We start from the raw sequence: 142,877 nt of genomic DNA on the forward strand, positions 1-142,877 counted from the left end.
TAAAAGACAAAAGGCCACACTTTTGAAGTCAGCACAGTCCACATTTTGGACAGAGAGGACCACTGGTTTGAAAGAGGGGCCTAAGAGGCCATTTATGTCAAAACTGAACAGCCCTCTCTCGACAGAGGGGGAGGGATACAACATCTGGTTCCACCACAAAACCGCGCTCGACTAAACCACACCCGACTAAACCGCGTCCCTGACGTCATCAACAGGGCGACAACAGCGCGGAGACAGAATCCTAAACCTAAAATTAACCCCTAAACCTAAACCTAACCCCCCTAAACCTAATCCTAAACCTAACCCTAAACCTAACCCTTAACCTAACCCTAAACCTAACCCTTAACCTAACCCTAATCGTTAACCTAACCCTAAACCTAACCCTTAACCTAACCCTAAAGCTAACCCTTACCTTAAGTTGAATCGGCTTGCTTTCAAAGCGCTATTTAAAGCGCCGTTCTTTCTCCGCGCTCGCTGTTGTCGTCCTGTTGATGACGTCAGCGACGCGGTTTAGTCGAGCGTGGTTTTGAGGGGTCACGCAACATCCTCTATCTCCAGTCTACAACACAGTCTTTCAGCAGTTCCAAGAAGGCTCCACACCCATTTGCACCACTCAGGTGACCCTAAGGACAGAGATAAACCACCAGGTGACCTTAACGACCTCCTAGAAGGAGGCAAATGACCAGCTGTCTGCAAGGAATACAGCTCCTTCCATTCCCCACCTTCCAGTCAGAGGAGAAGAAGCTTCTTGGGTGAGAAGCGAAACGTCTTCAAAGAAAAACCAGAAAGTCCTGTTGCCTCTTGGAAAAAGCACCTTTGGGACAACCCATGACCTGGATGACTGAGAATCTCCATAGATATGTTCTTGCAACAAATTATGAGTACTTTATGTATTCCCAGAGGCCTCTCCCTGGTTGAACCCAAACTCAAGGTAGTTGTATGGTGGGATGAGCTTTAGGCTGTTGCAGCATCCAATCTGGGTCAGCCGTCGGGACCAGGGTTTAGCCTTCTGAACTCTTGCTGGAGCCCATCCCTAGGGAAGAAGGATGGGCTCCAGCATCAGTCTGAAAGCTTAGAAGGCAGAACCTCTAGTCCCAGGGACTGACCCAGATTGGATCCTGCAACATTATCCTGGGACACGGATACAGGTATTCCTTGACTTGCAACAGTTCGTTTAGCGACGGTTCAAAGCTACAAAGGCACTGAAATATCGGATCGTTTCTCACAATCACTGCAGCATCCCTACGTTCACATGATCACAATAGAGATGCTTGGGAACGGACTCCTATTTATGACGGTTGCAGTGTCCCGGGGTCATGTAATATCCCCTTTTGCGACCTTCTGACAGTCAATGGGGAAGCACGACTCCTTTGACAACTGTGTTATTCACTTAATGACTGCTAAGTTGACAAATGTGGCAAGAAAGGTCGTAAAATGGCACAAGATTCCCTTAACAAATGTCTCACTTAGCAGCAGGAAATTTTGGGCTCAATTGTGGTTGTAAGTCGAGGACTACCTGTAAATTGTGAACTTTGTAATGTCTGAGATGCCAGTGAGAAGGTTGAGCGTCCTTTCAACAGGCGAAACCCGCAGTTCTACGGCCATAACCTTGTTTTCAAGGAAAGATAATTTAGTTTGAACACATCTCTGTCAGAGTAGAGATATTCATGAGCTGGAATAGGGCTTAGTAACAAGGTCAGCCAATGGGAGCTGAAACACTTTGGAGCCTGGGCGTGGCTTAGTTCTGTAGCTCTGAATCTGTGCAAAAGCTGCAAACTAATCTGCTCTCTGAAACTGAAACGAAAAATTGTTCTTCCTTCTTCCTGTGTTTGTTTGTACTCTCTACCATGTTGGAAGACCCAGCCATTGGTGTTGTATTATGTCTCATGTGTTATTATGTATATAAAGAAGTTGATGAATCCTGTTGAATCAGTTACCTGTGTGTGCTTTCTGGATTTGATTTCTGCCACAAACTCTGACAATCTCGATCTGTCTTATCACATTTATGCAGCCATTAAGATTGCAGTTTAGGTTTATTTTCAATGCTAAGATCAAGCCTGTTGCAAGATGAGAAACATTTTTATTACAGGAAAAGGATACCCTTCCTTCCTTCCCCCTAAAAAGACAAAAACAACCTTGCCAAGTGCACAAGAATTTAAAAAAAAACCCAAATGCCTCTTTCCTAAACTACAGAAGTCTTTGGTTGATTTTCTGGTTGGCTTCTGTGGCAGCAGTTCCCCTGTAAGGAGTAGCTTATTTTTCATTTTGGCATATTAAAAAGCAGGTTTTCCCAGATTGAGTCGGTAGAGGTGGCAACGTTGAGCAAATGTGCTGCTAAGAAGTCAGAGAGTGAAGCCCGGATGAACAGAAACGGGATGGAAGTTAAGAATTGCCTTTCTTTCTTTTCTTTTCTTTTAATTGCAAAGTGCTTTAAGTTGACCCATCTTGAGAAAACAAGGCAGATCCGACGGTTTACGGAAAATATCCTTTTTCGAGAGGGGATCCATTTTTTTAAATCTCCTGTTATTTTTTTTTTGCTAGCAGGCAGTTTGTATTTGGTATTTGAACAGATTCCTCCAAAACGTTGGAGCCAGCTTTTAGCATTTCCTCAGGTTGAAGATTCTTCATTCTGTTGCTTGACCTCCCTTTTCCCTCCTAAGCTGGAAGATGCGGGTCCGTTCCAGATGTGTAGCCCCCAGATGTTATCGCCGAGGGAGGCTGGGACCTGCTGTTCAACATCTAGACAAGCAGATTCCCTGTCATTTGGCATCGATCTATAGCTAAGTACATGCCGTTTCCCCAAAAATAAGTCTTAATTTTTTTTGACCCCTGAAATAAACACTTGGCTTTATTTTTTGAGGGGGTCTTATTTTGAGGTTCAGAAGGCTGCGAGCGTGGTCACCTCATAGCTGCTGCTGTGTTGTAATATTTTCAGGGAGGGCTTATTTTTGGGGGAGGGCTTATTTTAGCGCATGCGCTCAAAAGCCAGATTGGGCTTATTATCCGGGGAGGCCTTATTTTCAGGGAAACAGGGTAGTAGAATGAGAATTTCATTTTTCCAAAGGGAAATGGTACCTCCCCAGCTTTCAGTTAAGCAAAGAGCCTTATCTTGCTGGGATGCTGTGTGCAAACACATCTGTACACATCTGGGTGTTTCTTAGGAAATGCCACCATGCTGCTTACGGCTAGACTTTTTAAAAAATGGTTTCAGTTTCTATGCTAGAAATCAGGGCTACTGAGCATCCTCAAAAATATTTAAGAAAACAACAACTCTCCCCCTTTATCACGTGGAAAGAACCCTTAGACCCGTGATGGCAAACCTATGTCATACATGCCCAAAGCGGCACGCAGAGCCATGTCACCTGGCACGCATGGGATCGCTCGTTCCTCTTCCGGGTTTCTGGCGCGCATGCACACGCAGCAATCAGCTCGTCTGCGTGTGTGCGGCAGTGCCAGAAATTGGAAGAGCTGGTCATCCATTTTCCAGCATGAACATGTGTGCCCCCAGCTTATCATCGTGCACGCATGCACATCAGTAACCAGAGGACTAGCTGGCAGGCGTGCATGTGCGCAGCAGAAATCAGAAGTTAATTTCCCGGCTGGCACATTTCCCCCTGGGCAGCTCCTCTTCCGGGTTGTGATCCAGGTGAGCGCCTATGCGCTCAGTGCTGAAAAGGTTCACCATCGCTGCCTTAGAAAAAGAAAACTCTGTTCAACAAACTTATGGGGGTATAAGCTTTTGGAGCCAGATAGGCGGTTTGCCATCATGGTTAGAAGAGGGTCTGTGACATCATTAGACTCGGGAGAGCATACAGGAGGGAATGGGACAATTTGCTGCAGCCAATTCGCCGTGGGGAGATTTAACAATTCTATTTCATTATTTAAAAACAAATAAGCTATTTTGATTTTTGCCACTCGCGTTTCATTCTCTCCCTCCTTTTGCACCTTTTCTTTTAAAGATTCTATCCCACCGTTTCTTTGGATATTAGTGTCAATCTTGTCCCATACAGAGATGGCTGTGGTGAGATGGCAAGTGGAGTGTGGCGAATTGTCATAGACCCCCATATGGATGTGGTCTCAAAACCACCAGACTTGCTAATTGCCTTTTATTTCCTAGAGTAGCTTCACTCTCCGTCTGCAAAAACATGCGACGTAGAACCAAGGATAATGCTGCAGGAACCTTCTGCGATCAACAAAGCAATACATTTGCCTTCACAAAATGCCACACGTATTTCTCAACCTTGGCAGTTTTAAGATGTGCGGACTTCCATTCCCGGAATTCCGCATAGCTGGCTGGGGAATTCTGGGACTGGAAGTCCACACATCTTAAAGCTGCCAAGGTTGAGAAACACTATGCCAGACTGCCTCTTTTAAAGAGGAGCTTAGTTAAATCAGAAGGAGCACTCAATCGTGTGTCTTCCTTATTTGCGTATAAAGTGCAAGAAGCTTTTTTTTTTAAGTCAAAAAGCGATTGCTAAAAAGAGTAAAAAATCCTCCCCCTTTTTAAACTCCCCCCCCCCAGTAGTCTCAGTCCTGTGTTGGGAGGCGAAAAGAGAGTGAAAAGTGAAGAGGATGAAAAATATTTCCTTCCTGGTTGCTTTTGGTGTAACATTCAAGCAAACATATGCGCTTTAAATACGGACAAAGCAGATGGGGAACAATACCAGCCCCGGCCTCATCAATTCGAATAAAAGCCCCGTTCACCTTTCTGCAATTTAGAACACATGTGTGTGTGAGGTTTTTTCCCCCCATTTAATTCTTCATCTTTGAACTCCATGCTTGCTTCTTCATCCGCCATCTCGCTCACCTCAAAGGCTTGAGAGAGACGGAGAGCGAGAGAAAGCAGAAGTTGTCACTCTTTCAAAGCATATCCTGTTCTTGGAAAATTGTCCCATATTGTACACGAACTTAGGGAAAGGTTTGAAGAGCCCCAAATCTCAAATCCGGAGATGCAATTCTGGGAGCTGCTTCCCCAACTTTGCTTCTTCTGGGTTTTGACCACCGTTGCCACCCGCCCCCAGGAAACAGCTGGTTGTTCACACAACAGCCTTCTCCCTGTTGTGAGGCACGGACCATTTGGTACAATCAGAATTGGCTGGTGCCAATCTGACCTTGGCAATATTCGGCTGTTTTATGAATTTGTGGTCCAAGTCAAATGGCATACAGATTGTTCTTCCTTCCACATCTTCTGCAGGACTTGCAAAAAATGAAGACTCCAGGAGTGGAAACTCTGTACCGGTGGTCGGATCCTATCGTTTAACAACTGGTTGGGGGATCGCACGCTTCGCCCGAACCAGTCGAATCCCACCCCTGCTCTGTACCAAAGATCTATTGCATTGATCTCCAGGCTCTTACTGACCTTCTCCAGATGGTCACCAGGTAGCAATTCACAGCATGATCCATTCCCACAAATGCTTGTTTGGCATGTTCTCAGCAAGGCAATGATTTCCAAAGAAACGGGACTGATACATTTAGGAGTCTGTCTCCTTTTAACATGTCAAAGGTCGCTCACCCTATTCCGTCTGAGGGGTTTCCTTTGCACGTACCCACACTTTACCCTACTCGATATCTGCTTCCTTCTCATTGAAGGAAGGCTTACCCTGTGCAAATTTTCAGTAGTCCACATGCGTCCATCAGGGATCTTATTTTTTTTTTTTAAATTCTTTTCGGTCACTGATGGGACCAGTTTCTAAGGAGAATTCTCGGGCATTAGGAACGGCAGGCAATGCACCGAAAATCTGCCTCTTTCACCGCACTATAACTGCAGCCCGCACAGGCTACGTGGTACCAGGCATCGCAGCCATCGCACTGGACCCACTCCACTATCTCGTCTTGGGGAAGGCGGCACCGGGGAGCTGCACATGGCTGCGGGGAAGACAGAGTCTGGGAGAAAACTTGGCCAGCGCTTCCCAGAGGATTCTTCCGAGGCCGGCCACGTCGCTTCCTGGAAAGAACCAAAGCAGAGATAACACATTTGTAACACATCATAATCACACCCAGGCGCGTTCCTGAGATGGTGTCAGGCCTGCCCCAACTTAGATCCTTAGCAAAGAAAGACCCTCGATTCCATTTGGTTGAAGTGATAGGTTCTTTTATTAAAGACAAGTGGTTGCAGCGAAAGTAAGGCTAGATCTGAGTTTTCCTGTGCAAAAGGTTGCTATTTTCCCTTTTCCCTGGCCCTCCTCCCTTGACCAGTTCAACAGTGTCCAATAGCATCCCTATTGGATGTTTTGGGAAACGCTTTGAAGCTGGGCACTTCTCAAAGTAGTTTCACATTCCGTTCCCAGGCCAGGCATCCTTGGCGGTGGATTGGGCTGAAAGAGAGAGTGAGTGGCCCAAGGTCACCCAGCTGGCTTTTATGCCTATGGCAGGACTAGAACTCACAGCCTCCTGGTGATTGGCCCAAAGTCACCCAGCTGCCTTTCTGGCCTAAGGCAGGACTAAAAGTCAGTTTCCTGATTTCTAGGCTGGTGCCTTAACCACTACATCAAACTGGCTCTCAGACAGAAGTATTTTGTTAAGAGAAGTAAAAAAAGGTAAGAGTTTCCCTGTCTGGTTGTGTCCGATTGCAGGGCACTGTGTTCATCTCTGTTTCTTGGCCGCGAGAGCCAAGCATTGTCCGAATACATTTTCGGTGGTCATCTGACTAGCATGGCTGTACACCAAAGGCACACGGAACACTGTTACCCTCCCACTGAAGTGGTATCTATTTATCTACTTGCATTTGCATGCGTTCAAACTGTTAGATGGGCAGGAGCTGAGGCAGTGGTGAATTTTTTTTTACTATCGGTTCTGTGGATGTAGCTTGGTGGGCATGGCAGGGGAAGGATACTGCAAAAGCTCCATTCCTTCCTCACTCCTGGGGAAGGATACTGCAAAATACCCTTTCCCTCCCCACTCCTGGGGGAAGGATACTGCAAAATCCCCATTCCCTAATCACTTCTGGGGGAAGGATACTGCAAAATCTCCATTCCCTCCCCACTCATGGGGAAGGATACTGCAAAATCTCCATTCCCACCCCACTCCTGGGGGAAGGATACTGCAAAATCCCCATTCCCACCCCACTCCTGGGAAAGGATACTGCAAAATCTCCATTCCCTCCTCACTCCTGGGGGAAGGATACTGCAAAATCCCCATTCCACCCGAATCCTGGGAAAGAATACTGCAAAATCTCCATTCCCACCCCACTCCTGGGAAAGAATACGGCAAAATCCCCATTCCCACCCCACTCCTGGGAAAGAATACTGCAAAATCTCCATTCCCTCCCCACTCCTGGGGAAGGATACTGCAAAATCTCCATTCCCACCCCACTCCTGGGGGAAGAATACTGCAAAATCTCCATTCCCACCCCACTCCTGGGAAAGAATACTGCAAAATCTCCATTCCCATCCCACTCCTGGGGAAGGATACTGCAAAATCTCCATTCCCACCCCACTCCTGGGGGGAGGATACTGCAAAATCCCCTTTCCCTCCTCACTCTGGGGCCAGCTAGAGGTGGTATTTGCTGGTTCTCTGAACTACTCAAAATTTCCACTACCGGTTCTCCAGAAGCTGTCATAACCTGCTAAATTTCACCCCTGAGCTGAGGCAAGGAACGAAAGCTCACCCCTTTGCAGGAGAATGGTCCCGAATCCAGTCTGTCATCTTTCCAGCTGACAAGCTCAGGTTCTTTAACCGTGCTCCTTTAAGAAAAAAAACATTGCCTATAACATAGAACTTAAAGGGACTCACCCACTTGGCGTGATGTGAAGCTTTGGTTCTGCATCTTCCTTGATGTTGTTGCTCCCTTCTTGCATTCTTTGCTGGAGCCTCAAATTGCTACTCTGGCAACACCGGTAAGTCCCCAAGCGCTGCTCCTTATCTGGGGGTGGCTGTTCCTCTTCCAGGCGTGCGATTTCATCCTCTAGTTCAGGAAGCACCGTGTGAGCCGACTTACGGCGGTTACGGGATGGTTTCGGCTGGGCGGGAGGATCCGCTAATCGGCTCCCACTCAAAGAGAAAGTAAAAGGCTGGGGCTTCAGCTTGCTAAGGCTGCCGATGGAGCTGAGGATGAGGGTGGCTTTGGGGCGGCACGAGAGGGAGGTGGGCGAATGACGGGATAGAGGACGGATCCGATGGTTGTCGGAAGGCAACACCGGCCGGAAACCAGAGGAAGAAGCCCACGGGGCTTTGGGTTCGGTGATAGCTGCAAAGTCTTGCGGCCGGACACGGACTTTCTGGAAGAGGAAATAAAACTCGGAGTTGCCGTGTGGCGGTGGCAACACGCAACCCTCGGGCACTGGGCTGGGATGGCCGAAAGTCAGAAGGTCTCCATCGTTCAGATCTACCCGCTGGCCGTGGGACATGCGGAGAGCATTGATGTATGTGCCTGAAAGGATAATTACACGGGGAGGAAAAATGTTACATGTAGTCTAATCCTCAAGGTATGACTGGCCACTAAACAATTGGTTGAAGTCACAACAGACCCCCAAAATGTACTTATGACCCAGATGTGAAGTTCTGATGGGCAGTTCTCTCCCCCCTGTCCACCCCATCCCCCCCATGATCACATTTTGGGCACATGTATGGCCATTTGCAACATCCCACATTGGATGACATGACCCTGATTGATGATGGTTTTCTGTCAAAAACCAGCATTTATTTCCAGTTTCTGGCAAAAAAACCCACCCACTGCAGACAATGGATTCACTTAAGAATTATTGCCAAAAAAAAAAAAAAAGTAAAATCAGGCCAAGCCTGTGATGACCTGCTTAAGGACAGGTATGACTTACAAGCATAATTCTCAGCTCAAGTATGGTTGTTAAGTCAAGGACTATAATGAGCCACAGTGGCTAGAATGCAGTGCTGCAGGCCATGTCAGCTGACTGCTAGCTGCAGTTCAGCAGTTCAAATCTCACTAGGCTCAAGGTTGACTCAGCCTTCCATCCTTCCAAGATGGGCAAAATAAGGACCCGGATTGTTGGGAGCAAGAGGATGACTCTGTAAACTGCTTAGAGAGGGCTGGGAAGCACTGGGAAGCGGTATATAAGTCTAGGTGCTATTGCTACCTGTATAGGTAGTCCTCGACTTACAACAGTTCACTTAGTGACAATCTGAAGTTACAACGGCACTGAAAAAATCATTTATGACAATTTTTTGCATTTACGATCGTTGCAACATCCCCATGGTCACGTGACTTACATTCGAACGTTTGGCAATTGACTTTATGACAGTTGCAGTGTCCCAAGGTCACACAAACACCTTTTGCAACCTTCTGATCAGCAAAGTCTATGGGGAAGCCAGATTTACTTAACAAGCATGTTACTAACTGAGCAATTCCAGTGATTCACTTAACAACGGTGGCCAGAAAGGTTGGAAAATGGGACAAAACATCTATCTGACATAGCATAGAAATTTTGGGCTCAAAATTTTGGAAATTATGGTCATAAGTTGACCCCTGAAATAAGCACTTGGCCTTATTTTGGGGGGGGGACTTATTATTTTTGAGGTACAGGAGCGGCGAGTGTGGGCACCTCATGGCTACTGCTGTGTTGCAATTTTTGGGGAGGGGCTTATTTTGGGGGAGGACTTATTTTAGCGCATGCGCTCCAAAGCCCACATGGGCTTATTATCCGGGGAGCTCTTATTTTCAGGGAAACAGGGTACCTGTATTGTAGTGTGTTTCATATCAGGCCTTTTGGAATGTGTATTTCTCCTTCAGAAATGAACTTGAGTTTTAAAGTAGAAGGTTGACGCCCCTTATATAAATATCACCTGTACTGGTCTAAGCAATTATTCAACTTCTAAGTTGTGGGTTTTGTTTTGAAGTCCTGAAAATAAATGAATAAATAAAAGCAATTCTTAACCCTCAAAAATCCAGCCATGCTCAAATTCAACACATTTAGGAAGAAGTGTCTGAACTCTTTAATATAGTGGTTAAGGCACCGGACTTAGAAACCAAGAGATCCTGAGTTGGACCAATCACTCCCTCAGCCCAACCCACCTCACAGGGTTGTTGTTGTGGGAAAATAGGAGGCGCAAAGAGTATTATGTGTGCTGGCCACCTTGAGCTATTTATAAAAATAATGAAGGCGGGATGTAAATAAACAATTAGGCCAGGATTTAGCAGTGCAGTACAGGTAATCCTCCACTTATCACCACAATTGAACCCAAAATTTATGTTACTAAGCGAGAGATTTATTAAGTGAATGTAGCCCCATTTTATGACGGGGCCACAACAAGTGAATCACTACTATTGTTAAATTAGCAAACACAACTGTAAAGGGCTTCCCCATTGACTTTGCTTGTCAGAAGGTTACAAAAAGTGATCCCATGACCCCAGGACACCACAACCATCATAACTATGAGTCAGTTGCCGGGCGCCTGAATTTTGATCACGTGGCCATGGGGATGCTGCAACGGTCATAAGTGTGAAAAAGTCACACTTTTCAGTGCTGTTGTAACTTTGAACACTAAACATTCATTTGGTGAACTTTGAACACTTCACTAAATGAACAGTTGTCAGTCAAAGTCTATTTGTGTTCCCAAGAACTCACCATAACTGCTGCAGTCCACCAGGCCAACTCGCCACTCCCCCGCCATGCTGTCAGCATCCCGTTCTGCGTGTATCTCCGCATGGACCCGGGAGATCAAAGCCGGGTTCTGGTCAGACACCAGAATGACATCGCAAACTTCATCTCGGCGACCCAGACGATAAACGCAGCTGGGCTTGGCAGGTCTGAAAGTGTAGAGATCCCGGTTTGGCAAATCCCCAGAAGAGGCCGGGCCCATCCGGAGCAGCTGGAAGCAGGGCAGAGCTTCAGAAAGCATGGCTGGAGCTCCTTCAATCCAAAGACAGGTCAGGTGACAAGCAGGTGGGGCAGGGGTTCAATCACTCCACCTGCAAGCCGTCAAGTTGACTTCCAGCTGTGGCAGCTGCAAACTTTTTTTTAATGGGAAAGCCGAAATAGCAGGTGCAAGAGAATAGGGTCAATTGCAAACTGAGATGGCTGCCGAAATTTGGCCAGATGCCCCAAATCACAGGCTGTCGTGCAATGACAGGTTCATCTCTACCTGAAGATGGGTGGGTCCTTCCATCAGCTTCCTTGATTAACCCCAATTGATTTAACTACAAAGAAAAAAAAATAAGGCTCCTTCAGTCATGCAACCGGTTTCATCTCCCCATGACACGCGTTGCAAAGACGGCTTCAGACGTTTTAAGGGCAATTATTTCCTCAAGAGCAATTTCGAGTCAGACTGACTCCTGACCCGCATTGCGGGTGCAAACACCCGTGTCTGCCACTCGCCATGGGAATTCTTGCATGAAGTCTTTTTTTCCTCCTCCTTCCCTTCTGCAGGAAGGTTCCAGGCTTCCACTGCAGGGACAACTCGCGATCCTTTAAAACTACCCTGCAGGTCCCGTGGAAGTTCGTGGAAAATCAGCCCCGCTGGGTCTTTTCGAGCATCCCCGGGGGAGGATGCAGATCTTGATGGACCGGATCGAAACCGACTCGGCTTTTCTCAGCAGGCTGAGGATCCTTGGAATTAATTCGAATTTATGCACAAAAAAAGTTGCAGATTTCTTGTCCGTCGGTCTCTCCGGTTTTTGCCCGGCAGCGAAGTCGACCGCCCTTCCTTTGCAAGCTTTCTGGAACATCCACGCCCAGGCAACGCGGTTCGGTTCTAGAACCCGGGCGATGTCGTAGCAACGAGCGATCTTGGGCAGAGGGGGGGGGCGGGAGGGTTCTCGAATCGCCGTTTCCTTGGCGACGCCTCGAATCGCCCGAAAGGAAGGAGCTTCTGGAGTCTCCCGTCCGCTTCGCTTCTGGCCTCCTTGTCAAAGCCGCTCCCCGGGCTCCGAGCGGCGCGCGCTGCATTCAGATTGGTCCGGCTGGAGCTAGGGGAAGGAGGAGCGGCCGCGGCCTCCGACGCCGATTGGCCGATCGATGAGAAAGCCTTGCTGTCCCGTTGGCTGGAAAGGCTGGAGGGCGGGTCGGCGAGCATAAAGCGCGCGCGAGGCCCGACGCAGGCCTGGGGCGGAGGAAGGCCCTGAGTGGTTGGGATCGTCAGGGTGGGCCTTCGGCATCGTTGGCGCGTTCGGCCAGCGGAAGGCGATTGGATGGCGGGAGGGGCAAAGAGGGGAGGGAGGGGGGGAGGAGCGATAACTATTGGCGGGATGAGTCAATTTGGCCCCGCCTTCCGAGCTTCGCTTTCTAGCTAGAAAGTTGACAAGTAACAGGAACCCTCGACTTACTTCGTTTAGTGACTGTTCAAAGTTAGAACGGCGCTGAAAAAAGTGACCCAAAGGTGTTTTTTTTTTAAGAGGCAACTGGACTGTCTGGTTTTTCTTTGAAGACATTTTGCTTCAAAGAAGTTTAAAGAAGCTTCTTCTTGGAGTCTTAAAAGAAAAAAACCAAGAAAGTCCAGTTGCCTCTTGAAAAAAAAAGCACCTTTGGGTCCCAAGTCACTTTTTTCACAGCCGTTCTAACTTTGAACTGTTGCTGAATGCACTGTTGTAAGTCGAGGACTGCCTGTCTTCAGTTTTGACAAGGATGCTTGGCAGTTTTGTAAAGATTATGAGTCCTCCATTTTAGGATTTTTAGGATTTTATTGGGAATTTATATGCCGCCCTTTTCCCTGAGGGGACTCAGGGCGGCTCACAACAGTGAAGGGAAGGGAGTGCAAGACGAGACTTAAAAAGAAAAGAATCGTGATTAAAAGAAAATTAACCATAAAATCACAACATTCACTCAACATTCGGGCGGGGTGAGAGTAATCCTATCCCCAGGCCTGACGGGATAGCCAGTTCTTAAGGGCTGTGCGGAAGGCCTGGACTGTGGTGAGGGTACGGATCTCCACGGGGAGGTTGTTCCATAATGTCGGAGCTGCAACTGAGAAGGCTCTCCTCCGCGTAGTCGCCAGTCGGCACTGACTGGCGGATGGAATTCGGAGGAGGCCTACTCTGTGCGATCTGATGGGACGCAGGGAGGTAATTGGCAGGAGGCGGTCTCTCAAATAGTCAGATCCACTACCATGGAGCGCTTTGTAGGTGGTAAGTAAGACCTTGAAGTGCACCCGACGATCAACAGGTAGCCAGCGCAGCTCACGGAGGATTGGTGTTATATGGGCGAACCGTGGTGCGCCCATGATCACTCGCGCGGCCGCGTTCTGGACTAGCTGAAGTCGCCGGATGCTCTTCAAGGGCAGCCCCATGTAGAGCACATTGCAGTATTCCAGCCTAGAGATCACAAGGGCTCGAGTGACTGTTGTGAGAGCCTCCCGGTTCAGGTAGGGCCGCAACTGGCGCACCAGGCGAACCTGGGCAAATGCCCCCCTGGTCACAGCCGACAAGTGGTGGTCAAAACTCAGCTGTGAATCCAGGAGGACTCCCAAGTTGCGGACCCTATCTGAGGGGAATAAATTTTGCCCCCCCAGCCTGATTGATGGAACGTTAGCCAAATTTTTGGGAGGAAAACACAACAGCCACTCGGTCTTTTCCGGGTTGAGTACCAGTTTGTTAGCTCTCATCCAGTCTTTAACAGCCTCAAGGCCCCGGTTCATCACGTCCACCGCTTCATTGAGTTGGCACGGGGCGGACAGATACAACTGCGTATCGTCCGCATATTGATGGTACTTAATCCCGTGCCTCCGAATGATCTCGCCCAGCGGTTTCATGTATATGTTGAATAGCAGGGGGGACAGAACCGAGCCCTGCGGCACCCCATAGGTTAGGGGCCTCAGGGACGATCTCTCCCTCCCCACCAACACCGACTGCGACCTGTCCGAGAGGTAGGAGGAGAACCACTGTAAGACAGTGCCGCCCACCCCCACCTCCCGCAGTCGTCGCAGAAGGATACCATGGTCGATGGTATCGAAAGCCGCTGAGAGGTCGAGGAGAACCAGGATGGACGCGTAGCCTCCATCTCTGGCTCTCCAGAGATCATCGGTCAATGCGACCAAAGCGGTTTCAGTGCTGTAACCGGGCCTGAAGCCAGACTGGAAGGGGTCAAGATAGTTAGCTTCCTCCAAGGTACGCTGAAGCTGTAAGGCCACCACCTTCTCAACAACCTTCCCCAGAAAGGGGAGGTTGGAGACTGGACGATAGTTGTTGAGAACTGCTGGATCCAAAGACGGTTTCTTCAGGAGGGGCCTCACCACCGCCGCCTTAAGCGCGGTGGGGAGGTGTCCCTCCCGAAGAGAGGCGGTAACAACCGCCTGGATCCAGCCTCGTGTCACCTCTCTGCTGTTGGCAGTCAGCCAAGAGGGACACGGGTCCAGTATGCAGGTGGAGGAACTCACAGCTCGCATAACCTTGTCCACATCCCCAGAGGCAACATCCTGAAACTCAACCCAGAGATGGTCTACCAAGTTATTCCCCTGTGTCCCGGCTGGATCTGCGGGGGTGGAGTCCAGTTCCGATTGAAACCGAGCAATTTTGTCCGCCAAGAACTGACTGTATTCCTCAGCCTTACCCTGCAGGGGGTTCCCCGTCTCCCTCCTATTTAGGAGGGAGCGGGTTATCCTGAACAGGGCGGCTGGGCGAGACTCGGCGGACGCTACCAAGGAGGCAATGTGTAATCTTTTGGCGGTTCTCAGTGCCCAAATATACTCCTTGGTGCAAGCTGTCAACAGTGCTCGGTTCGATACGGACCTGTCCGACCTCCACCGGTGCTCTAGGCGTCTCCTCCGGCGCTTTATCTCGCGGAGCTCCTCGGTGAACCAAGGGGGCCTCCGCGAGCCGCTGACCCGGAGGGGCCGTAGTGGCGCAATTCGGTCTAGAGACTCTGATGCCGCCGAGTGCCAGGCCGCAGCAATAGTCTCCGCCGAACTGTGGGCGAGAGCATCTGGAATGACCCCAAGCTCCGTCTGGAACCTAACAGGGTCCATCAGTCGCCTGGGGCGGAACCACCTGGTCGGTTCCTCCTCCCTACGGTGGGGGTTTGGCCTCCGGAAGTCTAGCCTCAGTAGGTAGTGGTCTGACCACGACAGGGGAATGATCTCATTTCCCCTCAGACCAAGATCATAACTCCACTGCTCCGAGAGGAATACGAGGTCGAGTGTATGTCCTGCCAAGTGGGTAGGGCCTCGAATTACCTGGGTCAGGCCCATGGCTGTCATGGAGGCCATGAACTCCTGCGCTCCATCAGAGTGTTCACCGAGCGAAGGCAAATTGAAGTCCCCCAGAACCATTAGTCTAGGGAACTCAATTGCTAGCTCGGCTATTGACTCGAGGAGCGCAGGGAGGGCCGCTGCAACGCAGTTGGGAGGCAGGTACGTTAGCAGCAAACCCGCTTGACCCTTGAGGTCCAACTTCACTAGCAGGGACTCACACCCGACAAGCTCCGGAGCAGGGATCCTACGAGGAGCTAAAGACTCCCGGACTACAATAGCCACACCGCCACCCCTTCCCTGGGCTCTCGGCTGATGAAGCACCTGAAACCCGTCTGGGCACAGCTCTACGAGGGGGACTCCTCCCTCCGTGCCCAGGCATGTTTCAGTAATACATGCCAGGTCTGCCCCCTCGTCTACAATCAAGTCCCGGACGAGGGGAGCCTTATGGATAACAGACCTGGCATTTAGCGACAGCAGCCTGAGACCAGGGTCCTGATCGCTCACGCCATCTGATCTTGGAGTGGGACTCATAGGGCCGGAAGGAGGGATCTCTGCAATATAGCGAACCCTCCTTCCCCTATAATGGCCAGCCCTAAAGTCCCCGCCATATCTGCCTCTCCCTGTTATGACCGCAATGCTCCGACTCTCTCCCGTGGGCATAATTCCCCCAACCACCCCAATGGCCCCCGCTTGCCCCGCCAGGTCCTCCGAATCAGGCATACTCAGACACTCACACAGGCAGTTCCCACAATATAATTAAAACACAAAAAGAATACAGCAATAATAGTACTAAAAGTGGGTCTTTCATACTAACTCATTCAGTCCCACGCACTCAACATACCCATTTAAAATTGCGCAACACAGAATTTAAAATTATGAGTTCCAGAAGAGCCAGCCTCCCTTCCTCCAGTTCCAGAGAAATCCGAAGCCAAAGTCCAAGATCCGTATTCTATAAATAGTTGTAGATGGAGGGGGGGCAAAGCACAGGCCCCAGATATCAGCCAGCACCAATTTTGCAGTCTCACACCCTCCAAATCCAGATAAAGCGCAGAATAGTAAACAATAACGGTCCATAGGAGATAAAACGGTAATATGCAGGGGGGTATCTGCTCTTCCCCCTCTCCTGAAGTCCTGGAACGGCCAGAGTCTAAATGTCCAAAGTTCACAAGTGACTGGAACCAATTAGAAGGGGGAAAGGGGGGGTGCCAGCTTAGTGTCCAGTTTTTAAAACGCCAAGTTCTTGTCTCTAGAACTGCCATCCTCTATCACTTCTTTCCCCAAACCAAATGCACCATATGTATATATACCATAAGATGTCAAAATGTTAAACAAATGGTCGTTACTCCCATTAGGTATTCCAAAGTAACAGTGGTAGCAAGTGGTAGAAAGGGGGAGTTGTTCCAGGCCAATGCCGGTGGTCAGAGGCCAGGCAGTAAGTTCGTATTAAATAAGGACGAATAGGCAGGCAAGCGTGGCTCCGCAATAACAGGGGCAGACAGGGAAAGAAGTTGTCCAGGCCGCAGGAGGGATAGAAAGGAGAGGCTCCGCGGTGAGAGAGGTAGGCACTAAATTACAGGATAGAGGAGGGGCGGGCACTCAGGCGAGCTATGATGGTGGTGGCTAATTGCCACTTAATTCGCTCGCCCAAGCCACAATAGTTTCCTCCTCTTTACCGTGATGGTAATGGTGATGATAAAGATGATTATAGCCAATTTCAAAACCCCCAAGCTCACCGTTCCATAAGAGAAAATGCCTTTTTTTTCTGGTAATAGATGAAAATCCAGGAATGTCCGTAAAAACCCCTCAGCACTTCCCTCGACCCTCAGAGCTCAGCGTCTCCCACAGTTCCACAGCTCCGTAGCTCACTTCCTCCAGCACTTCTTCCAGAGCTCAACAGCTGTTTGATGACTTCTCTGACTAGCAGCCTGGGGTGGTGTAATTCTCCATTACTGCTGCCAGCCCCCGCGCCCAGGTCATGGTTGTCCCAAAGATGCTTTTTTTCCCCAAGAGGAAACTGGATTTTCTTGGTTTTTCTTTGAAGACATTTTGTTTCTCATCCAAGAAGCTTCTTCAGCTCTGACTGGATGGTGGGGAATGGAAGGATTTATATTCCTTGCAGACATTTGCATCCTTTATGAGGGTCTTTGATGAACTTGGAAGTTTATCTCTGTCCTCAGGGTCACATGAGTAGTGCAAATGTTTCTTGTAGTCTGCAATTTTCCCCCTGTAAATCCATTCCTACTTGCGCACCATTCAAAGGATGTGTTGGGAGTATACTCCTAGTGTTATATATATATGTGTGTGTATATATATGTATGTATATGTGTATGTATATATGTATATATGTATATATATGTATTTTGTGTTATATTTGTGCTGATAAATAAAGGGAGACTAGTATAGATCTATTTCAAGTTATTTAGCTCTCATCAGCTAGCCATACCCTTACTGAGAGCTAAATAGCTTGAAATAGATCTATACTATTCTCCCTTTATTTATTTATCAGCACAAATATAACACAAAATGTGTAACAAAGGCAACAGTAAAAATATTGGGTTTCTGTCGTGATGGACTCTTGTGACGAGCCGATTGACAGATAATGGAAGCTGTTAGCTTCCTCCCATAATTGGGGCTTACCAGGGGTTGTGACACTAAATATGTATGTATGTATGTATGTATGTATGTATGTATATGTGTGTGTATGTATGTATATATCAGAGGTGGGTTCCTACCAGTTCGCACCTATTCGGTAGAACCGGTTCATCAAATCTACCAAACTGGTTAGAAGAGGTTCCACCAGTGGACCTGGAAAGCAGGCCACACCTACAGAAGAGGTTCCAAAAATTTTTGAAACCCACCACTGGTATATATGTGTGTGTGTGTGTGTGTGTGTGTGTGTGTCTACAACAAATGGTTGTTGCTTTAAATGAATGTACTTATCAGGTGTAATTAACTTTACTATAAGAAGAAGTCAAGAGAGCTCACTCACTTTCTGCTTGTCCTTTGCTTGATGACTTGATGACTGGAATGTGAACTGCGACTGTTCGTTCTTTGAATTGTGTTTGGAGTAATATCTACTATCTACTATGACTGCTTGTGAAGCAATTATCAGTAGCAAAACTACTTGTTTTTACTAGCAGTGTCTAAAACTCTATTCATGTGTTTCTACTAGTAACATTATTTCTCTCTAGCTGTACATTCTGCTGCACTACTTACTGTCTCTCAACGGAGATACTCCTAAGAAGGTGTTCATCCCAAATTGTATGGCTAAAAGTCTGTAGAGATTCCCAGTCATCCAGGTCATGGTTGTCCCAAAGGTGCTTATTCTCGAAGCAACTGGACTTTCTTCTTTTTTCTTTGAAGACATTTCACTTCTCATCCAAGAAGCTGAAGAAGTCTTTAAAAAAAAAAAACAGAAGTCTAGTTGCCTCCAGAATAAGCACCTTTGGGATGCTCTGCGGTTGATCTTTGTAGGTGGTGGAAACAACAGGGCTGATTGGTAGCTCCTCTTGCTTCTCTTATCTCTGCCTTTTTCTCCCAAGTTGGGAAAGCAAATGTCAGCTATCTTTTTCAAGAGGCAAGAAGCTTCTTCAGTCTTTAAAGAAAAACAAGAAAGCCTAGTTGTCTCTTGAGAAAGCATCTTTGGGGCAACCATGACTTGGATGATTGAGAATCTTCAACTAATTTATATTCATGACCATTGCTGTCTCCCAAGGCCACATGATCACCTTTTGCAATTTTCTGAAAAAGCAAAGTGCCAGATTCACTTAACAGGGTTATTAACTTATCGACTTGCAGGGATTGACTTAACAATGAGGCAAGAAAGGTCGTAAAATGGGGCAAAGCTCACTGAACAAATGTCTCACTTAGCAACAGAAATGTTGGGCTCAATTGGGGTCGTAAGTTGAAACTACAACCTGCATGGGCAAGCCGAGGATACCCTTGAATGATGGGCAGGAGGAGGTGACATGGTGTGAAAATCTACAAGAAAGATTCCTTGTCTGAAAGAAGAGCTGGATGTGGCTGCTTTGAAGGAATGAATTGAAAGTAGTCAAGGAGAAAACCCACATAGAACTAAGGAGAAATTTCCAGACAATTAGAACTATTAATCAAAGGAAGGACTTCCTCTTAGAAGTTGTGGTGTTCCATCATTGGAGATTTTTAAGAAAAGACTGGACAGCCACATGTCTGAAATGGTATAGGGTCTCCTGCTTGAGCAAGGAGTTGGACTAGAAAGCCTCCAAGATCCCTTCCAACTCAAGTTATTTTGTTATTTAATGAGGTCATCAGTCAATGGTCAAAAGAACACCCTCTTCTGTTTTTCCCACACTGTATTGGAAAAAAACAAGCAGCAGAGGAACACACCAGGCTGACAATCATTTCTGAAGGGCCTCATCCTGCCCTCTTCCTAGAAAACAGAGGAAAACAGATATTTCTCTGTAAAGGTAATGTACAAAAGGTGGAATAGGGCCACCAGGTCAGGTACTTTTAAAATACAGCAGGTATTGTAAATTGGAGAGAAAAAGGGCATTGGTACTTACCTGATATGCCTCTTCTCATAGTGGGGGAGGAGTATCCAGGATGGGTTGACCTTATCCTCTCGTTGATTGGACTGAGTCAGATAAGCACTTGGGATACGTCCCTGGTCCACCAGGCACTGTCCAGTTATCAGTGAAGAACTCTATCTGACTCGTTGTTCCATCCACTCCAGACTTTTGTTATGGTTTCAAACTTTTTATTGAGTTACAACTTCAACATACTAGTGCAACATCCATCATAACACATGTTACATTACTATGTCAGGGAGGGTCTGGATACTCCTCCCCCACTATGAGAAGAGGCGTATCAGGTAAGTGCTAACGCCCTTTCTCCATAGTGAGGGGAGGAGTATCCAGGATGGGACGTACCAAAGCTAACATGTCCCTAGGGAGGGTAACATACTGAGGGAACATGGCCAAACTAAGTCTGGTGGGGTGTGTCCCCTATAGACCGCCTGTACCCTGCGACCAAACGAAGCCTCTGCCGAGGCAAAGGTATCCAACTTGTAGTTCCTCACGAAGGGTGAGGGGGAAGACCATGTGGCTGCCCTACATATCTCTGTCAATGACGCCTGCGTTGCCCAGGCCACAGTGGTGGCCGCACTTCGTGTTGAGTGTGCTGTGATGGGGCTCAGTGACTGTATGCCCTGAGACTGGTAGGCCATAGCAATGCCGGTCCTCTACCACCTGCCTGGTGGTGGAGATCACCTTCCTGCCCAGAGACCCCGGTTAGAATGAGATAAACAGCCTCGGACTTTCTATTCGGCCGGGTTCTTCTGAGGTAAATCCTCAGAGCCCTCCTTACATCTAAGGTGTGCCCCTTCCTCTCTAGTGGGCGAGAAGGGTCTGGATAAAAATTGGGCAAAATCAGCCCCTGCGACCTGTGAAAGCATGAACACACCTTAGGCATGAAGGAGGGGGTCCAACCGCAACACCACTCTGTCCTGGTGAAAAATGCAGAAGTCCTCCCTAGCGGGCAGGGCCTGCAGTTCTGATATCTGTCTGGTGGACGTGATGGCCACCAGAAACACCACCTTAAGGGTTAAAAACTTTAGTGACACTATTCGCAATGGCTCAAACGGGGTCCCCATCAGAGCGTCCAACACCTTGTGCAAGTCCCAGGAGGGGTGCCTATGTACCGTGGGTGGTTTGAGGTTGGACGCCCCCTTCAGGAACTGCCTGACCAAAGGTTGGTGAATGGGTGTCTGGGCTCTGCCGCACAGATGAGATGGTCGAGACTTGTCTCCTAATTGTGTTGGGAGCTAACCCCCTGTCCAGGCCTGCCTGGAGAAATTCCAGCACTAAGGGAATGGTGGCTCTCACCGGGTCGTGTCCCTGGGAGTTACACCATGTGGAAAAGGCCTGCCATCTTGGAACACATGGCTCCTCCCAGCTTCAAGATGGCGCCTGGGCCAGGACACAAAGGGCGCCTCTTTTAATTTTTTTCTTCTGGCGGCTTGTGCTCTGAGGAGCTGCCACACACCCCTGCTGCCAGTTTTTCCTCCTTCTGCCTTTCTTGTGCTGCATGTGGCTTGGCTCTGCCCATGGACCCCCTCCAATGAGGTGGGACGTGTGGACAATGGCGCGGGCACTCTGCAGCGTTTTGGAAGCCATGGTTCGCTGCTCGACCCTGCGGGGAGCAGCGGAGCATTTTGGCGCCCGGCAGTTTCCATGGCAAGGCTCACCTTCTGGGCAGGAATCCAGCACCACCTTCGCTTGCCAGTGCCCCAATTTGCACCCCATGGTGCTCAAGAAAGCCGCGGCTCGCCGCTCGACCCTGTGGGGAGTGGCGGAGCGCTCCGGCACTGCCGGAGCCTCCTCAGCAGGGCTTGCCTTTGGAAGGCTTGTGCCCTTTGTCTCCTGCTTGCCCGGCAGAGTGATACTTGTCTCACTCAGAAGCCTGGGCAGTGTGCCGCCCCCAAGGGGACTTTTGGCAGTCCTTTTTGCAGCTCAGGGAGCTGTCCAGCTCGCATGCGGCTGCTGCTGTAGGGAGGCGGATGAATCCTTTTTCTTTCTTTAAATTTCTTCCAAATTATCGGAGATCCAGGATGGCAAACTGTCCTGTTGAGAGACTGAGTTGATAACTGGGCGGTGCCTGGTGGACCAGGGGCGTATCCCAAGAGCTTATCTGACTCAGTCCAATCAACAAGAGGATAAGGTCAACCCATCCTCCCCTCACAATGGAGAATGAGAATGGTCTCTGTTTAAGAACTTTTGAGCATTTAGTCTGCTTAACACAAAATTATTCAAAGCAAAATGGGGGCACAGAACACACATTTCCACCAAACCAATCAAGATTCAGTCAAATCAAGAGATAGTTAAAGATAAAAGTATCCCAAACCCTCTAGTAGGCAGGATGAAATTCCCTATTCCCAATGTTTAGCAGATGTGGAATCTCCATTTTCATAGTTCAGTTAAATCCCTTCCCTGCCAATTCTTTCTGCTTTTCCCAAACAATAATTCCTTAAAAAACAAATCAAGAGAGGTATGGAGTAGATCAGGGAAGGAATAAACCAATTTGGAGTTGTTATGTGGAATAAATTTGCTCACATGGAAACACTAGCCAGTGTGCCTTTGAGACTCATTTTTTTGTCTAGAAATGGTGAGCATAGTTAAATAAGCATGGAGAGCTTATTTCATTTATTAGCAGAGATTCTTAAACTGGCAGTAAAAATACTCAGAAAGCTAGATGTTTTCTTAAAGAAACGGCACTATGTGTCAGCTATCTGTATTTTCTAGAGGGTAGCTGGTTCTCTTTGGTCTAGGACCTAGACTCTAGGTGATAAATTCCTTTAAAGAGCATAACATCTTTCCTTTTTTATTTGGTGCAGCAAAGTATGAGTGGTTGAAATTTAATCTAATGTTCTTTATTATATAGCATTTACAGAGTTCATACAATCACTGATATACAGATTTACTTTAAAGCATCAGAATGTGTGTGTGTGTGTGTGTGTGTGTGTATGTATGCATGTATGTAAGATATATGGACAATACAATATAGGACATAATATATTAAGACAAGACCATAATAAAATCACCATAATATGAAGCCATAGAATTACAATGAGATGGATGTTATAATTTGATATCTAAAGAAATTAATCATTAATTGCTTCTGGTGTGTGTGGCTCTGGTGAAATCACCCCAGGTTCTTTAAAACTGAATGTAATTAATTCATCTGTTAAGAACAATATAGCAAGGAATAGAAAGGCCCACTTGTGTAGTGTAATATCAATTGTATGACTTTCAGAGATCCTGAACTATTTTCCACATCCAAAATGTGTGAGATCTATGATGGTCTTTATGAGACAATCAGAACTTGATAAAAGAAACCGAACATTTCAATAAATAAAACAACATAATAATAAAATAAATTTATTTACATTGTTTTTATTACAAATATCTGCTCTCTCATCCTTGCTTCTCCAATATTTTCCCCACTGTATTTTTAAGGGTCCATAATGGTGCTTGAATTTTTGTCAGGCTTTTCCTCCTCCAAGATAGCAGCACCCAGAGTTTGTAAGTCATCCAACACAGCAAATAGGGATTCTGTGAAAAGAAAATGTTTTTAAGGATATGATGTCATAGAGGCAGGAAGTATTCAACAAAAACCTGGACTGAACATCCTTAAGCCAGAAGAAACAGTAACACTAAAATTTAGAAAAGATTCTGACGATTTACAAATAAGCTATCAATAAGAATTGCAAAGGATTACGAGAAGTAAAATATGACACTTATGTTAACTGGCAATACCACAGGAAAAAAATAGAACTGTTGGAAGAATGGATTTTGAAGTTGACTGAATTAGCAGAGATGGTGAAAGTAACTGCTTTGATTAGGATATTGGACTAACTTTATAAGAGACTGGAAACTGGTCTTTCTACACGCTAAATATAATAACAGATGGTTAACAAAGGAATTTGAAGATTAGTGTAATGCTTTTTCTTCATATATTGCTGCTTCTTTTCTTTCAGCAACCAGCCAGGGTGGATCCTACATGTTAAATGTATTTATCACTTTTTCCTTTTTTTGTACACTATTTTTTCTTTGTTATTCTTGATAGGATTGTATGTATGCTTTTGTTTTCTTTCATTTTGCTTGTTTTACTCTTTTACGTTTTCTTTTTTTAATGATAAAACAATAAAATCTTTTTAAAAAGGGAAAAAATAGAATTTCTGGAGGACAAATCTATACCTTTAGATAGAGGACTAGTTCCTGTCTTTCCAATTGACTTAGCTGGGACTGCTGACTGCCGATTCTTTCGATACTGGGCTAATAGCCCTTCTTGCCTCAAGGTGGCCTGTAAGAGGAAGGAAGTAATCTTAATGAAAAGCCAGCAATGGGGTAAACAATTCCCCATTACTGCTTGAACATACCATTAACACGTTTTTGTCCCTCTCAAGCTCTTTCAGACGTCCTTCCAGACGGGCCATTTCCTGTTGTGTTGCAGACTCCTGAATTGTTGCCAGTTCCTCACTCCTTGCTTTGTCTCTGGCTGCCTGCCGCTCAGCTTGCCGTAGGGCAACCACTAAGGATGTAAGCACATTTAAAGACTTCATGTTGCTGAGCGTGAGGAACACAAGCCTCTTGCCACCATATACCTGACTGCCCTAAGGTCAAGTTAACGATGCAAGCCATCTACTGTGAATGGCAGCATCTCTCTGGAAGTTCAGATAAAGGTCATTCCAGGCTAAGCATAAGAGTTCTGGGTAGAATGGGTTTCCCCCCTGAATTGCAATCTGTCGTCCAGTCACTTGATAGTGAGACAGGTAGCATGTAAATTTAATAAATAAATACTTTTTTTTAAGCAAGGACCCGAGTAGTCCATTTTGTAACCTTAACTGTAGCTCGGCCTTGTGTAAAAATCTTCTGTTATCCCTTTACCACAAAAGACTTTTTAAAATATTTCTGCCACAGATAAAACATCTTCAGCCTTCTTCCACTGACAACAGTGTGACAACTCTTACCTGCTTTGGCGTGTTCTCTCCGTGCTGTATTAAGTGCTTTTTCCATTTCTGAGAGAGCCTTCCGCAGTTGCGTTTCAACTTCTGTTACCTTTTCCTGCAGGGCTGAGGAAAAATATGGCATTGACCTTAAATAAATGCTTCTCTCTACTGTGTGTAACTTCTGTTTTTCTAAGCTTTTTTTTAATTTTTAATTTTAAACACATAAACACATCAACAAAAACAAACATCACTTAAAACAACACAGGAGCTAAAGGTTCCGTCATACAGCAGTTCCATATCAGTGTATCTTTACAATTAGTATCTTCCCTCGTATATGTTTATCTCTTACATTCGTGGTCCCCTTGGTCATTACTCATTTTTATGTACAATTCCGTACTTATTTATACTTAGCTGTTTATATCACAATATTGTCTTTACTATCATTTAGTCTGTACATTAGATTATCATTATATCTTAACATAACTTTACTATCTCCTGTCTTATCACTATATCCTAATGTTCTATACTACATTGTTATTTTACATTTCCCTGTTTCTGATTTCTGTCATTGAACCATTTATACCATTTTTTTCCAAATTAAATAGTATTCTGATTCCTCCTTCCCTTGTATTTCCTTCGTCAATTTGTCCTTCTCCATGCATTCTTATCACCTCCAGTTTTGGGTATACGTTATTCTGGCTGCAGTTATGTAGGATTTGATATAGTGTTTCTCTGTTGTGCTTTTTTGTGGTTATACCTAATAAAAACCTTCCAGTGTATATGACCCCCGTTATTTCTTCAAATCACTTTTTAATTTTGGTCCAGTATTTTTTCGCCATCTCACATGTCCACCATGTATGGCATTAAAGCCCATATAATTTTTTACACTTCCAACACACCGGTGATATGTTTGGGAACATCTTTGCGAGCCTCACAGGAGGTAAATGCCATCTATAAAACATCTTGTACTGGTTTTCCTTGTATGCCGCCAACATGGTCAGTTTCAAATTTATTTCCCAAAGTTTTCCCCATTTTTCCAACTCTATTTTATACCCAAAGCTTTTTGCTCACCTTATCATTGTATCTTTGACGACTTCGTCCTCCATTTTATATTTCAGCAAGAATTTGTATATTTTCCTAATCAGTTCTCTGTGCTTTGTAGTATTTTATTCAAGTTGCTCCAATTGAAATTCATATATCGCTGTTACATCTGGACTGGAGTTGTATATATGTGAGCCAATCAATGTTTACTCCCTGGTTTTTAAATTCTTGTATGGTTTTTAAATTCCCCTGATCTTTTATTAAATCTTTATATCTTAGTAGTTTATCTATATCTATAAAATTTGGGTGTTTCGATGCTTCTATTGTGGATAGCCAATTTGATATTTTAGTATAATGGGTTTTCTTTATTTTTTGCCAAATCTGTGGCAACACATTCCTGATTAGATGCCTTTGAAAATGTTTTTGTGATGTTTTTTTCACCCCAAATGAATACATGCCGTCCTACCTGAAGATCATGTCCTTCTAATATCAAGATTTTCTTATTTTTTAACTCTATCCATTCCTTGGCCCATGTTAATGCTGCTGCCTGGTAATACAGTTCCCAGTCTGGGATTGCTAAGCCTCCTTTTTCTTTACTGTCGTTTTTCTAAGCTTAATATCCTGGATTCCATGTGATTTCTGCTATTGGTTAATGCTCCTTTCTCATTTGACCATTGCCACCAACTCTCCATGCTAAAATGCAACAACCGAATTGAAACAGAGCCCTTTTCATTATGCATAATTGCTCATCAGGTTCATTAATTATACCCACCCCTATCCATCATTCGTAGATCATAAGCCTCCAAACTCGATTAAATAATTTTTAGATTTTAAATAGGAAGATTTGGGAGATTTTGTATATACCCCATGAGGATTCCAGTAATGAGTGGCCCATCTAGTATTCAACTGTTAAGGCACCCATTATGTGAATATATCGATAGCCATTTTATTGTTATATCATTGATGATAATATTTGAGAATATTACTGTATTACTGGGAAATTGGAATGAAATGACTTTGGAAGTTCTACAATCTGATCACATTCTGTCGGCCTGAAAAATTTACTTTACCGTCTCAGAAGGAATAATAGCAGGGAAAAAACCCTAAGTGTTCATTAAGGGGGATATTAAATAGATGGGAACCTTTTTTTAAAAAAAACCTTCCTATCTCAAGTGCATCTTCAACCCAGCTTTTCTCATTAAGCTAAAAAAAACAAAAAACACCCACAATTATTGTTCACACTCAGGAAAGAATGGGCTGATCCAATATTTTAGAAAGGACTAAGTCTCTGATACATCACAGAAAATTCAGTTTACAGATAATATACCTGAGATATAAGGCAAATCTTAACACAGAGCTGTAGCTTTCTATGTGTTTTTGGTGTTACAATAGGATTTCTGCCACCACAGGAATTTCTAATTATTTCTACTCATCATAATAGAGAAAAAATGAACCTTCTAATGAAAAAGCTTATTTTATTTATCTCCAGAAATAAATTCTTCCCACCTCTGAAGAACTTAACGTACCTCTCTCATACTCTCCTCTTAATTGTCCCACCTCCTGTCGCAAACTATCTGCAGCTCCGGCATTCCTCTGGAGCTCACGGTTGGTTGTTTCCAGTTGCTTTTCTGTAGCCTCCAACTGTTGCCTCAGTTCCCGTTCTACCGCTGTCTTTGCCTCTAGTGTCTCTTCCAGGCTCTGCAATGTTCCCCTCATTTTGCTCAGATCAGTCTCCACTGTTTGGGAGAAGAGAGAAAATAAATGGTTAAATTGAGGAGACATCAGACCAATATTTCTATAGATCCCTTCCCCAGAACTTGGAAAAAAGCTGCTCAATTCAGCCTTAAAAACAGGGAAGCATCAGTGAACGAAAAAGGCCTCCTTCCCACATTATTTCAGATTCTAGCTGTGGACACAGATTAATTTTCTTCCACGTGAAGGATTTCCTGTATCTCTGGGCGAAGGTGAGGCTAAAACTTGGCCATTTTCTAAAATTTTGGTCTGTGTGGAATATCCTGCCAGCCTGCACCAACTGTCTGAAATATGACAGTAGCGAAATTACCTCTCTCTCTTGCTTCAGCCACCTTCTTCTCTATCAGTTGAGCCCCATGTTTAAGCTCTGCAGAGAGTCGGTCTCGTTCTTCATGCAACATGTGTAACTCAGCTTGTAGATCTTCATACGATGGCTGAATCCTGGAAAGAAAGGGCAAGCAGAAGCCATAACTGCTTCTGAATCATAGCTGTGGCTTTCTCTTTTCATCTTGTCCGCTAACAAAGTATATATTGTGACTTAACTGCACTGATGCTTAGAAGTTCTGATTTCTAGTTCTACCTCCAAATACAGGTAATCCTCGACTTACAACAGTTCATTTAGTGACTGTTCGGAGTTACAACCCCACTGTAAAAAAGTCACTTTTGACTGTTTTCCTCACGACTGTTACAGGATTCCCATGGTCACATGATCAAAATTCAGAGGCTTGTCAACTGACTCATACTTATCACGGTTGCAGTGTCCTGGGGCTACGTGATCCCCTTTTAAGGCCTTCTGACAAGGAAAAACAACGGGCAAGACAGATTCACTTCACAACCGTGTGACTAACTTTAACAATGATTCACTTAACAACTGTGGCAAGAAGTGTCGTAATATGGGGCGAAGCTCACTTAACAAATGTCTCACTTAGCAACAGAAATGTTGAGCTCCATTGTGGTTGTAACTGGAGGGCTACCTGCACTCAAAATATCTGAGGCATTCGTTCCAGCTTTTCTCTCTGTGATATAATTCACCATATATGGATCACAGATGGGGTTTTGAGATTTCGCCATGTTTGTGTCTTAATCTGTAAATGGATCTGGATGAAAACTCAACAGATGGGGGCTTTTAGCCACTTTTTTGCATACGAGAGGGAAGGTATGGGGAAATTTTAAAACAGTGATGGCGAACCTATGACACGCGTGTCAGTGCTGACACGCGTAGCCATTTGGGGTGACACGCACAGGATTTCATGCGATTCATCCTCGGCTCCTGCACGGCCGCCGAGGATGAAAGAATCTGTGCTGGAGGAACGGGGGGGCGGGACGTGTGATCTCCCCCGCCCACACTCACTTACTGTATCGCCGCCGCCCCTTTCTGAGCGCAGGGGCTGCTGGTAAGGCGTGCGCGCCGTGCGCACACACGTCATCAGCGTGGTGAGGGAGGACCCGCAGGAGAGGAGCGCGGGAACAGTGCGCGCCTCTCTCCAGTCAGGCCAGCACAGAGAGTCTACTCCTGGGACTGTCGGTTACGACCGCACCACAGCAGGGAACAGCGGAGTGCCAACGGGAACTGTGAGCGCCATTAGCAGCAACTATAAATTGCGCAAAATTATGTTTTTGTCGAAGTGACACACAATGCGAGTTATGCTCGATTTTTTGCCGATTTTTTACACACCACGCCAAAAAGGTTGCCCATCACTGTTTTAAAAGTTACAAAATGTCACCCCATTCTAGAACTGTATGAGGGCACAAATGGGTGCTGGGGCCCATAGGCAGTTTAACACAAAGTTGGGCTATCTGCAGAAAAGTATAGCACTTGATTGGAACTCAAAGCATTTTAGCCATATATGTGCTGAATAATCATAGGGAGTAATTTATCAGCCTCAAGATCCATACATAATACCCCAGTCAGAATAATCTGTAATATATAAATAAGTGGAGAAATTAATTGGCACTGGGCTTTCAAATAAACATACAGAATTATCAAGAGCTTAACTAACCTGCCTTTTAGTTATTTATGGAAGCTTGAATTTGAACTTACTCTTGGTTTGTCCCTGCAACGTGTTTTTCTTCTTGCTGTAGTTTTGCCAGTGCTATTTTCCGACATACCAGCCCTAGAACACAAAATAGAAACGGAACTGAAAAAATAAACTCCTAAACCGAGATGTATGTAAGTGTATAATTGCAGCGTGGGAAGGAGCGTATCGTATGAAATATAAAGGCTATTTGAATGAATGCAGAAATACCAGAGTTCAGGAAGCCATCTCGTACAGAACTATATTAATGAAACAAAATTATCCCCGACTCCTGAATACACAAAAGTCTGAAAGACTTATTTTTACTTGAAGATGAAAAGGAACAACAGTGTGTGATCACTTCAATGACAATAAGCCCAATAGAGCCAAGGTGGCGCAGTGGTTAAATGCAGCACTGCAGGCTACTGCTAGATCAGCAGGTCAGCGGTTCAAATCTCACCGGCTCAGGGTTGACTCAGCCTTCCATCCTTCCGAGGTGGGTAAAATGAGGACCCAGATTGTTGGGGGCAATATGCTGACTCTCTGTAAACCGCTTAGAGAGGCCTGATAGGCCTATGAAGCGGTATATAAGTCTACTGCTATTGCTATTGCTATTGCTAATCCTCCACAAAAGAAATACCCCAGATAAGCGGGCAACATTTATTTATTTAGCATATGGCAGTGATGGTGAATCTTTTTCACCTCAGGTGCCAAAAGGCTATTGTGCAGACTCACATCCCCTCCATAATTTAATACCCTCCCCTGATGCCCACGCATGTGCACACGGCTTTCTTGAAGCCTGGGAAGGGTGAAAAAAGCCCCCCTCCCCCCTGGAGACCAGAAACGGCCCATTTTCCAACTTCAGACTAGGTCCAGTTTTTACCCTCCCCAGGCTCCAGAAGCTTTCTAGGAGCCTGGGGAGGGCGAAAACGGCCTCCCCTGCCACCCAGAGGCCCTTCAGAGGCCGGAAACAGCCCATTTTCCGATTTCTGGGTTGTCTGTTGGGCCATTTTTCTCCCTCTGGAGGCTTCAGGAGGCTTCCCTGAAGCCTCTGGAGGGCAAAAAATGGCCCAATGCACAAACTGCAAGTTCAGGAACTAACTTCCGGGTTGCCCATTGGGCTGTTTTTCTCCTTCTGGAGGCTTCCCTGAAGCCTCCGAAGGGCAGAAAAATGGCCAAACATGCAAAACGGAAGTTCGGTAACGAATTGTTTCCCGCAAAAGCCCCCTCCCCATTCGCTCCTCTTTTGTTTCCTATGGGAGGGGCCAATCACCTCCAAGTGTGGCTTTACTCCCAAGTCGACCCTGCTTTCTTAGTTGTTCTTGTCTTCTGGCAGCTCTGCACATGCGCACTCTGGCAACAGGCTCCAGCTGTTCTTCTGCCTCACTGCTGTCTAACTGCCTTTCTACTTCCAACACAGAGCCCTTGTCTAAATTTTCCTCAACCCCCAGGACTGGCCCATGTTCCTCCCCAACTTCCTCACTGTCCGACTCTGCTGCCAGCTTCACAACACTTACAAACAGCTCCTGGCCAGAGGTTGGGGGCCCCTTGTCTAGGCCATCTAACTACTGCAAAAAAAAAAAAAAAAAAAAACACAAACAAACAAACAAACAACCTCCAAAAAAACAAGCCCCCCAAAATAAGCACTATAAGTTGATCACAGTAATCAAGTTTTGTTTCAAGTTATCCATCCATCCATCCTCCCATCTCACCAAAGGCAAGTCTGGTATTAGGATAAGAAGTGGTAGGCAAGCAGCTGTAATGGTTTTAGAGAAGGGAAAGATTTCTGGCATACCACAAGTTCACCATCTGTTTAATATGAGTTTCATATCATGGCTTCCACAAACTACAGCTTAATGAAGAAGGTAATATTTCTATTTGCACTTATTTCACACCATTGTTAAGGTGTAGTCCACCAAACCTATTCTAGAGATCTTTAACTTACACAATGCACCATAACTATTTCTTACTTTTGTCCCTGTATGTTTTTTTAAATTTCATTATCTTATTTTTTTTCTTCCTTGTTGATGTTCTTTTAGAACACATCACAAATGTTTTTAAAAAAATTTTTTACAATTTACAAGTACTATATTACTACTACCGACCGTAGTTACATTGCAGCAGGATACACATATATTTATACATATTTAATTGTGCAAGTCAAACTTGACTTTGGGTAATTGCAAGGATAAGCCCATGCAATATTCTAGGCTACATTTTTGGAAGAGGTTTACCACTGCCTTCTTCCTACATGCTAAGAGGAAATGAGTGATCCAAAATAACCAATAAAGGTAAGACTAGAACTCAGGTTTCTCTGCTCTTTAATGACTTTGCCAGACCAGACAGCAAAAAGAAATGTTTAATATTAAGATTGTCTATGTATACTGGAATCCAAATTCATATTTTTGCCTCAGCACAGTAAAATGAATGAGAGCCCACCAACGTACTTGCTAATTGGACCCACTGTTTAAATATTCATGCTTACGATGCTTTTTTATAATACTCCACTGAAATCAGCTTTAAAGTTTTATCTCATGCCTTGAACTCCGTTGTGAGAGAAGAAGCTCTGAACTTCTCTGTGACACATGTTGCAATACTTGGTATTATTGTAACAAAACAAAGCCCAGAGGGAATTTCCTTTATTTGAATTAGTATTTGTATTGCAATAAGCCAAGAGAAATATTTAGAATTTCCATCTCAGTGCCTTCAACAGACAATAGCGGCAAATTTCTAAAAATAACACCCACCAGAAGAGCAGGAAGCTTACTTGAAAACAGTAATTCAAAACAAACGTTTTGTAAAACCACAGCTGAATTGCTTTTTCTTGTTGTATGGGAAGTAACATACAGGTAGTTCTCGGCTTTCAACAGTTCATTTAGTGGCTGTTCAAGGTTACAGGGACACTGGGGGAAAAAAGGGACTTATGACCATTTTTCACACTCACAATCGTAGCATCCCCATGGTCATGTGATCAAAAATTGGACGCTTGGCAACTAGTTCATATTTATGACCGTCGTAGTGTCCTGGGGGTCACCTTTTGTAACCTTCTGAAGAGCAAAGTCAATGTGGAATCCAGATTCACTTAACAACTGTGTTACCAACTTAACAATTGCAATGATTCACTTAACCCCTGTGGCAAGATAAGCCTCAAAATGGGGAGAACTCCCTTAAATGTTTCACTCAGCCACATAAATTTTGGGCTCAATTGTGGCCGTAACACAATTGACTTACCTGTAATGGTTTAATGGTATAAAGCAAGGGTGGGGAATCATGGCCCTTTTAGGACAGGGGGACTTCAACTCCCAGAATTCTTGAGCCATTATATTATAGGAAGCCAGCAGGGCTGCCTCAAGAATTCTGGGAATTGAAGTCCACCAGTCATAAAAGGGCCATGGCTCCTCCTCATAACATTACACTATTATATTCCTTCCTGTAATATAATGTCTCAGGAACACTGGGAGTTGAAATCCACCAGTTATAAAAGGGCCATGGTTCCCCATCCCTGGTATAAAAAATTAATTGAATCAAGATGAGCGGCTCTAGAAATTGAATAAACAAATGGGGAAAAACATGCCAGACAAGATTACAGTGAAGTTCAATAATGCCCAGATTGCTCCATAGCTTACCTTGGATGGTATCAACTCTCTTAGTTGCAAAACTGACCCTATTTCCCAGGCCCAGAAGCCGTAACAAAGCTGCCTTCCACCTCTCTTCTTGCCCCATCAGCTGCTGCTTCAGCCTAAAAAGCAATTGGTTTGAGTTTCAAAACTTTTCAAGATGTTTGGGATCTCTAATTTGGAAAGTAGAGGGTTTGTAATATACCAAGGCTCTAAACCAGTATTATCTGTGATTAAAATCAATTAACTTTCACAAAACAGAATGTCTAATTACCTGGGAATGTCTTGTAAAGAACAATCTAATTATTGATTTCCTAACCAGTTGTCCTTCTTCAGCAGATAAACAGATGTGGATGTAGGGCAATGAATTCTTTTTACACTTTCGTTTTATTCTAATGTTGCTAATTTTCCCTAGGATATATTCAGTGATTGAATTATTACAGGATGCAGGAGACGTCACACCAATGGTGACAATCATCCAGATGAGGAATTTGAGCCTTTCAAGGCTTCAGGTTTTTACAACCTCCTAAAACTAAATGTAAATTTCCAGCTTAGGTGGCAATAAACAGAGCATCCTATAGAGCAGTGATGGTGAACCCATTTCAGCACCAAGTGCCCATCTGGGCTGTGAACAGGAAGAGGAGCTGCCAAGGGAGCATGCGCATACCAGAAAATGAACTTTCACTTTCCGGCACAGTCTTCTGGTTATTGCTACACATGTGCATGCGCAGATCAGCTGGCCAGCGCAAATGCTCATGCTGGAAAACGGAAGACCAACTCTCCTGGTTTCTGGCACTGCCACACGTACAAAGGCCAGCTGATTGTTGCGTGTGCATGCCCATCAGAAACCCAAAAGAGGAACGGGTGTCGCCGCACATGCCAAGCAACATGGCTCCATGTGCTACTTCGGGCACACAAACGATTGGTTCGGCATCATGATTATAGATACTGGACCAATTCTGTCAGTACCTCAAAAAGGATATTGCAGAGCTGAAAAAGATGTAAAAAGAGCAAGCAAAAATAGTTGCTAGGATAGTCCTCACTTACAACCATTCTTTTGGTGACTGTTAGAAGTTACAACCGCTCTGAACAAAGTGACTTATGATTAGTTCTGACATGGCCATTGCAGGATCCCCATCATGCATGTATTTATGACAGTTGCAGTGTCTCAGAGTCGTGTGATCCCCTTTTTTGACCTTCTGACAAGCAAAGTCAATGCAGAAGCCAGATTCACTTAACAATCATGTTATTTAACAGATTAATAGAATTGGAAGGGACCTTGTAGGTCATCTAGTCCAACCCCCACCCAAGCAGACCCTACACTATTTCTGACAGATAACAGTAGAATCTTTTCTTGAAAGCTTCCAGCGATAAAGCTCCCACAATTCTGAAGGCAACTTCTGATCCATTGGTTAATTGTTCTCACTGTCAGAAAATTTCTTATTTCCAGGTTGAATCTCTTCTGGTTCAGTTTCTATCCATTATTCCTCGACTGGCCTTCAGGTGCTTTGGAAAATAGCTTGATCTCCTCCTCTCTGGGACAGCCCCTCAGATATTGGAACACTGCAGCGATTCACTTAACAGTTGTGCCAAACAAGATCATAAAATGTGGCAAAATTCATTTAACAACTGTCTTGTTTAGCCACAGTTTTGGACTCAATTACGGTTGTAAGTCAAGGACTATCATACTCCAATGAAAAACTACAGTGATTAGTTTTTTTAATGTGGATACGGGACTGAAGACATAAAATCATTCAAGATACAGAAAATGTAAGTTAGGAACACTTCCCTCTCGCAATTCTAGGTTTTTAAATAATCCACTGAAACTAAATTCAGAGATAGTCAGGATCACTTTAGATCAGAAGCAATTATTTTCGCAACAAATAGTTAAATTGTGGAATGTGCTGATGTCAACGTAGATTACTTTACTAACATGGATTATTTTTAAAAGACTGGACAAATTCATGAATGATTATGCTACTGATACCATCTCCATACTTTAAATACCATTTGTATGATGCAACAAGAGGAAAGGGCTAGGCCTTCCAGTCCGTGGCGTGCTTGTAAATATTCCAGATATACTTGGCTGGTCAATATTGACACAGAAAACTAGAGTAGATGAGTCAGCTCCGTGATCCTAGATAGCTTTTCTTATAATTAAGAGGGGAGAGAACCAAAAAACAAAGGGACTAAAAAACATAGTGGCACAAAGCAATATGTTGATTTAAAGCCAGAAATATTTTTGTTAGTTATAATTACCAGAAAAATATGACAAAGGGAATATATATTTAATACTACATGTCTTGATAGCAGCGAGAATTGTATTTGCACAGCATTGGAAAAATGAGGAAACTCCTACAGATGAAAAAGTAATTTAAAAAATACTAGATTGTGCAGAAATAAGTTAACATTAAAGATAAAAGATAAAGAAGATACAGAATATTTCTCAAAATGGGATTTCAATGATTAGATAATAGAGTGTAGAAATTAGAAATTGAAAGATTATTACTATGTATAAGTAAATATTATTATCATCACTATTATTATGTATAAGTAAAGTGACCCAGGCAATACACTGTTTACTAAGCACTTATATATATTAAAGAAAAATAAATGTATGTTTGTATGTATGTATGTATGTATGTATGTATGTATGTATGTATGTATGTATATATATGTATCACAGTGGATTCTGCACTGTTTGTTGTTGTCCAACAAAATATCTCACAAATGAAAGAGGCGCCACTGAAGACAGCTAATCTGTGATTAGATGTATATTGTGCCTTTCCTCTAGGATCTCAAGTGACTTATGCGAGGTCTCCTTTTTGTTATTTGCAATAACAAAAACATCAGGATAAAAGTGAGACTGTGTGTGCAAGGCACTCTACAGCAGAGACAAATGTAGCTGAGAAAGCCAGCAAAACATTACAGCTAGTCCTTGGCTTACAACTACAATCGAGGCCAAAATTCATGTTGCTGAGTGAGACCGACATTTAAGTGGATTTTGCCCCATTTTATGACTTTTCTTGTCACCATTGTTAAATGAATCATTGCAGCAGTTACATTGGTGACAGGTTATTAAGTGAATTTGGCTCCTCCGATTACTTTGCAGCAAATGGTGATCCCATGAACCCTGGGACACTGCAATGGTCATAAATACAAGTCCATGGCCAAGCATCTGAATTTTGATCACGTGACTATGGGGATGCTGCAATGGTCTTCAATGGGAAAACGGTCGTAAGTCACTTTTTCCAGTGCCGTTGTAACGTTGAAGCTCTTTCCACTCTGTGCATTTATATGGTTTCACTCCTGTGTGAACCCTTTTATGATCAATAAGATCTCTTTTCCGAGGAAAACCCTTTCCACACTCCAGGCATTTATATGGTCCCTCCCCTGTGTGAATTCTTTTATGAGAATTAAGTTCCCCTAAATGAACCATTGTAAGTCGAGGACTACCTATACAAACTGACTCAGTGTTTGATGAAAAAGCCCAGAATCCATTCTTCCCCATTACCTGCTGACAAAGTCAGCCAGTTCCCGAAGGGCTTTTTCACCAGCCTCTGCCCTCTGTTGAAAACCATGCATTTGCTCGTTGGAGCGCATCATCTCTGCTTGCAGAGTCTGTAAGAAAAGGAAGGTTCTTTGTTGAATAGGCCGGAAAATTAATTCTTGTGGTCTCTTCAGAATATTTAAGGTAGAAACTCTTAATGCTATTGCGGAGCCCTATTTTGGGGTTAAATAACTATCTTTCCCATTCTAAGTTCCAATTTTAACTGTGTTTCTGGATGTGCCAGTGGAAACAGCTGCCTGATCACCTCAAGGTTGACTCAGCCTTCCAAGGCCAGTATAAAACCAGGACCCGGATTGTTGGAGGCAATACGCTGACTCTGTACACTGCTTAGCGGGGACTGTAAAGCACTGTGAAGCGGTCTATAAGTCTAAATGCTATTGCTAGATCAAGGACCGAGGTGGCGCAGTGGTTAAATGCAGCACTGCAGGCTACTTCAGCTGACTGCAGTTCTGCAGTCCAGCTGTTCAAATCTCACCGGCTCAGGGTTGACTCAGCCTTCCATCCTTCCGAGGTGGGTAAAATGAGGACCTGGATTGTTGTTGGAGGCAATATGCTGACTCTGTAAACCACTTAGAGAGGGCTGAAGGCCCTATGAAGCAGTATATAAGTCTAACTGCTATTGCTATTATTTACTTCCCATCTTTGGATGGCTACCAATAATTCCCAACACCTTCTCCCTAGGCAGATAGCAATAAAAAGTATACAGAGGTTACCTCTTGGCACAGCAATTTCTTTATTCAGGGACTGCTATTCTCTGTTTTGGCGGGGAAGAACATCAGAGGTGAAATTCTGAGGGAAGAAAATGGCCACCTCTCACAAGAATGCAGAAAGCACCAGGATGAGAAGCTGCATGTTCATTTTAGAATCTCTTTTTTAAATGAAAGATCCAAAATGGTGCTGAGCTATCGATAATAGGTAAAGGTGAGAATTGAACTGCTCCAGTCTTATGCTGTCAAGAAAACCAACTCCTGGCTTTCCTGATACTTTGAATTAACAAGAAAATGCCCTTCCATTCTTCATCTATGATGCACAAACTATCATGCCTTGGCATCTGCCCATCCTGTGTGCACTTGGGGGTCCCAAGTGATCCCTGTAAGTCACTTCAGATCCACAGAAGACACCTCTTTGTTTGTATATCTCCTTACATCCAGATAATGAAAGCAGGTGGTTGGCTGTAATAGATTAATCCACTAAGGCCAGTCAGCATGTTGCTCAAATAATAGCAATAGCACTTATATACCGCTTCAGTGATTTTACAGCCCTCTCTAAGCTGGCATATTGTCCCCCAACAATCTGGGTCCTCATTTTACTGACCACGGAAGGATGGAAGGCTGACTCAACCTTAAGCCAGTCAGGATCGAACTCCTGGCAGTGAGCAGTGTTGCAACGTTGCATTCTAACCACTGAGCCACCATGGCTCTAATAAATCTAGGATAAATAGATTATATAGAGATTTGCAAAAAAAAAAAGCCCCAACTTTAGAGGAAGGCAGAAGATAACTAGGATAGAGAGAGACTACTTTTTCTCATTCTAGATATTGTTATAAACTTTTTAGTTTGGCCACATTACAGTGAATGGGAGAAACAACTTAGCTTTCAGAACACCCTCCTCTGTAGGAAAATAGACAGTTCAATCAAAAATACAATAGTATTTTAATGCACAAACTCTAGTTATCCAAGGGGATATTAGAGAATAAGTAGACTTAATGCACTTAATCAAAAATAAAGCCATGCTCCTTCTCTACAGTGGTTACACTTTCCACTGAGAAAATTTCTCCTAAAATACAGCTAATTCTCCTCCTTTGATTTTCTTCCATCAATTGCCGACTATTATCGGTCACTTCAGGGACAACCATTTCCAAATAATACAGCGGGAGTCACTGTAGTCACATATCTTTCTGTTTCAAGAGGGGTTGTGCGAGAATAATTACCTTGTTTCTTACTCTTTCCATATCAGCTTCAGCAGTTTTGTCCTCAAGACTGTGTAGCAACAGCGCGGCTTTCTGTTCTCTAGAGGCCACTTCTTCTTCCAGTTCTTTCACCTGGGGACAGTGAATTAGCTACTTATTTATTATATTTTTATCCCATCTTTATTGCTTTATAAGTAACTCAAGACAGTGAGCATACATAATGTTCTTTCTTCCTTTTATTTTCCCCACACCAAACCAACCTCAGAGATGGGTTGGGCTGAGAGAGAAAGACTGGCACAAATTCACCCAGTCAGCTTTCATGTCTAAGGTGGGGCTAGAACTCACAGTCTCCTGGTTTTTAGGCCAGCACTTTAACCACTACATTAAACTGTCTCTTATTTCTTGGGTTTCAAGGCTGCCAACTCCAAAAAGACTCTGGGGGGCTTACAGTTTTTAAAAGAATAGCACTTAGACTTATATGCTGCTTCACAGTGCTTTACAATCCTCTCTAAGCAGTTTACAGAATCAGCATATTGCCCCCAAAGAATCTGGGTCCTCATTTTACCCACCTTGGAAGGATGAAAGGCTGACTCAACCTTAAGCCCCATTTGGATCAAACTGCTGGCAGTGAGCAGTGTTAGCCTGCAGTACTGCTTTCTAACTACAGAGCCTGATAAATTGAGGAGTTCCCATTTGTAAAATGCACAACAGCTGGTATTTTCTGTGTGTTCTCAAGCCCCCAGTCCTTCTTCATGACCATACCTTCTTCTGCAAAAGTTTAGTATCATCCCTATGGCTCAGCTCCTGAGACTTCAGCTGCACCAGGAGAGAAAATACTTTCTCCCGCCATCTGGTCAGCAGGCACTGAAGTTTTTGAGATGACTCAGACTGGAATGGGTCCTGGAGATGCACCTGTGAAGATAAAACACAAAATCAGACCTCCAACATACTTATCATCCCTTTCTACTCGGAATGATTGCAGATATCAGGAAGGACACACAAATGGAAAAAGCCAAAGTCTTGTTCTCAGAAATGCTAGACTTTTCAGATGCAAGAAAAAGCTTCCACTCGCAAAACTCGAAAACTATCAAGATATGAAAGCCCCTGGGAATCCCTCAATTTCACCAGGGCTACATCCCTTCCTCCAACTTTTTTATGTTTCGATAACCAAGACCAGGATTCACAGTATGGTACCCAGAGACAAATATGAAAATGGATATTACTCTTAGATCCTGCCAGGCTCTCACCATCCCATCTGACTTTTTACATTTAAAAATGTGCGTAATTAAAAAAATGAGTTGCAAGTCTGTCTCCAGCACTGTTGGCAAGAATCCTTAATTGTTTACGTATGTTTTCTTACAAGGTAAACATGACAGGAGGGCCTGTTTGGTGCAGTGGAAAAGGCATCAGGCTAGAACAGTGATGGCTAACCTTTTTGTTCTCATGTGGCAAAAATGCACGCACGCACATGCACACATGCCCACACCCATAATACAATGCACACTCCCACCCACCCTGCCACCCGTGCCCCATTTTGGGCCTACCAGGCCTCCCTGAAGCCTCCAGGGACCAAAAATGGGGTGCGGAGGCATACACGCTCGCGCATGCCTATGCTGTTATAGGAGTTATGTCAGCCTTGTATGCAGCTTTATTCCTCTCGAGCATTCATCTCCATTGTTCAGTGATGCATTTTCCTGCCTCGCTCCTGTGAGGCACTTCCTGTTCCTGTTGGATATATATCGATGGCTTGTATAGTGTTTTGCAGAGATTGGAAAATCAGCTGGTCGGAGGCGTATGCTTGGTGGAGCTCAGCTGGGGTTCATGTGCCGGCTGGCAGGTCTCCGCGTGCCACCTGTGGCACATGTGCCATAGGTTCGCCATCACGGGGCTAGAAGGAGCCTTGGTGGCGCAGTGGTTCGAATGCAGTATTGCAGGCTAACTCTGCCCACTGGCAGGGGTTCAATCCTTACCAGGCTCAAGGTTGATTCAGCCTTCCATCCTTCCGAGGTCAATAAAATGAGGACCCAGATTGTTGGGAGCAACATGGTGACTCGGTAAACTTAGAGCAGGGATGTCAAACTAAAGGCCCACGGGCCAGATCCAGCCCACAGGGTGCTTAGATCATGGCTGGCAGGGTGTTGCAGAAGTCCATCCCGTCTCCTCCACACACACCCCAACTGGAAGAGAACTACAATGCTGATCCAGCCCTCAAAGATATCCAGTTTGACAACCCTGCAGTCCGGTATCCAGATCTTACATTGTGTAGGGTTTTATATTCCTTTACAAGTACTGGTATTACAGAAATGTTATATGGATCATTATAGTCCAAACCCCAATTAGATAAGACATCCAAACTTTCTAAAGCACTCAAATGAAATCACCTTTTTATCAAGCTCGGTCTCCTGCAGACTCAAGATATCGCCTAACGAAGCCACCCGAACTTGCAGAAGTTCAGCTGTCATTTTCAGAGCCTCCTTCTCATCCTCAAGTTGCTGAAACAAAAAGAAAAAGGTGCCCAGGTAGTCCTCAACTCTACAATCCATTTAGTGACCGTTCAAAGTTACGATGACACTGAAAAAAGTGACTTTTGACCAATTTTCACACACAGCCACCGGCATGGAATGTTATGATAATTAGCTTTAATGGAAGTGAGACTGCCTTCGAAGTGTCAGGGTTCCAGTTAACACACCCAACGGAATCAAAACTCCAAGGCAGGCATATTCCTCAAAGTATAGATTTATTAGGCATGACATATTGGCACGTCTGGGGAAACCCGACTCTAAACCCTCCTTGGATTTACCCATTAATTAAAAGTAACATTCGCTTTCGCCTGCCGATGCCATCCATCATGTGGTCCAATTTGTTCACAGTCCAAGGGTCAGTTGGTCCCAGATCCCACCTCCTTGCTCCTGGTGGGAACGTCCTTGGTTCTCAGAGGAAAGAATTTCATTTTGGCTATAATCCCCTAGCTATCTCTACCTCCCCCCTCCAGTTCGCACATCTCTACTCATCTCCGCTGTGGCAGCCCTGAAGGTGCCAGGGGAAAATGGCTTCAGGGCTGACATGAAGGCCATCTGCTGGTTGACTAATGGGCTTCCGAATGGAGATGGTCGAAAGAGCAGACTGCTAGACTGGATGGGTCAGAGGACCAAACCAGCAGCCCTGCTTAGAGTCTCACCTGTATTCGATTTATCAGCCGCTCCTGTTCAAAACCAGGTTTACTTGACTTTTGCTCCCCCACGTAGGTCTTAAACTGCAGCACCAAAGCATTCTGGGAAGCCAGTTCTGCCTCAGTCACACTGGAAGAAAGAAACCAGGCTGTTCTGACCCAGGCTTGCTTTGAAAGCAAGAAGCAAAGTCTTGGTCCCGATAAAAGCTCTTTTATTTACACGACTGTGAATTCCTTTCATTCACAGTCAGCAAGGCTCTAACAAACAGTCTTCCAGAGCAATGTTTATCCACACGGACCTTATCTCGTTTAGAGCACTGCCAGATAACTAGTTTCCAAACACAGAGCAAAGCAAAACTTGCCACAGAGTCTCTTAGAATCACAAACAGAACTTTCCGTACCGAATAAATGAAATATTTCCTGCAAAAGCCCCCTCCCCGTTTGCTCCTCTTTTGTTTCCTATGGGAGGGGCCACTCACCTCCAAGGTGTAGCTTTTCTCTTAAGTTGATCCTGCTTTCTTAGTTGTTCCTGTCTTCTGGCAGCTCTGTGCATGTCAACCCACAGCTGACTTTAGACCACCATTTGTCCACCAGGGGGGCATTTGCCCAGGTTCGCCTGGTGCACCAATTGCGTCCCTACCTGAACCGGGAGGCTCTCACAACAGTCACTCATGCCCTTGTGACCTCAAGACTGGACTACTGCAATGCGCTTTACATGGGACAGCCCTTGAAGAGTGTTTGGAGACTTCAGCTCGTCCAGAATGCAGCCGCACGAGCGATTGTGGGTGTACCTCGGTACACCCACGTTACACCTATCCTCCGCGAGCTGCACTGGCTGCCTATTGGTCTCTGGATATGCTTCAAGGTGCTAGTCGTCACTTACAAAGCCCTACATGGTATTGGACCTGGGTACTTGAGAGACCGCCTTCTGCCGATTACCTCCCAAAGACCCGTTAGATCACACAGACTAGGCCTCCTCCGAATTCCATCAACCGGCCAATGCCGACTGTCAACCACCCAGAGGAGGGCCTTCTCTGTGGCTGCTCCGGCCCTCTGGAACGATCTCCCCGTGGAGACTCGGACCCTCACCACCCTTCAGGCTTTCCGTATCGCCATTAAGACCTGGCTGTTCCAGCAGGCCTGGGGCTGCTGAGTTCCATCCCCCCTCGAACTGGAGTGCTTGTTGAGACCTTTTTAAACCGTTTTGTATTGTTGTCTGTCTTTTTCTTTCCCTTCTGTATGATGTCCCTTCCCTCCAGGTTTGTTAGCCGCCCTGAGTCCCTCGGGAATAGGGTGGCATACAAGTTGAATAAACCTCTAAACAGGCTCCAGCTGTTCTTCTGCCTCACTGCTATCTAGCTCCCTCTCTGCCTCCGACACAGAGCCCTCGTCTGAGTTTTCCTCAAACCCCAGGACGGGCCCATGTTCCTCCCCAACCTCCTCACTGTCTGACTCTGCTGTCAGCTCCGCTGGCTGCCAGTGGGCCACAACACTGGGACTACCTTGAATAAAATCCCTGGACCAGGGAAGGGAGAGGTGGGAAGAGGGGGAGTGAAGAAAAATAAATCAACCTGAGTTGGTTCTGGAGTGTATCTCTTTTCTCCCTTAACTGGCTGGCTTCCTTTCGCTGAGCTTCCAAATCCTGCTGGAATGCGCATATCTGACGCTTCAAGGAAGTCGCTTCAGCTTCGTAGGCTTCAGACAGCTTATCCAACTGTGAAAGGAAAAAGAGATGCTGGAGACTTGGTACATAGGCTCACCTCGATTACTCTATTTGAAATTACAGGTGGTCCTCGACTTACGGCTACAATGGAGTCCAAAATTTCTGTTGCTAAGCGAGGCAGTCGTGAAGGGACTTTTGCCCCATTTTGCTACCTGTCTTGCCACAGTGGTTAAGTGAATCACTGCAGTTGTTAAGTTAGTAACACAGATATTAGGTGAATCTGGCTTCCCTGTTGACTTTTGCTTGTCAGAAGGTCACAAAAGGTCATCCACATGACCCTGGGATACTGCAATCGTCATAAATATGAGTCGGTTGCCAAGCGTCTGAATTTTGATCACGAGACTGAATCTTGATCACTGTTGATGCTGTAACGGTTGTTAAGTGTGGGGAAACGGTCTTAAGTCATTTTTTTCCCAGTGCCGCTGTAACTTTGAACTGCCACTAACTGAACTGTTGTAAGTTGAGGACTACCTGCCCTCCCTCTTTTCCAGAGAGCTTTGCAACTTACTTTATTCTATGCCTTTTCTAAAAAAAACAAAAGGCATAGTTTCTCAACATGATTTGATGAGAACCATGGTTACAATGCAGTACTGCAAGCTGGTTCTGCCCACTGCCAGGAGTTCAATCCTGGCAAGGCTCAGTGTTGATTCAGTCTTCCATCCTTCCATGGTCGGTAAAATGAGGACCCAGATTATTGGGGGGCGGGGAAATATCAGAGGTGGGTTCCTACCAGTTTGCACCTATTCGGTAGAACCGGTTCGTCAAATCTACCAAACCGGTTAGAAGAGGTTCCACCAGTGGAACCGGAAAGCAGGCCAGATCTACAGAAGAGGTTCCAAAATTTTTTGAAACCCACCACTGGTCCTTGGATATGATTATTCTACACTATCATGGTCATATTTATAAAACTCAATGCCTCTGTGAAAGGTAAGGATGACTACTGCGTTTGTGGTGCAATCAGAACATTGTGTGTGTTGAAGTTGTTTTAACGCAAACCAAAGATGCCTTTTAAAAAACAAGTTTACACCATATTCTTATGCATGCCAGTGCTGAGTGTGAGGTAATTTAAGGAGGTTCTGACAAGTGTCGTCGGCATCTTCATATCCGGTCACATGGGCGACAAGCCACTCCCATCCGGTCACATGGGTGGCAAGCCACTCCCACAAAGGAGGCCACACCCACAGAGTAGGTTCAAACAATTTTTGAAACCCATCACTGAGTAATATGCTGACTCTATAAACCGCTTAGAGAGGGCTGTGAAGTGGTATGTAAATCTAAATGCTATTGCTATTTTTCATTATGCAGTTACCTGTGTTTGGTAATCTTTCAGCACTAACTGTTGGCATTCTTGAACCATGGCCTCCTGCCTCCTCCGCTCCACCTCTCGCTCTTCCCTCATCTGCTGCAGCTCTCCCTGTGCCATGGTGATTTCATGGTTGCTCCTTTCTTTGGCCGACTCCAGTTCCTCCCTCAGGGAATCTGCTTTTAACTGACTTTGTTTCCTGAGCTCTTCTAATTCATTCCTCAGGGCCTCTTTCTCTTGCTGGCTGCTTTTCCTGACTTCTTCCAGTTCGGTCTTCAGGATAGCAACTTCAGTAAGGTTCTGGCCTTTGAGGAAAGTTAGTTCTCCTTGGAGATTGGACAGGGTATTTTCCCGAGCAGCTATGGTTGCCTCCTGTTGGGCGGAGGAAACTCGAAAGGCGCTAACTTCTGACTCCAAGCGCTGGATCTCGTGGAGCTGATGGGAGATGATTTCAGCCTGTTGAGACATTGCCAGGGTCACATTTGAAGGCTCGGACAACCTATCCAAGGACCTTGGATAGAAGAGAAGAAGATGTCAGGACGTTCTCCTATCTCAAGAGAGAATGCTCTAGGCCAGGGGTGTCAAACTCAATTTCATTGAGGGCCATATCAGGTTGTGTTTGACTTGGGGTGTGTGGCCGGGCATGGCCAGCTCAACGTCACTCATGTCAGGGGCACCTGTGTTGGCCAAGTACTAAGGCAGGACTTCCCTCACACCCTCCCTCCCAGTATAATCTATCTTCCTTCCTTCCTTCCTTCCTTCCTTCCTTCCTTCCTTCCTTCCTTCCTTCCTTCCTTCCTTCCTTCCTTCCTTTCCTTCCTTCCTTCCTTCCTTCCTTCCTTCCATCCCTCCTCCCTCCTTCCCCTTCTCTTCTCAAGGCCTTTGCTGTTTCCAGGGTGGCCCCATGGGCCAGATCTAAGCATCCTGGAGCTGGAGCCGGCCCACAGGCCTTGAGTTTGACACGCCTGCTCTAGGCAGACTTCCCCATCCTGATTGCAACCTTCCAGATTTGTGAGCTTCAGTTCACAGAACTGCCCAGCCGGCATAGCTATCGATGTGAATCCTGGTATTTGATGTCCATACAATCTGAAGGGCATCTACATTAGGAAGGACAATTCTAAGAACTGCTCACTTAATAACAGAAACAACAGAATGCATATTTCCCCGCTAAAAGCCATGTGTCAAGGAGACCATAAGTGGGTTGATCTGCCATACAGGTAGTCCTCAACTTATCACTGTTTAATGACCGTTCAAAGTTACGATGGCACTGAAAAAAGTGACTTACAATCATTTTTTTCACACTTACAACCACGGCACCATCCCCGTGGTCACATGATTAAAGTGCAGACGATTGGCAACTGGCATGTACTTATGACAGTTGCAGTGTCCTGGGGGTCATGTGATCACTTTTTATGTCCTTCTCACAAGCAAAGTCAATGGAGAAGCCAGATTCACTTAACAACTATGTTACTGATTTAACTGCAGGGATTCACTTAACAACTGTGAGAAGAAAGGTCATAAAGTGGATGAAACTTCACTTAACAGCTGCCCTAACAATGGAAATTTTGGGCTTTATTGTGGTTATAAGTGGAGGATTACCTGCATAGTGTCCAAAGAAAACAGAACAAAAGTAGAGAAAAATGAATCTAAAAGGTGCCGCTCTCAATGGTTCAGCTAAGAAACGGTTCAAAGCAACTTTCTTCTAATAGTTTCCTCTCCCAGCTCACACAGAATTTAAAAAGTTCAGAGAAAATGAGTAAGACACAGAATTGTTCACCTGGTTTTATCTTTTGGGTCTTCTGTCGTATCTATTTTTGTATTCCATCTTTGGAGTTCGTCTTTCAAACGCAAATTCTCGCGTTGGAGTTCAGCAACCTCCTCCCAGTTAGGGTAAGCTGTGGCCCCCAAGACCCCAGTAGTAGACACTGTTGGAGGTGGTGCTGATTGGCTCTGAAAATGTGACGGTGGGATCAATTCTCTAAATCCTAAGATGGGGGGAAAACACAGAAAACACCTAGATCATGATTTTCTATTTGGATATATAATGCTATAATGAGCCACGGTGGTGCAGTGGTTAGAATGCAGAACTGCAGGCTACTTTTGCTGACTACCAGCTGCCTGCAATTTGGCAATTCAAATCTCACCAGGCTCAAGGTTGACTCAGTCTTCCATCCTTTACCCAAGGTGGGTAAAATGAGGACCCAGATTGTTGGGGGCAAGAGGCTGACTCTGTAAACCGCTTAGAGGGGGCTGGTAAAACACTGTGAAGCAGTATATGTCTAAGTGTTATTACTATTGCTAAACCAGGCTCTCACCAGATAGAAAACCATTAGTTGTTAATGAAAACACCAAATGGGGATCTTTAGTTTTACACCGACATCTGTTGTGCTGGTTTAAGTATGCCTGTTGCTCCCTTTGCAAACTAAGGGGAAAAAATTATTTGGCGAAAAGAACCCAGGAAGAAATGGAAAAACAAATATCTCTTTGCTCTTCTGGCCACCTGATCAATTTCTCACACCGTATCAGAAATCCTCAGAGGTCAGAGAGCACCAATGAGATTATAGGACTGTTTTCTGAAAGGGTATGAGGTGTGCGTGTCTGTGTATACATGCATACGTACACATAGACAGACACATCTTCAAGATAATATTGACTTCTGGTGACTGCCTGTACACGTTTCTTGGCAAGTGGTTAGAGTGCAGTACTGCAAGCTACTTCTGCTGATCACCGGCTGCCAGCAGTTTAGCAGTTCAAATCTCAACAGGTTCAGGGTTGACTTAGCCTTCCATCCTTCCGAGGTGGGTAAAACGAGGACCCAGGTTGTTGAGGGCAATAAGCTGACACACCAGGCGTTCAAATCGGGGCTCAGCTGTCTCTCACAGACTTGGTGTATGCTGATGACATCGTCTTCTTTGCTGAAACAGCCCAAACCGCCCAAAATACCCTGGATGCATTACAAGCAAATGCTAACAAGCTCGGCCTGGTGATAAATGGTGAAAAAACCAAATTCATTTTCACGGGCACTCAACCAGCTCAACTGCACCTCGAAGGCAACCCTATCGAAAGAGTAGACACGTTTAAATATTTGGGGTCGATCATCGACAGCCAACGTGTAGTGGCTACAAATGACATCAAAAGCCGCATTGGCAATGCTACAGCTGCATTCGCCTCTTTAAGGAAGTGCCTGTGGAGCCAAAATGACGTGACGATTGCGACTAAGATGAGGATATTTAATGCTTCCATCCGCACAATCTTACTGTACGGCTCGGAATCGTGGACTTTACTTAAAAGCGACCTGAACCTATTAGAGCGATTCCAGCTAAGATGCCTGCGCAACATTCTGCACATAACTCTACGGGACCGGTGGAAAAAAGAAACGGTATTGCAGCTGTGTAAAAGCCAAACTACAATCGAACTTTACCTAAGAAGACAATGACTTAGGTGGTTTGGACACGTTTGCCGTATGGACAATAGCCGATTACCTTACCGATCGATTAACTCACTGCGCCCGAATGGGTGGAAAATCGCACGAAATGCCCCAAAGAAAACGTGGATATCCCAAGTGGCCCACGATCTTCAACCACTCCATTTTTCAATAACCGATGCCCAACAAGCCGCCCTAAATCGGAATCAATGGCGTGCTGTAATCCGTGACGTCCTGCCCCTGGCCTTCACAATGCAACGGTCACTGCCTTATGGACGTTGACATTTACGAAGATTAAGTCCAAGTAAGTCCAATAGGCTGACTCTGTAAACCACTTAGAGAGGGCTGTAAAGCACTGTGAAGCGGCATATAAGTCTAAGAGCTATTGCTAAGATTTCAGTAGTTGTTTGCCTGCTTCCTGGGGCTGAGAGGCAGTGACTGGCTGAAGATTACTCAGCTGGCTTTGTGCCTAAAGGAGGACTAGAATTCCCAGACTCCTGTTTTTTAGACTGGTGCCTCAACAACTATAACTGGTTCTGTAACGGCTTTATAGGTAATATTTTATGCTCCAACCAGAAATGGATCAGTGTCATAATTTAACAATTAGCAAGTTATGCTCTTTGTGAATACTCTCAGGAAATAATCTGGAAAATTTACTTTGTTCTTAGTGGATTTCAGGTAGATTTCTACAGAACACACATAATGCATTAGAAAGGCTAGCTTAGAAGTTGCAACCGTAGCAATAACTGTATGGCTAGGTTATCTCTAAGAAGGAATTTGCTGATTCTTTTACCAGTTGGCCTTGTAGTCTGGAATACAGCAGGGGGGTCCAGGTGCTTGCCTGAATCTTTCCTCTTGTCCATGGTCTCACTCCAAGGTCCTTCAAAATATACAAATACATTGAGTAATAAAAATTTCAATTCTACTCATGACTATTTAAGCACATTATTAAAACAAAATTTCACTATCGAATCAAACACATTCATGTGAAAATTAATTATATCTATTACAATTGAAGGCTTTTTTGTGGGACTCTAAAAGAAGCTAGACTCCTGATTAAGGAAAAATGCCCCATAACCATAAAGGCAATGACTGAGAATAACAGAGTTGGAAAGGACCTTGGAGGACTTCTAGTCAAACCCTTTTGCTCAAGCAGGAGACCCTACACCAAATGGCTGTCCAATGACAGAAGACTGATCACAAGTCACAATCTGATGAGTTGATGGCACTCAGGAGTATCTTTCCAGCTAAGTCTACTACCTGAGAAGGATTACATAAAACAGTCTTTCCTAAAGGGTGATCTTGGCATCCCTGGGATTCCCCAAGATCCTATCATTGGTCCATGAAATCAAAATTATTTGCCAGCCTATGTTGAAAGATAGTACAATATTAAAATCTTATCAAACAGTTGTGAGAAGCGGTAATGGCAGTGAGTGCATCAATTTTAATTTTTAATATAGTAAATATCAATAAATACAACCCATACAAATAAATGCTCTTTTGGGGTTCTCCATAATTTTAAAAATGGGAAGGAATCCTGAAAAAAAAGTTTAAGAAACAGTGACATAGAGAAACAGCATACTTTCCTATTATTGCAATGAGCAGCGGAGATTATATAAAAATGGTCTTCTCTTTGGTAAAATTAACCTAATTTAGGTGTTTAAGATGATAGTCAATGCTTCAAACAGTATTTTATCTGGAAATCTACAGGAAGTCAGTATAACTATTTAAAAACAGACAAATCATTCCTCACCCAAATAATCCTATAAATATTTTTTCTGCTACCTTACTGAAAATTACATGCAGTGTGTATGTTTGTGTGTACATAGATACATATGTACACACATACATACATGTCACATATATTTCACATATACCATATACTTTATATATAGCAAACATTGCAACATTCAATTTTGCAGGAAACCTTATGATGCATCACTGTTTGAAGATCAGTTAGATCTTTAAGGAAAGGAAGATCTAACAGTCAAGGAAAGTCTGGCACTACCAAATCAGTTTCAGCTGATAAAAGCCTCAACCTGAAACACTGAGTTCATTCCCCCTTACCCCACAAAAAATACTCAAATTTGTTTGGATTAATTCCAGTTTATTTCTGATTGAGTTATTATTGCTTGTAGACAAACACTGGGGGAGATCAATACATTATCCAAGAAGGATAACAAACAGATTTGAGTGTCCTGACTGGGGAATTCTGGAAGTTGAAGTCCAAACATCTTAAAAATTGAAAAGACTCTAAACCAGTGTTTCGCAACCTTAGCTGCTTTACTTAGCCACCATGCTGACTGAGGAATTCTGGGAATTCAAGTCCACAAACGTAAACATGCTAAGGTTGAGAAACACTGCTCTAAACCAAAGCCTCACCAATCTTACCATCTCAGATGCTTTTTAGGCTATGCAACCAACCTGGGATTCCACATGACTGGAACCTGCAGTCTCCACATTGGGGAAGATGGTTTTACTTTTAGCCACATGATTCTCAGTTACAGTTCCTACACGGGCCACCCCAGGATGTTTTTTTATTTATTTATTGGATTTTTAAACTTTCTGAATCTTATCAGTTGTTTAAAACAATCTGATAAAACATCATTCACCTCATTCCATGCAATGAGTGCTTTGGGTTCAGAGAAATGTATATACTTCTGGTCTAATTTCCTGGTTGGCAAATCCAGCATAAACCGTATCGCTAAAGTAACCAATCAATCAATCAATCAATGGAGCTGGAAGGGACCTTAGAGGTCTTCTAGTCCAGCCCCCTGCTCAAGCAAGAGACCATTTCAGGCAAGCGTTTGTCCAGTCTCTTCTTTAAAAACCTCCAGTGATGACGATTCCCTTAACCAGTATTGGCGATTCAGACAGCCCCAATACCCCACAATTAAGTTGTAATGTACTTCTCCTGGCTATATTACTGTACATTTCATAGCTACCTGCGCATGGAGCTTCCTTTGGTTCAATTCCAATTTTTGTCCCACAGCTCTTAACGTAAACCCAAATAAAAAACAAAAACTGGCGACTCAAGGCAACGTCCGCCCTTAAACCAGTGTACACACCTCTCCAACGTTTCAACTCACCCAGCATCCGCGAGCTTTCTGATTGGCTGTGCGATGCTGGAACCCCGGCTCCCCAGGGTCCTCCCGTTTTTTCATTGGTTAGTTCCTCGTTCCAATATGCCCCCCCCCCACGTCTCCGCCCCCGCCCCTTTCGAACCTTTAGCAACGGTCCCTAACGTTCGGTCAACAGATGGAGGCTCTCAAACTGCTCATGCGCGTACTGGCGCGGGCCGGATTGGAATTTTTTTGGGGGTGGGGAAGCTTCGGTTGCCAAGAGAGGAAGCACTAGCTCCGCCCATCCGTGAGCGCTAAGCCAATGAAAACGGGGAAGAGCAATATAAACGATGAGGGCGCTAAAATAGACTTCAATAAAAGTAGTGGACTGATTCCATCCAATAAGAGAACCTTATATTAAAACGACCGCTTCCATGGTTCTGATCCAAAACGGTGAATTCTCTTTTAAACCAATATTTCTCATCCTTGGCCACTTAAATTCGTGTGGACTTCAACTCCCAGAAATCCTGAGGCAGCTGGCTGTGTAGGGAATTCTGGGAGTTGAAGTCCACAAGCTTTAAAGTTGCCAAGCTTTTTTTTTTAAGACTAAACAGAAATTAATCCCCGAATCCAAATATAGTTTGTCTAGTTGTAATCTATTTGTAATCTAAACGGACTCTTGAGTTTGTTTGATTTCATTAGGAAAAAGTTGAGCTGTAAGTGGAAGAGTTTTGCCAAAGGAGAAAATATCATTCCTGAAATGCATTTTATTGCTTTTTTTACCTTCCTTATTGTTGTTGTAATTCTGCCTCCTATCACCTGGCATGCATAGGTCCAGGATAGACAGCGGGCATATTGTTGCATTGCAAAAAAACAGCACACGACTAGCAATGCAGTATTACACTTCTGTTGCTAAGAATCTGAGTTATTCATCCATTATGGTATTTTGACATTTATTCAGTTTTGTTCGGTATCATTTGACGAAAGTAATGTGAAGTTTGATAAAAGAGTCATCATAATTGTAACTAAGATCATCTTTGGCATTTGATGAGGTCAACAAACTCATAATCTAGAATGCCTATTTTTTCACTTTAAATACAGCCAGCTGTGTAATACATCTTCTTCCAGTCCTTCAGGTAGAATAAAAGAATGCTTTCTTAAATGATTTATGTCATCTAGCATTGCATGAATGATCAAGCAGTTTATCTAATAAACTGAATTATCTTTTATTTCCAAACCATGCTCCTCTGCAGTCACCTTTCCTTTTAAGGGCTGCTGGTGCCGCTATTCATTCAGAAAAGGACAAAGTAATGTTTTTCAAACTTGGCAGCTTTAAGCCAGGGAATTGTTGGAGGTGAAGACCACACATTTTAAAGTTGCCAAGTTTGAAACATAACTGCTATTGATGGAGAATCTCTTTTCTCTTCCCTCCTTAGTAGGTACTGTTTTGTCTGCTGAGGGGAAAAACACTCTTTTAAGGGTTTTAGTGAAAGGAGTCTGGGATGGCACCTTCAGTCATCTGTCAAATTATTTAATATTTTCCAAATGTGGGACCATTCCTCTCTTGAAGGAATGTTGGAGTTGCATCTAGAGATACTTGGGTCGATAGGTTACAGGCGTGGCAGAGGGATATACATTCATAAAGCAAGACAGATCTTATCACTGAAAATCTGGTATTTTTCAAAGCCTCAGTACTTCCATCAAGTAGCCTTGACATCTTCAAAACCAACACATTTATTGTTGTACAAGCAGATTTCAACAAATACATGAAGACTGCTTTTCAGTGTTCAGAGGAATGCAAATAAACGTGTAAATGCAAGCATTCAGTCACATTTGGGTTATCAAAAGTACAAACTATAATATTTTTATTAGAATAGGCATCTGGAAGTCCAGAAGTATTGGACTAGCGTTTCCAAAAACACTTGGTCAGAAAGGAGAAGATTGGGGGAAATGAATTAGAACATGGATGGCTCTGTGGGCTATGAATACAAAGACACACTGCACTCATTCTACATTTCTCGCCTGGGAACAAGTCTTTTCTTGGAAGAAAAAAAGGCAAAAGGGACCAGAAAACACAAGAGCTTTCCGAATTGAAGATTGTAGCATCCACCTTCTTGACAAAGACACAGGATACTTGTATAATAAAACTCTCATCTTGGAAGCACCTTCTAGAAAAATATTCATGCTGAACTACAATAGGACCTGGATAACCTATCTAGAAGTTGTACTTCAACATGGCTGCAAAGCAAATAGGTGGGAAAAGCTTTGCCACTGGGCGGCATAACAAAATTTGTATGTCATTTCAGTATTTAGTTTCATGTTGGCATCTTATAAGGAATTGGTAAATACAATGAAGATAGTCCTTGAGTTATGACCAATCAGAGCCGTGGTGGCGCAGTGGCTAGAATGCGGTATTGAAATCTAATTCTACCAACTGCCAGGAGTTCGATCCTGACCGGCTCAAGGTTGACTCAGCCTTCCGTCCTTCCGTGGTTGATAAAATGAGGACCCAGATTGTTGGGAACAATATGCTGAATCTGCAAACTGCTTAGCGAGGACTGTAAATCACTGTGAAGTGGTATATAATACTAAGTGCTATTGCTATTGCTATAATGCTATAATGGAACTTGCCTAATGGTTTACTATGGGCCGATTTTGCTGAAAATCAGAAGTAAATGCCGGTTTCTGTTAAAATCACTGCAAAACATGTTCATGTGGCCGCAGGATAGTGAGCACTTAAAATGGAGTCATTTGACTGAGGGGAGGGGCAGCCATCAGAACTTCCAATCTGAGTTGTAAGTAGCTGTTGGGGAGATCGGTCATGACTTTAGCTGTTAAGCAACTGGTCATAAATTGAGGACGACCTGTACATAGTCATGTTAACATGAAGGAGGAGGTCATGGAAACATTAATAATCCTGCAATGTGCTCTTTCCTACTCTGCTTTTCAGAGTCTTCACTGCTTTCTTTATTTCCAGAACTGAATCCTGGATTTTCTGATTCTGAACGAATGCTTCCCCACCCTTCTCACCCATCACATGTACAATGTCCCCTAAGATGTCCACCAGAAACTCAGGGAAACAAGCATGTTGAGACATGACTGTGGCTACATGAACCTTGCCTGCCAGTACGTCCAGCAGCGCAAGGCATTTTCTGACCCAGGATTGCTTTAACAGAACATTCCCTTGGAAAGTAAGTAGCTCATTGCATTGGACTTGCGTCTGGATGATCTTCTGATTCACGGCATTTATCCCTTCTTGTAATTCCTGTTCCTTTTGGGAGAAGTGCATCAACTTATCATGGTAGCCAGCCACTTCTGCTGTATATTCGTCTACTGTTTGAATGAATGTTCTGAACAGCTCTTTCATCTGTGACCATTTGGGACAGCAGCCAATAGCCCAAAACCTTAGGTGGAATGATCAAACCAATATGAAATTTCAAGCCTTATTTATTAAGTCTATTGCCGCTAACCTCAGATTGCCCATTCTGATTCAAGATTGCAAATTTTAGGGTTCTGATGTTTGTTATCTTCCTGGGGCAATTGGATCATTCTTTTACAAGTAATCCTTGACTTACAATCGCTATTAAGCCTGGAAATGAATGGTAAGTTGTTGCAGTCATAAATTGAGACAGTATGTGACCAGATCAGATTTTTTGAAATATTTTACGGTGGTCACTAACCAAACACCATGGTTGTTAATCAGTTTTCCCTAATGGGCATTTTTTTGCCAGAAACCAGAAGTAAACACTGGAACCCGGGGGGGTGGGGGGGGTGTATCACAAATTGTGGTCACGTGACTGTGGGAAGCTGAAAACAACTATAAAGGTTGCTTGCCAAGTGTCCAAAATGAGATCACATGACTGTGGTTTGTGAGTGTGTGTGTGCAGCTGTTGTAGCTGAAAACAGGTTGTAAGTAGCTCTGGGGGACATCCGCTGTAACATAGACTTGGTGTTATCATGTTTCCCCAAGCATGACACCCAAAATAAGCACTTGGCCTTATTTTTGGAGAGGTCTCATTATTTTGGAGGCGGCGAGCGTGGTCACCTCATGGATGCTGCTGTGTTGCAATATTTTCAGGGAGGCTTATTTTTGGGGTAGGGCTTATTTTAGTGCATGCACTCAAAAGCCTGATTGGGTTTATTATCCGGGGAGGTCTTATTTTCGGGGAAACAGGGTAAGTGACCAGTCGAAAGCCGAGGACTACCTATAAACAGCTTTGTTAAGAGTGATGTTGTTTTTCTTTGCAGGCTATCCACTATGGCATCAGCAGGAGAGTCATGTGAGGTGATCAAAGCCATAGAGACCCTTAGCAGAGGACAAGATGTACGGAGAGAAACGGAGCTTCTCATGAAGCCTTATGCCAACTGAGAGGAGTTTCTCATGCCAGCACCCATCTCCATTGCTATCCTAGGGGAGCTGATCTTCATCTCAACAGGACAAGGAGATTTCTCCATCAACATATTACCTCCTGAGGGTGGCTTCCAGCACCTCAAGTATCCAGAATCCTTCAAAGCCTCCCTGTGCCAAGTTAGCAACCGAGGCTGGACCGCCTTCAATGAAGCCCACGTCAACATGGATCAGATTAGATTGTTAGCGAGCAGCATCCCGGAATAGATGAAAACAATTGTGCAGACTCTCATCCAGGAGACGGAGGTGGTCACAGCTTTTCTTCCCAATCAGCTCAAAAACCTCCAGGTAGTGACGGAGAAATGCAGTGGGCTGGCCAAGTCAGTCAGGACCAAGTTCACAGATGTGATCCAGCTCATCCAAGAACTCCTGGAGGCTTGTCTGAATGCCAAGCGGGGCTACGAGAAGGAGCTCAACGAAGTGCAGATCGCTCTGGAGCAAGCCAAGATCCGAGAAAAGTCCGCCAAGGAAGCAAAAGAGATGGTACCATCATCAGATGAAGGAGCAAGTGGCAGAGTCTTTCCAACAGTATAAAGAAGCCATGGACTCCATCCCTACAGGATGGGATGCGGTAGGAATGGAGCTGGTCACGACTCTCACCCAGACCCTGGGGACTTTTTCGGTTGAGTTTAGCCGGATGCTAGCAGGGAAGCAGAAGAGTCTCGGAGAAGCAGCCGAGATAGGCGGAGGTGAAGGACTGACAAGGATGATTCCTTTCATCTCAGCCAGTGTCATATGTTCCAAGTCAGCTGAGCTTTTGACTTTTGCTACTAGCTTGAGGAATCTCTTGGACGACCACGGAGGCCTTAAGACCTCCTTGATTCTCGATGAAAAGAGTGGGGAGAGCAAAACAGAGTGGGTGAAGAAGAATTTGCAAAGGCTGAGAGACTCGATTGCAAAAGAGGATGAGTGTGACCCCAAAGTCAAGGCCCAGGAGATTTGCCAAGCGGCCCTGGATATTTGTCAACAGCTGGAGCAAATAGCAGTATCCGTGGGTAGCATCGGAAAAGTGGGAAAGAGTTTGCTGGATGGAATACACCAGCTCCATAAGAAGGCTTCAGAATTTGACTCCTACAGCAAAATATACACTCGGTCTCCGGCGTTTTCGCCCAAACCCTCTAATGTGTCCAAGATGGGGGAAGTGAGAAACCCGGGAGTGGAAAATGCCCGTCTTAAAGTCCAGCAGAGCCGAGAGTCCTTGAAGGCCACCAGAGAGGAGTATCAAAGAAGCTTTCAAAATTTTAAGAAGCAGAACGAAGAATTGACTGAGATCCTCTGCGCTATGAGAGGGTACCAGGTTAAGGAAGTGGATTTTGACACGGCCAGGAAAATGCTCATAAAGGGCTTAGAGGCCCTCAGTCGGGTGAAGGAGCAGTGGGAAAAGATGGTGAGGTTTTTCCAAATGATCTCCAACTTAATCGAGACCTGCCTGGTGTGGTGCGTGAAGGAATTTGCCGACACTGTGGATGGTGCCCAGAAGGTGTCCAGCTACTCATCCAAAGCTTTCATGGCAGATCTGGTTTACGGACATATTTTCAATGCCTCCAGTGTGGCTCAGCTGATCGCCATGATTTTAGAGACTTACACCATGGTGTCGGAGAAGTACTTGATGGAGCGGGTGAGCAACTTAGGGCACCTGCTTGCCATGGAAGCTGATGACACACGTTTAGCTGCTGAACGAGCTGCGTTGGCTGAAGGCTGCGATGCAGCCGCAATGCTGTGAAGGAGCTGGTCTTGCAGAAGAAAGCGGAGTTTGAGAGAGGTTTGGAGGCCAGGGCTGAGGCCATCGAAAAGGAGATGAGAGCCGTTCTGCCTGCAAACAGGGATGCAGTTGAGCCTCTCCTGAGAATGGTCAACCCAGAAGAAGAAAGCAAGTTCATATGAATCCAGTATCTTGGAGGGAGGAACAGGGCAGCTCTGGCAATTATAACCTCCCCCCCCCCCCCCAAATTAGATCATTGTAGTTATAATCAAAGGTGAAGGTACCTGTATGAGGATGTGGTGATTCAGGGGCTAAGACGCTCAGCTTGTCGATCAGAAAGGTCGGCAGTTTAGCAGTTCGAAACCCTAGCACCCTGTAATGGAGTGAGCTCCTGTTACTTCTCCCAGCTTCTGCCAACCTAGCAGTTTGAACGCATGTAAAAATGCAAGTAGAAAAATAGGGACCACCTTTGGTGGGAAGGCAACAGCATTTTGTGTACCTTTGGTGTTTAGTCATCCCAGCCGCATGACTACAGAGACGCCTTCGGACAGCGCTGGCTCTTCGGTTTTGAAAAGGAGATGAGCACCGCCCCCTTGAGTCGGGAACGACTAGCACATATGTGCGAGGGGAACCTTTACTTACTTATAAGTATTTGGCTATTATCCTCAACTTATGATCACAATCGAGGCCAACATTTCTGCTGCTGAGTGAGAAATTTCTTGAGTTTTCCCCCATTTTACGACCTTTCTTGCCGCATTTGTTGAGTGAATCAGTTAAAATAGTAACATGTTGTGAAGTGAATCTGGGGTCCTCATTATCTTTGCACAAGACTCGGGGACAATGCAACCATCCTAAATGTGAGCCAGTTGTCAAGCAACCAAATGTAATTCATGTGACCCTGGGGATGCTGCAACGGTCATAAGTGTCAAAAATGGTCATAAGTCACTTTTTTCAGTGCTGTTGTAACTTCGGTCACTAAATGAACTGTTGTAAGTGGAGGACTACCTATATATGTTTTCTAGTTTCTTTTAAAAAGTGACATGTCCATTTCCCATAATTATGATCATTGCAGCATCCCCTTGGTCATGTGATCAAATTTTGGATGCTTGGCAACTGGTTCATATTTATGACGGTTGCAGTGTCCTGGGGTCTATGCGATCTGCTTTTGCGATCTTCTGACAAGCAAAGTCAATGGGGAAGCCAGATTCTCTTAACAGCCATGTTACTAACTTAGCAACTGCAGTGATTCACTTAACAACTATGGCAAGAAAAGTCATAAAATGGGGCAAAACTTGCTTAACAAATGTTTCACTTAGCTACAAAGATTTTGGGCTCAGTTGTGGCCATAAGTCAAAGACGACCTGTATATGTTTGTGTTCAATGAAATAGTGAACAAAAACATTGATTGTAGTTTGATTTATCGATGGATATTCTCACTTGGTTATTTGATTAAACAAAATAAACAGTTTAATAGTTTCATCACAGTTGGGCTATTGCATCTTTTTTAGTAAGACCAGTCATTCTCTCACTGATCTTGGTTTGTTAGTTACCTTTTATTATTTTATAATGCCTTTTTTAATTAAAAAAAACCTTTGATTTCTTTATTTCCACCAGGGCATTAGATGCTTAGGATTGCTGGCTTTATTTTAAGGGACAAGCAACATAGTATTGAAATGTAACCAAATGCACGCAATAAATACCATCTTATGCATCTGCAAGATCCATCATTTTTGCCGAAATGAAGAAAAAAGCCTCAGGATGTTGCCGCACAAGGTCCATTCCACGTGACGCCATAACACAGGGGTGTCAAACTAAACGGCCCACAGGCCAAATGTGTCAAGCCCTGGCCACGCCCACCCTCGGTTTAGCGAAGGGGGGGGGGAAGTTGAGATACATCATGTGCAGAGGTGGACTGCAGCTGCTTCACACCGGTTCAGGCGAACCGGTTGTTAAGGTTTTTATCAGTTTGGAGGACTGGCTAATCCCACCTCTGGCTGGCCCTGCCCCTCCCCTCCTAGGAGTCCCCTGCGTGTCCCACTTGAATTTCCAGAATGGTACAAGAGGCCTTCCAGATCCAAAATGGGGACATGGTGGCTCAGTGGCTAAGACGCTGAGCTTGTCGATCAGAAAAGTCGGCAGTTCAGCTGTTCGAATCCCTAGCACCTCAGAACAGAGTGAGCTCCCATTACTTCTCCCAGATTTTGTTTGTTTGTTTGTTTGTTTATTGGATTTATATGCCGCCTTCTCCCAAGGACCCAGGGCGGCGTACAACATTAAAAAAAAAACACATATTACAAAAGTTAAAAAAAATTAGATAGAATAGCCAAAAAACAAACCCAATTAAGATTAACAATAACATTTAAAATTCGATTAAAATTAACAATAATCAATCATTTATTTTATTTTGTTCAGGCCAGGCCGGCTTGCTGGAAAAGCCAACTTTTTAGGGCGTGTTGGAAGGACCAGAGGTTGGGGATTATACGAAGCTGCGGGGCCAGCTCATCCTAGATTTTGTCAACCTAGCAGTTCGAAAGCATGTAAAAATGCAAGTAGAAAAATAGGGACCACCTTTGGTGGGAAGGTAACAGCGTTCCGTGCACCTTTGGTGTTTAGTTATGCCAGCTACAAGACCACGGAGACGTCTTTGGACAATGCTGGCTCTTTGGCTTTGAAACAGAGATGATCACCACCCCCTAGAGTCAGGGACGACTAGCACATAAGTGTGAGGGGAACCTTTACCTTTATCTTTAATTCTATGTTCCTTTCAGTCCCAGTCCATATTTTCTCATTTGTCCAAATCTTTCATTCTATACCAAGATTGACTTCAATTTTCTAGATGATATATACATAATATACATAATGAACAGGATAGAATTGAATTAGAATGAATGGGGTTGGACAGACTTAGAATAGAATAAGAATTAGAATAAAACTGTTTATTGGCAAATGTGACTAGACACACAAGGAATTTGTCTTCAGTGCATGAGCTCTCCGTGTACATATAAGCAACAAGTGATAAATCATGATTATAATCATAAAATACAATCATCATAAATCATAACATACAGCACTGATCATCATAGATACTAAATAAACAATCAACATAAAACATAATGGGATACTAAATAAAAGCAATCAATATAAACCATAAGATGGAAACAAGAAAGTTATAGTTATAATATGCTAAAAGGAATAGGTAATAGGAAAGATGAGAAGGATAATAGTAATATAGCCCAGGGCATAAGTTTGACATCCCAGGGCATAAGACAGTGTTGTGGTTCTTAGTTGTTTAGCATGATGATGGCATTGGGGACGGACGGGCAATTGTCCTTGTGTCTAGTTGTTTTGATGTGCAATGCCGTATAGCATTATAGGGTGATGAGGAAAACCATCACTTGTTACAGATACAAACACAACCCAGAATTTGAATATTTGAACATCTCTACTAAGGCCTTCCCAACCAAGGGCAGGAAGTATGGCTTGCCTTCATTCTTTTTGCCTGCCGTGGAGCACATTGAAAGGAGGTAAAAATCTTGCACCACAGGTGGACCGAGGCAACCTCTACCCTCACTACGGTCAATGCATCAAGGAAATTAAACATGTGGGAAACAGAAAGTCAACTTGAAAGCTACACTTATAGCACCCTCTGTGCCTAGAACAACCATCGTAGACCACAATAGTCAGGTCAAACCACTTTCAGATCTTCAAGTGATTGCTTGCAAAGAGGGAATGGAATGGGCCTTCTCTTAAAACAGCCACCCTAATGCACCTCAATGTTTTCAACTTTCACCAGGCTGTTCTTTGCAATGCTACACCCTGAGCTAAGCCCTCAAAGCTGAAGAATTTACAACCAGAGGGGGTACTTGCTTCGAGTGCTGAGCAAGGGCAGAATGGGATCAGGCTTGGAAAGGTCATCCTGGAAACACGCTTGGAAGGTGTAGAGGTGGGACATGTTGTAGCTGTTGTAAAAAGAGAGCTGCCCCCTTTCAATGTCCAGGTGGACCCCAACATATTCCACCTTCCTGCAGACTGAGAGGGCCGTTCGGGGCTCACTCAGAGCTTGGTACTTTCCCGCCTTCAGCTCAATAGCCCACACCCCTTCCTTGGGCAGAAAGTTCAGCTGCTTCTTGCACCTCACAGACTTTTTGGCCATCCCCACTATCCAACCGGGGCTGTCCCCAACTTGGATCTCCCAATAGAAGCGCCCAGTGGTAATGCCCTTCCGTCCCACCACAAACGGAGTGGAAGTGAGGCTCTCTGGCCGTTGGTCAGGATTGAACTTGACGCCAGTGGCTTTTTCCAAGAGGACCAAGCTGGGATGAGCTGACTTGCAGTCCAAAGTGATGCTTGCAGGGACTGGAGAGGGAAGATGGAAAGAATTCAGAATGAACAAGTGCAGACCTGTGCAGCAAAGTTATTGCAGGAGTATAAACTGGTCCAGAAAAAAATTAGACACATATGAAGATAATATTAGCCAGCTGTTAATAAATCTACTGCCATCCTCAACATGTCTGAAGCTTCCTTTCTCTCTTTTAGCCCAAACTACAGGATTGTATAATTATATATAATAGGGTAATTAGAGAAGTTAAGCAATTATATTTGGTGGTAAATGGAAACCAGGTCATCAAAGATCACGGTGGCTCAACACCGTCAAAGTTGATATCAGCCAGAGCATAGAAGAACTCAGAGAAGCAGTGCAAGATTGAAGACGTGGAGAGACCTCCTGGCCAATAGAATCGCCAAGAGTCGGACATGACTGAATGGATATCATCATCATCATCACATTACAGGGTTATTGCTATGGAGTACATAGCCTTGAACTTTCACAAAAAAATAGAGTATAAAAGTAATAAACCAATAACCAATACATTTGGTCTAAAAACCTCAACTCACCTGGATGTAGCATACCATAGACCTCCTTCAAGACATAGAATTGCAGAGGTCCTTTAAAGATGCCCAGGTTCAAGTCTACAGCCACCACTCCATCTTCATCCTCTTCCTTCTCCTCTTCTTCCTCTGTCTCTTCCTCTTCCTCTTCCTCTTCCTCCTCCTCCTCCTCCTCCTCCTCCTCCTCCTCCTCCTCTTCTTCTTCTTCCTCTTCATCAACATCTTCATCCATTTCTTTCTCACACTCACCTGTGTCTTCACTGCTGGCCCCCAGCCCATCTTCTCCTACCAGTTCAGCATCTATTTTGGGTTTGTCCGGAGCTCCTTGTTCCTTACGGAGCCTGTAGGTGAATGGCATCCCAAGGATCAGCCATTTTAGAATAAGCTGCCCCAATAGCAATAGCACTTACTTATAAACCGCTTTGCAGCCCTCTCTGAGCAGTTTATAAAGTCAGCATCTTGCCCCCAAACAATATGGGTCCTCATTTTACCGACCTCAGAAGCATGGAAGGCTGAATCAATCTTGAGTCTGGTGAGATTTGAACTACCAAATTGCCAGGCAGTCAGCAGTCAGCAGAGTAGTCTGCACTACTGCACTCTAACCAGCACAACTCTATCTATCAAGCCTAAAGGAATCACATCTGGTTCCTTCTACAGAAAGGTATGTGAGCATTTCTGATAAAAAAGAATGATGTTGCCAATTTTTCTTTCTTTCACCTCTTTAATGGACTTTATGCAACAAGGAAAAATAGCATGAACACATTAGATGAAAAAGGGAGGATTAGAATTGCAAGACAATTACACCTGGGAGTGTCTTCTACTCCATAAATCAGGTTTAATTATGCACTTTTTAAAATGCACTTTTTAAAATAATCATAGCAAGAAACAGCACAACACAGGATGACCTCTAAAACTCTTTTCGTGGCCAAATCTACCTTCCTTTGCCTTTACTCCCAAGGAGGAAGAGGAGCCAACTTTATAATTGTACCAGTTTTTAAATGGAAGTAAACAAGTAGCCATCTTCCCTTCCATACATGGAGGAGCTTCACCTACTCATTTTGCCAGTGGAAGAGGAAGTCATGCCTACAGTGGGGAGGCAAACTAATATACCCTGTATCAGGGGTGTCAAGCAGCCATCTTCATTTCCATATACTGTATGGAGGAGCTTCACCTACTCATTTTGGCAAATCCAGGAGCTTCTGAAAGGTGGAAGTAGTAGTCATGCCTGCAGTTAGGAGGCAAACTAATATGCCTTTTAAGGTCAGCCCTCCCTATTGGTTCATGCTTTTCTTCCTTTCATATATTTATTATATAGGTAGTCTTGGACTTAGCAACTATTCATTGAGAGACCAAAATTACAACAATATTGAAAAGAAAGATTTACAACCAGTTCTCACATTTAAAACCACTGCAGCATCCACATGGTCGTGATCAGCATACAGATGCTTGACAAACAGCCTGCATTTACGATAGTTGCCACGTTGGGGGTCATGTGATGGCTGTTTGCAACCTTCCAAGCTGACTTGGAGCAAGCAAAGTCAATGGGGACACTGGATTCACTTAACAACTGCCGTGATTCCCTTAACAACGGTGGCAAAAAAAAGATTGGGGGGCAACATTTAACAACCACCTTGCTTATCAAAGGAAATGTTGGTCCTAACTGTGGTTGTAATTTGATGTATAAGAAAAGAGAAACACTACTTACCTCTCTAGCAACCCTTTTGCCTCCTGTGGGAGGGAACAAGGGAGAAAAAGAAGAAGGAAGAAAAAAATAAAGAAAGGTGAGATAGCACTCAAAATAATTCTTTCCGTGGATTATCACCAGTGACGTGCGGTGAGGTTTATGGCCGGTGAGGCAAGCGGGCAAAAGCCGACCTATGTCTGCCGCCCTATCGGAAAGGGCTGCAGGGCTTTAAATGGCGGACGCGGCAGCAGGGCTTTAAAGTCCTGTGACACGTCCACCATAGGGTGGCAGGGCTTTAAAGTCCCAGCAACGCGTCCGCCATAGAGCGGGATGCATCCTGCTCTATGACGGACGTGGGGGCAGGGCTTTCGGAAAGGGTGGCAGGGCTTTAAAGTCCTGGTGCCGTGTCCGCCATAGTGCAGAGCGCGTCCCACCCTATGGCGGACGCGGCAGCAGGGCTTTAAAGTCCAGGCTACGCGTCCGCCATAGAGCAGGACGCGTCCCGACCTATGGCGGATGCGGCAGCAGAGCTTTAAAGTAGCAATAGCAATAGCAGTTAGACTTATATACCGCTTCATAGGGCTTTCAGCCCTCTCTAAGCGGTTTACAGAGTCAGCATATTGCCCCCAACAACAATCCGGGTCCTCATTTTACCCACCTCGGAAGGATGGAAGGCTGAGTCAACCCTGAGCCGGTGAGATTTGAACAGCCGAACTGCTGAACTGCAGTCAGCTGAAGTAGCCTGCAGTGCTGCATTTAACCACTGCGCCACCTCGGCTCTTCATCCGGCGATGTGTCCACCATAGAGCGGGACATGTCCCGCTCTATGATGGACGTGGCGGCAGGGCTTCGGCGGGGCTTTCGGAAAGGGCTGCAGAGCTTTAAAGGGCAGCAGGGCTTTAAAGTCTCACTCTATGATGGACGCGGCGGCAGGGCTTTAAAGTCCCGGTGCCGTATCCGCCGTAGAGCGGGACGCATCCCGATCTATGGCAGATGCGGCGGCAGGGATTCAGCGGGGCTTTCGGAAAGGGCTGCAGGGCTTTAAAGGCCGGCAGAGTTTTAAAGTCCTGGTGACAGGTCCCACTCTATGGCGGACGTTGAGGCAGTGCTTCGGCGGGGCATTCGGAAAGGGCTACAGGGCTTTAAAGGGCAGCAGGGGTTTAAAGACCCACTCTATGACAGATGCAGCGAGAGAACCACGTGCCTCATCTACATAAGGAATTTTTCACCTTTTAACCCTTGCTTAACTCAAGTGATCACAAAGATAGACTAAATGAGGCACGTGGTTCTCTCCCCTCCTGCAGAGGGCACTTTTTTAGAGGCTTTTTAAAACAATTAAGCACTAAGCAGAGTCATCCACTGTGACTCTGGCAGCAACTACCTCAACCTTTTTCCTTTTACATTTTTCTTTTCTTTTCATGATGACAGTGGTGAGGCCCTGCCTCCCCTGCCTGCACGTCACTGGTTATCACCCACTTTCCTGCAAAAGCATCCTGCATTTTAATGGTGCACAACGGATCCTGCTCTCTGTATATCACGTCCTACCCTATTTCCCCCCAAATACGACCTCCCCGGATAATAAGTGCTCTCCAAGCAGAAAGTAGGTGTCCAATTCAGCCATTCCACTCTATGGAGATGCCACACAATCAGCCCCCTCTACCGCAAAGATCCTAAAGGAGAAGAGCAGTCTGGACAACTGTGGGATCTGGCAGGATGAGAGCTGTGAACCATAAACACAAAGCTTTTGCTGTGACCCAGCATAACAGATATACTGCCCTTGCTGACCTTATGGGGACACTAAAGAGACAGGTCAAGGTCATTGTGATAATCATGACTCAAATAAGCAGGGGATCGTGGTCCAAAATGAAGAACTTACTTCGGAAAGGCGAAATGGGGAACCAGGTATCACACATCAGTCAGTCACATAAGAAGAGCAAGGTATGCAAAAAGAAAAGTCACCTTCTGGTTGGTGATTCAATCGTAAGGGATGTAAATTTAAGAAAGGATACGGAGGTTTTAAAAGAGGTTGGGTGTCTGCCAGGTGCTACTGCCAGCAGAGACAAGAGGCGTATTCTTAAGATAGTCAAGAATGTAAGTAAGAACTGTGACATTGATGCTATTATACATCTTGGAACAAATGATCTGTCCCCAAAAGATGTACTTTCTGTGCAGAATGATTTCCAGAGCCTGGGGTATGAACTTAGTAGCATAGGTTGTATAAGGTGACCAGATTTTCAGATTGGTAAAGAGGGACACCATTGACGGGGGGGGGGGTTTCAAGACGCCTGCAAACTAGCCCGCTACCGCACAAGAGCACTCAACCAACTGCCTCCGTTTTGAATGGGGCGCGCCAAAAAGGCTGCCGGGAAACGACGTCCATCCAGAGACTTCGACGTTTGCAGAACTACATCTCCCAGCATGCAGTGGGAGCTCCTCGCGTTGTCCACTTTAAAATTACATTTCCAAGAGGCTTGGGAGCAGAAGATTGTAAAATCAATTCAAATCTGATGCAGACAGTTCAAAAAGTGGTAGTCCTTCTTTTTTTTTTTTAAATATATTTTATTCATTTTCACATTCCATTTTGCAATCACTTATATACAGGGTATTTGCTATAAGAAAAGAAAAAAAAAAGAAATAAAACAAAATAAAAAGAAAACACAACTCATCATTCACAACCCCACCTAACACTTCCATCCTCCATACACCCCATCTACCCCCTCCAACTTTCCTTTCTCCCTCTAACACTCCCCTCCTACTTCCCTTTCCCCTCAAACCTTCCTTCTCCCCTTACTCCCCACACGCCCGCCTTACATTCCCCTTACTCCTTCCTTACTCCTCCCTCTTCTTTCCCTCTACCTCCCTCCTTGGTGTATGCCTTTATTCGAGTGTTGTTTAATCTGATAAAAGTAAAATAAACCAAGGAAAAAAAATATATAAGGAAAGAAAAAAGAGAGAAAAGAAAAAAAAAACCACCGTATATAAATACATTCTTGTTCTTATTGAGACTATGTTAACACCCACCCACCCACCCCCACAAATCCCCATCCCTAATCCTCCCGACTTGCCAGGGCCCACACCTGGCACTACCTTCTGTCTAAAGTATCTTGTGTACGTATGGATTAAAAATAAAAGTAATATATCAAAAGAAAGAAAAACAAGAAAAAAGAAAGAAAAGAAAAGAGAGAGAAAAAAAAGAAACCACTCTTTGTGTTGAGCTCAGCCCCCCATCTTTATCTATGCTTAAATAGTATAAGTCATTCTATCTATATTTTATTCTCGTCTCTTACTTCTTTGTTATTTACCCCAACCTTCTGTAGACTCTCCCGTTCCTCTTCCTAAACCTTATATTCAGATAAACATTTATACAAATTTGTGTAGGCATCAATATACAATCTAACCAAAAATGATCCCTTCCGATAAAATTTAAGCAACGTGGTTCATGCCACATATTCAAATATTACTTTACAGAAGAATAATCAAACTTTCCCTTCTAATAAAATTTAAACAGCGTAAATAATCTTTCTTAACCTCCTTTTCAAACAATAATTCAAAATAATCTAACCAAGCTTCCCCTTCTTAGTAAAGTTTAAGCAGCGTAGATCAAGTATTACTTTACACAAAAATCAGTTTACATTCTATCTTAAGATAATCCCAACCGACTTTCTCTTCTAATAGGATTTAAATAACGTAAATCATTCCACATGCATTTTACCCTCATCCCTTGCTTGTCTGATATTTACCACTATCAAATTTATGCAGACATTTGTTTAAGATCTAGCTCAAAGTATGCAGTGGGAGCTCCTCGCGTTGTCCACTTTAAAATTACATTTCCAAGAGGCTTGGGAGCAGAAGATTGTAAAATCAATTCAAATCTGATGCAGACAGTTCAAAAAGTGGTAGTCCTTCTAAGGGCGGCCCGCCCAACTCCGCAAAGGGGGAGAAGGAGAGGAGGGCCGTCTCCTCCCCCCAGGCGCCCCACTGTAGAGGGACAAAGGCTAGTGGAGGTGGGGCGGGGGGGGAAAGCCAGACCGCGGCGGCTACTGCCAGCCCGCGGCCTCCCTAGGCGAGAGGTTCGTCTCCGCGTCCACATGTGGAATTTGCTTCGCCTGGGCAGCCGCGGGAGGCGGAGCTGGCGGCTATGCACTGGGCCGGGCGGCAGAACTGGGAGGGGGCGGCAATGTTTCTCCGCTGCCAGTCTCTGCATTTTCCTTCCTCACCCCGCACCCCCCCTTCCACACACACCCAGCTTCCAAAATCTGGGGAGTTGCGGGGAGGGACAATCTTCTTCCCCTCTCTCAGGTTGCCCGGTTCCCCCCCCCAGTTCCTCTCATGAGTAGCTCGCAAGGGAAGGCCTTCCCTTCCCTTGCTAAAGGCCGCCGCCGCCCACCCGAAGCGGCGAAGCCTCCCGATTCCCACTGGCGCCGCCGGAGTTACTCACCAGGGCAGTGCAGCAAAAGCAAACAGCGAAGGCGAAATGAAATGGAGACTCGTGAGAGTCGCGACTCACGCGGCATGCTTAAGCGGACTCCAGCCAATCAGTGAGCTGGCTGGGATGGAAAATTTTAAGCACGCCGCGTGCGTGCTTAAAGTTTTCCATCCCAGCCAGCTCACTGATTGGCTGGAGTCCAGGCCAATCAGTGAGCGGCAGGCTGGGCTAGCTTAGATTTTTAGTGTAGATAGAATAGATGGGGGAACGGAACAAGCGAGCTAGCGGCAGCTGATGGGCGGGAGAGCCAGTGAGCACCAAAATAAAGCGGGTTTTTTTGAGAACGGCCCGGGACGCGGGAAAAATTATGAAAAGGCGTGCCTGTCCCGCCAGATGCGGGACGTTTGGTCACCCTAAGGTTGTACGCTTATCTTTTCAGAGGTTTTACCAGTATATAAGGAACAAAAAGGGAAGGCCAGCGTGTAGCAGAGTTTAACGTGAGGGTAAAGGAGTGGTGTAAAAAGGAAGGCTTTGGTTTTATTAGTCATGATACCTGCATGAAAAACTGAGTTAACTTGGCATTAAAGGCCCTCCGGAGGACTCAGGGACCTTCAGGAAGTTTCCCTGAAGCCTCCGGAGGGCTTAAACTGACCCTACGAGCAAACCAGAAGTCCATCCCCGAACTTCCAGTTTGCCCATAAGGCCGGTTTTAGGTCCCTGAGTCCTCCGGAGGGCCTCTGGGGGGCGGAGGAGGCTCTTTTCGCCCTCCCCAGGCTCCTCTAAAGCCTCTGGAACCTGGGGAGGGCGAAAAATTGCTTTAAAAAAGGCTGAACTCAGCAGCTAGCGTACGCATCCGTGCTGGCCAGCTGACAGGGCAACGCCTCACGTACCCTGACAAATGGCTCCGTGTGCCATCTGTAGCACACATGCCGTAGATTCGCCATCCAGGGAATAGGTGGTACCTTGCTCAATAGTAGTAACTGTGAGAGGGATCTTGGAGTCCTAGTGGGTGACCATTTAAATATGAGACAGCCGTGTGCAGCAGCTGCCAAAAAAGCCAACACAGTTCTAGGCTGCATAAATAGAGGGATAGAATCAAGATCACATGAAGTTTTAATACCACTTTATAATGCCTTGGTAAGGCCACACTTGGAATATTGCATCCAGTTTCGGTCGCCACAATGTAAAAAAGATGTGGAGACTCTAGAAAGAGTGCAGAGAAGAGCAACAAAGATGATTAGGGGACTGGAGGCTAAAACACATGAAGAACAGTTGCAGGAACTGGTTATGTATACTTTATTGAAAAAAAGGACATGGAGAGACATGATATCAGTGTTCCAATATCTCAGGGGTTGCCACAAAGAAGAGGGAGTCAAACTATTCTCCAAAGCACCTGAAGGCAGAACAAGAAGCAACTGTGGAAACTAATCAAGGAGAGAAGCAACTTAGAATTGAGGATAAATTTCCTGACAGTTAGAACAATTAATCAGTGGAACAACTTGTCTCCAGAAGTTGTGAATGCCCCAATACTGGAAGTCTTTAAGAAGATGTTGGATAGCCATTTGTCTGAAACGGTATAAGGTTTCCTGCCTAGGCAGGGGATTGGACTAGGAGACCTCCAAGGTCGCTTCCAACTCTGCTATTGTATTGTATAATAAGCCCAATCAGGCTTTTGAGCGCATGCGCTAAAATAAGTCCTCCTCTGAAAATAAGCCCTTCCCGAAAATATTGCAACACAGCAGCAGCCATGAGGTGACCATGCTCGCCACCTCCTGCACCTCAAAAATAATAAGACATCCCCAAAAATAAGGCAAAGGGCTTATTTCGGGGATCACAAAATAAGACCCTATCTTATTTTGGGGGAAACATGGTAGCTTATTATCAGAAAAACATCCCAGTGAAATACTATTAAAACAAACATAGAAGAAACAAAAATTGAGGCCTGTAGAGTCAGGATGCTTGATATGCCACTGAAAACCCAAGGTGAGGAAAGCACATCTACTGATTGATCTCTCTTTTACCTGAACAAACCCTATGGCAGTGATGGCTAACCTTCTTGTTGTTGGGTGCCAAAAATGCGAGAGCGTGCGATAGCACATGTACGTGCCGGCACCAATAATGCAAAGCGCACCCACACATGCGCACACAACCCTTCCCTCCCCAAGCACCGCACCACTTGCCTCCAAGCTGAGCTTGGTATTTCTCCGGGGGGTTGGGGGAGACCATTTTCACCCTCCCCAGGCTCCAGGAAAGCCACCAGAGCCTGGGAGAGCAAAAAAAATGGGCTCTATGGCCCAACCGGAAGTTCGGAAATGATCCATTTTGGGCTTCTGGAGGGCCTCCATGGGGCCGGGATAGGCTGTTTGCGCCCTCCCCAGGCTCTAAAAAACTCTCAGGAGTCAGGGAAGGTTGAAAAACAGGCCAACGGGCCTATCAGAAGTTTGGAAATGGAAGGCCCTCCAGAAACCCAAAATGGATTGTTTCTGAACTTCTGGTTGGCCTGTTGGACCTGTTTTTCACCCTCCCCAGGCTCCGGAGGCTTTCCTGAAGCCTGGGGAGGGTGAAAGCATCCTTCCCTGGCCCTCCGGAAGGACGAAAATCAGCTGGCCAGCTGGATATGATGGCTGGCATGCTGGCAGATATGGCTCCGTGTGTCATCATGGCACTATGGAGTCTAGCAATTGTTACAGGAAATCAGTCCTACTTGTTTTGTTTAAGAAAATTGATTTCTTAAAGAAATCAAGAACTGATTCTGGGTGGCTTACAAAGATTTAAAAAAACCACAGAGATTATATTTATTTATTTATTTATTTATTTATTTATTTATTTATTTATTTATTTATTTATTTATTTATTTATTTATTTATTTATTTGTCTTGTATGCCGCCCACTCCCGGAGGACTCCGGGCGGCTCACAAAAGACAAGGGAAAGGGGGGAATGAGACAAAGACAACATATTAAAAACAAAACCAACATTCACAATTTCTGTGGAGGTAGATGCTTCTCAGCTCCCCCCAGCCTGCTGGAACAGCTAGGACTTGGTGGCTTTGTGGAAGGCTGGGAGGGTAGTAAGGATCCGGATCTCAACAGGGAGCTCGTTCCAGAGGGCCGGAGCTGCAACAGACAAGGCTCTCCCCCGGGGAGTCACCAGCCGACATTGGCTGGCAGATGGAATCCGGAGGAGACCTAACCTGTGCGATCTAATTGGTCTGAGAGAGGTAATCGGCAGGAGGCGGTCTCTCAGATACCCAGGTCCAATGCCATGTAGGGCTTTATAGGTAGCGACCAGCACCTTGAAGCGGATTCGGAGACTGATAGGTAGCCAGTGCAGCTCACGGAGGATAGGTGTAACGTGGGTGTACCTTGGTGCACCCACAATCGCTCGCGCAGCTGCATTCTGGACTAATTGGAGTCTTCGAACACTCTTCAAGGGCAGCCCCATGTAGAGCGCATTACAATAATCCAATCCACGATATCAATCGTGACAAACCCTAATTGAACAAATCATGATGTGAGAAGTTTTATATCCCAATTCATTTTATATTTTACACTGTTTCCATCTTCCCTCCAACTTAATCAAATTAGCTATCTTCCTCAAACCCCGAAATAAGTTACCCAAGCCTAATGCACATATCAAAGGATAAGGTCTGCAAACACAATAGAGATAATTAAATTAAGTCTCCCAGTAGAACTGTATTTTCACAAACACACACATACACACACACCCCTCAGCATGTAAACACTTAAACATCCCAGACAAGCTCCCACTATAAAAGTTTTCCACTGGACCCTGTTTCACTGTAGCCTGCTCTTAAAAGCAAACTGTTTTGCTTTTAGAAATAAATATTTCTTCTTCCCTCATTTTTATTTGTTCTTGTGCCATTCCAGCTCGAGTTGGAACCCCAAATTCTTCTTCTGACAATGGTTTGGTGCAATTTTCTCCTTCCCAAGAAAACCCTCACAGCCTCCGGTCCTCCTTACCTTGAGGAAACTTATGTGGTCTTTGCGGTCAAGGCCGGCCTGCACACGGCGCAGAGTTTCTGACCGAGAGGTGATCTTGCAGTCCAGTTCCTTTAACTTGGCTTCCATCTGCGCCAAGATCTTTTCTCTCCGATTTTCTAAGGCCTGTTTTATACCCAGCTCTCTGTCGTTCAGCAGCTGGTGCACCTTCGCAAACTCTTCAGAGATAAGGTCAGACAAGGATTTGGAGCAGGTCTGGAGAAACATAGATGGGGCACAATTGTGGTTGGGTCAAGCAGAAATGATCACCTGCCACAATGGTGTTGGTTTTGGGGAACACTCCTGAGAATACCTTGGATAGCCATGAAAAAAAAAACTCAATGGACCATGAAACAAATCAACTAACGATTCAAAACATCCTACTTCTTCGGGCATGTGATGGAAAGACCAAACCTTCTGAAGGAGACTCTTAATACTAGGAAAGATGGAAAGAAAGAAAGAGAAGATGAGGAAGAACAAAAGCAAAGATGGTGGACATAGTGGCAATGGGGGGCCCATTGGAAGATCTGAAAAAACAGCTTAGGGATAAATCATCATGGAGAATATTCCCTTCTATCCATACACAAAATTTTAAGAGCAGTGGTGGGATTCAACTGGTGTAACAACCGGTTTGCTGTATGCGCAAACCGGTGCTGATTTGAAATCAGCACTAAATCTTACCTTTTCCGGTGAGGAAAACAGCTGAGACGCGGCAATCTACTCTGCCATGCCAATCAGCTGGGCTTCAAACAAAGGAAATATAGGACAGAATAGAGTGGGCAGGGCCAACTGATCGCCAGAACTACCGGTTGGCCCAAACCTGCTAAATCCCGCTCCTGTTTAAGAGTGTCTTTTGTGGTAGCTTTCATCTCACCTCTGCACACTCCTGTTCAGCTGCTTTGGCCTGAAGCCAGCTTCTTCTGTAGCCATGTTGCCATGCTGCCACCAATGTTCCCTCTAATTTTTTTTCAGTGTGTGCGGAAAAGTATAGTGTTTGAGCAGCACATTTTCATGCCTGAGCACCTGAATTTTTTTTTAACCATAATTGCCATCAGAGCAGATGTTTTCCCAGGAACCGATGAATCTCCAGAGGACCAATGGGAATTCTCCCTTCTGCAGCATCATCGGTCTCTGGGCAGAGTCTTCCTTGATGTCACCAATCACCAGATGGAGGAGAGAGTTCGGTGCAGAGAGGGAAGGGAGGGAGGGGGATATTTTCAGTCATATTTTAAGACTTTAAAAAACACTGTGCGGCAGTTTGAAACTTCTGTGTGGTGTTTTCTTGTTACTTGCGTGGCCATGCAGCCGCACAGTTTAGAGGGAACATTGGCTGCCACCCCAAGTCCAATTCAGAGTGCAAATCTCTGACCTACGAGGGCCCTATTGCACTCCCTCTGGGTCTGATAAGACGCTACTCCTTCTACACACACACACACACACACACACACACACACACACACACACACACACACACAAACGGGGGTTCTGATCCCAAAACAGATCTCGGAGATTCTTGAGAGCTCACATCCCCCACATCTGTCCAGCTAAAGAATTTCAGGTTGACTCCAGCACCACAGTGTGTCTAAATGTTTAAAACTACTGGTAAATTGAGAATCCCAGAGGAAGAGGGAACAGAATGGAATATACTGAAAAATGCGTGGTTGACAACTTTGGTGACTTGAATGCCACATTACAGCGTATTTATTTATTTTTTGTGGATCTGAATGCGAATCAGGGACGTGCAGTCAGGGCCTCACCACTGTCATCATGAAAAGAAAAAAAATAAAAGAAAAAAGGCTGAGGTACTCTGCTTAGTGCTTAACTACTGTAAAAAAGCCTCTAAAAAAGTGCCCTCTGCAGGAGGATGTGAGAGAACCACGTGCCTCATTTAGTCTATCTTTATGATCACTTGAGCAGAGTTAAGCAAGGGTTAAAAGGTGAAAAATTCCTTATGTAGATGAGGCACTTGGTTCTCTCGCCTCCTCCTGTAGAGGGCACTTTTTTAGAGGCTTTTTTAAACAGTTAAGCAGAGTCATCCATTGGGGACTCTGGCAGCAGCTAACCCAGCCTGGCTTCAGCAGCTCTTGCATTTTTCTTTTTACATTTTTTACATTTTCATCATGGCAGGCAAGAGCAGAGTTGAAATCCTCTGTGACACACCTGGAAAAGGTATGTGGGTCAGAGGGAGGGGATTCCTGGGTCAGGAATTCAAAATTATTGTAATTTTTTATTGTAAGTAATTTGTGTGTGTGTGTGCGTGTGTTTGTTTCTTCACTTCACTCAAACAAATTCTCTCTCAATTTGAGAGAGAGTTTGTTTGAGAAGAGAAGGGCAGCCTTGTTTGAGAAGAGAGGGGCAGCCCGCCAGCAGAGGGGGATCTTCTACTGGCGCTTTCTTTCTTTTGCCCACTGTGCCCCCCTTCCCTTTCTCCTCTCCCCCCACTGGGAGCCCCATCCTGCTCCCCTCCCACTTTCCTCCTCCTCCTCCTCATCTCCCCTTTCTTCGCCGGCTGCAACTGAGCTTGTGGCACCGGGGGAGGAATGAGCCCCCGTTGTCCTGTGGAGCCCGCCGCCACTTGAACGGGAAGGAGGAGGAGGAGGAGAAGAGCAGTGAGGCCTTGTGCCGGCCGGCCAGGCAGGGAGTAGGTCGGGCGGGGAGGGTGTGGGCTGGCTGGCTGGGGAGGGGGGATCATGGGTGCTCAGATGGCCCCCGCCGCCGCCTCCAGCAGCTTGGGTGTCCCAGCTCCGTATGAGCTGAAGAAAGCGGAGGATTGTTCATCAGAGGGGGCGGGGGGCCAAGGTGGTGGAGCGTGGCGGCAGCGAGAAGCAGCGTCCCCGCCACTGTGTCCGACTATTCTAAAAAGGGAAGGGATTTTTCAGTAGCAAAAACCAGGGGGCATGGGTGGCTCCCTCCCTCCACTCCCAAGAATGACAGTAGCTCTTGGTCCCCCTGCCAATGCGAGGAGACCATGGTGAGAAGTCGGCGCCTTTGCTGTTCCTCCCAGATGTGAGCTCATCTCTGCGTTCCTGCCCTCCCTCCAAGAGAGAGCACTGCTGGGCTTTTTGGACCCACACCCCAGCACTCGGATGGTAGCTGGGATGTCAGCATTGCTGGCCTGCTGTCAGCTGCCCACACATTTCCGTCGGACACAGCGGCGGGTACGTTGCTTCTCTCCGCCGCCGCGTCTCGCTGCGTCGCCCCCCCCTGCCTCCTCTGATGAACAATCCTCCGCTTTCTTCAGCTCGGACGGAGCCAGGACACCCAAGCTGCTGCCGGCGGGGGCGGGGGCCAGCTGAGCGACCATGATCTCCCCTCCCCAGCCCCCCGCCCAACCTATTCCCTGCGTCTTGCGTCTATGGCGGACACAGCACTGGGGTGTCCGAACGCCCTGCCGCTGTGTCCGACATAGGGTGGCTTCTGCCCGCTTGCCTCACCAACCATAAACATCACCGCACGTCACTGATGCGAATCAATCAAGCTGGTAGCTTTTCTTTTCTTTAGACTGAATTGCAGGAGCCTAGATTAAATGCTGACTATGAAACACCTGATATTAAGCTAATGAGCCACATATAGTAGCATCGACAGCAATAGTTGCTGGGATGAAGAGAGCGAAGATACACTTGGTTTAGCATTAAACCAAAAGTCCCAACCATCCCCAATTCCCAGCTGTACCTTTAATTCAAGAATGTTCTTCCACTGGTGGCAGTGGCTCTTTATCAACGGCTTGAGACCTTTCTCAAGAGACTCCAGAGATGTCTTCAGCTGGTCCTACAAGGAAGAGAAAGTTCAGATCTCACTTAAGATGAACACCAGCATTTGACTGATCACGCGACAATTTTATACCTCCAGCCAAAAGTTCTGCTCAGCAGCGCTTAAAATCCATCAGACCTCTTCCCCCAACCAGCCCTAATTAGCATTTAATTCGTTAGTTAAGAGTGTTTTATACTGTGATAGATTTAGTTAGCAATATATTAATTTTTATGTTCCCCTGCATTTATTTAAATGTTTCTTTTTTTCCTTATGGATTTTTTATAGTCTTTCCCTCTCCCTTCCTCCCTCTCTCCCTGCAGGTAAGTCCTCAATTGAGGATTTTGAGACCACAATTGAGCCCAAAATTTCTATTGCTAAGTGAGAAATGTGTTAGATTTTGTCCTATTTTACGACCTTTCTTGCTACAGCTGTTAAGTGAATCACTGCAGTTGTTAAATTAGTAACACGGTTGTTAAGTGGATATGGCTTCCCCATTGACTTTGCTTGTCAGACGAACACAAAAGTACATCACATGACCCTGGGACACTGCAATCGTCATAAATATGAACCCCTTACCAAGCATCTGAATGTAAATCGCATGACTATAGGGATGCAGCGATGGTCGTAACTGTGAAAAATGGCCCTAAGTCACTTTTTTCAGTAACATTGTAACTTTAAATAATCACTAAGCAAACTGTTTTAAGTGTCTGTGTATGTCCATGTATGTATGTATGTATGCGTGCATGCATATTATTTCATCCACCCACAATCTTCTTTTGACTTCAAGGGAAATCAGAATACAGGTAGCCCTCAATTTATGACAATCGAGCCCAACATTTTTGTTGCTAAGTGAGACAGTTGTTAAGTGAATTTGGCTCCATTTAATAACCTTTCTTGCTACACTGCGGTTGTTCAGTTAGTAACACAGTTGTTAAGTGAATCCATTAGCCACCTAGTGGTTAATATATCAAATAGTGAATCTTCAGGAAGTGAAGAGAGAGAGATGAGAGAAAAAGAGAGGGAGAGGGAGGGAGGTTGAGAGAGGGAGAGAAAGAGAGTCTTGTTCAACCAGAGGCCACCTTCTTTCTCCTCCCAGGTCCAGTTCTCACCTGACAGGTCTGAACCGCCTTTTTCATGGGCAGGAAGTCATGTCCCTGGTGCTGAGGCAAGTCCCAGCAGTTGACGCAAACAAGCTCCTCATCTTGCCTGCAGAAGAGCTTCAGGGGCTCCTTGTGTTCCTCACAGAAGGACCAGACAGCAGTGCCACTCAGCTGAGCCCTTTCATCCAGCTTCAGAAGCCGGGCCTTCTTGGCCAAGCTGCCGAGGGCTCGGTTCACATGGCGCAAAGCGAAGGGGTGGCGGCACTCGGGGCAGAGCCTGTGACTTTGCCGTTCAGGGATGCAGGTCTCCAGGCAGGAAGCACAGAAGCTGTGGCCACACTCCAGTATGTGGGGCTCCTGAAAGAGGGAGAGGCAAATGGGGCACACCAGGTCTTCGGTGAAACTGGACACTTCTCGTACTGAAGCCATGTTGGTCGATTCAAAGAGAGCCTGAAGAGTTTTCCCAAGTTAGAACTGCTTCTAATTCTGCCTGTTAAGTGAACATAGAATAATAGGTTTGGAAGGGACCTTGGAGGTCTTCTAGCCCAACCCCTTGCCCAAGCAGAAGACCCTATACCATTCCAGACAAATGGCTGTCCAATTTCTTCTTTAAAATATCTAATGATGGAGCACCCACAACTTTTAGAAAGCAAACATTTCACTGGTTAGTTGTTCTCACTGTCAGGAAATTTCTCCTTAATTCTAGGTTGGATCTCTCCTTAGCAAGTTTCCATCCATTACTTTCTGTCCTGCTCTGGAGAATAAGCCAACCCTCTCTTGTCTGTGATAGCCCCTCGAGTACTGGAAGACTGAGGCAAAGGGGCGTCTGCCATCCCAGATAGATCAGCTTTGGACACCAAAGTCACGAATCCTAAAACTACTTTTCTTTCAGGGTTACAGAAACAGAGCCTGCCTTTATCCTAAAGTGAACCAGGAAGGATAAACCCTGAGACATTTTCTCAAATTGCATTCGTATTTTGGACACAGAAATTTCTTATCTCACCGTTGTTTGGGCTGCCTCGCTTCCTTCTCTTCCTCGAGGTGATTCTCACAGCCCACCACAGGGAGGGGAACCCCCTCAAAGTGTCAGACCTGCCGCCAATTAAACCTCTAAATAAAAAACATCCTTGGCTCCATCTGCTGAGAAAGACATCGTTTTATTAGGAGCGTGTTGCAGTGATGCTTAGCCAGAACTGAGGATTGCATGCCAGAAGTCCTAAGTTTAACCTTCCCTTCCCTCCACCCACCCCTGCGACCAATCAGGTTCATGCAGTTTTGTAATGACCAGTTGTGTACAGGAAGGTACACAGCTGGCATGTCAGATGACCTTGAAACAGCCACTCCAAGAGATGCAGAACTTAACTTTCGTTTCCCTTCTTTCATCCCTTCTGCTGAAACTTTCATTCTCCCCCTTGCCTTCCTCCCTCCTTCCACCCCAGAATTCATGGCACTCTGTGGAAGCACAAGCAAGTATAAGATGACAGCTATGTTTCTCTGGATCTTCAGAAGTGGCTGTGAAACTCTTTTTAAAAAATAGAAAGAAACAGATTTTTACTTTGAAAGAAGAAAGGAATAATTCTGAATTAAATCGTTCAAAATATTGGGCATCCCCAGTTCTTTCCTAAGCAACCACAGAACTCGTGTTTTGGGTCTGGATTTCTTGCAAGAATCAACAGATGAATGAAAAGACAAATGGAAGAATAATTCCACAGTCCTAAGGTTGTGAGGAAAACAAATTCTTGGGCATCTTAGCAAGAGCATAGAAGGAATGTGTGTTAATTGAAGTCCTTAGCTTCTGGATTCCTTATCAAAACTTCTATGACAACTGATATGCTTCTTTTTATAATTAAGACAACACCCCTTTCTTGAGAAGAGTAAGAGTTGATTAATGGGAAAATAATTTGAGGTTTGCTAATTGTGAATATTCATGTTTATATTATCTATTACCCATGTATATATAATTATGATCATTTTCTCCTTCTTTCCTGAAATGGATGCAGGTAGTCCTCAATTTATGAACAGAACTGAGACCAAGATTTCTGTTGCTAAGCGAGGCATTTTTAAACTGCATTTTGCTCCATTTTTATTTTTCTTGCCCCAATAATTAAATCCTTGCAGGTGTTAAATTAGTAACAAGTGTAAGAAGGAAAATCTGGTCTGGTTCCAATCTGGGAGAGAGGTACTAGAAATAAAATGGAGGCTGATTTGAAAGAAGGACTCTGTTTATGGACGAGCAAAACCAACAACAGCAAGTATTTCTGGGACAGCTGACAAATTGGCTGAATGAGTGGATCAGTGGTGGGTTTCAAAATTTTTAGAACCTCTTCTGTAGGTGTGGCCTGCTTTGTGGGAGTGGCTTGCGGGCATGTGACCGGGTGGGAGTGGCTTGCCAGCCATGTGGCTGGGTGGGTGTGGCCAACTTGTAAAATGTGGTGAAACTCACTTAACAACGCTCTTGCTTAGCAACCAAAATGTTGGCTTAGAAACTCTGGCATTTGAAGCATGCAAGTCTTAAAGCTGTCAAGTTACAAGACCCTTGCACCCCTAACCCTTTAGAAAAAAAAACCCCAGGGTATTCAAACTTGAGAGCTTTAAGACTTGTGGACTTCAACTCCCAGAATTCCTCCTCTCGCTCTTCATCTTGATGATGTGCGGACGAGTGGGGGGGAGGGAGCTGGAACCGGTTCTAAACGGCACTGTAGATTTGTGGAACATCTTCTATAGAAGAGATTAGAACTGGCAGGAACCCACTCCTGAAGTGGATGGATCTTTATAGGTTTCTGTGACTTTGAAGTTTGAACTGTTCTTGGGATTGTGCTATGAAGTAGCTTTTGTATCTTTTGCTATTTCAATGGTGGTGGGTTAATCCTATTATGTCCTAAAAGGTTACCTCCTGTTTTTAGAATTTGGGGGGGGGGGAATGCAAATTCTTAATCCCATCAACTGGAGCTGAAAGTGTTTTGTTTGTGAATAGATTGGCCCAGTCTTCCTGAATGGGCACAAAATATCTATCTCTAAAGACTTCTGGCATCTACTGGAGGCTGTTTTATTATACAGAAACTGGGGGCTGCTTGCTGCCTTTAAGATCATGTTTCTCCATTTCTCCTTTGGGGAAATATAATATTCTGCCTCTTTTGATATTTCCCAAAATATTTCATTCTCGGGGGGGGGGGTGATTCTTACATAAGGTAGGAGGGTCTTTGAGTAGTTGGCAAAATCCCAAGCTGCAACCCCATCTCCCATTAAGCCAAGCCTTCTGAAATAGCAATAGACTTGTATACTGCTTCACAGTGCTTTTACAGCCCTCCCTAAGCGGTTTAGTCAGGCTATTGCCCCCAACAATCTGGGTTCTTTTATCCATCTCGGAAGAATGGAAGGCTGAGTCAACCTTGAGCTGGTGAGATTTGAACTGTCAAACTGCAGTCACTTGGCAGTCAGCAGAATTAGGCTGCAGTACTGCATTCTAACCACTGTGCCACTGCGGCTCACTCCAATGCTCCAGAACCTGCTTTTTTTGAAATTCCATCTTTATTTTTCTGGTTTCACTCTCCCTTTTATTTTGATTTTCAGAGCATAAAGAGTTGTGGTGGTACAGTGGCAGTGTGGGTTTCAATTTATTTTACTACTGTTTTGCTCGTATGTGTGCACTCTTTCAAGCATGCATAGAAGCGTCCAGGTGGGTGGGTGGGCGGAGCCTCCCGCCACCACTACTGGTTTGCCCAATCCGAGGCAAAAACCACCTCTGTGCAGTGGTTAAGAGTTCAGTATTGCAGGCTAATTCAGCTCACTACCAATAGTTTGATCCTGACCTGCTCAAGGTTGATTCAGCCTTCCATCCTCCCGAGGTCAGTAAAATGAGGATCTAGATTGTTAGGGGCAAAGCGATGACTCAGTAAACTGCTTAGAGAGGACTGTAAGGCACTATGAAGCGGTATATAAGTACTATTGTTGTTGTGTATTGAAGAAAGTCCTCGCTGTTACGAATGACAGCTCGGAAGCAGCCAGGTGCGTCTTAGCCAATCAGACGTGCCTGTCAGTTGCCGAGCTGTCATCAGCGCGAGCTGTAACACGAGCCAGGTGCTTGCAGTTTAAAAGGCAAGCCGTTTAAACAGTTAACTGTCTTGTTAGAGCAACAACCTTGCCGATTGCTCTATTGTTTTCAGCTGTTCCTGCAGCCGCCCAGCCGGCTTCATCTAATACATTGTTGCGAGTTTTGTTACACTACTTCAGCTACTGAATAAAAGGTTACAGTGTTTTAAAGGACCTGCCTGGTTTTTTTTCAGTTATAATACTGGCGACGAAGACTGGGGACCTGTAACCTGAAGAAAATCAACTGCAATTTTCTTCTCTCAGTTGTTTAGAGTTCTCCTCACCGTCATGGCTGGTATGCCTACTTTTGCACCTTTTGGAGTCGGAGGTGAGACTTGGGAAGCATTCCTGGAAAGGTTTGAGTGCTTCCTGATCGCAAATAACCGCCAGGGTTATTCTCAAGCGCGAAAGTGCGGATTTTTTCTTACAGCTTGTGGTCCGGAAATGTTTGCCACCGCAAGGTCTTTTGCAGCCCCAAGAGCGGTTTATGACCTCTCGTGGCAAGAGCTCACAGATGGGCTTCAGGCTTACTATGCCCCTACCCCCTCCCAAATAGCAAGACGTTTTGCTTACCGCAGGCGCGTCCAAAAGCCTGCAGAGAATGTCAATCAGTTTTTGCAAGCTTTAAGAGTTGCTGCAGCACAGTGCGATTTCCCTGACTTAGAGGCTAATCTTGCAGAACAATTTGTCTGTGGATTAAAAGACATTTTCCTCAGACGCCGGCTTTTGGGCAAGCCTAAAGTCACGTTAGTTTATGCCATAGATGAGGCTCGTGCTGCGGAGTTGGCAGATTCGTCATCCAGCGAGATAGAACGTTACCTCACGCAGATGACAGTTGCTGGCAGTTTACCAACGGGTCAAGCCTCAACTGCCTTGGTTCCTCCTCCACTACAACAGCCAACGTACATCACCAATTTAATTGATGAGCTTGCCCCTCTTCCAGACTATTTACTTAATTTACAGGTGGACAGGATTGGGGCACAGCCCCGCAGACAGCAACCGCGTCAGCAGCAGTCTATCAGCCGTCCACTTTCTAATTCAAATGCCTGTTTTAGCTGCGGTGGTCCGCATGCCAGGGCTTCCTGCCCCTTTAAGGCTGCAGAGTGCCGCCGTTGCGGAAAAAAAGGACATTTGGCCAAAGTTTGTAGAGCTGCTCAGCCTGCTACAGCTGCATCGTCTGCTCCTCCACCTCCTTATGGGACAGCTGCTTCAAACAGAAGTCCTCAGCCCCGCGCGTCTGCTCAGCGACAGGATAATTGCTTCAACGTCAAGCAAGCTGGCCTGCCGTTTCCTGATGTCTCCATCAATTCTTCCTCAGAGGGTACGAACAAGATAACCCTACCCCTTCAAAATTGGCAGCTATCAGGGACGCACCTGCTCCAACTTCCAAGGCGCAGTTACAATCGTTCCTGGGGCTTTTAAATTTTTATGCACCTTTCATTCCACATAAGGCATCACTGGCCGAGCCCCTGCATCGGTTGCTGGACCGATCAGCGCCTTGGCAATGGGGCAGCCGCGAAGCACAAGCGTTCGCAGCTGTCAAATCCCTGCTGACGTCAGATGCAGTCTTAGTCCAATACAGTGACAAGATGCCTCTGACTCTAGCATGTGATGCCTCGCCCGTGGGTTTGGGAGCCGTTCTGAGCCATGTCCTGCCCAATGGTTCAGAAGCTCCCATAGCTTTTTACTCCCGGACACTGACATCAGCAGAAAGGAATTACAGCCAAATTGACAAGGAGGCTCTAGCTGCAGTGTCAGGAATTAAAAAATTCCACGATTACTTATACGGGCGGCATTTCACCTTGTTTACAGACCATAAGCCACTCCTTGGGCTTTTGGCAGGTGATAAGCCGACCCCTCCTATTCTATCCCCAAGAATGACACGATGGACGGAATTCTTAGCGGCGTACTCCTACGCCTTACGATACCGTCCAGGCAAGCAGATAGGGCATGCAGATGCCCTGAGTCGCTGCCCACTTCCATTGAAGGAAGTTAAACCAGTTCCTTGCCTTTCAGTTTTGGCAATTGCAGAGCTAGAATTGCCTTTGTCTGCTACAGACATAGCAGCCCACTCTCGGTCTGACCCTACTTTGGCAAAACTTCTTAATTGGGTCCTGAGAGGTTGGCCTTCTGGTACATTACCACCTCAATTCAAACATTTTAAAAACAGACAAGCAGAGCTTTCAATTCATTCCGGCTGCCTGTTGTGGGGCGACCGTGTGGTCATCCCAACGGTCCTGCAACAACAGATTTTGCAACGCCTTCATGAAAGTCATCCTGGGGTCAGTAGAATGAAAGCTCTTGCTCGCAGTTTTGTTTGGTGGCCAGGGTTAGATGCCGACATTGAAGCCTGGGTTGCCAAATGTGAGACATGCCAACAGTCCCGGCCTTCTCCTCCTTCCTCTCCCTCCCGGGAATGGGAGATGCCTCGAGGGCCTTGGTCTAGGTTACATATTGATTTCGCTGGTCCATTCCATGGGCAGGTTTTCCTTATAGTTGTGGATGCGTACTCTCGATGGGTGGAAGTATTGCTAATGCACTCCACCACATCTGACAGCACGGTGCGAGCTTTGCGACGGTTGTTCGCAACCCATGGGTTGCCAGACACAGTGGTGTCTGACAACGGCCCGCAATTTACAGCCACAACTTTTCAAACTTTCCTGGCTGAACTAGGGATACGACATGCGCTGGTTGCCCCTTACCACCCGGCAAGCAATGGCCGAGCGGAAAGGGCGGTTAGATCGGCCAAGGAGGCTTTGGGCCGGCTAAACCGTGGTGACTGGCAGGCTAGGGTGGATGCTTACTTATTGGCACAGCATTCCACACCTTGCCCTCTGACACAGAAGAGCCCCGCGGAGATGTTGATGGGCAGGCGCCTGCGGACCACCCTGGATAGATTGCATCCCGTCTATTCAGGAATTCAGTCTGGCAACCTGGGGCCTCCAACCCCATCCCGTTCTTTCCAACTGGGGGATCTAGTTTGGGCTAGAAATTATGGAGGGGACTTGAGATGGGTTCCAGCAGTTATATCACAAATAACAGGACCCGTTTCCTATAGGGTTGACTTATCCGATGGATCCTCATGGCGAAGACACCTGGATCAACTGAGGAAACGGAAGTCAGCAGCCGTAGCTTCTCAAGCGGATGTTCAAGGGTTTCAACTGCAAGTTCAACAAAATCTAGCCGGTGTAAATGCTCCTCCCATTCCAAGGGTTCCAGATCCTTATATACATAGCCCAAACCCCTCAGAGGCAGACTACCAGCCTCATGCCCCTCCAGCATCATCTGCCACCATGTCTCATCCACACACTTCACCTTTTAGTTATGCAATTCCTCCACAATTACCACAAGGACATCGTTGCCAGGATCCGCCTGCAATAGAATTAAGGCGGTCTGAGCGAATCCGTCGTTCCCCTGCTTATTTAAAAGACTACGCGTGCTTGCGCACAGCTGGGGGGGAAGAAGTGTTGTGTATTGAAGAAAGTCCTCGCTGTTACGAATGACAGCTCGGAAGCAGCCAGGTGCGTCTTAGCCAATCAGACGTGCCTGTCAGTTGCCGAGCTGTCATCAGCGCGAGCTGTAACACGAGCCAGGTGCTTGCAGTTTAAAAGGCAAGCCGTTTAAACAGTTAACTGTCTTGTTAGAGCAACAACCTTGCCGATTGCTCTATTGTTTTCAGCTGTTCCTGCAGCCGCCCAGCCGGCTTCATCTAATACATTGTTGCGAGTTTTGTTACACTACTTCAGCTACTGAATAAAAGGTTACAGTGTTTTAAAGGACCTGCCTGGTTTTTTTTCAGTTATAATAATTGTATTATCCTGAAAGGTGGATCAACAGAGGAAGTCTGAGTCATTTATCTATAATTGCTTTCCAAAATTCTGTGAGGTCAGGAAGTATAATAAAAGAGAAGTCAAGACAGCAAATTGGACACCAAAGCAAAGGAATTTATTATTAAAAGTTCCTGCTTGAAATAAGGACAAATCTTTGACAAGGCATTTTTAGGGAAGGTAAAATCTTAGAGCTCTGCTGCTATTTCGTGTTATCTGTATTTTTGTGGCCCAGATTTTATAGCGCTATGAAGGGACATGAGGATAGCTACCGTATTTTTCAGAGTATGACACACATTTTCCCCTTTAAAAAAGAGGCTGAAAATCTGGGTGCATCTTATACACTGAATACAGCACTTTTGGCCTCCTGAAACCCTACCTCCTTTGCAAAAATGGCTGTGCATAGCCTTTAAAAAGTTTCCAGAGTGCACCTGGGGGCCTGGGGAGGGCACAAATGAGTGAAAAACAGGCCATTTGTTGCCCCCCCAGCCCCCAGAAGCACTCTATAAGCCTTCTAAAGGCTATGGATGTCCCTTTTTTTGACAAAAAGACGGGCAGTTTTTGGGAGGTCTGCAGAGTGTAAAAACTTTTTTTTAAAATTTGCCTCTTCAAAATCTTAGTGCAACTTGTACTCCGGTGCATCTTATAATCCAAAAAATACGGTATCTCACAAGAGTTGCAATAATCATAGTGGTGATGATCCCTTAGGCCAGGGATGGGGAACTTTTTCTGTATCGATTGCCCAAATTGGAATGTGATTGCATGTGCCAGATTGCCAATAACTTGAAGACCAGCTGGCAGCCATCTGCATGCCTGTTTTTGGCCATTTTTCGGGCCCGGAAACAGCCGGGAAAATGCCCCAGAAAACGGCCTGAAAAAACCCTACTTTTGGGGCATTTTTCAGGCCATTTTCATGCCGTTTTCCACGGCCAGTAAAGACTAGCTGGCCAGTGTGCATGTGTGCACTGAAAAACAGAAGAACAGCTGTTGATGGCGTGCGTGCCCACAGAGAGGTCTCTGTGCCACACCTCTGGCACGCATGCCATAGGTTCACCATCACGGACTTAGGACATGGAGGCCTGCAAGGGAACAACCAGCACCTTAAATTGGACTGGAAGCAAACAGACAACCAATGCAGCTTGCGAAATACATTGAAATATGTCCATTACTGCTCAAGTCAGTATCTTCCGAATCAGTTGAAGCTTCTGGCTGGTCCCCAAGGGCAGCCCCATGGAGAGGGTACTGCAGTAGTCAAGTTTCCTCACATGTTCTATTGGTTCTGTTGTTGTTTATCCATGACCTAACTAACAATGGCTTGTTAGCTGTGTTCCTGTTTCCTGTTATAGTTGAGCAGTTAAGCAGTGAAGCACATGGTGATTGTACTCTTTGTTTGATCTCTGGTGCTATATACAAACAGAATATCTAACAAAATCTAGATGACAGCCTAGTTGTCATTCAGTCCCTTCTGACTTTTTGTAAATTGAAGATACATCAACTACATTCAATTTGCTTTTCCATATTTTCTAACACCACAAATGATTTCTGTGATTTCACAACATCCATAAAGCAGCCAATATTACCTTTTGACTTTTACATTTCTTTAAAAAATTTTTTACTGAAAATGTTTTAGAGAAAAAGTATAAACAATCCTAAACAGAAAACATGCAAGAATAAAATGCAAATGAGTAAGAAGCGATAAAAAAAATAGGATGTTATTGCTTTCCATGCATCATTAGTTAATTATGATGATTAAATAGAACAAGAAGGGTAGAACAAGAAGCAATGGGTGGAAACTAATCAAGGAGAGAAGCAACTTAGAACTGAGGAGATATTTCCTGACAGTTAGAACAATTCATCAGTGGAACAGCTTGCCTCCAGAAGTTGTGAATGCCCCAACACTGGAAGATTTTAAGAAGATGTTGGATAGCCATTTGTCTGAAGTAGTGTAGGGTTTCCAGCCTAGGCAGGGGGTTGGACTAGAAAACCTCCAAGGTCCCTTCCAACTCTGCTATTGTATTATATTGTATTGTATTGTATTGTATTGTATTGTATACATTGCTTTCATGGATTAAGCTTTCAGCCAGGATGAATAACACAATATAGTCACCAAATAAAATTATAAAGCATAATATGTGGAGAAATTGAGAAACGAAACTGAGAAACTGTTCAGCTTTACATATGCATCTGCAATAAAATTGTAAAATAAATTATATACATAAAAAAATCCAGACTTTGGATAAGCGACGAAGCTGCAGTCTAGAAATTCCTTCCAATTTGAATTTAGTTCAATGTCAGATCTACTTTTAAGGACTGAAATTATCTTTAAACTTAACTGCTCTCAGTTTCTGAAGATCTTTGCATATGCGTTTACCACAACTTTATTGTTATTCCCCTTTTTCTCGGCCCAATGATTCTTGATTCATATATACAGCATTCTCTTTGGAGGGCCAGCAATGTTGGGAGTGTGAGATTTTTTTTAAAGAAAATGGCCATCATGTGTACACATTTCCATTCGTGGCATCCATAATCTAGTAAATAATCTGGTTAGCGGGAAGGACCAGCAACACTTTTCAAGTATTGGTCACATTTCACTTTGTTTTGTATTGATTAGAAGTTCCAAATGGTTTTCTGAATACTGAACTTCTTGATGTCAGTGACCACCAGACCTATTATTAAACATCTTTTAATATTTGTTAATACCCCTTAATAAAACATCTACTATACCCAAAAGCTCAATATTTAATTACTCGGTTCATTCTGGCTGATTGGTCGACATCTTTCTCTTGATTTCCTGGAAACCTACCATCTAAAAGTAATTGAGGAGCATCTCTCTGAGCTGCCACTCTTTTCCTCCTTAGATACACTTCCACTATCTGGCGTTTGATGAAAGGCAAAATAAGAAAACTTTTGTACTTTTTAAGATTTGCTAACTTCAGGTTTGACATGTGGAGATTTAGTAGATGTGGTTGTTAGGATCTGACCATTCACGGGCTCCAGTGACAATAGTAATATGAAAAGATATTAGAAGGACTCAAATTGAAAAAAAAAGAAAGGGAATTTACCACCTATTTTTCAATGGGCATAGTAATCCTGGCAGTCCTCTCTCCATTAAGTATCCTGTGCCCGGACCATTTGTTTTGGAGATGACATATTAATGTGTTGGACCTAGAATTGACATGGCATCTCCAAATGGAAGAGTAGGGGACAAGATCTTCCACTCAAGGATTTTGAAGCAGGTCTCCTTACTGTCCAATATGTTTGCTTTCCACAGAAGAGTAGCTCAAGAATTGTACTGTGAAGATGTTACCCCATTGGGTATTGAAACATCCACAAGGAAACGACCAAGATCAGGGAGCACCAAGGACTCCACAGGTTTGCTTTCCTATGTTATCCACCAGAGAAAGAAGAACAGAAGAAAATGTAATAATCAAAAAGAGGAATGGCTGTATAAAAGGGGAGAAATTGTGCAGTTAGATATTTAGTCAAAGTAAAAATGTCCAACCTGAATTTTAGAGGTTTTCACCAAAATGAAGAGTAGATGCTTTTCAAACAGAGGAAAACATGATAAACAAATTAGAGGATGTGCACATTACATGCTTTCACATATAGTATGTAGGTACATGGATACAGTACATGATAGCTGTCTGTCCATCCATCCATCCATCCATCCATCCATCCATCCATCCATCCATAGAGAGAAACTCATACTTGATTGTTCCTTCACTCCAAAAATGAGCGAAGCCTACAATGAAAATAGGAGTAATAACAATGAATTACTAGCAAAGAATGAAATTAATTTCCTGTCAAAATTAGACATCAGATTTTTAGTACTGATATTACAGTACGTATCCCAACCCCTTTCCCCCCCAACCCTTGTCTCTATCACAGATACACAAACTATAACCAAAATGGAAGCACACAACATACTTCAGCTTTTCTTCTACTAGAAACATTCAAAGAGGAGAGGAGTAAGGGATCCGTCCATAAAAATTGGCCAAACATGAAAGGAGAAGAGGTAACTGCGCCAAGAAAGAAGGGGGGAAAATAATATTTATGTGGGAGAACTTGAGCCCCAATCTTGGAAATGGCTGGCCAAGGTAATTATTGAAAGGATCCTGAATGTCAGGTCGTTGGTCCTCTCTGAGCATGTTGGTTTTTAATTCCAGACGTTACATTACTCAAACCCTATAGGTCACTGATAGCGAACCTATGGCATGCGTACCACAGGTAGCAAGCAGAGCCCTCTCTGCGGGCACGCGAGCAGTCGCCTCCACTTAACTCCAACACACATGCGCGCACGCCTCCAGCCGGCCAACTGGTTTTGGGGTCTACCACGCATGCGCAGGGGCTGGAGCGCACATAGCAGGTCATGCGCACATGCGTGGGAGGCAAGAGGAGCATTGGTGGTCACATGTGCATATGTGGGGGGCACGCAGGGAGTCGTGGTCATATGCGCAGGCACGTGGGGGTGCATGCATTGCATTATGGGTGTATGTGTTGTCGCGCGAACGAGCGCACTTTCAGCACACAGCAATGAAAAGATTAGCCATCACTGCTATAAGTAGTAACATCATCAATACTTACCCTAGTTTCAGTATTGAAATGTCTGCAAGAAAACAACCAAGTTCAGAGAACACCAAGGACCCCTCATTTCAACCTTGAGCTACAAATATTCTTCTTCATTGGTATCCTGAATTGCAATTTCTACAGCTCTTTCTTGGTTTTTTTAAGGACAGTTTTTTTCCTAAGCAAATACAAGACAATCTACTGGCCTAATTCACACCCTATTGAGGGAAATACAATAATAGAATAGAAACTAGGCTGCCTCCATTTCCCTCGCGGGTTGAAAGACAACTCTACATAAATTGATCAGCTTCATCCTGGGTTTCCCTCATCCTGTTGTAGTCCACAACAGCCTGCAGAGCTGGGAGCAGAGTCGGACAGTGAGGAGGTTGAGGAGGAACATGGGCCAGTCCTGGAGTCTGGGGAAGGCTCTGATGAGGGCTCTGCATCGGAGGCAGAGAGGAGCCCAAGGCCATTTGGTAGTGATGTGCTGCCTCCAGAGTCTGACATCAGCGAGGTAGAAGAACACTGTGAGTTTGTTCCCAACATGCGCATGCACAGAGTTGCCAGAAGGCAAGAACTGTTAAGACAAAAGGGGCATCTCAGGAGCAAGGCTTGAAGATGATTGGCCCCTCCCATAACACATAAAAGAGGAGCAAACAGACATGAGCCTTTGCAGGAAGCAATTTGTTCATCCTGGTCGGTTCAAACTCTGAAGCTCGGTTTGACTCTGTGCTCCGTTTGGCCTTGCAAAACTAATTGGCAATTAGGTCTCTGGCAGCATTTCAAGGGAGGTAAAGGTGGGTGCTTATCATCATTACCCTGAAAGACTGTGGCAGACATCTGTCGGACTCTTCACAGACTGTTTGTGAATCGTTATGGGCTGTGAATGACCATAATTCACAGCCATTTAAATAAAAGAGGGGTTTGGGGACTAAGCGTGTGATTTATGCTTTATCAGGAAGCCTAGGTCACAACACATCCCTTTTTGCAGGTTATGTTCAATATTTTCTCTCTGCTTCGGGCACTTCCGGCAAGACAGCCTTCAGCTCAGAGTTGATTTTTGCCACTCTGGCATGGATATTATTTTCAAATTCTTTCTTTTGCTTAATGACCAGGTCCTCTATGGCTTTTCGGGCACTGTCACAGCCGTCTGCTAGTTTGAGACGGTCCCACTCGGAATTGGGGATCGGAAGGGTCCATGGAAATCAGCCTACTCAGGCTGCCCACTTCATCCATCAGGTACTTTGAAGACACCTCAGTGTAGGTCTCGGATATCATGTGCACCAGGTGAGCTATGTTAGAGGCGTTGAAGGCCTGCTTATAGATCATATCTACGACAAAGTCTCTGTGGGAATAATTCGAAATTTTGGGAAGATCTTCAGCGGATTTCACAAATTCTGTTAGGCGTTTATTGAGACAGGAGTCAATGAGCTTGAAGATCATATGGAAGAAACACACCATTTTCTCCCACTACTCCTTCACTCTTCTCATGACATTCAGGCCTTTGATCAGCATCTGTTTGGCTTTTTCAAAATCAGTCTTTGTTTCACATTTCCTCATTTCACTGACCACATCCAGCAAATCGTTATTCTGCTGCTTTAAGTTGTCAAAACTTTTCTGGTATTCTTCTTGGCTCTTTAGTTTGCTCTATTTTCAAAACACTGTTTTTCACTGCCGACTTCGACTCTTCTTGAACGTTTTGCTGGGATTTGGCCATATTTGGCGCCATGGGACCAAAAGGAGATGTGCGGTGAAAGGATTTGCTTCTGCTATCGAAAATAATGATATCATCTGAGAGAACATCCACTTTCTTTAACAGTTCCTTCTTCTTTATGTTCCCTGACTCTACTACTGCAATTAATATATTGGAAATTTCTATTATGTAATTACATATTTTCACTGCCAAATTTTTCATGCTGCACTTTCTTTCTTTTCTATTTTTTTCTAACAGCTGCTGAGATTTCTTTTTGGTCCAAATGGCTTTGATTTCATTGTGTTTTTTATTGTAGAGGAGATCCATGTCAATGTTACCTTCATCATCCACCACAGTTTTAAGAGCGTCCACCAATGCCAACATTCAAGGTGACAGGGCACAGATATTGTTCATGGCTATAAATTCATCCTCACTTCCACAGTCTTCCTCATTTTCCTTAAAGCTGGGCAAGGATGTCAGAGTGGCAATTGGCACCGTCAAGGTTTCTTGTATAGTTGAAGTGAATTCCAGAATTACAGCATTCCAGCTGGTAGGGATGCTATCAACCGCTTTTCTATAAACGTCAAATGTTTCGGTCATTTTGTTCTTTATTTCCTTGTAATATTCATTCTGCTTTCACCTTGGCTTTTTCAGCTGCTTCCTTTCTTAGTTTCAGGTCTTCTAAGGCGTGTTTGGTTTCTGCCAGCCCTTGTTCGTACTGCGATTTGGAACTCGTACACACTTCCAAGAGTTCCCCAATCAGAGAGATGACGTCATTGAACTTATTGTCAACTGCCTTAGCTAAAGAAGAACATTCGTCTGCAATCGATTTCAGGCTGGACAGTTGTCCAGGGAGCAAGGCATCTATCAAGGTAAGGTCATCCTGGAATAAGGTCTTGATGATCATCTTGATTTGCTCAGGGACGCTCATAGAAAGGAGCCAGATGCCGTCCATATTCTTGTGGGCAATGCTGAAGACATGCCAACCACTGTTGCTCACCTGCATCAGGGAAGCCTGGAAGGAGTCTGGATACCTGATATATTTGTAGCCTCCCTGGGGTGGGGCAAGATTGATGGCAAAGTCTCCTTATCCTGCAGCAATGCAAGCCAGCTCTCCTAAGATGGCGATGGAGGTGGGCCCAGGCATCAGGTACTCCTCCCAGTTCGCATAGCAATAGCAGTTAGACTTATATACCGCTTCATAGGGCTTTCAGCCCTCTCTAAGCGGTTTACAGAGTCAGCATATTGCCCCAACAATCTGGGTCCTCATTTCACCCACCTCAGAAGGATGGAAGGCTGAGTCAACCCTGAGCTGGTGAGATTTGAACAGCTGAACTGCCGAACTAGCAGTCAGTTGAAGTAGCCTGTAGTACAGCACTCTAACCACTGCGCCACCTCGCCACATGGGGCTTTATCATCAGTTCTGTCTACATGAGAACTTCCTCTGCTTTGATAATGTTCTTTAGGGCTTTTTCAGCAAGTGGATCTTTGGTCTGGGAAGCCACATTGGTCTGAATAAAACCAAGCAAAAAAAGAGGAAAGATTGAATGTTATAGTACTGGAAATACCTGGGTTGGGGGGAAAAATCCCAGTGATCTCACAATTTGCCACTTCTGTATGGATTTTCTATCTGAGGCACCGCTACCACCAAACCAAACAGTGATGCAATTTGTTAAAACACTCTCAATCGTGTCTCTGTAAAAGGTGGCTAGTATAGGAGAAAGATGCGCTCTCCTCATCATGCAGGATATGCAGATGCATGCGTCACTAAGGATGGATAGACCAGTTCAGATTGTTAGTTATCTGCACCCCCAGATACTTAATACTGTTGACCACCTCTATAGTTGCATCCTCAATACTGAGCAGAGTATGACCATGCCAGCTCTTACGACCAGCAGCTTTCTGAGTTTTCCAACATTTGCCTGACTTGCTGTATTTTCATGAATTAGATTTAGGACTCACTTTTGATCCTTTCTTTCACATGCCCCTAGCTTGCTTCTCTTAGAAATGTTGGATTGCAGCTCCTATAACCTCCGGACCCCACCCAATAGCCACATTCACTGGGAATTGAAAGATTTAATAAGGATTTTTAAAAATGCAATATTCACTAAGTGTTGTTTAAACAATAACAAACACCGAATATTACACTTCTATACTTCTGAATAACTGAAAAATCTATGTGGATGAACAAAAGAAAAGGAAACGAAACAATAAGGTTAAAAGAGAAGGAAAAAGGGAAAAAAAGAAAGATTAACTAAAAGAAAAAAGAAAAAAGCTGCAGTATAATATACAATTTCCTATTTGCTTAGTAGTCCAAAGGTAATGAAATCATAGTTATACAGTTTATTAGAACCTCTAAACAACAAATTCAACCAAAACTGTTATCTGATTCTGGCAGTACAAAATCTATTCAAAGATTGAGAGCTGAAAATTCTGTTAAGCCAAAATCTGGAGTCTCAAATACATTAATTATTCCAAGAATATATGATCTTCTGTAGTGCCCCACTAAAATCACAAAACATCCAAATGTCCCCATAGATAAATTTGAGCCTTCTAATATATAACTGAAAGGATATTCACATATTTAAATCTAACTTGACTTATACATTTAATAACTAACTGAAAATGATTGATTCAATGCATAAAGGAGCAACGTTTTCCTTATTTTGATTTCATTTTTCATTTTCCCCTGATGTTCATTCAAGTCAGTTTCAAGAGCTTCCTTTGACACCCAGGAATTTGAGAAAAATTTAAGGTACAACTAGATGTCTTCAACAGGTGGGCTCTAAGGAAAAAGCCAAATTAGAACCAACTTCTTCTGTGGAGTCTGGGATAGTATTTGTTGTGCCTGATGTAGAATTGTTGCTGCTCTGAAGCTACTCCTAGCTGAGCCTTAGATTATCATTTCATGTTTTCTATTTCTTTAATATTTCAACTGCAAAACATCTCTGTACTTTAGCAGCTAGGTCGCACGCGGAGCCATTTTTCAGGGCACACAAGGCTTGCCCTGTCAGCTGACCAGCGCACATGCGCACGCTGGCCAGCTCACTTCGGCCAGCGTGACCCCCTGCGCTCCCCCCACTTTTGGCACGCAAGCCAAAAAAGGTTTGCCATCACTGGCCTATAGGAACATTGCCCATGGGGTCACGATGGGTTGGACACTTCACCACTAACAACAGGTCCTCTTCATATATATCCACTCTGAAAAACAGATCCAGGCAGGATCTGCTGACATCTTACATTGAACAATAAGTGGATGTATTTGATACAGAGATTGATAGTAACTAAAGCAACTGAAAGTTGAGTGCTCATTGATCCAGCACATGTCCGCCATCAATTAGAGAGACCAATAGCAATAGCACTTAGACTTATATACCACTTCACAGTGCTTTACAACTCTCTCTAAGCAATTTACAGAGTCAGCATATGGCCCCCAACAATTTTTACCAACCTCCAAAGGATGGAAGGCTGAGTCAACCTTGAGTTGGTCAGAATCGAACTGTTGGCAGCCGGCAACGCCAACGGTACTACTCTGTCCGCCCAAATCTGTGCTGTCAAGCCCGATGATGATCTGCTGCTCCTGAGAAAGACCTGACCAGCTGATCAGGATCTTCAAGTCACAGGGCTAATCCCAGTCTTGGCAACCTACGCTGGCCTCACCGCTAATGCTTTGGCAGTCTTAAGCGACTCACAGCTGTAGTTTAGTTTACAGTTTATTAGGATTTGTATGCCGCCCACTCTCGAGAGACTCAGGGCGGCTTACAGATAAGGCAGGAAGGGGGGAACATATAAAAATTAAAAAGAGCAGACATTAAAATTTCACAACATTCATATAGCTTAGAATGGGGCTGGATAAATCAACAGCCCCAGGCCTGCCGGAACAGCCAGGTCTTAATCGCTTTGCAGAAGGCTGGAAGAGTAGTAAGGGTCCGGATCTCCACGGGGAGATCGTTCCATAGGGCTGGAGCAGCTACAGAGGAGGCCCTCCCCCGGGGAGTCGCCAGCCGACATTGACCGGCAGATGGAATCCGGAGGAGGCCTAGTCTGTGTGATCTTATAGGTCTCTGGGAGGTAAATGGCAGGAGGCAGTCTCTCAGGTAGCCAGGTCCTAAACCATGTAGGGCTTTAAAAGTAACAACTAGCACCTTGAAACGTGTCCGGAGATGAATGGGAAGCTGCCACGGCGATGTGGGAATACTGGGAGCCTGGCAGCTCTATCGCCCAGTAACTCCCTCTCCAAATAGTGCCTAGTGGGGCCCTGATCCATACACAACAACTGACAATTATACTGGCCTGTAGCTGTGATTGAAGAAAAAGGACTGCCAGAAGCCTCCCTCAGGCAGGGCCTGATCACTGCCGCTGTGCAGGAAGCTCTCTCCAATGAAAATGGTGTGAAAGTGAAACACTGATGGATCAGTAAGGAGTCGGAGTATCACACTGGCTGTAAAGGCCCTACAGACCTCGGCCCCTGCCACGCTGAAGAAAGTCTGTGCCGATATTAGGTTCAAAGCTAATATGAGGACCTGGATTGTTGTTGGGGGCAATATGCTGACTCTGTAAACCGCTTAGAGAGGGCTGAAAGCCCTATGAAGCGGTATATAAGTCTAACTGCTATTGCTATTGCTATAAAGCTGTCAGAGGCTTGTATCAGCAAAGAAAAAGGCTTCTCGGCTCTTTGAAGCTTCGATCCTGCTTTGGAGGGTCGCACCGATAAAAAGGCACGAAATTGCCACCTTAGGCTGCGCCCTCCCCGGCTTCAAAGGCCGTTCTCTACTCTGGTCTAAAAGGTGGAAAAAGAGCGTGCGCTGACTTTTTAAGCTTCTGAACCCTCACAGCGGCTTTTTTCAAAAACTCTTGACACCTCCTTGCCTGTCTGAATGAAAAACCAGAGAATAGAAGAACTATCAAGCAAACTTTTCTTTCAGGCTCACTAGAGAGCTCTGCAAAAGAGTCCTAAGGAGCTGAGATTGAGTTGAAAGACTGGGGATTGTTACCAGGGAGGCATGGCCTCAGAATTTCAACTCAATCCAAGAGCTAGCAGGCTAGAGTTACCCACCCTGGACTCTCCCGTTGATCCAATGGAGAATATGATAATCCAAGCCTCCTCACTATTTTGAGTTTGGATTGATTGATTTGGATTGGCAGGAATCTTCTCCAAGTTCAAAAGAGTCAACATGTTTTCTAGCTTGGTTCCTTAAAGTCCAATTCTTATGTCTTTAAGAATGGAACAGAATTCTTTATTGGACGAGCGTTTCTTTATTAGACACACAAAGAATTTATTTCCAGTGCACAAGCTCTCGATATATATGCAAGTAAAAAGTCATAAATCATGATTATAATCATAAAATGCAATCATCATAAATTGTCACATACAGTACAACAGCATGTTGACAAACAAGAAAGTTATAGTTATAATATGCCAAAAAGGAATAGGTAATAGGAAAGATGAGAAGGATAATAGTAATATAGCCCAGGGCATAAGTTTGACATCCCAGGGCATAAGACAGTGTTGTGGTTCTTAGTTGTTTAGCATGATGATGGCATTGGGGACGGACGGGCAATTGTCCTTGTGTCTAGTTGTTTTGATGTGCAATGCCCTATAGCATTATAGGGCGATGAGGAAAACCATCACTTGTTACAGATACAAACACAACCCAAATTTGAATATTTGAACATCTCTATTAAGGCCTCCCCAACCAAAGGCAGGAAGTATGGCTTGCCTTCATTCTTTTTGCCTGCAGTGGAGCACATTGAAAGGAGGTAAAAATCTTGCACCACAGGTGGACCGAGGCAACCTCTACCCTCACTACAGTCAATGAATCAAGGAAATTAAACATGTGGGAAACAGAAGGTCAACTTGAAAGCTACACTTATAGCACCCTCTGTGCCTAGAACAACCATCGTAGACCACAATAGTCAGGTCAAACCACTTTCAGATCTTCAAATGATTGCTTGCAAAGAGGGAATGGAATGGGCCTTCTCTTAAAACAGCCATCCTAAGGCACCTCAATGTTTTCAACTTTCACCAGGCTGTTCTTTGCAATGCTACACCCTGAGCTAAGCTCTCAAAGCACCAGGGTCCACAATGAGAGGGGGTACTTGCTTCGAGTGCTGAGTAAGGGCAGAATGGGAGCAGGCTTGGAAAGGTCATCCTGGAAGCACGCTTGGAAGGTGTAGAGGTGGGACATGCTGCTGCTGTTGTAAAAAGAGAGCTGCCCCCCTTCAATGTCCAGGTAGACCCCAACTTCTTTTATCTTCCCGCAGACCGAGAGGGCCGTTCGGGGCTCACTCAGAGCTTGGTACTCTCCCGCCTTCAGCGCAATAGCCCACACCCCTTCCTTGGGAAGAAAGTTCAGCTGCTTCTTGCACCTCACAGACTTTTTGGCCATCCCAACTATCCAATCGGTGCTGTCCCCAATGTAGATCTCCCAATAGAAGCACCCAGTGGTAATGCCCTTCCGTCCCACCACAAACGGGGTGGAAGTGATGCTCTCTAGCCATTGGTCACGATTGAACTTGACCTTGGTGGCTTCTTCCATGAGGACTAAGCTGGGATGAGCTGACTCGCAGTCCAAAGTGATGCTTGCAGGGACTGGAAAGGGAAGATGGAAAGAATTCAGAATGAACAAGAGCGGACTTGCGCAGCGAAGTTATTGCAGGAGTATAAACTGGTCCAGAAAAAATTTAGACACATATGAAGATAATATTAGCCAGCTGTTAATAAATCTACTGCCATCCTCAACATGTCTGAAGCTTCCTTTCTCTCTTTTAGCCCAAACTACAGGATTGTATAATTATATATAATAGGGTAATTAGAGAAGTTAAGAAATTACATTTGGTGGTAAATGGAAACCAGGCCATCAAAGATCACGGTGGCTTAACACCGTCAAAACTGATATCAGCCAGAGCATAGAAGAACTCAGAGAAGCAGTGCAAGATTGAAGACGTGGAGAGACCTCCTGGCCAATAGAATCGCCAAGAGTCGGACATGACTGAATGGATATCATCATCATCAGGGTTATTGCTGTGGAGTACATAGCCTTGAACTTCCACAAAAAAAATAGAGTATAAAAGTAATAAACCAGTAACCAATAGATTTGGTCTAAAAAGCTCAACTCACCTGGATGTAGCCCATCGTAGAGCTCCTTCCAGGCGTAGAATTGCAGAGGTCCTTTAAACTCGCCCAAGTTCAAGTCTACAGCCACCACTCCATCTTCTTCCTCTTCCTCCTCTTCTCTCTCCTCTTCCTCCTCCTCAACATCTTCATCAATCTCATTCTCACACTCACTTGTGTCTTCACTGCTGGCCCCCAGCCCATCTTCTCCTACCAGTTCATCATCTAGTTCGGGTTCGTCCGGAGCTCCTTGTTCCTTATGGTGCCTGTAGGCATATGGCACCCCAAGGATCAGTCATTTTAGAATAAGCTGCCCCAATAACAATAGCACATAGACTTATATACCTCTTTGCAATGCTTTACAGCCCTCTCTGAGCAGTTTACAGAATCAGCATGTTTCCACCAAACAATCCAGGTCCTCATTTTACCCACCTCAGAAGGATGGAAGGCTGAGTCAACCTTGAGCCTGGTGAGATTTGAACTGCCAAATTGTAGGCAGCCGACAGCCAGCAAAAGTAGCCTGCAGTACTGCATTCTAACCACTGTGCCACCACAGCTCTATCTATCAAACCTAAAGGAATCACATCTGGGTCCTTCTACAGAAAGGTATCTGAGCACTTCTGATCAAAAAAGAATGATGTTGCCAATTTTTCTTTCTTTCACCTCTTTAATGGATTTTATGAAGAAGGAAAAATAGCATGCAAAATATTGGATGGAAATGGAAAGATTTAGAATTGGAAGACAATTACATCTGGGACCATCTCCTGTGCCATAAATCAGGTTTTATTAGAAGCACCCATGCATTTTTAAAAAAATAATCACAGCAGGGAACAGCACAACACAGGACAACTTCTTAAAAAGGCAAAGTAGATTCAGATCTGATTAATTCTTCCCAGGGAAGCTGCAAAAACCAGGAGAAGGGGGAGTCAACTGGAAGTTCTCCAGGTGGACAGATGTGGGAGGGGGGTGAGCTCTCAAGAGCCTCACATGAACCCTGTCTGACAAACCTATTTCAAGATCCTTTTTGGATCAGAAACCTCTGGAGGGATGGCGAAGAAGGGGCCGCATCTCATCAGCAGTTCAGAGATTTGCCCTCTGAATTGGAATAGGGGCAGAAGCAGGGTTGCACAGAAGCTGGCTTCCGGCCAAAGCAGGAGACAGATGATTTAACCCACAGTCATAAATCAATACTTGGAAAAGACAAATATGAAACTGATATGGGGAGATTGTAAAGCAGAGATTTGTGATTCACTTTTTAAATGATAATTAAACTGAGTTGCTAATTGATTGAATATGACAATAGAAGGACAGTTAAGCATGGGTTAAAATATATGAAATGTGGATATATATATATAGAACCTTTAAGATGATGAATAAAGTGAGATGTGTACCGTTTATTATTCTATATAGTAGACTAAGGCAGTGTTTTTCAACCACTGTGCCACGGCACACTAGTGTGCCGTGACATAGTGTAAGGTGTGCCGTGGGAAAAACACTTTATATATAGTCAATATAGGCACAGAGTTAAATTTTTTTAACATTTTCTAATGGTGGTGTGCCTCGTGATTTTTTTCATGAAAAAAGTGTGCCTTTGCACAAAAAAGGTTGAAAAACACTGGACTAAGGGAATTGTAATGAACATTGAACAGCAAGGATTGCCATTTATAGACAATTAAGGGTAACCTAAACCAAGATATGGAAAAATGGAGAGGGAACATGAAATATACTTACAATGGGAAACTATTGAGATTTAAAGACAGAATCACAAATTGGGGGCATGTAAGGATATATAATTATATAAATACAATGATGAGAATAGCTGGGAATTGTAACTAGGTCTACATCTCGGCCAAAAATGGGCTGGGTGGGGGGTTTAAAAGTACAATCACTATATATGTATACTTTTTTGTTCTCTTTTTTTAAAAAAAAGGAGGAAGATATATGTCAAAATTAAATATGTTTATTGAAAAGGAATTTTAAATACCATCAACATAAAATGGAGCTCACTCAGAAGCTGAAATACACCAAGTAAATGAGATGAAGATATGAAGTAGAGGACAGAGGTAAGGAAAGAAGAGAGGGATAGGAGAGATGGCAGGGGGGAAGAGGAGGAGAAAAAGGAGGAGTGGAAAGGGAGAGTGGAGGAGAGAGGAAGGGAAGAGAAGAGAAGGATGACAGAGGGAAGAAAGGAGGTAGGGAGGGGGAGGAGAAAGGGAGAAGAAAGTGATGGATAAGGTACAAATTTGGTGTATGGAGAGCAGAAGAGCCAATAATTGCTTTTGGGAGTTGATGGTAAGGTGAATTGATGTAAACATTTAATAATACAATATGATGTTGGCAAGGTAATAATATACATGTGATTATATGATATGAAAAAGTAAAAATAAAAAACTGTAAAAAAAAAACATGAAAAGGGGACAGCCATGCTGTAGCCAAGAAAATGCCCATGTCATCATCAGAAGTGAAGACTCACTCAAGAAAATCTCCACTTGTTCTTTTTGTAGCTTTACAGGGATTTTAGAAGTGATTTGGGTAGGAGCCAAAGAGCCAAAAGAACGTTTCCCCTCCCAATTAAACTGTTTTCGTGGCCAAATCAGCCTTGCTTTGCTTCTACTCCCAAGAAGGAAGAGGAGCCAACTTTATAATTCTAGCAAAGGTTTCTTTAATGGAAGTAAACAAGTAGCCATCTTCATTTCCATTTACTGTATGGAGGAGCTTCACCTACTCATTTTGGCAAATCCAGGAGCTTCTGAAAGGTGGAAGTAGTAGTCATGCCTGCAGTTAGGAGGCAAACTTAATATGCCTTTTAGGGTCAGCCTTCCCTATTGGTTCATGCTTTTCTTCTTTTCATATATTTATTATATAGGTAGTCTTGGACTTAGCAACTATTCATTGAGAGAACAAAATTACAACAATGCTGAAAAGAATGATTTACAACCGGTCCTCACATTTACAACCACTGCAGCATCCACATGGTCGTGATCAGGATACAGGTGCTTGACAAGCAGCCTTCATTTATGATAATTGCCATATTGGGGGGTCATGTGGGGGCCATTTGCGACTTTCCAAGCTAGCTTGGAGCAAGCAAAGTCAATGGGGGATACTGGATTCACTTAACAACTGCCGTGATGCACTTTACAACAGTGGCAAAAAAGGTGATGTATAAGAAAAGAGAAATACTACTTACCTCTCTAGCAACCCTTTTGCATCCTGTGGGAGGGGAGGTAGAAAAGGAAGAAGGAAGGAAGGAAGGAAGGAAGGAAAAAAAATAAAGATGAGATAACAGTCAAAATAATTCTTTCCATGGGTTATCACCCATTTTTTTGCCGAAGCATTCTGCATTTTAATGGAGCACAACAAATTCTGCTCTCAGTAGATCATGTCCTACCCTGTTTCCCTGAAAATAAGATCTCCCAGATAATAAGCCCAATCGGGCTTTTGAGCGCATGCGCTAAAATAACTCTCCTCTGAAAATAAGCTCTTCCCGAAATATTGCAACACAGCAGCAACCATGAGGTGACCACGCTCACCGCCTCCTGCACCTCAAAAATAATAAGACCTCCCCGAAAATAAGACCAAGCGCTTATTTCAGGGGTCAAAAGAAAACAAGACCCTGTCTTACTTTGGGGAAAACACGGTAGTTTATTATCAGAAGAAAAATCCCAGTGAAATACTATCACAACATATAAAGAAGAAACAAAAATTGAGGAGTTGAGGACCGTAGAGTCAGAGCACTCGAGATGCCACTGAAAACCCGAGGTGAGGAAAGTACATCTACTGATTGATTTCTCTTTCACCTGAACAAACACTATGGAGTCTAGCAATTCTTACAGAAAATCAGTCCTCCTGATTTTATTTGTTTAAGAAAATTGACCTGGCCATCCAACACCTGATTCTGGGTGGCTTACAAGGGTTTTAAAAAAAAACCACAGAGATTTTGTCAGTCGTTGTTTATTGGATTTATATGCCGCCCTTCTCCAAAAGGACTCAGGGTGGTGTACAACATTAAAAAAACACATATTACAAAAGTTAAAAGGAAAATTAGATAAAGAGTATCCAAAAACAACCCAATTAAGTTTAACAATAACATTTTAAAAATTACATTAAAATTAACAATAATCAATCGTTCATTTTATTTTGATTCAGGCCAGGCCGGCTTGCTGAAAAGCCAACAGTTTAGGGCACGGGGGAAGGACCGGAGGTCGGGGATTATGCGAAGCTCGGGGGCAGCTCATTCCAGAGGGAAGGCGCTCCCACAGAGAAGGCTCTCCCCCTGGGGGTCACTAGCCGACACTGGCCAACGGCACCCTGAGGAGGCCAACTCTGTGGGATCACACTGGACGGTGGGAGGCTACTGGTGGCAGTAGGTGGTCTCGCAGGTATCCTGGGCCTAAGCCATGGAGCGCTTAAAAGATCATAATTAACATCTTGAATCGCACCCGGAAGACAACCAGCAACCAGTGCAGGCCGCCTAAAAGGGGCGTAACATGAGAATACCTAGGTACCCCCATGATAACCTGCGCAGCCGCATTCTGGACCAGTTGAAGCCTCCGGGTGCTCTTCAAGGGCAGCCCCATATAGAGAGCATTAGAGTAGTCCAGGCAAGAAAGGACGAGGGCATGAGTGACTGTGCACAGAGCATCCCGATTCAGGAAGGGGCGCAACTGACGTACCAGGCGAACCTGGTAAAAGGCTACCCTGGTCATGGCTGTCAGGTGTGCTTCTAAACTAAGCCGCGTATCCAGGAGGACTCCCAGATTGCGGGCCCTCTCTGAGGGGGCTAAAATTTCTCCCCTATCATCAAAGATGGAACAAGATGCACAAATCGGGATGACAGGAACCACAGCCACTCAGGCTTGGAGGGATTGAGCTTGAGCCTGTTCCTCCCCATCCAGATCCACACAGCCTCCAGGCATCGGGACATCACGTTGAGGGCATCGTTTGGGTGGTTTGGGGTAGAGATGAAAAGTTGGGTATCATCAGCATATTGATGATACCGTACCCCAAAACCATGGATGATCTCACCCAGCGGTTTCATATATATGTTGAAAAGGAGGGGTGAGAGAACCGACCCCTGGGGAACCCCACAAGTGAAGCGTCTCGGGGTCGATCCCTACCCTCCAGTCAACACAAACTGTGACCAATCCAACAGATAGGAGGAGAACCACTGTAAAACCGTGCCCCCCACTCCCAAGCCTCCAAGTGGTCGCAGTAGGATACCATGATCGATGGTATCGAAAGCCACTGAGACGTCTAATAGGACAAGGACAGAAGAGCAGCCCCTGTCCCGGATCCACCAGAGATCATCGACCAACCCAACCAATGCTGTCTCCGTGCTGTACCTGGGCCTGAAACCCGACTGATTAGGGTAGGCAGCTTTATCCAGGTACTGGGGAAGCTGATGTGCTACCACATTCTCGACAACCTTGGCTACAAAGAGAAGGTTGGAGACCGGACGATAGTTGGCTAAAGAAGCTGGGTCCAAGGATGGCTTCTTAAGGAGGGGCTTCACCACCGCCTCCTTCAATGCGGTAGGAAAGAACCCCTCTCTCAATGAAGCGTTAGTAATCACCTGGAGCCAGCCTCGTGTCACCTCCTGGGAAGCCGAGACTAACCAAAAGGGACATGGGTCCAGCACACAAGTGGCAGCACTGAGTCTCCCCATAATCCTGTCCATGCCCTCGGGGGTCACAGGGTCAAACTCATCCCAGATGGTCTCCACAAGATTCATCCCTGTCGACTCGCCCGAATCTACCCAGTCAGAGTCCAAGCCTGTCCGGATCTGAGCGATTTTATTCTGCAGATACTGAACAAATTCTTCAACCCTACCCTGCAAGGGGTCTTTCCCAGTTCCTTGGTTAAGTAAGGAGCGGGTCACCCTAAACAGGGCGGCTGGGCAGTTATCTGCGGACGCAATAAGAGCAGAAAAATGTTGCCGTTTTGCCACTTTTATCGCCACTAAGTAGGATTTAATATGAATTCTTACTAGTGTTCGATCAGATCTGGACCGGCTGGCCCTCCAACCACTTTCTAGGCGTCTTTTCCGGCGTTTCATCTCCCGGAGCTCCTCGGTAAACCAGGGAGCTACCCAGGATCGACACCGGGTCAGAGGCCGCAAAGGCAAAACACGATCCCAGGCCCCAGTGGCTGCCCTATCCCAGGCTTCCACTAGGGCTTTGGTTGAGCTATGAGCCAGGGATTCAGGAAAAGTCCCAAGCTCCATCAGGAACCTTTCAGGGTCCATCCGGCGCCTAGGGCGGAACCATCTAGTCGGTTCCGCCTCCCTGTGGCAAGGGGTAGCAGTATGGAAGTCAAGCCTGATGAGGAAATGATCCGACCATGGATAGAAATATCCCCTAAATCTAGATCATTCATCCACTGCCCAGAGACAAAAATCAGGTCGAGCGTGTGTCCCCTATTATGGATGGGGTCTTGAATTAACTGAGTTACGTCCATAGCCATCATGGAAGCCATGAACTCCCGAGCTGACTCGGAGGTCTCGCCAATGGAAGGCAGATTGAAATCCCCCAAGATCATAAGCCTGGGGAAATCAACCACCAAGCCAGCTAACAGATTCAGCAGCTCTGGCAGGGCCAATGAAACGTAGCAGGGAGACAGATACGTAACAAAAAGGCCCGCCTGAACTCCTTTTTTCACAAAAAGGGACTCACACCCACCTATCTGAGTCGTGACAAACCCTAATTGAACAAATCATGGTGTGAAAAGTTTTATATCCAAATATATTTTATTCTTTATACTGTTTCCATGTTCCCTAAAATATTAACAGAATCCACAATGGTCTGAGAATCAGTGTCTCCAACTTAATCAAATTAGCAAACTTCCTCAAACCCCAAAATAAGTTACCCAACCCTAATCTACATATCAAAGGTCTGAAAACACAAATAGAGATAATTAAACTAAGTCACCCAGCAGAACTGGGGTTTTTTTACAAACACACACACACACAAAAACCCTCAGCACATAAACACTTGCACATCCCAGACAAACTTCCCCTATAAAAATTTTGCCTCTGGACCCTGTTTCACTGTAGCCTTCTCTTAAAAGCAAACTGTTTTGCTTTGAGGAATAAATATTTCTTATTCCCTCACAACTTTCTGTATCTCATTTTTATTTATTCTTATCTGGCTCAAGTTGGAACCCCAAATTCTTCTTCTGACAATGGTTTGGTGCAATCTATGCACCCTGCAATTTTCTCCTTCCCAAGAAAACCCCACAGCCTCCAGTTCTCCTTACCTTGAGGAAACTTATGTGGTCTTTGGATTCAAGGCCGGCCTGCACACGGCGCAGAGTTTCAGACCGAGAGGCAATCTTGCAGTCCAGTTCCTTTAACTTGGTTTCCATCTGCGCCAAGTTCTTTTCTCTCTGGTTTTCTAAGGCCCGTTTTATAATCAGCTCTCTGTCGTTCAGCAGCTGGTGCATCTTCGCAAACTCTCCAGAGATATGATCAGACAAGGATTCAGAGCAGGTCTGGAGAAACATAGATGGAGCAAAAGATTGTGGTTTAGTCAAACAAAAACGATCTCCTGTCACAATGGTGTTGGTTTTGGGGTGGACTCCTGAGAATATCTTGGATAGCCATAAAGAAAGAAAGAAATGGACCATGAAACAAATCAACTCAACGCAAGGCGTTGCCCTGTCAGCTGGCCAGCATGCATGTAGGCGCTGGATAGCTGACTTTGGACTTCTTTTGAGGCCATTTTTCGCACTCTGGAACAGTCAGGGGCCCTCAGGAGGCTTCCCTGAAGGCTCCGGAGGGCAAAAATGAGCCCTACAGACAAACCAGAAATCACCATTTCCAAATTTCCGGGTTCTCTGTAGGTCTGTTTTTTCCCTCCAGAGGCTTTAGGGGAGGCTCATGAGGCCTCCGGTGGGCGTCCGGAGGGTGGGGAAGCTGTTTTCACCCTCCCCAGGCTCCTAGAAAGTCTCTGGAGCCTGGGGAGGACGAAAAAACCACACCAAAAGCAGGGTGTGTGTGTGTCGCTGGTTGCGCACATAGCATTATTGATGTGGCATGCCCACGCATGACTCCCCTGTGCTCCTCCCCACTTTTGGCATGGGGCCAAAAAAAGTTTCCCCTTCACTGATCTAAGCAAAACCAGCAAATTAATTTTTTTGCCTTTTTTATTATAATGTAGTGACAGCACACATATACACACAGATCTACCTAATTGAGTATTGAAACACCAGCAACAACCAAGTTCAGAAAGCACCTTCCCCACCATACAACCCTGAGCTACATATATTCCCTTCTATCAGTATACAAAGTTTTAAGAGCAGTGGTGGGATTCAAACAGTGTAACCACTGGTTCTCTTTGGCGCACACATTGCATTTGAAATTAGCACTAAATGTTACCTTTTCCTGCAGCCCCAATGAGTAAAACAGGTGCGATGCGGCAATCCGCTCTGCCGCACCGATCAGCTGGACGTTAAACAAAGGAAATATAGGACAGAATAGAGGCTGGGTGGGGCCAACTGATCGCTGGAACTACCCGGTTCGCCCGAACCAGTCTGAACCAGCTGAATCCCACTCCTGTTTAAGAGTATCTTTTGTGGTAGCTTAGAGCACCACAGTGCTTCTAAATGTTTAAAACTACCGGTAAATTGAGAACCCTGGAGGAAGAGGGAACAGAATGGAATATCCTGAAAAGTGCATGGTTGATAGCTTTAGTGACTTGCCACAGCATATTTATTTAATTTTGGTTGATCTGAATGCGAATTAATCAAGCAGGTAGCTTTTCTTTTCCTTAGACTGAATTGCAGGAGCCTAGATTAAATGCTGACTGAAATACCTGATATTAAGCTAATGAACCAAAAATACTAGCATCAAGAGCAATAGTTGCTGAGATAAAGAGAGAGAAGATATACTCGGTTTAGCATTAAACAAAAAGTCCCAGCCATCCCCAATTCCCAGCTGTACCTTTAATTCAAGAATGTTCTTCCGCTGGTGGCACTGGCTCCTTTTCAACCGCTTGAGATCTTTCTCAAGAGGCTCCAGAGATGCCTTCAGCTGGTCCTACAAGGAAGAGAAAGTTCAGATCTCACTTAAGATGAACACCAGCATTTGACTGATCACAGGACAATTTTATACCTCCAGCCAAAAGTTCTGCTCAGCAGCGCTTAAAATCCATCAGACCTCTTCCCACAACCAACCCTAATTAGCATTTAATTCGTTAGTTAAGAGTGTTTTCTATTGTGATAGATTTAGTTAGCAATATATTAATTTTTATGTTGCATTTATTTAAATGTTTTTCTTTTTCCTTATGGAATTTTTAGTTTCTCTCTCTCCCTCCCTCTTTCTCAAACTCTCTCTCCTTCCCTGAAGGTAGTCCTCAATTTATGACCACAATGGAGCCCAAAATTTCTATTGCTAAGTGAGAAATTTGTTAAATACATTGTCCTATTTTACGACCTTTCCTGCTACAGCTGTTAAGTGAATCACTGCAGTTGTTAAATTAGTAACACGGTTGTTAAGTGGATATGGCTTCCCCATTGACTTTGCTTGTCAGACGATCACAAAATTAGTAACACAGTTGTTAAGTGAATCCATTAGCCACCTAGTGGTTAATAGATCAAATAGTGAATCTTCAGGAAGTGGAAAATGAATTGCATATATGTGAGATACAGATTCAGTATAATATTAGTGTTTCTCCATGCGTTTCAGAATGTAAATCTTATATTTACTGGTAAATATTTGGGAGGCTTCAAAAGCTTCGTTTCAGTGTCACTGTTTATTACAATACATTATGATTCATGCATGATATGAACCCCATTGTATTTTATCTTGGCTTGCAAAATAAGCTGCCTTGAGTAGCCCCACGGTAAGATAAGTGGCAAATATATTCCACAAATTGAGAGAGAGATGAGAGAAAAAGAGAGGGAGAGGGAGGGAGGTTGAGAGAGGGAGAGAAAGAGAGTCTTGTTCCACCAGAGGCCACCTTCTTTCTCCTCCCAGGTCCAGTTCTCACCTGATAGGACTGAACCGCATTTTTGATGGGCAGGAAGTCGTGTCCCCGGTGCTGAGGCAAATCCCGGCAGATGACACAAACGGGCTCCTCATCTTGGCTGCAGAAGAGCTTGAGAGGCTCCTCGTGTTCCTCACAGAAGTACCAGCCTCCAGTGCTGCTCAGCTGTGTCCCTTCATCCAGCTTCAGAAGCCGGGCCTTCTCAGCCAAGCTGCAGAGGGCTCGGTTGATCCTCATGCGGCGCAAAGCGAAGGGGCGTCGGCACTCAGGGCAGAGCCCACGTCTTTGCCCTTTGGGGATGCAGGGCTCCAGGCAGGAAGCACAGAAACTGTGGCCGCACTCCAGCATGCGGGGCTCCCGAAAGAGGGAGAGGCAAATGGGGCACAGCAGGTCTTCGGTGAAACTGGACACTTCTCGTACTGAAGCCATGTTGGTCGATTCAAAGAGAGCCTGAAGAGTTTTCCCAAGTTAGAACTGCTTCTATTTCTGCCTGTTAAGTGAACATAGAATAATAAGTTTGGAAGGGCCCTTGGAGGTCTTCTAGCCCAACCCCTTGCCCAAGCAGAAGACCCTATACCATTCCAGACAAATGGCTGTCCAATTTCTTATTTAAAATATCTAATGATGTAATGACACACCGCTTTTAGAAAGCAAACATTTCACTGGTTAGTTGTTCTCACTGTCAGGAAATTTCTCCTTAATTCTAGGTTGGATCTCTCCTTAGCAAGTTTCCATCCGTTACTTTCTGTCCTGCTCTGGAGAATAAGCCAACCCTCTCTTGTCTGTGATAGCCCCTCGAGTGCTGGAAGACTGAGGCAAAGGGGCGTCTGCCATCCCAGATAGATTAGACTTCGACACCAAAGTCACAAATCCTAAAACTACTTTTCTTTCAGGGTTATAGAAACAGAGCTTGCCTTTATCCTAAAGTGAACCAGGAAGGATAAACCCTGAGACATTTTCTCAAATTACGTTCCTATTTTGGACACAGAAATTTCTTATCTCACCGTTGTTTGGGCTGCCTCGCTTCCTTCTCTTCCTCGAGGTGATTCTCACAGCCCACCACAGGGAGGGGAACCCCCTCAATGTGTCAGACCTGCCGCCAATTAAACCTCTAAATAAAAAACATCCTCGGCCCCATCTGTTGAGAAAGGCAGCGTTTTATTACACGCCAGAAGCCCTAAGTTTAACCTTCCCCTCCCTCCACGCACCCCGTGCAACCAATCAGGTTCATGCAGTTTTGTAATGACCAGTTGTGTACAGGAAGGTGCACAGCTGGTATGTCAGATGACCTTGAAACAGCCACTCCAAGAGACGCAGAACTTAACTTTCGTTTCCCTTCTTTCATCCCTTCTGCTGAAACTTAACTTTCATTCTCCCCCTTGCTTTCCTCCCTCCTCCCACCCCAGAATTCATGACACTCTGTGGAAGCACAAGCAAGTATAAGATGACAGCTATGTTTCTCTGGATCTTCAGAAGTGGCTGTGAAACTCTTTTTAAAAAATAGGAAGAAACAGATTTTTACTTTTAAAGAAGAAAGGAATAATTCTGAATTAAATCGTTCGAAATATTGTGCATCCCCAGTTCTTTACTAAGCAACCACAGAACTCGAGTTTTGGGTCTGGATTTCTTGCAAGAATCAACAGATGAATGAAAAGACAAATGGAAGAATAATTCCACAGTCCTAAGGTTATGAGGAAAACAAATTCTTGGGCATCTTAGCAAGAGCATAGAAGGAATGTGTGTTAATTGAAGTCCTTAGCTTCTGGATTCCTTATCAAAACTTCTATGACAACTGATATGCTTCTTTTTATAATTAAGACAATACTCCTTTCTTGAGAAGAGTAAGAGTTGATTAATGGGAAAATAATTTGAGGTTTGCTAATTGTGAATATTCATGTTTATATTATCTATTACCCATGTATATATAATTATGATCATTTTCTCCTTCTTTCCTGAAATGGATGCAGGTAGTCCTCAATTTATGAACAGAACTGAGACCAAGATTTCTGTTGCTAAGCGAGGCATTTTTAAAGTGAATTTTGCTCCATTTTTATTTTTCTTGCCACCATAATTAAATGAATCATTGCAGGTGTTTAGTAACAAGTGTAGGAAGGAAAATCTGGTCTGGTTCCAATCTGGGAGAGAGGTACTAGAAATAAAATGGAGGCCGATTTGAAAGAAGGACTCTGTTTATGGACGAGCAAAACCAACAACAGCAAGTATTTCTGGGACAGCTGACAAATTGGCTGAATGAGTGGATCAGTGGTGGGTTTCAAAATTTTTAGAACCTCTTCTGTAGGTGTGGCCTGCTTTGTGGGAGTGGCTTGCGGGCATGTGACCGGGTGGGAGTGGCTTGCCAGCCATGTGGCTGGGTGGGTGTGGCCAACTTGTAAAATGTGGTGAAACTCACTTAACAATGCTCTTGCTTAGCAACCAAAATGTTGGCTCAGAAACTCTGGCATTTGAAGCATGCAAGTCTTAAAGCTGTCAAGTTACAAGACCCTTGCACCCCTAACCCTTTAGGAAAAAAAACCCCAGGGTATTCAAACTTGAGAGCTTTAAGACTTGTGGACTTCAACTCCCAGAATTCCTCCTCTCGCTCTTCATCTTGATGATGTGCGGACGAGTGGGGGGAGGGAGCTGGAACAGGTTCTAAATGGCACTGTAGATTTGTGGAACATCTTCTATAGAAGAGATTAGAACTGGCAGGAACCCACTCCTGAAGTGGATGGATCTTTATAGGTTTCTGTGACTTTGAAGTTTGAACTGTTCTTGGGATTGTGCTATGAAGTAGCTTTTGTATCTTTTGCTATTTCAATGGTGGTGGGTTAATCCTATTATGTCCTAAAAGGTTACCTCCTGTTTTTAGAATTTGGGGGGGGGGGGGAATGCAAATTCTTAACCCCATCAACTGGAGCTGAAAATGTTTTGTTTGTGAATAGATTGACCCAGTCTTCCTGAATGGGCACAAAATATCTATCTCTAAAGACTTTAGGCATCTACTGGAGGCTGTTTTATTATACAGAAACTGGGGGCTGCTTTCTGCCTTTAAGAGCATGTTTCTCCATTTTTCTTTTGGGGAAATATAATATTCTGCCTCTTTTGATATTTCCCAAAATATTTCATTCTCAGGGGGGGGGGTGATTCTTACATAAGGTAGGAGGGTCTTTGAGTAGTTGGCAGAATCCCAAGCTGCAACCCCATCTCCCATTAAGCTAAGCCTTCTGAAATAGCAATAGCACTTAGATTTGTATACCGTTCACAGTGCTTTTACAGCCCTCTTAGTCAGGCTATTGCCCCCAACAATCTGGGTTCTTTTATCCACCTCGGAAGAACGGAAGGCTGAGTCAACCTTGAGTCAGTGAGATTTGAACTGACAAACTGCAGTCAGCTGGCAGTCAGCAGAATTAGCCTGCAGTACTGCATTCTAACCACTGTGCCACTGCGTCTCACTCCAATGCTCCAGAACCTGCTCTTTATCCAATTCCATCTTTATTTTTCTGGTTTCACTCTCCCTTTCATTTTCATTTTCAGAGCATAAAGATTTGTGGTGGTACAGTGGCAGTGTGGGTTTCAATTTATTTTACTACTGGTTTGCTCGTGTGTGTGAACTCACTCGAGCATGCGCAGAAGCATCCAGGTGGGTGGGTGGGCGGAGCCTCCTGCCGCCTCTACCGGTTTGCCCAATCCGAGGCAAAACCCACCTCTGTGCAGTGGTTAGAGTTCAGTATTGCAGGATAATTCAGCTCACCACCAATAGTTTGATCCTGACCTGCTCAAGGTTGATTCAGCCTTCCATCCTCCCGAGGTCAGTAAAATGAGGATCTAGATTGTTAGGGGCAATGCGGTGTCTCAGTAAACTGCTTAGAGAGGACTGTAAGGTACTATGAAGCGGTATATAAGTGCTATTGTATTATCCTTAAAGGTGGATCAACAGAGGAAGTCTGAGTCATTTATGTATAATTGCTTTCCAAAATTCTGTGCGGTCAGGAAGTATAATAAAAGAGAAGTCAAGACAGCAAATTGGACACCAAAGCAAAGGAATTTATTATTAAAAGTTCCTGCTTGAAATAAGGACAAATCTTTGACAAGGCATCTTTAGGGAAGGTAAAATCTTAGAGCTTTGCTGCTATTTCGTGTTATCTGTATTTTTGTGGCCCAGATTTTATAGCGCTATGAAGGGACATGAGGATAGCTACCGTATTTTTCAGAGTATGACACACATTTTTCCCTTTAAAAAAGAGGCTGAAAATCTGGGTGCAAATTATACACTGAATACAGCACTTTTGGCCTCCTGAAACCCTATCTCCTTTGCAAAAATGGCTGTGCATAGCCTTTAAGAAGTTTCCAGAGTGCACCTGGGGGCCTGGGGAGGGCACAAATGAGTGAAAAACAGGCCATTTGTTGCCCCCCCAGCCCCCAGAAGCACTCTATAAGCCTCCTAAAGGCTATGCATGTCCCTTTTTTTGACAAAAAGACGAGCAGTTTTTGGGAGGTCTGCAGAGTGTAAAAACTTTTTTTTAAAATTTGCCTCTTCAAAATCTTAGTGCATCTTGTACTCCGGTGCATCTTATATTCCAAAAAATACGGTATCTCACAAGAGTTGCAATAATCATAGTGGTGATGATCCCTTAGGCCAGGGATGGGGAACTTTTTCTGTATCGATTGCCCAAATTGGAATGTGCTTGCATGCGTCAGATTGCCAATAACTTGAAGACTAGCTGGCAGCCATCTGCATGCCTGTTTTTGGCCATTTTTCAGGCCCGGAAACAGCCTGGAAAATGGCCCAGAAAACGGCCTGAAAAAACCCTACTTTTGGGGCATTCTTCAGGCCATTTTCATGCCGTTTTCCACGGCCAATAAAGACTAGCTGGCCAGTGTGCATGTGTACACTGAAAAACAGAAGAACAGCTGGTGATGGCGTGCGTGCCCACAGAGAGGGCTCTGTGCCACACCTCTGGCACGCGTGCCATAGGTTCACCATCACAGACTTAGGACATAGAGGCCTGCAAGGGAGCAACCTGCACCATAAATTGGACTGGAAGCAAACAGACAACCAATGCAGCTTGCGAAATACACTGAAATATGTCCATTACTGCTCAAGTTAGTATCTTCCGAATCAGTTGAAGCTTCTGTCTGGTCCCCAAGGGCAGCCCCATGGAGAGGGTACTGCAGTAGTCAAGTTTCCTCACATGTTCTATTGGTTCTGTTGTTGTTTATCCATGACCTAACTAACAATGGCTTGTTAGTTGTGTTCCTGTTTCCTGTTATAGTTGAGCAGTTAAGCAGTGAAGCACATGGTGATTGTACTGTTTGTCTGATCTCTGGTGCTATATATAAACCGAATATCTAACAAAATCTAGAGGACAGCCTAGTTGTCATTCAGTCCCTTCTGACTTTTTGTAAATTGAAGATACATCAACTCCATTCAATTTGCTTTTCCATATTTTCTAACACCACAAATGATTTCTGTGATTTCCATAAAGCAGCCCATATTACCTTTTGACTTTTACATTTCTTTAAAAAAAATTTTTACTGAAAATGTTTTAGAGAAAAAGTATAAACAATCCTAAACAGAAAACATGCAAGAATAAAATGCAAATGAGTAAGCAAGCGATCAAAAAAATAGGATGTTACTGTTTTCCATGCATCATTAGTTAATTATGATGATTAAATAGAACAAGAAACAATGGGTGGAAACTAATCAAGGATAAAGTTGGACCTCAAGGGTCAAGTGGGTCTGCTGTTAACGTACCTGCCTCCCAACAGCGTTGCAGCAGCCCTCCCCTCGCTCCTCGAGTCGGTAGCCGAGCTGGCAATTGAGTTCCCTAGGTTGATGGTCCTGGGGGACTTTAATTTGCCATCGCTCGGTGAAAACTCTGACGGGGCGCAGGAGTTCATGGCTTCCATGACAGCCATGGGCTTGACCCAAGTAATTCGGGGCCCGACCCATTCGGCGGGGCACACGCTCAACCTCGTATTCCTCTCGGAGCAGTGGATTTGTGATCTTGGTCTGAGGGGTAACAACATCATACCCCTGTCGTGGTCAGACCACTGCCTACTGAGGCTCGACTTCCGGAGGCCAAACCCCCACTGTAGGGAGGAGGAACCGACCAGGTGGTTCCGCCCCAGGCGACTCATGGAACCATTAAGGTTCCAGACGGAACTTGGGGTCATTCCTGATTCTTTCGCCCACAATCCGGTAGAGACTTTGGCTGCTGCCTGGCATTCGGCAGCATCAGAGGCCCTCGACCGGATTGCGCCACTACGGCCCCTCCGAGGCGGCGGATCCCGGAGACCCCCTTGGTTCACCGAGGAACTCCGGGAGATGAAGCGCCGGAGGAGATGCCTAGAGCACCGATGGAGGTCCAATAAGTCCGAATCGAACCGAGCAATGGTAACCACCTGCACCAAGGAATACACCAGAGCGCTTAGGGCAGCGAAAAGATCCCATATAGCCACCTTGGTTGCGTCCGCTGAGTCCCGCCCAGCCGCCCTGTTTAAGATAACCCGCTCCCTATTAAATAAAAGGGAGGCGGGGGAACCCTTGCAGGGCAGAGCTGAGGATTATGCCCAATTCTTAGCGGACAAAATTGCTCGGTTTCGGTCGGACTTGGACTCCACCCCTGCAGTTCCAGCCGAGGCACAAGAGGATCAGATGGAACACCTCTGGGTTGAGTTTCAGGATGTTACCCCCGGGGATGTGGACAAGGTCATGAGGGCTGTGAGTGCCTCCACCTGCGTACTGGACCCGTGTCCCTCATGGTTGGTTACCAGCAGCAGTGAGGTGACACGAGGCTGGATCCAGGCGGTCGTGACCGCCTCTCTTCGGGAGGGGAACTTCCCCGCCGCACTGAAAGCGGCGGTGGTGAGACCCCTCCTAAAGAAGCCATCTTTGGATCCAGCTGTCCTTAATAACTATCGTCCAGTCTCCAACCTTCCCTTTCTTGGGAAGGTTGTTGAGAAGGTGGTGGCCTTTCAGCTCCAGCGGTCCTTGGAGGAAGCAAACTATCTCGACCCCTTCCAGTCAGGCTTCAGACCCGGTTACAGCACTGAAACCGCTTTGGTCGCATTGACTGATGATCTCTGGAGAGCCAGAGATGGAGGACATTCCTCCATCCTGGTTCTCCTTGACCTCTCAGCGGCTTTCGATACCATCGACCATGGTATCCTTCTGCGACGACTGCGGGAGGTGGGGGTGGGAGGCACCGTGTTGCGGTGGTTCTCTTCCTACCTCTCGGACAGGTCGCAGTCGGTGTTAGTGGGGGGGCAGAGATCGTCCCCTAGGCCCCTAACATATGGGGTGCCTCAGGGTTCGGTCTTATCCCCCCTACTATTCAACATCTACATGAAACCGCTGGGAGAGATCATCCGCAGGCACGGGATCAGATACCATCAATATGCGGACGATACTCAACTGTATCTGTCCGCCCCGTGCCAACTCAATGAAGCGGCAGACGTGATGAACCGGGGCCTGGAGGCGGTTATGGACTGGATGAGGGCTAACAAGCTTGTGCTCAACCCAGAAAAGACCGAATGGCTGTTGTGTTTCCCTCCCAAGGATTCCACCAATATTCCATCTCTCAGGCTGGGGGGTCAAACTCTATACCCCTCAGAGAGGGTCCGCAACTTGGGAGTCCTCCTAGATCCACAGCTATCATTCGACCACCATTTGACGGCTGTGGCTAGGGGGGCATTCGCCCAGGTACGCCTGGTGCGCCAGTTGCGACCCTACCTGAATCGGGAGGCACTCACAACAGTCACTCGGGCCCTCGTGACCTCTAGGCTGGAATACTGCAATGTGCTCTACATGGGGCTGCCCTTGAAGAGCATCCGGCGTCTTCAGCTGGTACAGAACGCAGCCGCGCGAGCGATTGTGGGTGCACCGCGGTTCACCCACATTACACCTATCCTCCGCGAGCTGCGCTGGCTACCTGTCGATTTCCGGATGCGCTTCAAGGTGCTGTTAATCACCCATAAAGCCCTACATGGTAGTGGATCTGGATACTTGAGAGACCGCCTTCTGCCAATTACCTCCCTGCGACCAATAAGATCACACAGATTGGGCCTCCTCCGTATTCCATCGGCCAGCCAGTGTCGGCTGGCAACTACAAGGAGGAGGGCCTTCTCAGTAGTCGCCCCGACCCTTTGGAACGAACTCCCCGTGGAGATTCGTATCCTCACCACCGTCCAGGCCTTCCGCACAGCCTTGAAGAACTGGCTAGCCCGTCAGGCCTGGGGATGAAGATAGTTGCCCCTCCCGAATGATGAATGCATGTTGGTTACTGTTTTTATTATATGTGTCTTTGTTATTGTCTGTATTTCCCCTCCCCCGATTTTATGTGAGCCGCCCTGAGTCCCCTCAGGGAAAAGGGTGGCCTACAAATCTCAATAAAATCACTAAAAAAAAAAAAAAAAGGAGAGAAGCAACTTAGAACTGAGGAGAAATTTCCTGACAGTTAGAACAATTCATCAGTGGAACAGCTTGCCTCCAGAAGTTGTGAATGCCCCAACACTGGAAGATTTTAAGAAGATGTTGGATAGCCATTTGTCTGAAGTAGTGTAGGGTTTCCAGCCTAGGCAGGGCGTTGGACTAGAAAACCTCCAAGGTCCCTTCCAACTCTGCTATTGTATTATATTGTATTGTATTGTATTGTATTGTTTTTTTATTGTATACATTGCTTTCATGGATTAAGCTTTCAGACGGGATGAATAACACAATATAGTCACCAAATAAAATTATAAACCATAGTATGTGGAGAAATTGAGAAACGAAACTGAGAAACTGTTCAGCTTTACATATGTATATGCAATAAAATTGTAAAATAAATTCTATACATAAAAAAATCCAGACTTTGGATAAGCGACGAAGCTGCAATCTAGAAATTCCTTCCAATTTGAATTTAATTCAATGTCAGATCTACTTTTAAGGACTGAAATTATCTTTAAACTTAACTGCTCTCACTTTCTGAAGATCTTTGCATATGCGTTTACCACAACTTTGTCGTTCTTCCCCTTTTTCTCGGCCCAATGATTCTTGATTCGTATATACAGCATTCTCTTTGGAGGGCCAGCAATGTTGGGAGTGTGAGATTTTTTTAAAGAAAATGGCCATCATGTGTACACATTGCCATTCGTGGCATCCATAATCTAATAAATAATCTGGTGAGAGGGAAGGACCAGCAACACTTTTCAAGTATTGGTCACCTTTCACTTTGTTTTGTATTGATTAGAAGTTCCAAATGGTTTTCTGAATACTGAACTTCTTGATGTCAGTTACCACCAGACCTATTATTAAACATCTTTTAATATTTGTTAACACCCCTTAATAAAACATCTACTACACCCAAAAGCTCAATATTTAATTACTTGGTTCATTCTGGCTGATTGGTCGACATCTTTCTCTTGATTTCCTGGAAACCTACCATCTAAAAGTGCTTGAGGAGCATCTCTCCTCCTTAGATACACTTCCACTATCTGGCTTTTGATGAAAGGCAAAATAAGAAAACTTTTGTACTTTTTAAGATTTGCTAACTTCAGGTTTGACATGTGGAGAAAGTGAGGATTTAGTAGATGTGGTTGTTAGGATCTAACCATTCACGGGCTCCAGTGACAATAGTAATATGAAAAGATATTAGAAGGACTCAAATTGAAAAAAAAGAAAGGGAATTTACCACCTATTTTTCAATGGGTGTAGTAATCCTGGCAGCCCTCTCTCCATTAAGTATCCTGTGCCCGGACCATTTGTCTTGGAGATGACATTTCAATTTCAATTCAATTTTCAATTTACTTTATTTGTATGCCGCCCTTTTCCCTGAAGGGACTCAGGGCGGCTCACAGTTCAAGGGAGGGGAAAAACAGACAAAGTTACAAAACATAAAGACCATACACAGTTAAAAAGCACAGCAATCATACCATTCGAGTGGGGCAGCAATTCTTTAGCCCCAGGCCTGTCGGAACAGCCAGGTTTTAAGGGCTATGCAGAAGGCCTGGAGGGTGGTGAGGGTACGAATCTCCACAGGGAGTTCGTTCCAGAGGGTCAGAGCAGCCACAGAGAAGGCCCTCCTCTGGGTAGTCGCCAGTCGACACTGGCCGGCTGATGGAATTCGGAGGAGGCCTAGTCTATGGGATCTTATTGGTCTAGTGGAGGTAATTGGCAGTAGGCGGTCTCTCAAGTACCCAGATCCAATACCATGAAGGGCTTTGTAGGTGACAACTAGCACCTTGAAGCGCACCCGGAGGTCAACAGGTAGCCAGTGCAGCTCGCGGAGGATAGGTGTTACGTGGGTGAATCGAGGCGCACCCACGATCGCTCGCGCGGCTGCATTCTGGACAAGCTGAAGTCGCCGAATACTCTTCAAGGGCAGCCCCATGTAGAGCACGTTGCAGTACTCCAGCCTAGAGGTCACAAGGGCACGAGTGACTGTTGTGAGAGCCTCCCGGTTCAGGTAGGGACGCAACTGGTGCACCAGGCGAACCTGGGCAAATGCCCCCCTGGTCACATATTAATCTGTTGGACCTAGAATTGACATGGCATCTCCAAATGGAAGAGTAGGAGACAAGATCTTCCACTCAAGGATTTTGAAGCAGGTCTCCTTACTGCCCAATATGTTTGCTTTCCACAGAAGAGTAGCTCAAGAGTTGTACTGTGAAGATGTTACCCCGTTGGGTATTGAAACATCCACAAGGAAACGACCAAGATCAGGGAGCACCAAGGACTCCACAGGTTTGCTTTCCTATGTTATCCACCAGAGAAAGAAGAACAGAAGAAAATGTAATAATCAAAAAGAGGAATGGCTGTATAAAAGGGGAGAAATTGTGCAGTTAGATATTTAGTCAAAGTAAAAATGTCCAACCTGAATTTTAGAGGTTTTCACCAAAATGAAGAGTAGATGCTTTTCAAACAGAGGAAAACATGATAGACAAATTAGAGGATGTGCACATTACATGCTTTCACATACAGTATGTAGGCACATGGATACAGTACATGATAGCTGTCTGTCCATCCATCCATCCATCCATAGAGAGAGAGAAACTCATACTTGATTGTTCCTTCACTCCAAAAATTAGCAAAGCCTGCAATGAAAATAGGAGTAATAACAATGAATTACTAGCAAAGAATGAAATTAATTTCTTGTCAAAATTAGACATCAGATTTTTAGTACTGATATTACAGTACGTATCCCAACCCCTTTTCCCCCCAACCCTTGTCTCTATCACAGATACACAAACTATAACCAAAATGGAAGCACACAACATACTTCAGCTTTTCTTCTACTAGAACCATTCAAAGAGGAGAGGAGTAAGGGATCCGTCCATAAAAATTGGCCAAACATGAGAGGAGAAGATGTAACTGCGGCAAGAAAGAAGGGAAAAAAATAATATTTATGTGGGAGAACTTGAGTCCCAATCTTGGAAATGGCTGGCCAAGGTAATTATTGAAAGGATCCTGAATGTCAGGTCGTTGGTCCTCTCTGAGCATGTTGGTTTTTAATTCCAGACGTTATTGAAAATTGAGAACCCCTGTTGTTATATATGCAAATGTTCCTGTTACCAGCTCTCTGATTGGCTGGTCATTTGACAGTTGCTTTGGGCTCGAGTATAAATACCCTGACAGTTGCAGGGACGTTTTGAATCGCAGTCATCTCGCAATAAACATCTTACTCTCTGATTCCATGGCTCCTGCGTCTTTCCCTCAAACACAAATACAACACTTCCCCCCAGTTATTTGCATACTCAACACTCCTCTAACATTTGCATATATAACACCTGCCTTACAATATACAAGATCATGATGTGCAACATGTCACTGAAGATCATTTTCAGCAGGGACGTCTTTCCTGAAAATCGCAACGCAGCCTCTGACGAAGATAGTGAAATGTTTCATTAGAATGTAGCCATGATGGAAAAGGCTATCAGGGCAACTAGACTCCATCAGTGCTGGCTGACTATTGTTGGACTCTGCAGCAAGGTGATCAGACATACAGACAAACAAAAATCAGCAGCAAAATACTTTGGGACCCTTTTACAGTCATTAAAAGTCAATGTCCTGTTTCTCAATATTTCTATGTGATAAGAGTCCTTCTGAAATTACATTTGTGCTCAGTTTGAAGGGATCTACCGTATCATAATCATCAAAAAATAAAATAACATCGGGGAGCGAAACGGTTGAAAACATTTTGTTGTCCAGTGCAATTACAATAAAGTATCAGGGAAAGAAAACTAGCTCAGAGGGTTTTGCTTTCAGCAAAAAACACACAGAAGAGAAGCAAATCCACTCTGACATTCAAGGAGCCAAGTCAGGCCCAAGGTCAGGGTTACAGGAATCATAAGCAGAATCCCGGAACCTGCTTCTTATCTGTAGTTAAAGAACAGGTCTCAGCAAAATGCAGGTGCAAAGAATTATCTCAAAGAATCTCTGCTATATTTTTTATTAGTTACATGAAAAAACCAGATAAAGTAATATAGAAATCAATGTATTGTGTTCTTGTTTCGACCAATGGGCCTGTTTCTCTTGTGCAGCGGACTTCAGCCCCATAGTTAATATAGTTAATATAAAATCAATCTAACATTCCAGAGTTTTGTTTCTTTCTTTCTCTTTCTCTTTCTCTCTCTCTCTCCCTCCCTCCCTCCTCTCTCTCTCACACACACCAACAAACACACTAATACACACAAGTACCCATGAAAGAAACTCACTCCCTTTGTAAATTTGTTGAAATTGCAATTATTACAATTGCCTATGCTATATCAATGGAGCTGTCACTACTCTCAAACACTGGGGACTTTTTAGTTGCATTTAGCTGGATGCTAGCAAGGAAGCAGAACAGCCTTGGAGAAGCAGCTGAGATAGGCAGAGGTGAAGGACTAACAAGGATAATTCCTTTCATCTCATTTGCCAAGTGGCCCTTCTCATGATATTTATTGCACATGCTTTGCAACTGGATAAACATGTCACCTGTAGAGAAATAGATCATCCTGCTTTTAAAATAAATTCTCTCCCGTTCTCAAGTGGAAGAAGATAAAGACAGCTGGGAAGAAAGAGCAATTTACAGGTAGTTCCCATTTAGCGACCAAAATTCTGACAAGCAACTTGGTTGTTAAGTGAAAAGGTCACTAAGGGAAACCAAAACTCTTCCTATTACTGTAAAGATTTTAAATGTGAGGAATGGTTGCAAAAATTATATTTTCATCACTGTTTAAACCTTGAATTGTGGATAAACAAGGCAGTCACTAAGAGAGCTCCCTGTGCTTTCTTGCACAGACAGAACAGAAAATTCGAGCAGTTCATGTGGAATTTGAGCCACTGCAGTAGTTTGAAAAACATACAAAAAACTTCAGGCAGTTTCATCGGAACTGTCTCTGTCTCTGTGAATAGATATATATTACAAGCATTTCCTTTAAAGTAGATTTATTGATTTATTGTATTTATTTCACTTCTATTAATTGTTCGTTTATCGAAGTCAAGAAGGATAAGGATATAAAACAGAACCTTTTCAATCTCTTGAGAAGGGACTTTTTACCTGTCTTGGTTTATGAGCTCTGGAAAGGCAGAGGTGGGCTGGGTGCATAGGCTATTCTGGGTCATGTGACCAGGAAGAAGGTGAAAAGGGCAGTGGTAGGATTCAAATAATTTAACAACCGGTTCTCTGGCTTAATGACTGGGTGGGCGCGGCTGGGTAGTCATGTGACTGGGTGGGCGTGGCCAACTCAACAGCACTCACGTCAAGGAGTGCTCTCCTCACCCGGCCTCTCCTTGTCACGCCGGACCCTGTTTCACCCCTCCCCTCCCAGCCATTCCTTGTCATGCCCAGACTCTTGCTTCGCCAGAGCGAGTAGTTTTCAAATAAAAATGCTCACCTTGTGCAAATAAATAACAAGCATCTTGATTTGATGCAATTTGGAATTGCAGCTCATTCTAGTCTCCTTTCCTAGCTCCATCTCAGATTGTAATTTGCTACAACCTCTCTTGTCTTTTGCAAGACACTGAGCTTGTCGATTGAAAGGTTGGCAGTTTGAACCCCTAGTGCCACGTAACTGAGTGAGCTCCTGTTACTTGCCCCAGCTTCTGCCAATCCAGCAGTTTGAAAGCACATAAAAAATGCAAGTAGAAACATAGGAACCACTTTTGCTGGGAAGGTAACAGTGTTCCGTGCACCTTCAGCATTTTGTCATGTCGGCCACATGATCACAGAGACGTCTTCAGACAGCGCTGTCTATTCGGCTTTAAAATGGAGATGAGCATCACCCCCTAGAATCCCTTCTCATGATTGTAGGTTATATCCTTATCCTTCTTGATTTAGAAAATATGTGTGAGGAGAAACTATACTTTATGGGAGATTATTCTGAAATGTTCTGCTGTGGTTTAAGAGGGCCATACAGACCTGGCCCTTTTCTTCGTTTTTTGTCAAGGAAGAATGGTGTCCCTTTCAGATTATGTGGCTTTATGTTTCATTCCCAATCAGAATTATTTTATTTATTTATTTTGGCCACCCTTGCCATCTTCTCTTCTTCATATCTGTCTGTTTATACTTGTGAACAGTCCATAACTATTGGGAGCTGGATGACATACAAATGGAATAAATAAAAAGGTGTTTTTTTAAGCAAATCAGTCAATTTGGTGTTTACATTGACCCTAAGCTACCTGAAAACCAACAGCATCAAGAGGAAGACACTAGCAGGAAAATGACAGGTGTAAATCAATATTTCTCAGTCTTGGCAACTCTAAAACTGAGATTAAGCATGCTGACTCATTTTCTCTAGAAATTGGGATTGAGAAATTCTGGGAGTTAAAGTCCATACTCTTTAGAGTTGTGAAGGTTGAAAAACACTGCACTAATAATAATGGCCATCTGGATACTCTTGGCCACCTAATGAGAAGGAAGGACTCACTGGAGAAGAGCCTAACGCTGGGAAAGATTGAGGGCAAAAGAAGAAGGGGACGACAGAGAATGAGGTGGCTGGATGGAGTCACCAAAATAGTAGGTGTGAGTTTAAATGGACTCGAGGATGGTAGAGGACAGAAAGGCCTAAGCTGTGATGGCGAACCTATGGCACACGTGCCACAGGTGGCATGCGGAGCCATTTTTCAGGGCACGCAAGGCTTGCCCTGTCAGCTGACCAGTGCACATGCGCGCGCTGGCCAGCTCACTTCGGCCTTCTTTTGAGACAATTTTTTGCCCTCCAGAGCGCAAAAAAACTGACCCTACAGGCAAACTAGAAGTTCAGGAACAGATACTAGCATCAAGAGCAATAGTTGCTGAGATAAAGAGAGAGAAGATATACTCGGTTTAGCATTAAACAAAAAGTCCCAGCCATCCCCAATTCCCAGCTGTACCTTTAATTCAAGAATGTTCTTCCGCTGGTGGCACTGGCTCCTTTTCAACCGCTTGAGATCTTTCTCAAGAGGCTCAAGAGATGCCTTCAGCTGGTCCTACAAGGAAGAGAAAGTTCAGATCTCACTTAAGATGAACACCAGCATTTGACTGATCACAGGACAATTTTATACCTCCAGCCAAAAGTTCTGCTCAGCAGCGCTTAAAATTCCATCAGACCTCTTCCCCCAACCAGCACTAATTAGCATTTAATTGGTTAGTTAAGAGTGTTTTATACTGTGATAGATTTAGTTAGCAATATATTAATTTTTATTTTCCCCTGCATTTATTTAAATGTTTCTCTTTTTCCTTATGGAATTTTTAGTCTTTCCCTCCCCCTCCCTCCCTCTCTCCCTGCAGGTACCGGTAAATCCTCAATTAAGGATTTTGAGACCACAATTGAGCCCAAAATTTCTATTGCTAAGTGAGAAATTTGTTAAATATATTTTGTCCTATTTTACGACCTTTCCTGCTACAGCTGTTAAGTGAATCACTGCAATTGTTAAATTAGTAACACGGTTGTTAAGTGCATATGGCTTCCCCATTGACCATGCTTGTCAGACGATCACAAAAGTACATCACTGCAATCATCATAAATATGAACCCCTTACCAAGCATCCAAATGTAAATCACATGACCATAGGGATGCAGTGATGGTCGTAACTGAAAAATGGTCATAAGTCACTTTTTTCACTACCATTGTAACATAGAACAATCACTAAGCAGACTGTTTTAAGTGTGTGTGTATGTCCATGTATGTATGTATGTATGCATGCATGCATATTATTTCATCCACCCACAATCTTCTTTTGACTTCAAGGGAAATCAGAATACAGGCAGCCCTGTTTATGACAATTGAGCCCAACATTTCTGTTTCTAACCGAGACAGTTGTTAAGTGAATTTGGCTCCATTTAATGACCTTTCTTGCTACAGTGCAGTTGTTCAGTTAGTAACACAGTTGTTAAGTGAATCCATTAGCCACCTAGTGGTTAATATATCAAATAGTGAATCTTCAGGAAGTGGAGAGAGAGAGATGAGAGAAAAAGAGAGGGAGGTTGAGAGAGGGAGAGAAAGAGAGTCTTGTTCAACCAGAGGCCACCTTCTTTCTCCTCCCAGGTCCAGTTCTCACCTGATAGGTCTGAACCGCATTTTTGATGGGCAGGAAGTCGTGTCCCCGGTGCTGAGGTAAGTCCCGGCAGATGACACAAACAAGCTCTTCATCTTGGTTGCAGAAGAGCTTCAGGGGCTCCTCGTGTTCCTCACAGAAGAACCAGACGGCAGTGCCACTCAGCTGAGCCCTTTCATCCAGCTTCAGAAGCCGGGCCTTCTTGGCCAAGCTGCCGAGGGCTCGGTTCACGTGGCGCAAAGTGAAGGGGTGGCGGCACTCGGGGCAGAGCCCATGACTTTGCCCTTCGGGGATGCAGGGCTCCAGGCAGGAAGCACAGAAACTGTGGCCGCACTCCAGTATGTGGGGCTCCTGAAAGAGGGAGAGGCAAATGGGGCACAGCAGGTCTTCGGTGAAACTGGACACTTCTCGTACTGAAGCCATGTTGGTCGATTTAAAGAGAGCCTGAAGAGTTTTCCCAAGTTAGAACTGCTTCTAATTCTTCCTGTTGAATAAACAAAGAATACAATTGAAAGAGACCTTGGAGGTCTTCTAGCCCAACCCCTTGCCCAAACAGAGGACCTTATACCCGGGATGGTGAACCTATGGCACGTGTGCCACAGGTGGCATGAAGAGCCATTTGTTAGTGCACGCGAGGTGTTGCCCTGTCAGCTCCAGCTTCTTTTGTCCATGGGGCCATTTTTCGCCCTCTGGAGCCTTCAGGGAAGCTCCGGAAGCTTCCGAAGAGTCTCCGGGGAGGCTATTTTCGCCCTCCCCAGGCTCCTAGAAAGCCTCTGGAAAGCTCCTAGAACCTGGGGAGGGCGAAAAAAGTGCTGGGTTGCACGCACAGCATTATGGGTATGGCATGCCCGCGCACGACCTCCCTGTGCTCCACCCGCTTTTGGCACGCGAGCCAAAAAAGGTTAGCCATCACTGCCCTATACCATTCCAGACAAATGGCTGTCCAATTTCTTTTTGAAAACCTCTAATGATGGAGCACCCACAACGTTTAGAAAGGCAAACATTTCACTGGTTAGTTGTTCTCACTGTCAGGAAATTTCTCCTTAATTCTAGGTTGGATCTGTCCTTAACAAGTTTCCATCTGTTACTTTTTGTCCTGCTCTGGAGAATAAGCCAACCCTCTCTTGTCTGTGATAGCCCCTCGAGTACTGGAAGACTGAGGCAAAGGGGCGTCTGCCAACCCAGATAGGTTTAGGTTTCGTTTTATTTATATGCCGCCCTATTCCCAACGGGACTCAGGGCGGCGCACAAACCCAAGGGGGGGAAAGGGGAACACAAAAACTAGAAATACAAGCATTTAAAAAATAACCAACAGCCACACAAATCGAGAGGGGAAGGGAACTCATCAACCCCAGGCCTGCCGACACAGCCAGGTTTTAACGGCTTTTCGGAAGGCCTGGAGAGAGGTGAGGGTCCGAATCTCTGCGGGGAGTTCGTTCCAAAGGGCCGGAGCTGCCCTTTAGATTAGACTTGGACACCAAAGTTATGAATCCTAAAACTACTTTTCTTTCAGGGTTACAGAAACAGAGCCTGCCTTTATCCTAAAGTGAACCAGGAAGGATTAACCCTGAGACATTTTCTCAAATTGCATTCCTATTTTGGACACAGAAATTTCTTATCTCACCGTTGCCTGGGCTGTGTCGCTTCCTCTTCTTCCTCAAGGTGATTCTCACAGCCTGGTGCAGGGCAGAGGGGAAACCCGTCAAAGTGTCAGGCCTGCTGCCAATTAAACCTCTAAATAAAAAACATCCTCAGCCCCATCTGTTGAGAAAGGCATCGTTTTATTAGGAGTGTGTTGCAGTGATGCATAGCCAGAAATGAGTATCTCACGCCAAAAGCCCTAAGTTTAACCTTCCCCTCCCTTAGTTACCTCCCATCACCCACTCTGTGCGACCAATCAAGTTCAGGCAGGATTTTTTTGTAATGGCCAGTTGTGTACAGGAAGGTATGCAGCTAGTATGCCAAGTAACCTTGAAACAGCAACTCCAAGAGATGCAGAACTTAAGTTTTCCTGCTTTCCTCACTGCTGCTGAAACTTAATTTTCATTTCCCCCCTTGCTTTCTTCCCTCCTCCTACCCCTGAATTCATGGCAGTCTGTGGAAGCAGAAGTATAAAATGATAACAACAACAACAACAACAACAACAACAACAACAATATTGGTTAATCTTTGTTGAGATTCACAGGCTTTGGGGCTGGTTAGCAGCTCAACAGCTCGAGTCCTAGCCAAGGACCTAGGAACTGTTAGGGTAACATCGGAGGAATAAGCTGTTCCAAGTAAGGTGTGTTTTTTGTAGAATCAGAATGTTCAAGTCTGATTACTACTACTACTACTACTACTACTAATAATAATAATAATAATAATAATAATAATAATAATAATAATAATAAACTCTGCCGTTGCCGGTCCCAAACTCCGCCGTTGCCGGTCCCAAGCCCGGATGAGAAAGGAGGAAGGTTGGGATCAGGTTGGCATCTGGTCCCGTAAAAAAACCCCTGCCAACCCATACAATATGGTGAAAAAAACGAATAAGAATTCCATACCGCATCGGTCGTCGCGCGGGTTAACAAGGGCCGCGGCGGATGTTGGGGTCCCTGGACATCCGTCGACAAGTGGGCTACAAGTGGACCAGCCAACAAAACGACAAAAATATAGTGCAGATGAAAACTGTGCCATAATGGCCTGTTACTACAACTCAGAGCCAGAAAAAAGAGGCTATTTAAAGCGAATGTATGAATTATGGAAACAACAATATCCAGATTCAAATGTTAGTGAACAACATCTATTAATCGAAGTAAAGAACAAAAATCTACTGAAGGCCCAACAGACAAAACAAGAATACAGAAAAGATGTGATAAAATCAAGAATGGAGAGTTGGCAGAACAAAGCACTGCATGGTCAATTTCTGGAAAAAATAAAAGATAAAGTGGACAGTGAACAAACTTGGTTATGGTTAAAAACAGGTACATTAAAGAAAGAAACAGAGTCACTAATCCTGGCTGCGCAAGAACAAGCTATCCGCACAAATGCTATTAAGGCCAAAATCGAAAAATCCTCTGATGATGCCAAATGCAGACTTTGCAAAGAAGCTGATGAAACTGTTGATCACATACTCAGCTGCTGTAAAAAAATCGCGCAGACTGATTATAAATTGCGGCACAATTCAGTAGCACAAATGATCCATTGGAATTTGTGCAAAAATTATAATATTAAAACAGCAACAAACTGGTGGGAACATCAGCCTGAAAAAGTCACCGAAAATCAGATGGTCAAGATCTTGTGGGATTTCCGTATACAAACGGACAAAATACTGGCGCATAATACACCAGACATCACACTGGTTGAGAAAAATAAGGTCACAATCATAGACATCGCAATACCAGGTGATAGCAGGGTCGCCGAGAAGGAACATGAAAAAATTGCAAGATACCAGGACTTAAAAATCGAAATTCAACGACTATGGCACAAACCAGCAGTGGTAATTCCAGTGGTAATTGGCACACTGGGTGCTATTCCAAAAGCACTGGAATTACATTTAAAACAGCTAAAAATTGACAAAATCACCATCAGTCAAATGCAAAAAGCCGCACTGCTTGGATCTGCACGCATATTACGAAAATACGTTACGACGTCCTAGGCCCCTGGGTGGGGCCCGACTAGTAACCAATGCCAAATCCGGCGAAACAACTGGCTGCTGTGATACAATTGTATAATAATAATAATAATAATAATAATAATAATAATAATAATAATAATAATAATAATAATAATAATAATAATACTTTATTTATTAAACATGAAACTCAGTCAACTGAATATTCGAAAATGCACCACAAATACCATTGACTGGTGCTAATGGTTGATACAGGTTGCTGCCAGTGTCCTAGGTATCAACCAAGTACCTTCTTAAAATATACAATGTTCCGAGTAGCTCAGTTCTTTGCAGTTCTGCCTGTGTTATTGCAGGAAGCTGCAATTTGTTGATGTATCTTATAAAATTCTTGGACATGGTACTGTTGGAAGAAATGTCCTTCTGGGTTCGGCTCCAGGTGGAAAAAAGACACTGGAGACATGGAGGCTGCATGGAAAGATGGTTTTAATGGTGGACAGGACCACATGGTTTGAGTTCCTGAACAGAAAAGGCAATCACATGCTTCAATGTGGTGGAGAAGAGAAGAGAAGGGAAGGGAAGGCAAGGAAGGAAGAGAAGCTGAGTCCCTGGTTTTATGCCCTCTCTGGCCTTTGATCTTGAGCTTGTATTCTGATTGGTTGTCAGACTCCCATGGGCCCATGCAGGGGCAACTCTTTAGGCTGCATTTTGAATCCAGGTTTGGTTGAGTTCTCAGATGCCATGTGGGGAGTTGGGTAAAAGGGCCAATATTATCATGCCTTAATCCCATTACTCTGGAGCTGAAGGGGAAAATTCTTTATTATGTAAAGTGGACTAGCTCAGACTTTAATGGCTAATTGACAAAGGGGAATGGGCAGAAAGCTGCAAGCAGCTATTCTGTCTTTTAAAAGATGTTTCTTTCTTTTCACCTCCAGAGAAATATTCTGCCTTTTCCATATTTCCTACTGTAGGAAGTTATCATCCAGCCCTCCCCCAGAAAAATGAAATATCCTAGGAAATATGGAAAAGGCAGAATATTTCTCTGCATGTATCTCAAGGTATCTGAGGGCAGAACAAGAAGCAGTGGGTGGAAACTAATCAAGGAGAGAAGCAACTTAGAACTGAGGAGAAATTTCCTGACAGTTAGAACAATTAGTAGAACAACAATCAGTGGAACAACTTGCCTCCAGAAGTTGTGAATGCTCCAACACTGGAAGTCTTTATGAAGATGCTGGATAGCCATTTGTCTGAAACGGTATAGAGTTTCCTGCCTAGGCAGGGGGTTGGACTAGAAGACCTCCAAGGTCCCTTCCAACTCTTCTATTATTTCTGGCAAGGAACAAATCAGTTTCCTGCACCTTTTTTACTTTCAGAGGTTGTAAATGTTTTCTCATCAAATCAGAAAGAGGGATTTGAGCAGCATGCCACAATACTTAAATCAAGTCCTCAGTCTTTTATTTTATTTTTAAAAAATAATGACTTGGAAAAAACAGAGTGCTGAGCTCCCCTTCTTTTTGGGAATGTTGAGAGATATAAGCCTCTTCTTCCCTTTCTCTCACATATCTCAGTGCCCCCTAGGACCATGGTGGCAAACCTATGGCATGCGTGCCACATGTGGCATGCAGAGCCCTTTCTGCGGGCACGTGAGCCATTACCCCAACGCAGCTGCACCACGCATGCACATGCGTCTCCCGCTGGCCAGCTGATTTTCGGGTCTCTGCCACATATGCATGGGGGGGCAGGGGGCATGCGGGAGACACATGCATATGCACGAGGGGGTCACACACGCATGCGTGGGGGAAGCATGGAGGGGTGCTGTGCACCCCTCCTGTGGCCCGTTTTTGGTCGCAGGAGGCTGCAGGCAGGCCTACTAGGCCCAAAACAGGGAACGGGGAGGTGTGCCACCCCTCTGCCTGTTTTTGGACCCAGGAGGCTGCAGGGAGGCCTACTAGGCCCAAAACAGGCAACAGGGAGGTGTGCCACCCCTCTGCCTGTTTTTGGTCCCAGGAGGCTGCAGGCAGGCCTAGTAGGCCCAAAATGGGGTGCATGGGTGTGTGTTGCACACGCATTGCATTATGGGTGTGGGCGCTCGCTCTCAGCATGCGATGACAAAAAGGTTAGCCATCACTGCCCTAGGCCTAGAATGGAAATGTTTCTCTCCAAGTTCACAGTTTCTCTTTGAGAGGGAAAGGCTCCAAATATTCAAAGGAGGACCAAGCCTTTTCTTCTTTGTAGCGGCAGAACTGAAATCACACTCTTTCTCCAAAATGGCAGCATTTAGCACTGCTAGAAGGAAGAGCCTCAGTTGGCGAAAAGTTTGATGACATTTGATGAAAGGTGTGATTGCGTGCAGCCATAATTGGTTGGTTGAGAAAATCTCTGTGTGCAAATGCTGATTGTACAAAAGGAAGGAGTTTATGCAGTTGGGAAGTTGACTAATTTCCTATTGTTTCCTGAGCATTTCTGTTATGTATTGTATATAGTGTACAAAGTGTCAGTTGAAGTTCTCAGTCTGGTCCTCTGTTGGAGCCGGAAAATACTCTCTCCTGATTGGTTGTTTGGCTGACAAATTTCCTATAAAAGGAGCTCTGTCAGGTAGGGAGTTCAGTTGCCTCACAGGCAGTATTGAATAAAGAGCTGTTGGAAATCACTCTGGGCTCACCTCCATTCTTCACCCAGAACTTAACAGTTCCCATACCAGTAGAAAACAGAAAACAAAGAAGCTGAGATGTCAGGATTCAAACAGTTGGGCACCTGTTGCATAACAGCGAAGTCCATGGGAAATGGGAAGCCAGATTCACCTCAGTGATTCACTCAATGAGGCAACAAAGGTCGTAAAATGGGGCAAAACTCAAATGTCTCACTGAACAACACAAATGTCGGGTTCAATTGTGATCATAAGTCAAAGACCATCTTTATTCATTTACATTTTTTGGCCTCCTGACGCCAGTTGGACTTCTTATCCCAATATAGTTTTCAATTGTTTCAAAGTTTGGTGGTGAACAGCATGTTAGCTGAGGAGGAAGAGCTCCTGGTGTTGTTCTAAGCATCAAACCTGGAAAAAGCATGCAGAAAAAAAAGCAGAAAGGTTATTCTCCAGCAATTGCCCAAGCTTTGAGAAATAATGTGTTGATGAAAGAAATGTCCTTCTGGATTCGGCTCCAAGTGGGGAAAAAGACACTGGAGACATGGAGGCTGCTTGGAAAGATGCTTTATTGTGGACAGGACCACATGGCTTGAGTCCTGAACAGAAAAGGTGATCACATGCTTCAGTGTTGGTGGAGAAGAAGAGAAGGAAGGATAAGATGCTGAGTCCCTGGTTTTATCCCCCTTTGGCCTTTGATCTTGAGCTTGTATTCTGATTGGTTGTCAAACTCCCATGGGGCCATGCAGGGGCAACTCTCTAGGCTCCATTTTGAATCCAGATTTTGTTGAGTTCTCAGATGCCATGTGGGGAGTTGGATAAAGGGCCAATATTATCATGCCTTAATCCCATCTCCCTGGAGCTGAAGTGGAGAACTCTTTATGATGTAAAGGGACTAGCTTTGCCTTCTTAATGGCCCATTGACAAAAGGGGGGAGCCAGGAAGCTGCAGGAAGTTTCTCTTTAAAACGTTTCTCCCTTTTCACATCCAGAGAAATATTCTGCCTTTTCAATATTTCCTAGGATATTTCATTTTTCTGGGAGAGGGATGGGTGATAACTTCCTACAGTGTGAAGGAAAATGAAGTGAAATTCCAAGGTCGTTTTGCTTTGGGAAATGAGGCAGCCCTGTGGCTTTGCAAAGCAGCTCTGAGAGAGACCTTTGCTGGCTCAGTCAGATTTCAAGCAAAGCGAAACATCTTTTCCTTCCTTCCCTCGTTTTAATAATAAACCTCCATCTGTTATTAATTTTAGAGGCAGAAGAGGGCGCTAGTGCTTAGAAGAGAGGGAGCTTTGAAAGTCCTCCTATACTACGATTTAGAAACAGAAACTAAATAATTTGTTTTTTTCATTTGGTAGCACACTCCGGCGAGGTAAGAATATTTTTCTCTCAATCTTTTGCAAGCTTATAAAATGAGCACAAAACGTTTGCTTTTTGGGTAGTTTGTTTTTATTTTGATCGTTTTAGCCAAACTGCTTTTGTTTTCTTAAATATCAATGGGTTCTAATTAAGACATTCCTCTAAGTTAATTTAAGGGAACTAGTTTAGTGTGCTAGTTAAGGCATCGGGCTAGAAACTGGGAGACTGAGTTTTAGTGATGCCTTAGACGTGAAGCCATCTAGGTGATCTTGGAACAGGCCCCCTCCCTCGGTCCTAGAAAGAAAAGGCAGACAAGGGCAAACTGCTTCCAAAATCTTGCCAAGAAATCCAGGAATTGCCAGGAATCAATAGTGACTGGAAGGCAACTGAGTCCATTTATCCCAACTTGGTAAATACAGTTCTTTATCTGTCATTGAAGAATCCCTGTGACCAAGGATGGAGAGATTAACTATTTCTCTTGTAAGGAGGAGAAATTGTAAATGCGAAAATCCTCCTGTTCACAGCTTTTTAAGACACTCAGAAATCAATCAATCAGAATGGAGCTGGAAGGGACCTTGGAGGTCCTCTAGTTCAACCCCCTGCTCAAGCAGGAGACTTTATACAATTTAAGACAAGTGGCTGTCCAGTAAAACCCCTTAAAAACCTTCTAAAAACCTCCAGTGATGAAGCACCCAGAATTTCTGGAGGCAAAGCTGTGCTGCTGGTTAATTGTTCTCACTGTTAGGAAGCTTTTCCATAGTTGCTTATCTCCTTGATTAGTTTCCATCCATTGTTTCTTGTGTTGAAAGAAATGTCCTTCTGGGTTCGGCTCCAAGAGTGAGGGACGTGTGAGAAAAATATATTTGATGTTCTACTCTTGCCTTCAGCTAGAGATCCCCAATGTTTTGAAGTTAGGAACCAACTTGGAATTTTAACTGAACCTAATTGATACCAAAATCCACCTTCTCAAAGTTTTCTTTTTATGGTGTACATAGATCCATGGATAGAGATTGATACTGTGAACGGGGCTTTTCAAGTTCCTTATGAAAAAAAAATATTGAAAAAGGTCCTTATCTAAGTCTCCTAGCAGTCATGGGATAAGAAGATTTTTTTATGTGGTGAAATCAGAAAGCAAGAAATAGGATTAATTAGTGGGGGTAAGGGTTCTTGGGAAAGGAATTTAAAAATTGCTGCTTTTAAATTGTTCATAAATTATTTTGACTTGAAAGCATTGAACATTCCTGGATGATAGCAACCTTTTCAAGGAATCAGAAACCAAAATGATTCTGAACCATTCCGGAAAGATCACTTTGAACCCAGTGAAAGGTCAACCGAATAGCAAAAGCCATTTGTAAGTAAGAAACAACCTGGGTCAGATGTTTTGGCTGGCCCACCAAACAGCTGCCATCAGCCTCCTCTTGGTCTAGAGATAGTTTTGCCTGACATTGGGGGCCTTTTGTAGCACAGAGGTCAGGTAAACTTATTATCTATAGAGCTGTAGTGACGCAGTGGTTAGAGTGCAGTATTGCAGGCTACTTCTGCTGACTGCCGGCTGCCTACAATTTGGCAGATCGAATCCCACCAGGCTCAAGGTTGACTCAGCCTTCCATCCTTCCGAAGTGGGTAAAATGAGGACTCAGATTGTTGGGGGCAAGAGGCTGACTCTAAACCATTTAGAATAAGCTGTACAAGCACTGTGAAGCTGTATATAAGTCTAAGTGCTATTGCCATCTTGTACGTTGTATAAAAATGAAGCAGAATGATTCAGCTTCTCTAGAGCAGGTCTAGTTATGAGTCATGGCTGCCCCTGGTCAGGCTTCAGAGGGTGGGATTCAGACAGCCTCCTCCTCCTCTTTGCAACTGGGTCTACTTTAAAGGGACGATGCACCACAGTTCCTTCTCTTGGGGAAATTCACGAACATGAGAATCCAATTTTAATATTCTTCTCTTGCCTTCAGCTAGCGCTCCACAATGTTTTTAGAAGGTAGAAGAACTAGGCCAAGATAGAAAGTTTTAATGTACCATTGATTCCAGAGGTCATGTTTCGTCAAAGGGCTTGTCACCACCGTAATTGCAGGTAGTCCTCAAGTTACAACAGTTCATTTAGTGACCATTTGAAGTTACAACGGCACTGAAAAAAGTCACTTATGATCGTTTTTCACATTTATGACCATTGCAACATGCCCATGGTCACATGATCAAAATCCGGACACTTGGCAACCGACTTGTGTTTGTGACAGTTGCAATGTCCCAGGGTCATGTGACTACCTTTTGTGACTTTCTAACAAGCAGAGTCAATAGGGAAGCCAGAGTCACTTAACATCTGGGTTATTAATTTTACACCGCCAGTGATTCAATTCAATTCAAACCTTTGTCGGAGTACAACATGTGTACAATAAGATTGGCTGAGCCTCCCTTCATGCAAACCCCCCCCCCCCCCACACACACAATACAACTCACAGTGAAAGACCGAAAAAAAATCCCTAGCCCAGTGAATCCTACTAAGTCATTAAGATTCATTTAACGACTGTGGCAGGAAAGATCATAAAATGGGGCAAAATTCACTTAACAAGTGTCTCACTTAACAACAATTTGGGTTCAATTGTGGTCGTAGGTCGAGGGCTACTTGTATTAATTCTTGCCACGTTGACTCTTGGCAGTTACTTGGACAAGTCCCTGCAGTATATTTGGCATCATTTTTTTCAGACGTAGCTTGCCATTTGCTTTCTCTTTCCTAGGGTGGGTGAGAAGGTCTGGCCTAAGATCATCCAGTTGGTTTTTATGCCTAAGGCAGGACTAGAACTCAAGATCTTCTAATTTCTAATCTGGTGCTTTTAACCAGTATGCCTAATTTGTGCTCATATAGTACCAAAGGTCATAAGAAAGTTCAGTGTTGGTATCTTCCACCCAAGAGCTGGTGGCCTAGCAGTTAAGACGATGGGCTGTCAACCGTAAGATCAGCAGTTCTAGACCCAAGTAGTAATGTATGATGGGGTGAGCTTCCATTCTTGTCCCAGCTCTGCCAACCTAGCAGTTTGAAAACATGTAAATGCAAGTAGATAAATAGATACCACTTCAGTGGGAAGATAACAGAATGAGCCTTGGTGGCACAGTGGTTAGAATGCAGTATTTTAGGCTACTTTTGCTGACTGCCGGCTGCCTGCAATTTGGCAGTTCAAATCCCACCAGGCTCAAAGTTGACTCAGCCTTCCAAGATTGGTAAAATGAGGACCCAGTTAGTTGGGGGCAAATATGCTGACTCTGTAAACCGTTTAGAGAGGGCTGTAAAGCACTGTGAAGTGGTATATAAGTCTAAGTGCTATTGTTATTGCTATTCTGTATGCGTCAGTGTATAGTCAGTCTGGCCACCTGACTACGGAAGTGTTTTTGGACAAAGCTGGATCCCTTGGCTAGGAAATGGGGATGAGCACCATTTCCTAGAGTCAGACTTGACTGGACAGGGCAAATCTTTACCGATCTTCTGTCTTTTGGAGCCTAAGGCACACCATTAGTTATATCATAAATCAGATCCCACCTTCTCTTTGAAATCTGCCTTGTGTTTTTTTTCCCCTCTGCAAACCAGGCTCTGCTGTGATTCAGTGAAAATATGGCCCTTGTACAAAGACATGCCCATGACAAGACATTTGAAAAAGAAGTCAGACACCATTTCAACCAAGGAATATGTGAGTTAACCTCTGTGGTCAATTGTCTGTACCAAGCAAAGGAAGATGTTAACTTTTACATACATCTAAAGAAGCACATTGAGAAGGCTACGGAGGAGTTGGGCAGGACAGAAGAATTGATCCTGTGGGACCTGAAGAATGTGGATTCAATGACTTCTGAGATTATGGTCTCAAAGAAAAAACTCGTGGATGAACAGAAAGCCAAAAAGAGCGAGCTTGTCAATTTCCAGAACCTTCAGAAGGATTTGCAAAAACGGGGTGAGTTGCAAAGAGAAGACTATAAACACCAAAAAGCAATGAAGGAAAAAGCAAAAAGGGATAGAGAACGCGCAATGGAAGAAATGAGAGAACAAGAAAGGCGGAAAGATAAGGCCTTGAGGTCCATGTTGGTACCAATTGTGGGAACTATTATTGGTGAGTATTAACAACACCCTAAATATGTCAAAAACATGCGCTGGATGAAATACTTTGGGGTGCTCAGGCACACAATCGACTGATCTCTCATTAAAGCAACCACATCTCTTTTAGGCTTCCATGGAGTTGACTTAATGAGTCACACTGATACCATATGTCAGGGTTCTATGTAATACACTCATAACAAGCAGAACTCTGAGGCAAGCAGTTTCCTCAAAGAACAGGTTTATTGGATATATCACATTGGCACTGGCTAGTGAAAACCGACTCTAAAGGTTCCCACGGTTTTTAACTAATTAAAAGTAAAAGTTTTCCTCCTTTCCCAAAAAATCAGTCACATGGTCCAATGAAGGTGCTTCTGGTTGCTTGGGAACTTCACTCCTCCTCTCTTCAACCACCTGTGGGAATGTCCTTGGTCCACAGGGGAAAGTTTTTTGTTTTGGCTACAAAACCCCAGCTATCTCTAGTCCCCCCCCCCCCATCCCTCAGCTCCAGCGTGGCAGCACTGAAACCTCCAAAATGGCCTCAATCAGGCTAGCTTCAGAATTGACACCATGCTTGCTTTAATAAGTTGGTTTCCTTGCAGTCTCTCATCCAAATGTTAACTAGACTCAACCCTGCTTAGTTGTCAGGCCTGCAGCCATCTTTTCTTTTGAGTCTTTGGCCTGCCACACTTTCTATTATTCTACTATGCATTTTCTATTGTGGGGATTGTAGGAGTGAGATGCGATGTAGCCATAACAAAATTCTTTCTAGAAAGCCAAGGTCATCCTTTGTCTTTGCACCTGACCGGAACTGGATGGGTGGAACTGCCAGCATGGCAGTGGGAGATTGGACCGTGTGATGGACTTGTGGGTGTGGGGGCAAGATCTTGAACTTTCAACTGGGTGAGGAAAACCGGGGAGCTTTCAGATTTGGGCTTTCCCAGATACGCCAACATGGCTCTCCTAATAAATTGGACCTTTGCCTTGGACTCTGATTTACTTTTGGATGCTATTTGGAACACTGACATTAGGTTTCTTCCAGATCAGCGAAGATTGGTCTTCTGATAGGTAATTGCAGAATCGAACACATGGTTTTGACATATTGTAGGCCACTTGCATTTGGCCTACAATATGGTTGTGACTTTTGTGGTGAGACTACGGATTCCTATCTCTTTAGCTCAGGATGCAAATTGTTGCTGGCCGATTAAATTTTAATACAGGTAGTCCTCGACTTATGACCACAAATGAGCCCAAAATTACTATTGTGAAGTGAGACACTTATTAAGTGAGTTTTGTCCCCTTTTACAGCCTTTCTTGTCACAGTTGTTAAGTGGATCACTGTGATTGATAGTGAGCCGGTTGTTAAATGAATCTGACTTCTCCATTGACTTTGCTTTTCCGAAGGTGACCAAAAGTGACCATGTAACCTGGGGAAACAGCAACAGTCATAAATATGAACCAGATGCCAAGCATCTGAAGTTGGATCACACGATCATGGGGATGCTGCAAAGGTCGTAACTGTGAAAAACAGTCATAAGTCCCTTATGTGAATTAACCACATTGGCAAGTTGGCTGCAATGAGTTGGCTGTGGCAAGTTGTCCTACCTAGATTCCCAAGCTGAGACATGATAGTTCAGCTGCTGCCACAGTTAAAGAGCAAGGAATCTTCTAAATGTATGTGGAACGATCTTGGTTGGAAAAACTTGTTGGCTACCTGTTAACATCCCCTGATTTTTGTCTTTGTCTCATTATCAGGGGGTATTCAGGCTATCGACGCTCACATGTCTCAGAAGGCAGCTGAGGAAAAGGCCGATGAGGCACAGGAAATGGTAAACGATTATCATGCCAAGGAACAGAAGGCTCTGGACCAAGTTGCCAAATGTGAGAACCAGTTGAAAGATCAAGAAAGTAAAATTAAGGAGACCCAGAAACAACTTAAAGAGATGGAAGAGCAAAAAAAGCAGCTGACCAAGTTCCACAAGGATGTTCTGAGTCTGCAGGAGGCCCTCAGGGGCTGCTCCAACCTGGTGGGGACCCTGCATTCTGAAGCCAATGCGGTTCGGGTGACAAGCCAGTATGTGTTCATTTACAATGCCTTGAAGCCTCAAATCGATAGTATCACGCATCACATGCTTCCCTTCCTGGATGCGAAAAATCCCGAGCACCGGCTGCCCCAAGATTAGACGAAGTATCAAGAAATTGCAGTTTTTCTCTGAGACCCCAAGTACTTTGGCCAGAAATACTTACACTCTTAAGGAAATGCTCGGTGACCAGGATGTGCATAGATACTTTGTCATTGGTTTTGTCATCCTGGCCTTGCTCTGGGCAACTGGCTTGTTGTACAAAATCCTTCTGGTTATTTTAATTGGCTGTATCGTTTTCTGTTTCCTCGCTTAGTAGCTCTCTATTTAAGGAGCACCTCCCATTCTGTGAATCTGCTCCAATACAGATAGTCCTTGACTTACGACCACAATTGAGCCCAAAACTTAAGTTGCTAAGTGAGGAATTTGTTACGTGAGTTTGCCCCACTTTACGACCTTTCTTGTTGCAGTTGTTAAGCGAATCACTGCAGTTGTTAAATTAGTCACGTTAAGTTGTTAAATGAGTGATGTTAAGTTGTCCCCATTGACTTTGCTTGTTGGAAGGTCGCAAAAGTGGATCACATGACCCCATAACACTGCAACCGTCATAAATGTGAGTCGATTTTCCAGCATTCGAATGTAAATCACGTGACGATGAGGATGCTGCAATAGTCGTAAGTGTGAAAAATGATCATAAATCACTTTTTTCAGTGCTGTTGTAACTTTGAACGGTCATTAAGTGACTGTTGTAAGTCAAGGACTACCTGTATTTATATCAGCAGGAAAGATCATTTGAGGATGCTTCTACGGCCAAAAAAACTGGCCCAGGCCGGATGAGGCCTCTCTGGAAGTTTCCAGGCTGCACATGCCCTTCCAGGGGAGTTGTTCTTGGCCCCTACATTAGTAGAAAAATGGAAAGAAGACACAATATATTTCTTTTAGCAAATTTAGATCAGCTAATATACAGGTAGTCTCAACGTATGACCACAATTGAGTCCAAAATTTATATTGCTAAGTGAAAAATTTGTCAAATGAGTTTTTCCCCATTTTATGATTTTTCTTGCCATATTTGTTAAGTGAATCACTGTAGTTATTAAATTAGTTACATGGTTGTTAAATGAATCTGGTTTCCCCATTGACTTTGCTTGTCAGAAGTTCGCAAAAGGTAATCACATGACCCCGAGACTGCAACCGTCATAAATATGAGTCAGTTATCAAACATGCAAATGTAAATCACATGACCCTGGGGATGTTGCAATGGTCATAAGTGTGAAAATGGTCGTACGTCACTTTTTTCAGTGCTGTAATAACTTTGGTCACTAAGCAAACGGTCATAAGTCAAGGACTACCTGTAATTGTGCGACTTATATTTTTTGCTTTAAACTATTTTTATTTTAAATATTATCAATTGCTTTCTCTTTATAAAAACACACTGGTGGGCTATTAATCCAGTAAAGTAGGGGTGTCAAACTCGCAGCCAGTGGGCCGGATGCGTCATATGTTGGCCACACCAACCTCCGGTTTAGCGAAGAAGGGAAAAGTCATGATACGTCGCGTGATGACATGGCAACGGACGTTTGACACCCCTACAGTAAAGGAAAAAAATAGTTGTAATTAACCTATAAACTCCTAAACTCTCACAGTTTGCCTGCTTGTAACCTTCAATTGGGGGAAGTTATATGTTAGAGGGCAACAGTTTTTGAATTGTCATAACTCAAATGGGCTAACTTAAAGAATGCATTGAAAATCTGGAATTCATTATTGAAATTTGGGGAAATCGGGGCTGCTTCAGCACCACTGCGCCTTCTGACTACACTTCCCAGAAACCCAGAGCTTGTGTGGTGCAAGGCAGCGATGTCGTATCCCTACCCTCTTTTCCACCACTCTGATCTCTGCACCTAATTGGCTGGTGACAATGCCCAACCGACAAATGGCGATTGGCTATTTTTGAACCAAGGCTAAAGTTCGAAATATCTCAATGGAGCTGGAGAGCAACTTGGAAGTCTGCTGACAAGCTGGCTGGAGGGTGTTGCTGTCGATGGGTGAGCCCTCTTCCTTCCTAGAAAGAAGGAGCCCTTGGGTACATACCAGGATGGGGAATGGGGGTGCAGTTTTTCTTGGGGTTCATAGTTTTCACCAGTTTGTGCTAATATGATGTTTCCAATAAAATTGTTCTCTGAGGAATCAATCTGCCTTGGAGTTTTGCTTTTAGTGGGTGCATTACTTGAATGTTGACAACATGGCCTATACCCGTGATGGTGAATGTGGGCACGCACGCCATCGCCAGCTGCTCTTCTGGTTTACGGTGTGCATGTGGCCATTTTTTAATCTGTTTTCCAGGCCATTTTCCAGCTGTTTTTGGGGTCAAAAATGGCTCGAAAAAGGCCTGAAATTTCCCTGAAGAATGGCCCGGAAATGGCCTGTTTTTTGGCCGTTTTCCGGATTGTTTCAGGGAATTTTCAGGCCATTTTTAAAGCATTTTTGACCCCATAACCAGTTTCCTTCATTCTTTTTCTTCTCCCTCCCTCTCCTTCCTCCCTCTCCCTCCCTTCTCCCTCTCTCAAACAGACACACGCACACAGAGAAATTGGATTGGACTATCTCTCCTACCCCCTTCCCTCTCTCACTCACTCTCTCAAACAAACACAAACACAGAAGTTGGATTGGATATATTTTCCAATGGACCACCCACCCACTCACCGTTGATGACTCTGCTTAACTGTTTAAAAAAGCCTCTAAAAAGCGCCCTCTACAGGAGGAGGCAGGGGAACGATGTGCCTCACCTACGTCAGGATTTTTTGAGCTCTTAATCCTTGCTTAACTCTGCTTAAGTGATCATAAAACGCCTAAAGGCAGACTAGATGAGGCACGTCGATCTCCTGTCTCCTCTTGTAGAGGGCGCTTTTTTAGAGGCTTTTTTAAACAGTTAAGCAGAGTCATCCATGGTGACTGGCAGCAACTAACTCAGCCTGACCTCAGCTCTTGCCTTTTTCCTTTTACATTTTTTTTTCTTTTCATGATGACAGTGGTGAGGCTCTGCCTCCCCTGACTGCACGTCTCTGTCAGGGACACTGCAACAGTCTTAAGTGCAAGGACCAGCTGTAAAATTACTTTTTTGTTGCCAGATAGCTTTGAATGCTCACTAAACGGGGCAGTCAGTCAGCGAGGACTTTCTATAGGAAATTTCCAACAGCAGGGTCACAAAGCTGTATCAATCCAGCCACAACTGGGTCACCATCATTTGTGGTTATTTGTGTGCATGTGTCCGTCCAACATCTTGCTTTTTGCTTCTGCATATGCGCAGAAGCATTTTGTTTTATTACTGCGCATGCTTCCCTAAGGGAACCAGCGGTAGCAGCAGCCGAAACCCACCCCTGGTGTGTGTGTGTGTGTGTGTGTGAAGAGACCAATTTCAAAGTAAGCCCCTGTACAGTACATAGTCCTAGCCGTCTCAAAATCATTGGCCTAAAGCCCTAGTTCTGACTGCAGATAGTCATTTCAAAGTTTTAAAAAGGGGCCTCTCAGAGGAAATTGAAATGTTGCAAAACTTCCTGTTCTAATCTGTTTGTGCTCAGAAGAAAAAAAGGGTATAGGCTGTCTGGGAAATCCTCTATATACTGACCTTTCCCCTGCTACAAAGAAAGCCAGAGTAAGCAACTACTGCTGAATTTCCATCCGTTACGGGTAGTCCTCCACTTATGACCACAACGGAGCCCAGCATTTTCTGTTGCTAAGTGAATCACTGCAATTGTTAAATTGGTAACACGGTTGTTGAGTGAATCTGGTCTTCCCATTGACTTTGCTTGTCAGCTGGTCACAAAAGGTGTTCACCTGACCCTGGGACATTGCAACCGTCATAAATGTGAGTCAGTTATTAAATGTGAGTCATGTGACCATGGAGGTGCTGCAGTGGTCATAAGTGTGAATAATGGTCATGAGTCACTTTTTTCAGTGCCGTTGGAACTTTGGTTACCAAGAACTACCTGTATAAGGAGATTCTCAGTCATCCAAGTTGTGGTTGTCCCAAAGGTGCTTTTTCAAGAGGCAACTGGGCTTTCTGGTTGTTGTTTTTTTTTAAGATGTTTTGCTTCTTTCATCCAGGAAACCTGTTCCGTCAGAGCTGAAAAGGCATTTTGGGGGTTTGGGCGCGCACATGCACCTTTGGCCTGGAAAAGGTTAGCCATCACCAGTATCGAGTGCAAGGTCTCTTCCAACTC

The 142,877-nt window shown here is 44.6% G+C and overlaps 5 protein-coding genes and 3 pseudogenes across 7 annotated transcripts; 2 read left to right on the plus strand and 6 right to left on the minus strand.

Moving 5' to 3' along the window:
- Positions 1-5,709: 5,709 nt before the first annotated feature.
- TCF19 (transcription factor 19) lies at positions 5,710-10,922 on the minus strand. The gene is made up of 3 exons (XM_014062784.2): positions 10,536-10,922; positions 7,732-8,368; positions 5,710-5,944 (listed from the first exon to the last, which is right to left on the minus strand). The coding sequence occupies exons 1-3, from the start codon at positions 10,807-10,809 to the stop codon at positions 5,710-5,712; spliced, it is 1,146 nt and encodes a 381-aa protein (XP_013918259.2). The 5' UTR covers positions 10,810-10,922.
- Positions 10,923-22,987: 12,065 nt separating this feature from the next.
- On the minus strand, positions 22,988-51,226 carry CCHCR1 (coiled-coil alpha-helical rod protein 1). 2 transcript variants are annotated; one of them, XM_087708510.1, is made up of 18 exons: positions 51,188-51,226; positions 48,892-48,978; positions 46,452-46,659; positions 44,681-45,185; positions 43,220-43,362; positions 41,658-41,778; positions 40,861-40,971; positions 39,242-39,391; positions 38,501-38,611; positions 36,514-36,620; positions 33,009-33,121; positions 29,409-29,481; positions 27,678-27,808; positions 27,142-27,351; positions 24,596-24,697; positions 24,005-24,156; positions 23,823-23,928; positions 22,988-23,177 (listed from the first exon to the last, which is right to left on the minus strand). In XM_087708510.1, exons 1-18 carry the CDS (start codon positions 51,192-51,194, stop codon positions 23,077-23,079), a joined length of 2,538 nt encoding a protein of 845 aa, XP_087564636.1. In that variant the 5' UTR covers positions 51,195-51,226; the 3' UTR covers positions 22,988-23,076. The 2 variants fall into 2 exon arrangements, with proteins under 2 accessions (XP_087564636.1, XP_013928740.2); XM_014073265.2 differs by lacking the exon at positions 51,188-51,226 and adding an exon at positions 51,044-51,158.
- Positions 51,227-55,418: 4,192 nt separating this feature from the next.
- LOC148047826 (uncharacterized) lies at positions 55,419-57,452 on the plus strand (annotated as a pseudogene).
- A 2,739-nt stretch (positions 57,453-60,191) lies between these two features.
- Positions 60,192-78,251, minus strand: LOC148047827 (zinc-binding protein A33-like; annotated as a pseudogene). Its single transcript, XR_015695860.1, has 7 exons — positions 78,120-78,251; positions 77,126-77,606; positions 75,939-76,034; positions 72,249-72,482; positions 63,863-63,885; positions 62,164-62,498; positions 60,192-61,626 (listed from the first exon to the last, which is right to left on the minus strand). The product of XR_015695860.1 is annotated as a zinc-binding protein A33-like (transcript).
- A 12,345-nt stretch (positions 78,252-90,596) lies between these two features.
- On the minus strand, positions 90,597-94,625 carry LOC148047828 (uncharacterized; annotated as a pseudogene).
- Positions 94,626-96,512: 1,887 nt separating this feature from the next.
- Positions 96,513-109,588, minus strand: LOC148047829 (zinc-binding protein A33-like). Its single transcript, XM_087708536.1, has 7 exons — positions 109,393-109,588; positions 108,392-108,878; positions 107,344-107,439; positions 105,660-105,893; positions 101,593-101,615; positions 98,412-98,671; positions 96,513-97,883 (listed from the first exon to the last, which is right to left on the minus strand). The coding sequence occupies exons 2-7, from the start codon at positions 108,815-108,817 to the stop codon at positions 97,357-97,359; spliced, it is 1,566 nt and encodes a 521-aa protein (XP_087564662.1). The 5' UTR covers positions 108,818-108,878; positions 109,393-109,588; the 3' UTR covers positions 96,513-97,356.
- Positions 109,589-123,020: 13,432 nt separating this feature from the next.
- On the minus strand, positions 123,021-125,365 carry LOC148047830 (zinc-binding protein A33-like). Its single transcript, XM_087708163.1, has 3 exons — positions 124,890-125,365; positions 123,723-123,818; positions 123,021-123,029 (listed from the first exon to the last, which is right to left on the minus strand). Exons 1-3 carry the CDS (start codon positions 125,307-125,309, stop codon positions 123,021-123,023), a joined length of 525 nt encoding a protein of 174 aa, XP_087564289.1. The 5' UTR covers positions 125,310-125,365.
- Positions 125,366-136,105: 10,740 nt separating this feature from the next.
- LOC106553484 (uncharacterized) lies at positions 136,106-139,366 on the plus strand. The gene is given in 3 exon segments (XM_014071988.2): positions 136,106-136,595; positions 138,335-138,749; positions 138,751-139,366. Coding segments are annotated over 3 exon segments (1,131 nt in total). The 3' UTR covers positions 138,977-139,366.
- Positions 139,367-142,877: the final 3,511 nt, after the last annotated feature.

This window comes from Thamnophis sirtalis, unplaced genomic scaffold, assembly GCF_051295495.1.
Source record: "Thamnophis sirtalis isolate CommonGarterSnake01/CBP01778 unplaced genomic scaffold, rThaSir2_p1.2 scaffold_3, whole genome shotgun sequence".
Taxonomy (NCBI): Eukaryota; Metazoa; Chordata; class Lepidosauria; order Squamata; family Natricidae; genus Thamnophis; species Thamnophis sirtalis.

What these genes read in the sequence shown, in the direction of transcription:
- TCF19 (XM_014062784.2), bottom strand. Translation starts at nt 10,809, where the DNA reads ATGCTTTCTGAAGCTCTGCCCTGCTTCCAGCTGCTCCGGATGGGCCCG. An exon ending in GGTGGACTGCAGCAGTTATG is followed by an intron (nt 8,369 to 10,535) that starts GTGAGTTCTTGG and finishes TTATCCTTTCAG; the next exon opens with GCACATACATCAATGCTCTC. An exon ending in CTTCACATCACGCCAAGTGG is followed by an intron (nt 5,945 to 7,731) that starts GTGAGTCCCTTT and finishes GGTTCTTTCCAG; the next exon opens with GAAGCGACGTGGCCGGCCTC.
- CCHCR1 (XM_087708510.1), bottom strand. An exon ending in CTAAACTTTTGCAGAAGAAG is followed by an intron (nt 38,612 to 39,241) that starts GTATGGTCATGA and finishes CACTGTCCCCAG; the next exon opens with GTGAAAGAACTGGAAGAAGA. An exon ending in GGGACAAAAACGTGTTAATG is followed by an intron (nt 23,929 to 24,004) that starts GTATGTTCAAGC and finishes TTCCTCTTACAG; the next exon opens with GCCACCTTGAGGCAAGAAGG.
- LOC148047829 (XM_087708536.1), bottom strand. Translation starts at nt 108,817, where the DNA reads ATGGCTTCAGTACGAGAAGTGTCCAGTTTCACCGAAGACCTGCTGTGC. An exon ending in ACCACATAAGTTTCCTCAAG is followed by an intron (nt 101,616 to 105,659) that starts GTAAGGAGAACT and finishes CCCCTCCCACAG; the next exon opens with GATGCAAAAGGGTTGCTAGA. An exon ending in CTACGATGGGCTACATCCAG is followed by an intron (nt 97,884 to 98,411) that starts GTGAGTTGAGCT and finishes TTCCCTTTCCAG; the next exon opens with TCCCTGCAAGCATCACTTTG.
- LOC148047830 (XM_087708163.1), bottom strand. Translation starts at nt 125,309, where the DNA reads ATGGCTTCAGTACGAGAAGTGTCCAGTTTCACCGAAGACCTGCTGTGC. An exon ending in ATGCGGTTCAGACCTATCAG is followed by an intron (nt 123,819 to 124,889) that starts GTGAGAACTGGA and finishes TCTTCCTTGTAG; the next exon opens with GACCAGCTGAAGGCATCTCT.